At 39.6% G+C, this 144,179-nt stretch overlaps 1 protein-coding gene across 1 annotated transcript; it reads right to left on the minus strand.

The window, feature by feature from the left end:
* Positions 1-984: 984 nt before the first annotated feature.
* Positions 985-102,234, minus strand: PHACTR3 (phosphatase and actin regulator 3). The gene is made up of 13 exons (XM_065645803.1): positions 102,126-102,234; positions 49,058-49,219; positions 48,094-48,171; positions 44,100-44,282; positions 40,335-40,538; positions 36,190-36,454; positions 34,941-35,188; positions 29,864-30,017; positions 9,901-9,956; positions 5,643-5,704; positions 4,636-4,776; positions 2,992-3,068; positions 985-1,065 (listed from the first exon to the last, which is right to left on the minus strand). Exons 1-13 carry the CDS (start codon positions 102,232-102,234, stop codon positions 1,050-1,052), a joined length of 1,755 nt encoding a protein of 584 aa, XP_065501875.1. The 3' UTR covers positions 985-1,049.
* Positions 102,235-144,179: the final 41,945 nt, after the last annotated feature.

Raw genomic sequence — 144,179 nt, forward strand, 5'->3', positions numbered from 1 at the left:
TTTCCTTTTAGTGGTATTTTGAGCAGAATTCTCAGATGCTTCTAGATGTCAAGCATTATTAGAATGCCTGGCTTTACATTTTTCTTAACCAGTTCTATTTGCTTTGTTATTAACATTTAGTAACTTTTTTCCTCTTATTGTCAAGAAAGTATTGAAATCATTTGTTTGAGAAACATCAAAGTACATTGCTACATTTTTCTCTCTGGTTGTACAATTTAGTAATTTTGAATGAGAGTAACAGTGAACTTAATTGTCATTCCTTAGAGGGCCCAAACCTCAACTAGTGTAGAATGACAATCTTGTTACACTGGTTAGGATCTGGTGCTAAATATCAATATTCCACAAGATGGAAATCCTTAGTTACAGTAATCCTTTTGAAGACCCTGTGCTGATAAAGAAGCGATATGATCTAGTGCATAATAACTCTAGTTCCCTTCCCAACCGTCCTTGGAAAAAAGAGAGCTTTAGGAAACATTTCCATTTCCTGCAATAAGTAGTCATTTAATTAAAGAACAAAAGTAACAGGAATCAAAAATGCTTGCAGCTGTGATTCTGTTAGACATTATATAAAAAAGAATGAAATTATAATACATTAAATTAGTTTTTAGAACATGAACTTAATTGTTTTACAAACTAATTGTGGTAAGTTCAAAATGTCTTCCCAACATAATACTGAATGACAGTGTGTCATGTCCATTTATGTCAGAGGCCTTGGAATGGTAAAGCCTGTACATGCACAACATCTCCTTTTCCAAGATCGACTGCAAAACAGTTTGAAACAAGGAGAGTAGTAGGTTCTTCCCAGTAGCTTTACTTCAGTCTTTTTCAGCAGATCGTCCCACTCCACAGGCCATCGCTCTTCTGACCTCAGAGTGAAGTACTTCTCTGGTGTGTCTGTACGTAAGTGCTGCAGAGCCTTCATCTGCAGAGTCCGGCTTTCACATAAACATCAAGGTATCCTGGACTGAACTGTAGGGAAAGATATTCCCTGATGTGTGTTCAGCAGCAATATCAAAAAGTAAAGACTGATTCTTCTCAGAAGAAAATTTCTATGGCCTGTGAAATCTAGGAGAAATAAGAGAGATTTTTTCAAACTACATAAATACATATAATTTTAAAAAATTCTACATTAGATTAACAAAAAATAGTTTTCCTTTCTGTTTTAAAAAAACATTCTGTTTTGAAGGTACAGTAATAGTATTGAAGAATATCAGTTTTAATTTTCACGAGCACATTTCCACACCTATGCCATGACTGTAGTGCAGTTAGAGTCCTCGGGGCCCAGTCTAACCAGTTTACAGTTATTTGGGAGTGCAAATGCAAATTAGGTGTGGGGTTGATTTTGGTTTGGGGTTTTTTTTAGGAATTAGGTCACAGTTTGTCGTTGGTAGAAATGATCTTTATTGTGCAGTGATCTCGTTATATTGTATGAGTTAAGCAATATTGAGCTGATGCTTCAGAAAATATGAGGACATACTATTGGTTTAATGTATTATAAGAGTCTATCTGGAGTAAATATTCTCCTTCTCCGTAGGCTCGTTCTTTTGACTGAGGTACATAATTAAAGTCCCTGTCATTTGTAATGCTTTAGCACTAATTGTAAATTGTAAGTCTCTTTCCAGGCTGTACAACCTGCTTACTAGTATCCTGAACAAATTTAAAAATATATCATCATAATCTACTTGAGTTCCCCAGGTAGCTTCAGTTAGAGAAGGTATATCTCATTTTTCAGCCTTAAACCGCAGCCATCCCTTTTTTGCCCTAAATTTCGTTCTATCAGTGCAGCGATGTCTCGCTATAAACATTGAGTCTGAATGCTGGAATGTAAAAGGGCCCTAACAATTGCATGAACAGTCTAGATTTCTATAAATATAGCACTTAGATCAATGTACATTGCATTTATGGCTCATTTATGTCCTTTTCATTGAACACCCAAAGCTCAGTTGAGCTGGAGTTCATTCCAAGTTCAGAAATAAGCATGCAAACGTAGGCCCAGCTGCAGTGAGCCTTGCAGGACACGAGCCTGCACTCAACATGCCTTGGTACAGCGGTAGGGAACTTATTTTAGCAGCGAGCACACCTGAGGACTCCTAAAATTGCTTTAAGAGTAATTGGACCTGCTCTCAAGAGACCTAATAGAAATTGTGGGAAATAACTGATAGCTGCTTCAACTTTTGTCTCACGAACAAGGTCTTTTTGCAAGTAACAGCGGCTGTGGAATCAGCTTCTCTCACATTTTTTCCCACTTAGAAAAGGGAAATGGATGTTTTTGTGCATGTTTAAACATAGCATGTGTCACTGGTGCCGGTACGTGGAGCAAGCACTAGACTGACCAGGTTGCTCGGAGAACAACAGGAGCCCAACGCGAGTCCTGGCCTGCCCTCCCCGCTGGGCGGCCACGGAGTGTGCAGGGGGTCGGACTCTTGCCAGTAGCTACTGGGGCAACATCAAGTGATACTGAAACCTACAGGCTGAATCCATCAGAACACCCCCAATTAGGACCAGTGCATTACTTATGACCATTATGTATGTCATGGTATGTAGAATTTTACTTCTTAGCAGGAAAGTTGCAATGTTCAGGATGATAAGGTTGCACGTTCAAGTACATTTAATTCAAAAGCCTTTTTGTAGTGTATTAAGTTGTTTGTCTACTTTTTTAAAAAATATTTTTTCTATGTTGCACCCTAAATTTAAATTTTTCTCATAGCTTTTGAATCTTTGGTGCAAAGAACACAACCAGAGTGATGTTTTGAAGAAGGTCAGAGGGCTTCTCAGAACATGCAAATCAAAGCCAAAAAAAAAAAGAGAAAAAAAAATTTGCAAAAGTCAGGCTTCAAACAAGGAGATAAATACTTCCAATATGTTTTAAAAATAAAGCTTCCTTTGCATATTCTTCTCCCACATCCAGCATGTAAGAGCAGAATCTACAAATTCAGGATGCAAGCAGGCTGGTTTTAGCAGGTAAGTGAAATAAATAGCTGGAAAACTGACCTTGTCAAATGTTTGCTTGATGCATGTACCTCCATTTCGTTACTTTTGTATTCATTTAGCTCTTTCCGAATTGCTGCCTAGGAATTGAAAATAGAAGGTGGTTAACAAATAACTTTGTATTTATAAGCATTGTAAAATACTGGGCTTGCAGAGCAGAACAGGAGTTTTCTAAAGTAGAAATAAAAGGTGTTGGGCATAACAAAGCACACTGTGCCAGTAGAGATGCTGAATATTTAGGTTGTATGGCTTGGTGATACGATACATCTTATCATTCATTGCTGACAGGGTCACTTCTGTCTAGATGCAGTTCTGACAGGAGAATAAAAACACAGTGCTTATTGTCTCACATTTAATAATATTCCTGTTAAAATTTATTAAAGATTAAGAGGACTTGCCAAGAAATTGGTCAGCTGTTCAACTGACTTTTATGGAATTTCTATGTGTGTCATACTGGTGCTTCCACGGATTTTTATATATATTTGGTATTTGAAGTTTAGCTACCCACAATTATGAGGCTTATATCCATGTTCATGTTTCATATCAGAGTTTTGGGTTGTCTTAAAAGAAAAATTGGGGAAAATAATGTATTTGTCTGCTCTGAAAGACAAGTTTTTCATTCGCAAATGCAATGGTCAAAATCCTGACCCTGAATTCCTGACCTGTGCCCCCAGTATATGCAATTGAACTCTGCAACTTTTTAGCTTACAAACCTGCCTTGTTAACAATATAAAACCAGTAAAATGAGGAAAAGTCTAATTTTAATACATACCCGGAACATACAAGGAAAATACAAAATCATTATTCCATTGAGTAATATATAATAGCTCATTCACCATTTTAGTGAGCTCAGGAGAACAGCTACTGTAGTAGAAATCCATTGTTCCTTTGCTATATGAGTCCTCTAAAAGCATTTATGACACTTTTTACTGGGGCAACACTGGAATAGGGAACGAAGTGTTTGATCTCCATGTCTCAGAACAAAGCAGTAAGTAATGCTCCTGTATTTGCCAGCTGACTCAGTAATTAGCTCAGCATCCTTAGTCCTTCTGCTCGCTGCAGCCCTGAAACTTCAAGTTCCATCTGGAATCATGCTGAACTATTCTTCCTAGTATTCGAGCACCTAAATGTGAAAGTTAAATTAGGATGTAAATCCGCTATGTGGCAAGTATGTGACGGAACAAAAATGTGTGTTTGTTTATGTGCGTGAAAACATAGGATCAGGTCACCCCTTGAGCATTCGAAGGAGATGGGAAAGGCAATACTGGCGTGTTTAGAAACATGGTGGAGGATATTTGCGTATTTGGGACAAAACTTCATATTTCAGGATAAACGTTAATAGTGCATTGGCTGGAAATGTTTGAGTTGCAGCCCTAAAGCATTAAAAAAGATCGTGCCCACCTTTTTTTTTTTTTCTGTCAGTTGTTGGGCTGGCTAGAAGCCTTTATAGTTCTAAACAGGCATTTTTATAAATAGCGTTTTTTTATGACAGTATGTGTTGGTTGCTATGGTTTCAGCATAAAATACATGGGTAACACTTACAGAGATTAAATGTCCCAGAGGTTAAATGTCTTTGCAGAATCTGATATATCAGTGTAGACAAATCAAGTAGAAAGCAGTAATACATCATTTTAATTATGTCAGTACCTTATCTGCTGCTGATAGTCTTGTCCATGGTTTATCTGCCCGCCTGTCGTAGTCCTGTGCTTTTGCCACTTCTACATAATCACTGAACCGAATCAGGATTTTTCTGTCTCTTAGTTCATCAACTGTAGGTCTCTGGTTAAGCTGTATTAAATAGTTTTGTAAAATAAAATCAGTGTTAAACATATCAATACAATGCACAACGTTTTCTGCTTCACATCTTAGCTTAGTGTGCATTTACGTATATGGAAAAAAAAAAGAAAATAAATTTTGGGAATTCCAGGGAAATATTCAATCTTCCAGAGGATTGCTAAGAGAGTAATAATGGTTTAAATTGAGATATGGGCTTCAGCTCATTAGCTTTATAATGGACAAAAGAGGAAAATATTTTAACTTGGATATTGATAAAAAGCACTTACAATATGCAAGGGAATCATAATGAATTTATTATGATTTATGTATAATATAATAGGCTGTAGGGGTTTTCTGCTGCAGTCAGTGGCACATTGTCTGTGTAAGGTGTGCGGGACCAGACCCATTGTAAGAATTTCAATTTGGCTTTAGCAAGTTATCGGCATATTTGGCTTATAACTCCCATAAGGATTCCTAGGAACAGAACAATGACAGATCCAGGTCTGATTCTGAGAATACCTTAAATGCACAGAGAAGTTTATTGTGGGAGCACACCTGGTGCTCAGCAAGGAATCAGCTCTGCTGATTGCTACAAAGCAGTCCTTTTCTAGCTGTGTAGCTGCAAAATATGTGGTGTGCAAGCAAATACCCATTTTCTGATTTAATGTTTATATGTAAATATTCTACTAAGTCCCATGTAGCTGAGATGAAGTAAACATTTTTATAATTCATGTTACTAGATAGCACTATCTCAGACACTGCTGAGGAGGGTGTGTATTAAGGGAGGTCTTGTGTAATAATGACCTCTATGACTGGTTGGTGTTACATTAGCTTTGCTAGATTTCTAAAATCTAATGGAAGGTTTTGCAAGATTTTACCTTTCTTGTCAGTCTCTGTTTGATTTCCCTTCTTTCTTCCTGTTCTGTTTGATCATTTCGTTCTGTGGATAACATAAATTAAAAAAAGGTTACTTTCCTCATGAGAGGGATCCGTAGTTTCCAAAGTTCCAGGCAACAAAAATTAGAACATAGAAAAATTAGTAGCTGGTTCTTAGTTGTACGTTTGGTTGGTTCAGCACATCTCCCTGGTTCTCTATTAGAACACACAGTTCTCTGTAAGGACAACATCCTGCTGCCACTGGCACCTTTTCCTGGGCTCTAAACTCCAGTTCCAAGGAGAATAAATAAAACAGCAGCCTCACCAGCTCTCCAATTGTATAAACTTCAGAAGGAAAATCAAAATATTCCATAGTTAATCATCATTTTTTATTCTCCACGTTGCTGGAGCCATTCATGGCAGTAGATGCTGAAAAGACTTATTGCAGCAGCTCCAGGGAAACTCTGTTCTTTCCTCTATAACCGCATTCTCAGGCTACATCTTTAGATGGTCACGCTGCCACAATAGTTATCTTTGACTTGCATGCTTTTTTCTCTGCTATTCAGGATATGCCGCTGACATTAGAACCTCTTTATCCTCATGGGGTTTTCTTTTGTAGCGTTCCACTCTAACCTAAGCCAGCTTGCTTTGTGTGTTGTGCCTATTAACATTCAAGCCGTGATGCCTCCTACACACTGGCTCTAAAAATAGACTGGAGAGCTGTAACACTGTGTGAAATATATCCTTTGCCTTGGGAAACAAGTTCATGGTGTTTCTATTTCTAGCACTATCTGTTACTAAATTCAGGCGTGAGCCAATGACCTGAGCAAAGATGAAGACCTAGAGAAAAATGTTTAACTGTTCCGGGATTCTCTAGATACTACTGTGAAGTGTATTATTCTACTTGCATTAGGTATTTCCAGTGTTAAAGCACACACGTGATTTTTAATATGCCCCCAAAAAATCCCACTAGCACTGCAGATGAGTTTCCAAAATGATATTTTTAGTAATGAAGTATTCTCCTCCCTTATTTTTATGCTCATTAGATTACACTGAAAGGCAATTATATGTATTTAAAATAACATAGTAGTGCGTAGCCACAACTGGCTGTAGTAGAAATGTAAATCACATGAATCTAAAGTGCTAGAATGTGCTATATTACAATTCAGTGGCAAGGCACACAAATTTAAAAGATAATAGGACAGCTAAAATTAGTGCTCTGTCAGGGATTAGCAGCTATTTAAGTCTAGAATGTTTAAAAAGAGAACAGGCTTTAAAAAATAAATTGTACTCCAAGAGGTAGAGGTACCTGCACAAAGTTACTAATCTGCTTCATTTGGTTTTAATTCAACCCTTTTAGAGTAGATATTCCTATCTATACATTTTTCTTAAAAGAAGAGAATTTTCTGTGGCCATAGTGTCTTTTAAGATATGACTGTGATATGCACCGAGAGAATCCCTAAAGAGAAACCATAAATACACATTTCTGATCAGAAAAAGCTTTTCCAAATAAACATAAACTAAACATGCATCGTGACCCATTTCTATGAGACATTCACTCAGGTTCAGTGCTTATTCCCAGCTTCAAGAAATACAAGAAATAGCTCTTTTATAAAAAATAAACTAGGATTTGATAGAAATGCTAGCAAGGGCACCATAAAACTCGAGTGTTATTACAGAGACAGACCAGGGATGTTTTCACATCACATCACTCTGCCTATGCTTAGATCCATTCATTAGTGGGGGCTGGTTTTATAAATCTCAGCAGAGAGACGCTCCCAATTACGAAGTGGCATGTGCAGCACTGTAATTCACTGTGCTGCTCTCTGAATTATTCAGGGAATTCTTAGCTGTGCGTGACACTGAAACAATTCCTGGTGTTAAGAATGAACCGGGGATTGCACAGTGTGATTGAAGAGATGCTGCTTTCTTGGATGTCCATGTCAGCTTTCTGTTGAATCCAGGAAGAATACATAGGAACACCCGTGTTGTGATTTTAGTTCATGTGCTTTTCGGGCTTTATGGTAAACCAGCAGTGTTTCTATATTTCAATTGCAGGACTTAGAAGATCAACAAAATTGTAAGAAAGCGTTGGCTTTGGGTTCGCTTTTCAGTTATTACTTTTATCTCAGAAACGCCTCCCTAAGGCGGATAAGAAGTCACTGTTTTAAATCTTACTGAGATTTGGCTTAAAATAATGTAGTAGTTGCACTTACGTACTTGCAATATGTTTTTCGTGGCGCTGGAGTTGTATAAAAGTGAATTATCAGTCCTTAAGACATCTTTGGGTGGTAGCATTGCTTCCATTAGCAGGACGTGTCCTGAACATCAAAGATGTTGGGAAACTCAACTGTACAAACCCTTACAGCCTGGAGGAGGTTGTAGTGATTTCACTGACTGGCATTTATACTGTTACAGCTTTGCATGTCAGACCCAATCCAGGTGTTTTTCAAGTTCCTAACAAGAATGACGATATCCCTGTTAATAAAAGGCGACTTTCCTAATTTCCAGATTCGCTCAAAACAGAGACTGGTTGTTGCATTTGTCCAGCCTTTTACAACTGGCCCACCTAAGAGATGACCTCAGCTCTTTACAAGACACCTCGCTCTTTATATAATGGAAAAGGTGAATAAACCAGAAGTGGTTCTGATCTCAGCTGAACCTGTATAAAGCCTGAGCAACTGAAGTCAATAAATTTGCTCCATGCTGGGAGCTCTTTAAATGAGATACAAATCTAGACAAGTATGTTTAGCTGGCGTTCAGGAAATATCTTTAATTCTGCTTTATCTTCTTTCTGCTTTATCTCTCTCTAAGCTCATTATATGAATGTATTCAAACTTTTTTTTATTATTAAAGCTGGTCAGTTTAACCCAGATTAAGGATGTAAGCAGCACACTTCAAAAAGTAAACATAAAGGAACAGATTTTTATCAGTAGAGATCAGCTCTTCCTTAGCCAGAAAAAACCCCAAGGAAACAGATTTTCCAAGATCTTAGGTACTGACTCTTGAAAATCTGGCCCCACATATTTCAGAATCTTGGGTTAATGGTTTTTCTTCTCTCTTGTGGTAGATGACAGGTGAATTTAGGCCAAGTTCATCCATTCGCATTTGCAAAGAATGTATCCTGCTTCTCATTTAGCCATGCACATGTTAGATACATCAAATTTTACCACGTGCAATGTACGTATTGGAACAGGACTGAAAATACCAATAAACATGAGGTGACTATGGAATTCCTTTGTGTTAAAACTGAAATGAAATCCTCAGTAACTTCAATGGCAAGAGCATAAGGTTTTTTCTATGAACTACCAAGAAAGTTCTGAGACATTAGATTTTAGGTAACAAAATGTAGATAACTTTTTCCTAGCAAATTAATTAATAATTCATAGGAATTAAATAGCATAGGGGGTATTGCTTGTATGACGTAAACTTATGTGGCCTTATGTTTTATGCTTGTTTAATGAGAAACAAACTATTGGTCACATCATTCTGGTTTTTGTCTGTCAACACTAAATAGACTATGAAAATAACAGAAGCAATATACTTTTCCTTCAGGCAGATGCCTCCCTCTCCCCCCTGTCTGAGACTCATAATGGAGACAATTTCAAAGCTCTCTGTCGCCTTCCCCTGTTCAGCGCTTGTTTGATCCACAGGTCAGAACCCCAGTCTGCAGGAAAAGAGTTGCAAGTTTCTGCCTCGTGTTTATTTGAGAGATGTTGAGAACATTCCCCCATGACAGCATCTGTAACAGGCCTGGAAGTGTCTGTCTAATAACTCAGAGTGCTCTTTCTTTGATTAGTCTTTGGGAAGGTCTCTAATGATAAGAACAAAGGTACTTGCTGGGAGAACAGCCCTCTGCAAGGATGCTTTGTCCAGCCCACTTCAGCCTTCGTGGCACTCAGTGTGCTGTTTGCTGGGCCAGTCCACACCTCGAAAAATGTCAGACCGGTTCTCACTGCGCTGGGTGGCACTAAGATTGTGTTCCCCTCTCAGACATACATAACAGTGTAAGCAGAATGAAAATTATTCGAAATCCTAAACTTGAACAAGTCATACTTTTCTGTACTATATTGCATGCCTTTATCAAAGTGTAAATTCTGATCCCTGCAGCATTTGAAACCCAGGACATATGAAAAAACTTTTATGTACAGAAAATAATCTCAATGAATTAATTTTTCTATTTAAAAATAATACATTCTAGAAATGCAATCACTGGTTTCAACAAACACATATAAAGTATTTTAGGGAAAAAATACTCACGTTTAAGTATATTTCTTCTTTCTAGCTCCTCAACAGCAGGTCTTTGGCTGAGTCGCCTGCGGAAAAACACCAAAATCACATTTTGTACCATGCTTGTTCTTTGGGAAGTCTGCAGTGTTCTGAGTTCTGGTTGGTGTTTTCCTCAGGGAGGGGACTACAAAATCCCTCTCCAGGACTCAGGAAAAAAAAAAAAATACAAGAATCCTCGCACTGGAATGCTTGCTTAGATTCTTTTTCCCAAATGTCAGCAATGCAGGTGGAAGTTTTCCTCTAGTTTGCTCTGCTGTCACTGAAACGCTTCCTCCGACTGTGCATCATTTTCACCGTACTTTCCAGGCAGTCAGTTGGAACCAGCGCTCTCCAACAGTTAAATTCACTCCTGAGGGGGTATTTAAGGTGGTTATCAAATGAGTTTCACAGTCATCTTCTGTAGCTGTCACAGCCTCTACCTTTTAATATCACACAGCAGCGGCTTCCCTTTTTCTAGTAACACCAGTGGTGCATCCTGACAAAATGCAGACTTGCCAGAAATAAAGCTTTCCTGTGGTTTCCCGACTACACGTCTAACAGACCAATCCTCCCCCTGCCTGCTGAATAAAATTCGTGTGCTGCTCACAGCCTCATGCTGTCTGAACGGAGCGTCTTGTGCAGTTTCACCTCCCCTTTTCAGTAGTGCTGCTTCAGGATTGAGTCTTCAAATCATATGATCAGTGCCACAGCGATTTTATTCTGCATACTAAATGAGACTTCCCCACGAGACACTGCTAATATCTGCAGAGAATCTCAGGTAATTGAACCCCTCCCCTAGGCAGACACACACATGCTGCATTTGCTGGCTTTCAAGTAATAATCCAGCAAGCAGATCGGAAGGAGTTTACGATGCTTTCTGGCCTGCGTTCTGGCAACGCTGAGAATTCTCATCGTCTCCTCTCCAGCAGATGTTGCCAAGCCAGAGATGAAGTTACAGAGACAAATACTCAGAGCAGGGACCACCCTGCAAACCACTGCTGCAGTAGTTATCCCTCTGCTGTGCATAGGAAATACAGGAATGATTATAAAGTGATGCTATAACAAGATCTAAATTTTATCAAATATACAAGAGAGAAAAAATGAACCGTTGCAGACTCTAAAAGAACCAGTAAAAGTACTCGATTCTAATTTCTCCTTGTTTTGTAAGCCTTACCAAATTTACCTTCAAAATCAACACTGTATTCGTATGTTATCAGAATAACAGCCCAAAATACAGATGTAACTCCTTATCCTTTTCAAATTAATTTCCCTGCGATCACTGGGAAAGCTTTCTTTGGCAACAGGAAGGCATCACAACTACTATAGCAGAGTCACACTAACAGAAAACTCAGATGATGAGTTCTTGCGCTTAGAAACGCCCACAGCCTTACTCTCATTCTTCCGACCTAACATTTCATATCACCTAAGGTTTTTCTCCTGATCTCTGGATTTCTCTTTGGAGTAATGAATTGGATACTCCAGCAGTGGAAGTTGCAATAATTCCAACTGAAACAGGAATGACGCTGAAATGCCCTACTAAAGGCTTTAAACATGTATTTTTAATTCCTGGTACCCTTGGACTCCTCCTTCGTCACTGATTTCCCTGTGTGTCTCAGAAATGATACAATTTGGCTAGGTTTTGTTTGAAAGAGATTAATGTGCATTTTACAACATAAGTCAGGGAAGAATGACTTACTCAGAGAGCTTATCTGCAAATGAAAAGTCCACCTGACCTGCTGCTCACATGCCTTTCTCTCAAGCCACTCCTAATTACAGCCCTTCCATGCGAGATTTATAGATTCTCCCAGAATCTGTACATTAGATTTCAGAGGCTCCTTTTAAACTGGGGAATTAGAAGCCTAACAGAAACGATTAAAGCAGTATGAGAATGCATATATGTATGAATGCTGTGTGTATTTATATATATATATGTATAGTCACAATATGTAGTATGGTTAATTATTTAAAACCCTGTTTCCCTTTTGGCTTTGGTAAATATGTGGTGCCCAGAGACAAGAACATATTTCTGTGCAAATCCTCACCTTTACCTACGACAGAAAGAAAAGGTGCAGACATACACATATATACACGTGAGAAGGCATTGCATTTTTTTTCCTGAGTTTTTCAGAGGTATAGTCCATACTTCCAAGCTTTTTGTCATAACCACAAAACTAGGAGCGGACTTTTCTTCAAAATAAAATTCTGAGAGGATTTTGGGAAGCTGCACATAGAGTGAAAACGCCAAATACAGCGAGAGTCATAATGAAACAACGAGAGGTGGCGACACTGCTGGCATTGCTATCGAGGTGCGAGGACGTTTTGTTTCAATCTGTTGTATTATTTTTGATGTTCGTGTATATCATACATCAGTTTGCTGCCATGGATATTTACTGAGTGAGTACAGCCCGTCCTGCCCGAGTTGCTCAGCTGCTTTGGATGGGGGAAGGTGCTTCACCCCGCATGGGGTCTGAGGGCCCCAGCTGCACTTTGTTCCCTCCGAAGGCGACTCAATCCCCCCAATACTTCTCTCAAATCCTGCCCGCAGCCGGGCTTGGAACCAGATAAGGACAAACACATCTCTGAGGGCTCCTGGCAGGTCAGCAGCTCAGCGTAGCACAAGAGAATCTGCAATTTACCTCTGACAAAAAAAGCACGTTCCTCTTGAAAGGAGCTTTAAAGTAAGAAATGTTTCAGACGAGTTTGTGCCTCTGCTTGGCTGAGCTGCTCTCTAGGCGCTGTGGGGCTCCAGGTGCCCTCCTGCGCAACGAGTGCTCTGGTTTGCATATTTATTTCTAGGATTTTTTTTTTTTCTCCAAACCTGTTAAAATAGGAAACGCCAGCACTGACAGAACCAGAAAGTGTCCCCTGTGTGTTGAGCTCAGTGTTTCCTCAGAGGGTGGCCCTCAGGCCCTGTGGAGAGAAAGCACCGTGGCCTCGGAAACAGCACCATGCCTGAGGGAAACCTGGCTGAGGAAATGGCGGCCGCGTCTCCTCACGCCCCTGTCAGTGAGCACAGGCCACCAAGCAGGTCCTGAGAGAGGCTCTAGAAGGCAATGCTCAGATCTCCTGTGTTTGAAGGAAACAAACTCCAGCTGAATAATTATTATCAGAAGACAGCATCACAGCAGGGAGTCCATGTGTGATGAAGAGGATGAAGCAGGCACCTGCCATGAAGGAGCCTTTGTGAAGGCTAAAAACTGAACCCTCGGTGGACTGCGGATGATCTCTACAAGATTTGTGCAGGGATAATTTTGTATGACAGAGCTGCAGGCCATTTCGAAGCAAAGCAGAGGCCTGGCTCATTTCCTGTGGGTTCAGCAAAGTACCCACACCTGTATGTGGGCGGCTGCAGGGCTGCACCTGTGGGCCAGCCTGCACCCCGTCTGACTGCCGTGCTGCTTGTAGGAGCCATTTCAAGGTCTGTGGTGGAAAGGAGACTCCAGCACTGCTGCAATGTAGACATGGATGTGAACAGGTGAGTCCTATGCTTTCTGTTTCTGTTGTTTTTTCACCTGGGGACTCACCTTAGTGAGGTGACTGTGAGCTCACCAGGAGCCCTAATGTAGTGTACTGTTTCTGTTGTGTCACAGTGATGGTTTCTTTTCAGTTTATAAGAATTTAGATATCTATTCATTGCTTTTTGGAAATGCTGTTGTGTTCTTGGGTGATATCAAGACCTAGGTTTGTGTATTTTTGCACTGCATGCTGAGGCAGGCGCGCTCCCTCCGCGCACCTCACCAGGGCCAGCCGTGTTTGGAAGGGTCTTGAAACTTTCTTGAAAACTCTCAAGTAACTCGCAGGCAAGTCCTATCTCTGTCCAGGTTCCCCATGGTGTAAATGCATACACTTCCATTGATATTGCAGCTGTCTCCTGTTGAGGATATCTACTCCAAGAATTTGCTTCCTCAGTAGCTTAAACCAAGGGATGCTGAGAGCAAAAGTAACTGGAGCTGAACCTGCAGAACCTCAGTTGAGGCAACTGCATCTGCCCCAGGGAAACTGAGCAGAACTGGACGTACCAATGTTGCTTCCCTGTAAATGACGTTTTAATACAGCTCAGACAGAGTTTGTTGTATGTGTGTCAGTGATTCTCCAAGTCTGGATAGTGACGAAAATCTGAATATTTTCTCATAATGCTAGAGCAGTGACCATAAGTTGCAGGGGGACAGAGGAGACATGGATACACAACACTGCATGGACAGTCGTTTCTTAAGTTCAGAAAAAGAACAAAGTTTATATGTTATTGTTCTGTGCAAAATGAACATAAACCTTCAAGCGCCAGGTGTTCTTTAGCTGTTTGAAGTTTGGGGCATTTTCTAGGGTATTTGCAGATTACCGTTAGAAAGTTTTCTCCAGTAATTTGGGCTCAGAAAGATAATTGGATAAACTGGTGTATTTCCACTTCTTAGAAGCCAAAAACTTTGCCTCCTTCCATGTCCTCTGCAGTGTTACTCTGAGGGTGAGAGGAGCAGCTCATTGCAGGTTGGCTCAGTCACCTGTGGTTTGCCCCAGGAACACCCTGTAGGTACGGCCACGTGCACTCTTGGGTGCTGGGAATCTGCACATGGCCTCAAGATGTTTGTTTTCTCCTTGCAACGTGCACGTGGGAGTTCTGTGACGTTCACGGGTGCTCCATGCAGGCTCTGAGAGGGGCAATAAATCCATGCGTGTTTGGCTGTTGATGTACATGTGCAGTGTATAATTGTAGCAAAACAGGCTGCCCGGGGAGATAACGCGTCCTGCCCCTGCCAGCCCCATCGGTGGGGGAGTCTCTGTTGGCTGGCCCGTCTCTGCCACGAGGATCTGGTTTGAGGTCCTGCTGACTGGCATGTTTGACACATGCACAAGTGCAGATGCTGGAGTCGGCTTCAAGGGGACAACCACTAATTGCTGGTCCCCTCTGGAGCAAGATCACATGTTCATGAGCCCAGCAACTCACACGTGTGCCTGTGGCTGCTGATGAATAGATCGATATTTACTTCACACAGTCAGATTGTCTCCTTCACATTTAAGGGAATTAATGTCTTGGGACCATCATTACACCAAAGTTGATGGTATTGGACTGTTACAGGTGACTCTGAATCCTCAGCGGTCTGAGGATTTGCATGTCACTAGGATCCCAGGCTCTGCTATCAGATGGGCAATGCATCAATATGTCCTACAGGCAGGAGATGCTGCCAAGTTCTCTGTCCTTACGGTTAACCTTAGCAGTGTCTGCTTTGTCCGTTGTGGGAGCTGCATCTACGCAAAGCCACAGCAAGCTGTGGGCTTGCAGGTATGGACACAGAATAGCTGATGAGAAACAAACTGGGAAAAGGTCCAGCCCAGCTATATGCATATGGGGCTATGCTGACTTCCCAGCCCTTAGACAGTCCATCTCTTCTAGCTCCTCTTACTAGTCTGCAGTCTCAGCTGCCTGGCAGACCCCAGCAAGTGTTCCGCAGAATCCACTGCAAAAAAGCTCTTGTTCTTGTTCCTGGTGTTTCTTCTCTGTTCCTAAAATGCGTTCATTTCTCAAATATGTTTGTGCGTAGATTCTGTTGCACAGTATCTGTATTTATGGTCATCATAAAACTGGGTTTCTTTCAGATTTGTAGCTGAAGCCAAAAGACATACTTTGGAATCCTTTTTCTGTTCCTTCTTACATCAATGTGATTCTGGTATCCTTCTGCAAAGCGAGGGGTAGCCTGGGTAGACTTGGACACGTGCATGTGCCTGTGGACTCTGGGCTGACAAGTGAGCAATCAATGCAGCCTTCAGTAAGTGAGCTGCAGCCAGCAGCGACTGCATTGATTGTCTCTTGTGACAGGTAGTTTTGCAGACAGATTTGGGAAGGGGAGCTCCAGTCCAAGCAAAGGGAGGAGAAATGGGAATGCCCCGTGCTGGTTTCTCATAAAGCAGATTGTGTCTGCCACCCATCAGGAGAGAAAGGCTCTGCCTCTTAAATTGGCATCTCTGTTATCAGAACATCACATTCAATTTGATAAGAAGTTTATTTTGGTCCTTCCTATAAGTAGCTGTGAAGAGTATGTGTGCCAGGGCTCCGAGTCACCCACGCGCTGCACTGTGGCAGTGCAGTACCGCTTGCAAGGTAAAATTACAGGTAGTAGTAAACCCTTGGTGGGAAGGACTTGCCTTTTACAGTCTGTACAAAATTAGAAGGCAAACGCTGAGACACAAGCTTGTTCTTACCCCAAGGTAATTCTGGAGCATGTAAGAAGTGGTAGCTGAGTGACATGCCAGCATTTCCCATCACAGGGTAAGAGTAGTTGCTGCTGTTCTCTCATAGTAAGAGACTAAAGAGCAGTAAAAAAAGGGTGAGTTTGTATGGTAGATTTTGTGAGTTGCATTCAAAAACTTTACTGCTTTTAAATTGCCCCATATGTTCCTTCATAAACTATTTTTTGCATCCAAATAAGAAAACTGCCTTTGAGTGTCCGGTAGAAGATACTGGATAAATGCAGAGGCTTTATATGTTGCCTTAATAACATATCTGATTAATTTGTTTGGCTTTCAGTTCTGTCTGGAGTTTCAAGGCTGCAAATCAGCAAGAGTTCAGTTAATTATGTTGTCACTCGTCTCCCAGGCAATTACAGTTGTCCGTCATTATAATTTCTATGATACAGGCCCTGCAATAAGGAGTTCAGGTTTCATTTGGAATAAAAACGACATACTTGCCCAGCGTGACCCTTGTACTATAACCCATTGTCCCAGAACAACCTACATCCTTGTGACAGGGTTGTTACTGCATAGTGGTACTTAGTGATAAGCACTCTGTGGGCTGAAAGACACCAACAGAGGCAGTATCTAATTATGTGAGAGGATTCAGATGGAGAAGGCTTTACGGTAATCACTGTTTTCACCACTTGTGAAAGCCCCACTGCATTTGACCTTTGGTTTCGTGATTTTCTCCATGTGTGAGGAAGAAAGGCCGGACGCAGCTGGGGAGCAGAGCCTGTCTCAGGTCAAAGGCCAGCCCCAAGGTTCAGTGAAGATGCTGAACACCCTTCCACCACCTTCAGGAGGCTTTTGCTTTCATACCTCTCCCAACATGGAGTTAAGAACTCTTGGAGGACGTTGGGGCTCGTTTTAGGACCGACATAACATAAGGGTTTAAATTTTCAGTTGAACTATTAGTTAACAGACAAGAACTAACATGCATCCATCAGGGTGTAAATGTAAGAGCTACTTAGAACAGGAGCTTTCTCCTCTCCCTTCCATCTGGTTCCCCACTCTGTGATTTAACAGAGCTGCTAGATAGTGTATCTGTCCTGTTTGTAGCAGAATTACAATATTTAGTCATTAGGGTGACAAAAGTACAACTGATTATTCAGACAAAGACATGCCCCATGTTTGTAGTTTGAGTGTTTCTTTTGGTAGCAATGTCAGTGTGGGTAGCACTGCCACTTGCTCTTGCTTCTGCTTTGCCTTGCAGCTGGGTAAGGAACTGGTTTGGGGAATACAGTCAAGCTAAAAATAGCTCAGCAATAAAAAACTGCTGAAAGAACATGCTCTTCTAGTAGCTGCAAGTGGTGCAGACTCCCAGTGCAACTCCTCTGCTGAAGGCCGATGAGGCATCAAGGCTGTGAATTAAAATGTATGTTGAAGGGTCTTCTGACTGAAACCACATGCAGGTTATGATCTAGGTCACGCTGTGCAGGTCACTGAAAATGGTGAATAATGTTTCCTTGCAAAGCAATAGTATTGTGTGTGTGGGTTTTGTGTGATTTGTTGGTTGGTTGTTTTTTTTTTTTTTTGTCCGAAGCAGGAGCTTCTCTGGAGCCCTGTGTTCCCACAAAAAAGAAAACAAACAAACAAAAAAGCATGATGTACATATGTCATATTTGGGCAAACTGAGAACATTGTGGGTTTGATGTTTCAGGACGAGCAAACGAAATGAATTATATAAATCCCAGATTTTTTGTTCTATCCTATTATGTATTTATTACTGTTACATTATTTTAAATAAAGACATCTGCCACTGCTGAAGTGATACTAAATTCAACTCTGATAGCAACTGCTTGAGCAACACTAGGGAGTTGCAAGTCAATCACAGAAGCAAATCTTAGCCCTGTGGTGGGGACTGCCACTTTCCTGAGACTTTCCAAAACTCCTAGTGGAACAGTTGCATACTCCTGGGTGCTTACTTAATGCTGCGGACAAAAAGAAAAAAAGAAATTGGATTTTAACTTCACTGTATAAACAACACCTAATACAATGCTTGTGCTTGATCTGCTCCAGGGAGGCTGAGGCTGGGTTGCCAGCCACCCTTGAGCCCTGTAGAAACGCAGTGGCTGTGGCTAATGACTCAAAATCCCGGTTAGTCTGGAACGCAATTATAGCCACAGCAATCGGAGCTAACAGGGACAGGAGGGCAGAAAGCTGTGTCAGTTTAGGCTGTAGCACTAGTTACATTTTGGAGCTCATCAGAGATACTGTACATGGATAGAAGTGTCACAGAACATCTGGAATTCAGCTAGGGTGCTCACTGTTGCACAGCTAGTGTCAAGATCCTCCAATACCATCCACTTAATCTATTAACAGTTGCCCCCACCAACAAATGCCACTGCGATGTACAGCTGTGGGGTTTGGGTCACTGGAAAAAACCACGGCTGGATTTGCAGAGAGCAGACAAAAAAATATCAGTATGTGTAGCTTGTCAGCCTGCCCCTGCTGACTGTATGTAAATTCTCCTCCGCCCCCTCAATTAATGCAAAATGATTAGAGAATGGCCATTCTCGCCTTGGATACAAGCTGCTGAGAATTTCCCCATGCAATGTGAGCTCTGGAGGATATACTGCTCTGTTCCCTGTAACCTGCATTTGTATATAAAGGAGCCTTTGGCAATCTGCAAAGTCTGTGAAATGACAAACATCTGCAGGCATGTTTGCCATTGCAAGGTGTTGCATAAAGCAACAGCAAGGATTTACCCCAGAGTTGGTGGTATCGAGCTGTGTGAGCCTACTAACCCAGCAGCTTCAAACCCGAACAGAGGGCAAGCCATTGCACTTTGCAAACCGGTTGTAACATGCCGTTGCACTTTGCAAACTGGTTGTAACATCAGGATTCATGCCAAGGGATAACTTTCTTAATCACTGAAGTAAATCAAGGAAAACGCAGTGCTCTCTTGGCTTTATGTAATCCCTAAAGAAAAAAATGAAATTATAGTGATTCCTAAGGTTGCAAATGCTCCAGGGATAGACAGTCCCTGTTGGGACCATATGTACGATGGCACACCTGCTGTCAAACTGTGGGAATCTCTCTGGGAATGCTCCCTGGCAATGCAAGTACTTTCTGGTTCTCTCCTGTCACTCGCCCACACAGCATCTCCAAAAGGATGGGATATCCCTTCCTTCAGAGAGCGTATCACCATCTGTTGTGCTGTTTTCTCTTTCGTGCGCGCTATTGTTAGCCCGGCGTTTTTCAGCACAGAGCTAGACCAACAGCTTGTCCTCATGCTGGCATTAACCACCGCTGGCCAGGGCCACGCAGCCTTTGGCCACAGCATGCTCTGAATCCTGCTTCTTTACTGCATCCCCACTTATTTTAATCTTTTGCTTTTTTTCAAAATTCCTCTAGAGGTTACCTGTTCATTTTTCAATGCAAAGAGTGTTTCCACTGTTAGCATGTACAATGAAATGAGAAATTCCATTGACAGCTTGAAGAAATGGCCCAAGTACTGTGTAGGAATATGAGTCTCCTGGTCACAACGGCAGGAACAATCATCTGGTTTGTAGTTATTTTGCCAGCAGGTCTCATAGTGCTCTGCAAAGCAGGTCTGCATGGCTCTCTCTGCTATATAGAATAGGAAAATGTGGCAAAGGATCTTGTCTGGAAAACCAGACTGGCAGACCCTCCAGGGATTTATTCACTTCCCACTGCAAATGGTATTTTAGTGATTCTCGTTTTCTTTGGTTTTAAATTGGGCTGTGTGAGGAGTATGACTTGTCACTTGATGCCACAAAGCGTGACACTGAGCGTTACAGACAGGCTAACTTACAGGAAAATGCAGAGAGCATTTGAATTTTAAAATGTCACCCTTGCATTCTGTCTACTCTTCCCCAAAGCTTTTTGGGACTGTCCTTAGTTCTGTTTACGATCCCGTGTTTAGTTATGGCAGTGTAAATCCAAATAGAGGTTGCTGACCAGTTTCAGTCAGGATGGAAAATTCTGAGCTTTTGAAATCCAGGTTCCTCAATTGAATAAAATGTAGGAGTTTAATTATGTAACATTTCCTATTGACCTGAACATTGAGTTTTGACATTACTGCTATGATTTGTTGTGGTACAACACACAATGTCTTTTACTGCCAAAGTCCGAGGCTGCAACAGAAAACCTTTGTGAGGTCACTGTGTTCTTGGGAAGTAATTCAATTCTACCATATGTGTGTCCCCTTAGAGTCGCTTTCTGTCTGCGGAGTGGCTGGGGGGCTGAGCAGGGCAGTATGAGGAGGCAGTGACTCCGTCAGAGCTAGAACAGGCCTCTTGTCTCTGCAACCTCCATCATACACTGGTTTTCTAGGCTTTTGTAGCGCTGCTTTTTTCATTGCAACTGGTGCCCAGCAAGTTACAGGCAACGCTGCATTTGAGTCCCCTAGAAAGTCCCCACTGACCCTGAGCTTCCTGCTCTGATCATCCTCGCAGACCTCAGCTCGGGGTTTGCACACACCTGCTGCTCTCTGCTGCCTTGTTCCTCTACATTGTAAACAGGCTGCAAAAAGATTTCTTTAAACTTCATTGCATTATGTCTACAAATACGACTTTCCTTACCACATTAGTACTGGTTTGTTTAACCTTTTATTGAGGAGGAAGATTTTTTTCCCCTGTTGGGTGGTATTTGAAAGTGCTGTAGCTGCTCCCTCTGATAATTATAATAATAAGGCTGCAGTGCAGCCTGGCCAGAAAATGGCTTTTGCAGACACCCTCAGATTAGCCAATCTCTCTGCAATAGACCAGCTGCTATCTGGAGAGACTGTTTTCTGGCTTTTTATTTTTTTTAACATGATTTCTGAAAAATTAATGAAGTATTCAGAATTTAATTTGCTTAATGAATATGATCATCTCAGGCAAATGACAATGGCTGTTCATCTGTGAGACATGTAGTCTTGATTTAGAGGGCTTTGTTCAACAGCGAGGCGCTCATGGTTTTATTCTGATGTTTGTGCCTGGTCTGAGTAGTATTTTGTATAGTTTTAACAAAACAGAACAACCGTCACATTTTTACAACAATGGACTGACTAGATTGAAATAACCTGTTTCTAATGGGATTAAAAACTCAGATTTTACCAACGTGCTGGTTCTTCAGCAGGCGTGTTTCCTAGTTACCTTGGTATGGTCCTCTGCGTTAGTGGACTTTCAACAGGAGGTCCTCAGCCTCCAAAGGTGTTATCTGTTCCTTTTTCATTTCACCGGGTAATTACTTGAGCATGGATTGAAAAATCTGTGTCTCCTTTTTTGTCTTTTGATGTATTACATGCGACAGCTATAGCAAAAGATAGAAAATGAGAGTGCCTTCCAGGAAAAACAAAAGCACTCTCCAGAATCTGGAGAGGTCAAGGAAGTGTGCTGGCCACTTGGATGATTTAATTATCCTGAAAAACAGATACTGAAGGAAACTTGCAGTGCTCTGTTTGACCCAAGAAGCTCCCAAGTTACACAAAGAAACAGCAAAACCCCTGCAGGACCTGATTATACAGCTGCAGCTTGCCAGGTGGGCACAGGCAATGGAATGAAAAAGACTTAGCTAGAACTACATTTTAATAATTGATATGACTGTACAATATTTATTACAGTAGTGTTTGACCTTCTGTTCTGACCTGTTTTCTCTCTTCTCTCTCCCTATTTGCTAAATATTTATTTCCTTCATTTTTCACCCCCCTCGCCTTCTCTAAGGTTATTTCAAAAAGGCAGAAACTGTGCAAGTCTGACCCAGTTTTTCTGTATGAAAACAGCATTCCTGGGAGGAATTAAGGTCTTGAATGAGCCAGGCTACAGCAGTTGTGCTCAGAGCCACGAGAGGAGGATGCTGTAGTAACTCTAACAGTATATGGAGGGCTGGCAACTGTACTGTGTTAATTGCACTTTCCTTGGATCACATGTGGTGAGCCGGTTCTTGGAAAAGAGTCCAAAAACATGCTTGAGTTCTTCACACAAAGGTGCAGATGACTCATGCCCATAAATCAGTGATGAGTGCTGCCGGTAGGAGCCATCTGCCCTCCAGGTATGCTGTGTGCAAATGTGACACCTCACTGGAAGAAAGCTTTGTCTCTTCCCTTCCCCAAACTAAAAGCCACACCATGAATTTTGTGGGAGAAGTGAATTCTGTCTGCTTTGGTATTCTGCAGGCAGTTCACAGCAACAGTTATGGTGAAACCCATTTAGAAATATCCAGTCTGCATGTAAATTTCGTTAGGTTTAAAAGGAGTGGAGGGGGGAGAACCAACACAACACCAGAACTACTCCCCCTCACCCCTCTTTTCTTCTTCTATGCTTTCAAGTGGCAAGTCTGAAACTGAGTATGTTAAAACTAAAAAAAACATGCAGCCAAACCCTCTTCTGGCTGAGGTTTTTGCTTATACCATTTCATAGTCTTTCAGATACACACTGTCCATCTGATCTTGCTTCTGTTTCAACTAGAGTGAAGTAGGTGCTTGGTTTCAGGTGCATAAAACATTTTTCCTTGATGTCTTGGACAAGTTTAAAACAAAAAACTAATCCTAAATAATCTCAGTAACACAGCTACCATCCCCCAAATGGTGAGAGCTGCCACAGTGAATGCCTGAATCCCTGCGCAGCCCCTGGTTTATCAGTAGCTCACAATTGCTACAGCACTTTGTTCTGGTCAGGTTTTTGTCATAAAGCAGCACAAATGGCTGTGACAACCAGAGCAGCTTACTTTGGTCCCTATCGATTAAGCTCTGCAAATTAAATTAAAGTAATTTATTTCCGTAATTACTTGTGCTGCAGATCCAAACTAGCTTAAGGACCTGAATCATAATCCAGTGTAAGGTGAGACATTACAGAGCATCACTGCCTTTCTGCAGACTTCCATTCTGGTTCATGACTGCTCGTCACTGTACAGGGCTGGGGTGCAGATCTTCAGGCATGTGTAGAATCTGAGCCTGAACACATGCTGCTATTTGTAGGCAGTTTGGCAGGGCAAAACTAATGCACTATTTTCTTCCTTAAAATGTTTTTTTCTTATTTAATTACACTTGCTTTAGCAGTTTTCCTGCCAGTTTATTTACATAATTATGCTTCCTTATGACACATTACAGCCTTCTGAACTCTGATAGATATATATGTTTTTAATATTTCTTGTTTCACGTGTTCCACTTATCCTAGAAGACCTATTCCAGGAACTGACTCAGTGTCCCAGAAAAGGCCCTGGATATTTCTTTTTGTATCTACACCTGCGGCTCTGTTCTTCCCTTCCCTGCTGTGCACTGACCTGCTGCCCTTGCCTTCACTGTGCCGTGGAAAACACATTTGATTATGAATTCCGAGCACTGGAGCTGGGGAAATAGAACAGAGCAGTGCAAGGAGTCAGTGTCTTCCCAGAAAACGATCTCTCATCAGCTGTGCCCTGGACATGTGGAACTTTTTCTTGTCCCCAGGCAGAAGTAACTGCTCTCTGCAATGACACTTCCCCATGTTTGCACAAAGTATTAATACCCAACATTTTCAACAGGAGGTGCATGATGAATCCTTAGCGAAACAAACCTGCAGTGAGAGCAGCTTTGAGTCATGTATGTTGTCCAAATGAAAAACTAACACACAGGACTAAGTCCTCTCTGTTGCAGCCCTTTATAAATGAATTAGTGTGTTCAAAAATTCCTGCCAAACATGCTGTAGGCTGGTTTGAGACAGCAAATTGCTCTTTCTGGTTCAGCTGCAGATCATGGCTCTTGCCCAGAGCTGACAGGGTGCTCCATAATTAATTGCGCGTGCACTGTGCATGCACCTCTGGTTAAAGAGCTTCTGTCCAGAGGGTCCATTATGATCACACGCCCATGGTGGTTAGGATTGTTACTTGCTGACCAGGGTTTCACATTCGTGAAGTTCATTCTATTTTTGCAAGTGTAATACCTGAAAGGGAACAAAGACTACCTTTCTCAAGAGCTCTTCGGTCCTGAAGAGAAAAGGACATGGTCGCCAAGGTACGGCACGTACGGATGTACTTGAACATCTTCTAATACATGTATTTGAGCTGCAGTGCAGCTCTCTTGGACCTGAAAAGTCCCGTAAACGGGAGGCGAAACTGACTCACTGCTTGGAGACCTTAACAAAACAAGCTTTCTCCTTTTCCTCCTCATTTTTATCCTTCCAGACTGTCTCAGGGTGACTCTGGCAGCAGATACCAAACCTCAGCTCCCTTGACTGTAAGCCCACTGCTGTCTGTCACTGGCTACGTAACAGGGTTTCCAACTGTGTGTCACTGCCTGACACCGAAGAAAGGCGTGGGGGAATATTAATGCCTATGGGATCCAGGCATCTAAATCCTGGAGGAAGCTCCGAAAATCTCAGCTATCCCTTGCACTTTCCCCATTCTTCCAGTCCTTCCCCCCCACACCACCCTTCACAATATTTTTATTTTCTGTAACCTAAGTGCTGTCACGAAAAAGGGACAAAACATGAAAAAAATCCCAAATTCTCACACAGCACCAGGTTAAAAAGCACTTGGGCACTGTGCAAGCTGTGAATAAAATACTGCAGCCACATGCAAATCTCCAACAGCAACTCCCAAGCCGGTCCCTGCTGCCAGCATCTCAGCTCACTGTCTGGTGCAGAGCAAGGAGAACGGGAGACTCCCTCGGCTTACACGCATGCCCACAGAATTAAATTGTAGCTCTATTTATAGCTCTTGTCTCATGCGAGGAGCGGAGGCTTTCACAGACGCCCACACTGTGCTCGCTGGGTTTATTTTTAGCATCAGTGACAAGGTTACCTGGATGATTCCTGCCAAATAAAAATGAAATGCATTAAATTGTACACAGCTAATTAGCAGTGACAGATGATCTTTTCTTTGTGCCTGCCCCTGCCTTTCTGTCTCCAAAGTAAATCTGTGTCAAGCCTTCCTAGCTTTCTGAAAACAGGGCAATTCCCTGATTTCTAGTTCAGTGAGTGGGAGTTTGAGCACAGTCACAGCTTCATCAAAAAACCTTAATAATCTCCAGGTGAATTGAAGCTAGTCTCCAAACTGGGCTCAGTTCATTATGGACTTAATACTCTCCTGCATTAGGGCTACTAGTGGTTTGTACACCACTACCCCACTTTTGGTCAAATAAAATATTCCCCGAAGTTCTGTGGATTCAGCCCCATTTCCCACTGAATCTCCCAGTCTGGAGGGCCGATGCCTTTCCAGTCAGAGCTGCACTGAGCCATTCCTGGGAGGAGGTGGCACTGGACGTGTCGGTCTTGAGAAACGGGCGCAGCTTTTGTTTTGTCGGTATGTAAAATCTTCCTTTGTGATTGCTCTGTGTTGAACTGTCATGGTCTATGCTTATAGGCTGCAAATCTGAAGTGCTGTTTGCTCAGTATTGTTCTGTCTGCAGCAGCTCTGTGAACTTCATACTCTGTTACATGAGGCCGAGGTGCAAACCAGGGTCTCATCTGGGTGTGCGTTTAGCTACGTCTGCAGTTTCTGGGCAAGTCAACTTGAAAATGCCTTTCCAAGAACCTCAAGGCAACACTAGAACCACAGAATCCCAAATGTGGTAAAGTATTGAATAAAGATACCTCCTTTTCACTTTACATTGCCTAGAAACCTTGCCCAGCATGATTCACTTACTCATGCCAAGACTTTCGATATTGCAAAGATCAGGTTTAGGTGCTCAAATTTTGGTTCTGCTCTGTCTCCACAAACCCGTTGTTCTTCCTGTCTCACTCCTTTTATGCCCACACTTCTGTATCTGAATTCCTGCCTCCATAATCTTTTAAGTGCCGCTTAATGCGTCATGCCTACTTATGCAAATATCCAAGGAGATGAACGAGAATATGAAGTGAAAATTACAAGTATAATATTTTCCAGGAATTCATGTTTTCATTGAAACCTAGGGTAATAATGGCGTGTCTTTAACTGTAGTTACACAAAGCATACTTGCAAGTACCAACCACCCAGGCAATTCAAACATTAACTTTCTAAATAGTCAGATATCAAATTTAATTAAACAATCTTTTCCTGCATCACTCTTCAGTCTAGCAACTATTTTACTCCTCCAGGTTTCAGCTTAAATCCCTTCTAGAGCAAAGTGCGTCTGTAAGACAGAAAGCAGTTATTCCAAATAATTGTACTTACAAATGTCTTTTCTGCCTCTTGATACAAAGAGCTCTCAATTCACTGAATTCCATTGAGGGCTTATTATCTGCACTCCAAACACATAATAAGGGGAACCAAGACCTGTTGGGAGCCCTGTTGCCTAATGCACAATTGAATATTGCAAGTGCACACCATGGCCTGGGGCACTGGGGATGCATGAATTAGTAAGAGAAAACACTGCTGGAAAGGGAAATCTGGAGAAAATGGAATACTGCCATTTTGGATGGAGGAGGAGGGAGACGTGTATGTTTCCACGGCAACAAGTGGTAGACTAAATTGGCTGGGAGCACGAAATACGGGAAATACACTTTTCAAAAGCAGCAATGCACATAAATGAATGCTTGAATGTGTACTCACACTGCTGTCAGTCAATAATAAATCTGAAGTCGGTGGACTTGCACTGCTGTAAAAGTAGAATCTGGCCCAAAAGATCCAGCAGATTTTCTCAATCTCTCTTTTGAGACTGAGTAGAAAAGTGAAGAAAAATAGGGATTTTAGCTTTGACTGCATGACTGCTCATTAGCATGATAGCAGAGAGTTGACTTTCTGAGCAGGCTCACAGCTACTGTTGAAATGTGTTATACCCAGAACCATTTAAACAAATACAGCAGTTTTGAGAAAATGTTGTTCTTTTGTACGTAGACACTATTATTTGGTATGCTTTGCACACTGTATACATCAGCACAGCTTTCTCTCCAGAGTATGAAGGTAGGCTGTGCTAGCTGTGGGACTGAGACAATTTGCTAGACAGCTAGAGACTTTCAAATCCCTACAAAAGTGCTGAGAAATATTGATCTTGAAAACAACCGCCTGTTTAATTGCCATTGTTATGCAGACAGCCACCAAATAACTAATCTGCCCGTACATTATTCTTGTATGCTGAAGTGCAGGTACATGTAGATTCAGAACTGAGACAACAAGTCCCATTGCTGTTACCAAAGTGCTACTAGTACAGCAGTAGCAATGTGCTCTTATCTGCATAGGCAGTAGCAAAATCATACAGACAACAGACATTTCTATTGGATCCCATTTCCCGGCTGATGCTTCACACCTGAACAGTGTGTTCCTTAGCTATAAACTTCCAAGTCGTCCTAAAGAGACTGCTGCGCAAGCACCAGTGAAATGAATGGATTTAAAGACCTCAAAATTTCAATGCAAGATTTTCACTCTGTCCACTGTGCTTACATTTGCATGCTACTGCCAGGTTGTGCGCAGAGTGAGGACTCTCGGGTAGCCTGGGTTTTGTGGAGAGAGACCTAGTCAGAAACTCCAGAGGGATATCTCTACAGCTTTGACTCTTTGGCCTTTATACTTTTTTTTTTTTTTTTTGAACACAGACTTACTTTTCCTGGTGTAAATATTTTTCTGCATGCATCCACCACCTGAGCTTGTTTCATGGTCATGTTCTATTCTGGTGGATGAGTAAAGAGCTGAGCTCTGCCAGTGCACATATGCGCTGGAAGTTGTGTGGGAGATCGCTTCCAATCTGTTTTGCCATTCCTGGCTACTCCAGCAATCTCTGCACCGTCTGTTCCCTGAGATGCTCTGAATCTTCCACGTTCCAGGAGGAAGGAGCTAAATGAAAGTCTGTCTTCCAGCACTTGGAACAAAGATGGCTTTTAGCCATCCTTTAGACATTACAAATGAGACTAATGGCCTGCACCACAGATTGTTCCACAAGACCATAGCAGACGGTATGTTGGCTTCCTTCTCTGCATTTTCCTACAGACAGTACATTTCTGAGCTTCTAGTAATGACCAGTCCTTTTCTTCACGAATAGAGCAATTTTCTTTTAAAGTCCTTGTACTGACACCCAACTTCATGTATGCCTCCTTTAAAATTATTCTTTAGGCTCATTATTAAGCAAACTAAATGGTAAATTAAAAGAAAGGATATAACCTGTAGTTATAACACCTAAGCTGCAATTTCATTAGAGCTTTGATGCTAAGAGAATTCAGGCTGTATTGAAAACAGGTGTTACCTGGGCATTTCAGCAATATGAGCTGTGGCTGGACATGAGATAATCTTCTCAGTGAATATTCTGTGATGGTGCAACTTGGTTTTAGGGATGGAGTCGGCTGGAAACCATACCTTGTGTATTTTAGAGCTATAAAATTAGGCTCCTGACCCATGAAGAAATTTCATGAGCAATTGACTCGCCAAAATACTGGGATTAACTATACCAGAGTGCAGCTTGAAATATTTCCCTGAAATGAATGCACAAGGTTTGCAAGGTCAAGATGATCAAAGCCATGGTCAAGGTCCATGACAATTTCCCTAAGAAGATGGGTATTGATGTGACACATCAGCGACTTGCTCTGCCTGTTACTCTTGGAACTTAATGTAAATTGTAATGTGATATTTTCTACTCGTATGGGATATACTTGGTTTTTGTGACAGAGAGTGTCATCTGCTCTGTCTTGTGCAGTCACTGGCACAACGTATTGATCTCCTTTGGGTGTAAAGTTCTACCATGTTACAAACAATAAGCATCAATCACCAAGACTGGAGGAAGGTGATTATTTCATCTCCAATACTGCAGAAGCATCATGAAGTGCACCCCAAATCTCATCTGTTTCCATTCAGCAGCTTGTTTCTGAGCTGAGGGCAAGTGTGGTGATGGCAGTGACATTTTCCTCCATAAACTCTGGTCCATTAGGACTTGTGCTCTGATCCACATGCGTGCTTCTCATTCCCTGTCCCCTGAGGTGAAGTTTAATCAAATGCACACACATGAGTGAGCTAGCCTAAATATCAATAAATGTTTCTTTCAGGAGAGGCTTGAGATATTTAATATTTAATAAGCCTTGAAAATGAACTTCTGTTCATGTTTCTCAATTTGATTTCAAGCATTTTGGTGACGAGCAGTGCTCGCTGTCCCACTGTGGGCAGGCATAGCACAGATTATTTAACAATCCACTTTGTCTCATCTAAAATATTCATGTTTGCAGATATCTAAATGAAGCTTTTAAGAAAACACACGCAAAAACCAAATGGTTCAGTCTGAGCCTCACAGTTTACTTAAATCTTTGCTTTAGGCTACATGCCACAGTAACGCTGTTTCTCTCCAAGCTCTACCCTGTTGCCCTGGTTACTGATCCAAACCAGACCATCCCCGCCATCCCTGCAGCTGGACTTACACAAACACCTTGCCCATGTGAGGGCAATGCTGCTGATGTTGCTTTGTCCTTAAAGCAGAAATACAGCCACCGATGCATACAGCAGCTTTCTCTTGTGCAAGTAAATATGCAGCTATTACAGTTGCCTTTATCCTGAAATTCAACTAGTGCTGACAAAGCAAAATTATTATTTTTGTTTAAGCACTAGCCTTCTTGGAGGACCTCAAAATCTGGATTACATCAGTGGAGCCGCAGCTAGATTTGGCAGAATTTTGCCTCCCACGTTGACTTCTGTCTTTTTTCTATTGAAATCAAGGGAATCCTGACTGTAAAAGGAGTTAAGGTTTTTTTTTTTTTTTCCACATGCCCAATTGACAGCTGAAAATGTGCTTTATTAGTTTGTGCATGATTTGCTGCAGGAAATGGACTTGGGGGTGGGTGACAGTATCTCATCTGACAGTACTCAGAGGACACTGCATCGTAAAGGGAGGTTCCTCCCTGGTTTTAGACAGACTTACTTTGAGAGTTTCATTTCAATTTGCTGCCGGATTTCCTGTCTTTCCTCATCTGTCCTCCTTGGGAAAATATTCCTGTCTTCCAGCTCCTGCTTACTTGGTCTGTTTCGTAGTTTTACTGCCAGCAGTTCTTTCTTGCATTTTCTTGGCAAAGTACCTGGGACATGCATTGAAAAGAAAGTTATTAGAAAGACAGCTCCTGGAGATGAAACGTGAACATACCGAGAGTGGGAAACCTACAGAGTGACAGCAACTTATGCGTTAGTGTGCAAGGAGCAGTTGTACACATAAGTAGCACTAGAGTTGTGCAGGGCTCAGACACAAAACTGCTTACAAATGCAGAGGTGTTGGGGCATGTACAGCTTCATCTCTGGGTCACCAGGAATAGCTAATGGTAGCTGAAACAATTGAAGTTGGTGCTTGGCATGTGTGTGTATATATGCATTAGACCTTTCCCTCTGAAGACAGCAGGAACAGACATTCCAAGGAATGAAAGCAAAGGCCAGGTTTTATCATGATTTGCAGAATGCTGGCAACTCAATTGGACATTTGGGCAACAAGAAACAAATACTTACTGTGATTGCATGACCTGTTGTGATGATTGCAAAAATGTAATAATGCGTGTTTTCCATCAAATCAGACAACCTAAAACATTGCCATTATGAAAGAAGTGTTCACAGGAGAACGTGCAGCAACTGTTTTGAGTAGAAGTTTAGTGCTGCTTAGTGTGCTGGGTGTTGAGTTCTTGATGCTGCCCCTCTGATGACATTAGAAACAGCCTTTCACTCTTTCTAGAGAGAACTTTGAGCTTAGGTGTTTCTGTATCTCTGGTGTAACTCTTAGACTTCAGCAGGGTAAACAAATGAAAATTGGACTCCTGAGTTTATAAAAACATGTTGCCCTGTGTTTGTAAAGGTATGCAATTAAACGGCTGTAAACTTAAGCTGCTTACAAAATAGAAAGCAGTCTTTATTTTCAAATGCAGATTCAAAGTCTGAGGTGATATCCTTATTTAATGCGGGTAGATTGCTTACGATGGAGCGAAAAGAAGAGGGAAGCGCTATTGAAACCAGTGAGCTGCTGAGTCCTACTGGTAGGGCTGCAGCCTTCCAGCAATCATGCTACAGGTAGGTTGTCAGCATGTAAATTTACACCAGCTCCCTGCATGCCTCTAGTGCAGAGCCTCTGGCTCTTCTGGTATCCAGTCCAGAGCTTTAGCAGAGTCTGAAAATTATCATTGTAGATTAGCACCACCCAGATGGGGTTTAGAGTCTTGTCACGGTGTGCAGGAAATACAGTTAAATCTTTATATTTGCTTCATCTTGGGAGAACAGTGTGTAATAGGAGGTTATTTTGGTTTGGTCCCTTTTTACTTTAAAGCTGTTGGGTTGTGGGGGTTTTTTTAGTTATTTTTTTAATTTAATGCTTCACCTTTTCGTAGAAAAGGTCACCTCATTTTTAAAGAAAAAGACATTTAATTGGTATTTTTGTTTGGTATTTGAGATAGGATTAAAGTCTATTTTTAAAAGGATGCTCTGGAGGTTGGCAACACGCTAAATCCTAAATAGATTCTCATTCCCAAATATTGCAGTTTTATTTGCTAGGGATCTGTGGGCCTACATTATCATCGTCCTATTGATCTTGAATTTCTTTATGCGGAGAGGAGGAGTCTGTACCACATCCACACATACATGTTGGAAGTCTGAGGCAGAGAACAGTTATGGTCTCACTGTATGAGGAGGGACAAGTCTCTTGATAGTTGCAGTGATTGAAAATTAAACTTTTTAGAAACCATAATCAGCTCAAAACCCCGCTTAGTGCCTAAAAGTTGTGGCCTTGTTTAGCACCTTCCTCCTAATACTTTCAAAGTCTGTTGTAAAGTTAAGTTAGACTACACAGCCCTCTGAAGCAGTAAGTATGTGTTTAACAGATGGGTAAAGAAGTTAAATGATTTGGCTGCTGCCACACAGAGCCTTCTGCTAACTGGATATACGACTCCACCAGAAACATTTGGCTCACAAAGTCAATGGGACCCTGTCAAGGTTTTTCAAACCTCCAGCTCGCTGGGAGTGGGAGCAGAGTGGGTGTTTGCCGGGCTCGATCCGCACAGCACGGGAACCAACAGAGTTCCTTCTGGAAACAATCTGAAGCACGTTTGGGGCTGGCAAACTCCCAGGTACCCCTGAACATGTTCTCATTTTCACCTGGAAAGTTGAAGTGGGCAGTAAGAGGAATTTAGTCACGTCAGGAGATTGCTGCAGAGAATCTGCCCATGCACACAAAGCCCAGTGTCGGTAGAATGTGACAGCTATAAAACTACTTGCCGTACCATACTATACCTGTTCTTTGGATTGTGGGAGGACAAGGGCTAGAATCATAGCGATTATTTGCTCAGATGAGGTCAGGGCTCATTTTCTGCTATCGCCAGTGGAAACCAATGCTCTGCACATACAAGACTAGACCTTCTCACAAGCAGTCAGGTTTTGAAGCTGATGTGTGTGACATTGGCTTAAGCTAGCTCAGTGTACGCCTTAGAGGCTTGTATTTCAAAGTGAGATGGAAAAATGCAATATTTTGCTTGAAAAAAAAGCTGCTGTTCATGGCCTAGACTACTCCTGCTCTGCTGCACACTTAAGTTGTCTTCTTTGTGAAATAAAAGCCACAAATCATATATGAAAAAATCTCAACTTTAACCCAAATCCTGCTGTTGTATTCGAGGAGTGGAGAGCGTATAACCCACTCAGGATAAGCTCTGCTCACTTCATCCAGATGTCTGGATTGCTAAAGGCTTATGCTATAGCCACTCCCATGGTCCATATGTACTGTTCACTGATTAATCTTTAGGATATTTCACCAAATAAAAATGCAAGAGATCTGGATTAAGCTGATCTGCTTGTCTAAGGAGCTGTTCCCCGTGCCTGACCAACCGGGTTATTTCCTGAAAAATAAAACCTACACGACAAAGTGAAAAGAGGGAGGTGGTGTTATCCCATTCAGGAAGACAAGCCAGGAAACATTGTGTAATACATCTGTTTTCATCTTGACTGGCCCACTGATGGCCAGTTCTGTTACTCCACCTCCTGCAGAAACCCATATCTGATGTTTCAGAATTAATAAATAAATTAGACAAAACTAGAGAACAAAGAGGAAATAAACTCCCAAACTACTTTTCCCTATATCAATTCCAGCACCCTAAGGCACATTCCTTTCTGATGACTATCTCAGTGGAAAGTGAACCTGTGAACACTCTTATTTCAGTATTTTCTTCCTAAGGGTTATTTTTCCTGGTCAATAAGGCATGTTCAACACCAGTCTGCTTCACGACCAAGCTATCTCAGGCAGGATCTTGGCTGTGGCTTGTTTCATGATTTATGACAGCTCAGCTAGGTCAATAATAAATGCTTTGAAAATTCACACCCTTTTCATGCTTGGTCTACAGGTTCCTGACAAAAGTTCCTGTTTTAATTCAGTTGAATTGTGACATTTAATTTCCTGTATGTTTACTGTTCTTTCTGTCAAGCAAAAGGCAAACTCTAATGCATGCTGATGTAAAAGACCTTGCTTGCACTAGTTATCATGGGGCTGTTGTGCTGATGCACTGTTCTGCATCACAGTGGCAATGGCAAAACGGGTGACGTACTAAGCAGTCCACTAACTGTAAAGTAACTTGGGGTTCATGGATAGTTTTACCTCCTGATTTGCAAACCAGCCCAGATATTTTAAACTAGAAAGAGTCTGGAGCTATTCAGGGAATTACTCTGGTGCCACCCCTGTCACTACTGCATCTCTCACTCCTCTCTGAAATGCAAAGGGTGCATCTGGATGAATGCTGGCACAAGCAGTGCCACCCAGTGTCAAGACCAGAAATGCCTTGTGTCCTGTCTGTCAGTCAGTAAACGGGCCCTGCTATCACGTCCCCAAAGCTGCTGTCTCCTCAGGGCTGAGATTGTACCACACCACACCAGGACCTCTGTGGTTTAAGTGGCTGTGTTGCCCAGTTTGCCATGTACCCATCCATGGCAGCCTCCTTTGACATCAAACAGCTGAAACTTTGCATGGCCTGGGTTTTTGCTGTGCCCCTAAAATGTGCCTGAATCTGAACAATGGCAGAGCAAGCACCAGACTTGTACAAGAAATTAGGTCTTTTGTAATGCATATTTGAAACATGCAAAGACAAAGCAGTCTGCAATGATCTTCAGCCATTTAAAATAAAATGATCTTAAAGCTCAAGTCTTATGATCACTTGGGTAACTTTTAAGGGTGTATGGAACACACTTCTCAGTGTGGAAACTGAAGTTTAGGTATGAGAATGCTCAAATGCCAAAGAGTGAGACAGATTAATTATGAGGAGGAAGCCTACGTAGCTATGAAGAAAGAAATGAGTGAAACGTCTTACTAAAAATTATTTTTGTTGAAGTTGGAAAGTGTTTTGCATGGAAAAAAGGAGTTGTATTCATATCTGGGACCTCTTTATCAAATGATAAATCATCTTCATTTGCTCTCTTTGCCCTCGGGGTACATCTGCGGGTAAATACTCATCTGTATATAATCACCGCACTACCTGATTTCATAACAACCCTTTGAGTTTCCAGCCTGTCAGATAAGCACCTAACTGTCTACATTCTTCCTAGATTCATTGGTCTCTTCCACTTTTCATTGTACCATCACTGCACTGGAATAACAGTCCTAGGATGGAATCCTTCCAAAACACGCATAGCATGGCACCAGTTATAGAGAAAGCTTTGCCTACTGACAGGGGGATGTGTCTGCAAGTGCTGTCATTCATATGTAGCGGTACAAGGGGTACCCGGTACAAGGGTAACTGGAAGGGTAAAGCATGCTGATGCATTGACTTATCACTGTAACACTAAATGTCATCTCAGTATGCAACCAACACAAACATGATCACAAGCACTATGACTCAAATTTAACTTCAGTTTTCACCAAGATTCCTTGAAAAACTTGATGTGACAATAGAGGAATTTATACTGCTCAGTATTTTCTGTTGCATGCTGCCTTCCTTAGTACATTCTGTTAGGCTATGATAGTATATCTTTATAATATAAGTGACTTTCCTTACCAGAAATAATGGAGTCATTCAGAACTTCCTCATCCTGATAAAAAACAGAGTCTTCCTTGAGCTCTGAGTTCATGATCATGTTTTCTTTGTTCTCATCCGACTCCTTAACAGAGTTCCGCTTATTTTCTGAGTCACTGCTGTAACTCAGTGAGTTCTCCTTTTCTTTGTTGCGCTCAATGCTAGATGTTCTTGATGGACGGACATCCACTCTTTTTTTTGGAGAGCCTTTGCTTTCTCTTCCATGGAAGCTGTGGGTGGAAGGTACACAGCCCAGTTTTTACAAATGACTGTTTTGTTGCTACAGTAGGAACTTATCATTATATGAGAATGAGCAGAATGTCCTGTAGCTTCTGAAGGCCAGGGCAGAGAGTTCAACATGGAACAACATGGGATGGCATTCTCAAGACTATATTGAGAATGGCTAATGCAGATCTGCTCTCCTGTCTCAGTCATAAAAATAAGGTACGGAAGGGTAGTGACTAATGTATTTCTTTGATATATAGCCGCATGCTATACTGTACTGATTAAAAAAAACCCACCACACAGCACATCCTTCTAATGTAAAACATACATGGCATGAAATATTACCATTCTGATATTTTATGATCATGACGAAGGTTTAACGGGGCCTGGAAGTGATATCGTATGAATCTATTCCCCATGATAATAGCTGTTACAGAATTGAGAAATGTTACTAACTTAACTCCAAAGCTCCATGATGGAAAAGGTTATCTCTGTCTTCCTTCCTCTAATACACAGGAGGGCTTATAATGAAAACCAGACAAAGTACCCAATGTGCTCCTGCTCAAGCATTTGTATTAAAAATGCATACCATATATGCTCCTGTAGAAGCCAAGAGATAGATACCAAAATAATAGCTTTTCTCATATGTAGAGTACTGATATTTAGAGCAGGATTTGGCTTAGCTACTCTAACTTGGCCTCTTGTGGGGAGATTTTCTGTTGCAATAGGTCAGGGATTATCAAATTATTATACCTGTTTGAAAACCTATTTCCATGTCACAGTAGCCTCCTTATAAAGGAAGAACACACTTTGAAGTAACTGCCAAATTAAGCGTTTTAACCAGGGATGGATGTTCAAAGTAGTAGCACCAAGAGGAAGACAAAGACAAACCCAAGTTGCAAGAGTAGGTAAAATGCTAATAACAGGCTAGGGACATTTACCAAGAAAAATGGTTTAGTGGAATGACTTTGCTCATGCACCCCTATAGCCAAGAGGCTGCAGGTACCTGTCCTGCCGGTGTTTGGTGGCCAGAGCCCTGTGGAGTTCTTCAATGACTCTGCTGGGAGGTAAAGGCAGGTGGACGGCAGCCAGGTGAGGGGAACCGGTTGGTGTTGTTACCTGTCCTCTGACATGGGGATCTGAACTTTTCTGGCCAGAGGGATGGAAGAGGGCAGCTTGTCCTGAGATTTGGGAGGATCCAACAATGACATAATTTTTCAGGATGGTGGAAGGAGGAGATTTCATGGCTGGGTCATCTATTTCGCTTCCTGCTGTCAAGACACAAGAGGGTAAGAGGTTGTGCAATGCTTCTTATATTTCTTTTGCAGACAGTCAGCTCTGAAATTAATTTGTTGTGTTGAACAGAGGAAAATGGTGATGTTTTGTTCTTCCTAGGAGGTAACTGCTTAAACTGAGTAGCTGTCTGAATTCAAAAGGCTCATACTACACAGATCCAGATCTTTGATCTAGAATAATAGATGCCTCCCCCATTTCCCCTCTTTCCCACAGTATCAGATACTCCTTTTTTCACAGGCCACCAATGCATTCTTGACTGCCAGTACTGTCACTCCTAACCACTGACGGCTTGTGCTGCGGTGCCTTTCCAATCCAGCACTTTCTCGGCTGGACTCTGGCAGACTGTATTAAAATTTATGCACTGTGGTTCTCAGTCAGGACAAAATGTTCCAGTGTCTACTATCTGCTCCTCTGTGATTGCTGCACAGCTTAGACCTCTGTCTTTCATATGCCAGTTGAGGAAATGCCAAAATCATTCTAATATGAGGATAATGTTCTCATAACAAAACTTGGCAAATGAAATCCAAATGAAAGATGTGGTATTGAGCACTAAGAAGAAAAAAGAAGGGTGAGGCAACGTAATGTTTTTTACCCCCAGATTTAGACATTTTTATGCCATGTAAGCATCTCATTGGAAATTAAATGTTGATATATACATTTCTGTAGCACCCGAGCCCAAAACATAGTGGACATTTCCCTGGTTGTAAATTTTGTAGTTTCATACTCTTAAGATAACTGGACATCTGTCCTGAAAAAGATGCTGGTAAGCTTTTCTTTTCTGCAGTTTTCTTCCCCATTCCCTTATATCTCTCTCCCAAACCTCTGGCATATTGCATTGCTTACACCGGTAGCTCAGGTTGTGTGTAAAAAGGCAATGCAAGTTCGTCATACGCAAGTATTTATTTTCTGTTGTTGCCACCTAGTGTTTTAAACAGGAATTTAAACTGACACAGACCGTTTTAACTTTTTTTTCACTTTTGTGATAAATCCTTCTATTCATAGCAGAGAAAAAATTCTGGTCAGGCCAGGATTATCCTGAAATACCCATGTAAAAAGGGCTTGGTTCCTATTAGCAGGATAAATTACTAGAAAACTGGAGAGGACAACAGTAGGTTTGAATATAAACCTGTTAGTAAATACTTCCTCTCAGACCCAGCATCCTGCATAATGGTTACCAACTTTGTGCCTTTTCTTAAGTTCAGTGCTGGAAATCTGATGCAACCCTGTAAGGGAAGCGCTGTGAACAGAGCTGGGCAGCTGGAGGGCAGGATTACTGAGGACAGCAGCAAAAGCACAAGTGGGAAGGAAGGGTCCTGTAGCCATAACCAAAATCAAACATCAGAAGTTTGAGGGTGACAACACTAAGCCCGGGTTCTTTTCCACATTTGTGGGTTGAGGAGGTGAATATCCTTCAATGAGGAGAGCTACATCCACATTACAATCTTCTCTCTTATTCTAAAAAAGTCTAACTTTTTTTTTTATTATTCATTTTTGGAAGGCATATTTGCACATTTCTTTCCTTCCAACACAGAGCTCCAACCAGTGGCCGGAGTTTCATTCACCCCTCTATGCATCCAGGAGATGAGTCAAGCTGCTCCAAAAGTTATTAATACCCTATTTAAATCTGAACTTGTCTGAAGGCACGGGGGCATGTCTGCAAGTGTCTATGTGCTCAACGTGCAATGTCCTGGCAACAAGACACCTTCCCACCCTGGAGCTCCTCCTGCGCTGATTGGGATGGTTGCTGTGGCCACAGGATAACCAACCTCTGCCCAACAAAGATGTTTTTTTCAGCACTCGGGGAGATTTTGAATATGTGCTACTATGGAGATGCACAGAGGACATGTATGATCGATCATTGCCCACTGAATCATGGCCTGAGGGGATGAAAAAAACCACCTTTCAAGTTACTTTATACCGCTGCACAGTGGGAGAGGGTGTCCGTGTTTTCTCAGAGCAAGAACCCCAGGTTCAGCTCAACCATAAAGCAGGAAGGGAAAAGATTTTGTTTTATCTTTATATCTGCTTGTTCCTGGAACAGGTCAAGGGCCAATTTTGTCCTTACTGCAGCTTGGGCCAATATTGAGGTTTGAGAGTTTCTTTAGATCACACCTTATTTGTCCTGATGACAGCTGTTCAGTGAATAATCTTGCAAAGTGATGTCTTGGCACCTTGCCCTGTTCCCCTCTCGCTGTGATTAATTGGTGCTTGGCTTATTCCTCACTCCTCTGCTAGTGGCATCTCTAACATTGTTAAGGGGGAAAAAACTAAGCACAAAAGAGCCTTTCAACCTCTTCGTCTTCCTTTTCTTTCATAATTGCTCTTTGTTTCTCTCTCCCCATACATTTGTATTCACTTTCCCTCATTGACAGTATTTGCTTAGTCTTAATTTACCACTGCCTCCACATCCACACAAAAATAAACAAACATGTCACTATTGAAAAAGGGTTTATAGTTATTGGAGTCACTGAGAAAACTAAGAATTGTTCTTTATGGAAAATTTAGATGAGAGTGAAATACCAAAACTCAGAATATCTTAGATGTTAGAGGGAATACTTTGGTTAGGCAGCAAAATACCTGGACTCAAAATGCTGTGAAGTGCCTGGTGGAGCTGTAACTTCATTATCCTCTGATTCTATGATTTCCAAACAGCCTACATCCCATACAGAGTACAGCCTTAGTATCAGTCGAGCAAAGTCAAAGGGCTGTCCTGTTTGTGCTGCAAGGTGGAAGTGGCAGGATAGAGCCCATAGCACGGAATGTTGCAGCAATCTGAACAGCAGCTCCCAAGGAGCATTATGATAACGTTTTGAACCGAGCTCCCACTTAAGGTCTTACGGCTTTTAAGCATGGGTGAAATATGGATATTTTCCATGGGGGAAAAAAATACTTGTAATTTTCCTCAAAAAGTCTGAAAACCCTAATATTTTATATGACACTCAGTGGTCAGATCACAACACCTCTCTGGTATTTTGTTTCCTGGTGACTTTGAAAATCCTGTTCTTTGTGCCAGGAGATGAGTGTGGATGCAAATCAGGGCTGAGATAATGGTTGTCACTTAAAAGTCTAAATATCCAACAGGTCTGACATTTGGATGTCAGGACTTAATTCTATTTTGCAATAAGGCCCCTTTAACTGCTTTTACCATATGTAGGGGCCCTAAAATTGGAACAAACTAAAATCATATTCACTTTGACACCCTTTCTGCAGTGCCAGAATGTTGGAAAATGTAACAACGTTGGCAAAACCTTAGAAAATCAGGCCCAGAGAAATTGCTCTTGAAACATTCAATGAAGTCTGGCAGGGAGGATTGCTTTGTGAGAGCCAGGTGTCTCACTTACACGTGTTCTGTGTAACAAGACCAGATTTCGTAGCTCTGGTGTAGACCTGCCCTAGAGAGCAAACACTTCAGAAAGAAACTTCTACAGAACCTATTGACTTGAACTTGATTTTGGCTGTTGTACTGTTCCCCAGCAAGAGTCTACGTAATGCAAACATTTAAGTCTTGCCTGGGTTTTATGGCATATCGATATGAGCATCTAATTCAGCAGATGTTTGCAGTTGGTTTTATTTGTTTTACTTGTGTTTAGAGCTATAGACTCACAACAAATAATCCCCTGAGAGATCCAGATAATGGTGTGAAGTACAAAGATCAGTTCGTTGTTATCAGGCAACTAGGCTCAGTTTGTGGAAATCATTAGCATTCTGTTCCCTCAATGTAACTAGCCTGATTCACAGCGGTTTACAGGAGTAGGCTTAAAAAAATGATGTAAGGAAAAAAAAATTTATACTGTGCTGTGTAGATGTACAACATATAAAAGATGGTAAAGTCTTTACTGGCTGGTAATGACCAACCTGTTATGCTCTTTGTGATTTTGGAGATCGCCTTAGGTGGTGGAGCTGGGAGCAACGGGGGGCTGGGAAGCTGTGCTGGGTTTCCTTCTGCCTGTTTCTGGGGGGAATCTGTGGATTCAGATGCAAGTAAGGCTTGTGGACTGTCTTCAGATGCTGGTAGGCTGGCATCTTCTAATTCTTCCGTGGGTGCTGAAGGTTTCTTGGCTAGTAGGAAGATAAATAAAATTAACGGAACATGAAGTTAATAATAATGATTGGCCAGGGGACAATGCCAGGAACATTCAGAAAAGCAGAACACACAGCAGACAGCTAGAAGCACTTCATTTCCATAATGAAAATAATTATTGTGTGAAATAGCCAACCAGCCAGGACAGGTAAAGAATAAAATGTGTGAGGATATTGAAGAAATGTTACTTTTGATATTCCTGAGAAAACTGCTGAGCTTCCCTTACTTCCCTAAAGCATATTTCCCTCTCCAATTTTTGTTGTTGTTTTTTGTTTTGTCAGTTTTCTAATAATAAAGATAGGAAGGCAAAGCAACTTTTGAGAACTGCAATGGATTTTCTTACAGTGTGCAGCTGCAGTGGCACAGTTACAGAGTGAGTACTCTTCTGTACACACAGCCAAAGGGAAAAGAGTATCAAACTGGTAATATTGCACGAAAGCTGACTTTCCAGTTGTTTGTTCTATGCATTTCTTTTCACAATTTAATTATCTTATTTAATACATGACTTCAACTTGCATCTGAAGTCTTCTCTTACTGTACCTGGCTCCAGAACTGTTGAGCCTTTCCTAAGGTTAAAGTGATAACCAAGAAAAGCCTGCCATAGAAGGATTTACCATTGGATCCCAGCAGCTACTGGGGAACAGAAAATCAGTGAAGTACTTAAGAAAAACTTCAATCACCAAAGCCTTAGTTTGAGATGGTGACACAGTGCTCATTTCAGGATTGCCTCCTGAAAGATGGCAAAAACACTTAGCTGTTTTAGTGCAGGCTGAATCGCTGAGCAGTTCATCAAATTACCCTGGCTGTGATGAGGGCACAGAGGAATAGATCCAGAAAGGCATGAAGCTGAAGCGGGACATAGGTGGAATTTCAGTGATTAAGTTCAAAATTAACATCCTTGAATTCTGCTCAGGTACCAGCTGATTCTGGCAGTGCTTAAACTTGCACATCACCTCACTGTTCGACTTTCACACTGTTCGATGTCCGGATCTCTGCCTTGGGATCCATGGGGACCCAGGGAGGGGCTGGAGCCTGACTCTGATCCAGAACCCCAGCCACAGCCAGGCTCTCTCCAAACTGCATTTCCAGCCACTGCAGACTCAGTAGTAGCCATTGAGGGTTATTTTTCCTACCCTGGCAGGCAAAGTGCTCATCTAAATGGGGACATCAGTGTTTAAGTCTCTCCTCAGCATGAGAGAGGTCCAGACTGCTTGGGCTGGATAAATGGCAAATCCCACTACTTTTAGCATCCTGGATTGTCTGAACAAAATACCTTTCCCTTCAAAACATTATAGGGCATCTCCTAAAAATGCAGAGTAGGTGACACCCGCAGCTGTCACATCACGAATATTTTTTTGGCTCAGTTTTATGTCTTGTTTGGAATACAAACTCTCTGTATTAGTGAACATGCAGCATCCTCCTGTTCAGAGTGCACGGGGAGGCACCAGAGCACTTAGGCAGTTGGAAACAATAGCATTGGCAAGATAATAGCATTTAATTTGTTGACAAACAGATTAATGAGTATGCCTAGAAGAGGAAGAATGAGTATTCATGGTTCAAAAAAGACAGGAAAGTAGAAAAAATATGCATTGTTAACAGGAATTCTTGTGAAATTTGGCTGGATAGGAAAGCTGCCGTATATCGATAGTTGTCTGAATTATAGAAGGAAATAATTTTCTTTTAAATATACTTCTAGGGAAATGCTTTGATCCAGGCTGACTTCGCTTTGTATTTTTGCACCTACTGCGCAGAAGACAAAATGTGGAATAGAGGAAGAGAAAAATTAAGTCACTAATGGGTTATGTTACAGAAAGGTCAAGAGCTCCAGTAGATGTTAGTAGCTTGATGAGAAAATTAGTCAGATTTGAGGGCATTCCCCTGAGCAGAGCAACTTCAGTAACTTCACTGAAACTAGTAGACCTCCCTGTGACATGAAGTGCTGTGGTGGGACCTTTCCTATGGAGGTGGTGAATCTGAAACACACTCGGCCTCACTCAAATGGATTGTTTTGTTTCTGAGCTCCATTCTGTTCCAAGAGTGGTATCACAGAAACAAACCAGCCTTGTGCACTGTTGGCTGAAGAATGTTTTCTTCTGGTTGTGGCTTTTTGTTATTGGTGGTTTTGTTTGGTTGGGTTTTTTTGTTTTGTTTTGGTGGTTGTTTCTGGTAACAACAGCACATGTTTGACTGGATCTGAAGGCGGACCTGAGTCCTGAGTACACAAACCTATCAGCAGATGTCATACTGCAGAGTGAATATTATGCTGCTGAAAATACTCCAAGTGCTCAGCACCAGACTCTTTGCCAGAGTAGCTAATTATTCATGGAGTGCCACTTGTCAAAATTCCATCTCACTACTAGGTGGAAATCCTCCCCTTGGGACTGCTCCCAGGCCCACTGGCTCGGTTAGGTGGGAAAAACTGCCTTCCGTCTGCCCAGGCTGTTCTTTTTCTGTGTATTAACCAAACATAACGTCTACTAATATTTCTTTTGTTCCCTCTTCTTCCCTTCTCTGGCCTTCACCCTGCATCCAATGGGCCAGAAGAGCAATATTGTATAAAAACAAAACAGCAAAAGTGAACAAAATTGCATGAGTCATGGGGATGAAAAGCACAGGAGGAAAAGTGGGAAAAGATAAGCCAAAGAAATGGAAAATACTTCAGAGAATGATTTCCACTCTGAGCTGCTGAAGCAGGTTGAGGGCACAAGCGGGTTGAGGGCACAAGCAGACAGCATTGCTCAGCAAATCACCGCAAGTAGGGGTGGGCTTGGTGAGAGTGGCCAGGGGCTGGCACCCCAGAGAAAGCAGGGCATGAATGTGTGGGATGGAGAACAAAAGGCAACCAGGGCAGATGGAGAAGGTGTAAAGATTGACCAGAGGGCAGGAAGTTCTGTAATCGCCACATGGCACTCCTCACAAACTAGGATAAAGCATTATCTCTGCAGCTTTGCGTTTCTTGGTTGTCAGGGAGTGAATGGAAACCCTCCAGCTTCTCAGTCGTGCCTGGCTGCTCTGGTCCCAAGGAACTGCTCTCACGGATGAGCTCTGTCAAAGCATAGTTGCATGAAAGAAGCTCGAGTTAGCTTATCTGTGCTCCTGGTATTGAACTGCACTTGTATTTGCAGCATGTCGTAGACAGAGTGATGGTATGGACAGTGTGGGCTATGTATTGACATTGTTCTCCTGAGCCAGGACAAACAACTTCAGGCTTGGCACAGAAATTTAACAAATGTTTTAAGAGAAGCTTTTTTCATCTTCACAGCAGTCACTGCTAATACCAATGGGGCACTATGCCAAGACTGGATTGTCTCATAATCCAGCTAATCCCATTATGTCAAGCTTTGTGTGGTCCCTCAGTTTGGTAACAGTCTCAAAAATCACTGTTTTTAAGTACCGATTGCTAACCTAGTACGGGCTGAGCTGAACAAGGTGCTCTGGCTCTTTGATGCACTGACATATTTGACTCCTCATAAAGCAGCTTGGCAGAAATATTTTTTGAACATTTTATAGGGTTTTTTAAAACATTTTATATACAATACCTGCATCATCTTTCAGCTCATCCAAATGCAGCTCCTCACCAAGCGAGGTCACATTCGTCGTGGCTGCTACTGTAGTCTCTTGCTGCACCTCTTCTGAGGCAAGTGCCTGGCACACAGGAGCTGGAGGGTCACTCTGCGTTGCTCTTGTGGCATTGTCACCAGTGCAGCCTTTGCCTTCGGTATCTAAAACACCAAATCATTTAATCTTAGCTAAACCACGAGCAGTGAAAGCTGAAACTCCTTGCTGTCCTCTTGAGAAGAGTGAGTCCCAAAGCTGCTAGTGATGGGGGGATTGCCATTTGTCTTAGAGCAGCACCTGATGTCAAACAGTGTCAAGCATCTGTAATGCAAGACTTGTGGAGACCAGCCCATCTGGATACTAATAGCCATTCAGTTTTCTCAACAGGGCGCCTTCCTCTATGGGCATCCAGCAGCCTGGGCAAATGGCCATTGTGCATGTGCAGGAGGCCAGTGCACTCTGGCAGCACCTGCTGTACGGGAGATGAGCACAAGCCTGGGAAAGCAGAGGTCTCTGGGAGGAGGCAATTCCTTGCATGAGCAGAGCTCAAGGTGCAGCACATGCACAGGTTGGTCTGATGAGTCTGAGTTGTGTCAGGCTCCATGTACAACGCGCCATCCAGCTGCCCCAGCAGTAATACCCAAGCCTTACCAAAGGCAAGGTTGCTAATATTCCCTCCCAAACTGTAGATTTTGAGCGCAATTTTAGTTACTCAGCATTGAAAAGCATGTCCTGTGTGATTGAGCTGATCAGAAATTCAAATGCCTCTTCATGCAGACCTAGAAACTGCTCCCTTTGCTTACTCTGAAAGATTTTTGTGCCAGTGATCCCTGCAGCTGTATGCATCTTGATGACTGAAGCTTTTCTAGTATTCTATTCAGGCAGGAGTCCTTGGAATACAAATTATCCTTTTACTTCATGAGTCTTTCAGAATTTACAAGATCAACATCACTGTTGTAAACCGAGGCAATTACTCCCCATTCTAGCCAGCGTTCCTTGCTGATGGGCATGTCTGATGTCCACCCCTGGCCTCCTGACTTGTATTTCTCAGCCCTAGACTCTCCTTTCTGGAAGCTCCTGACAGGGCTATGTTTTCTTGCAATATCATGACAAGTTTCTTGACCATTGATCTAAAATAGCTAGCATTCACAGCTACCCCTTTTTAATACTGTTTGGACAATCTGCAGAGTAATTTATGGCCCTTTTGGATAAGAGTATCAGATTTTGGCCCAGAGATGCTGCGGAAGGGATGCAGTATTTTTGTACGCTGAGCTCACTCAGTCTGCCTCATAATCACGTTTGGTGAAAAGTTACTGTTCTTAAAATAGCCCCTGCAGTAGCACAGTTGCTATGATACAGAGAAGGGGAGGGGGAAAAAGTTCATTGCCTACATTCCAGCTCATTGTGAAGGCAGCCTATACATAATCATCGGTGTATTAACAGCTGCCTGCATTATTTGCCAAGCAGCCCTTTTCTCTTGCTGCTGTAAGTACAGCTACGTCTGATCAGGTTCGTGCTCATAATGGGCAGAAATATTGGGGGAAGCTCCGAAAATGTTTTCAAGGTAACTCTGTTTTGCACGTTCCTCAGATCCTCAGCAAAGGCAAGATGCTGACAGCTGTGCCACAGTGGAACTGCAGAGACAGGAGTTCCTGCAGATCCCCCCGATGGAAAAGTGTAATGACTAACGAAGTAATGACAAGCAGAAGACAGCCCTGTTGAAGAATTTCTGTCAGGGAGTGTCTGAGACTCACAACAGTGAGGTTCCTTGTCAGAAATGGTCAGCTCATGCTTAGATCAAAGTGAATGTGCTGCCTTGATTGGCAGTGGGTCCCAGCATCTTATTTTAGAGATAGTCTGGGGACAGGAGAAAGCACAGACCTTAGATCCACTGGTAAGGAAAGCAGCAGAGAGCCTTGGGTATTGCAAAGTAATCAGAAGTAGAGCTGTAATTTAATTGGGAATGAATCCCACTGTATGCCAGACCCTGCACCCTGTAACCTCTTACAGGGTGCAAGTTGGTTCCCTAGAGTGAAGCTGTATTTTGGCTCCAGGGGTTTTCAAGGGGCAGATTGGCATTCGCCCGGTGTGCGCAGAGGACAGAAGAGACCCAGGCTGTGCAGCTCCGTCTGCACAGTGTGTCTGGGCAGCTGGGGTTTGGGGTTGTGTGAGGAGAAGGGGTGACATAATCTCTTAGGATGACTCATCACCAAAGCAAGGATGGTGCAATTTCACCCTGGGCTGCTCACAGATTGATGCAGATTCTGCGCTAGCTTTGTGGTTTGCTCTGAGCCAAACTGTCCAGTTCAAAATGCTGCTTGACAGATCTTGTGCTACGAAACTGGAGTGTGGCACAGCTATTGTAAATGCATGAAGCAGATTTGGAGATTTCTCAGACTAGAGCTTCGTCCCAGTTTGGGCTACTTATGAAAGTGAACGGGAATTGAGTCTCTGGAAGTGGAGTAAAGCCTGATGAAATAGTGAGATTTTAGGATTTACTGTAGTCTTTTAGCATAGTATGCTGCTTTGACAATTTCAATTTACTGCATAAATGAGGACTTAGCCTTGAAACTGCTGCTACTTCAGCTCAGTCCAAGTAGGGCACTAATCATTTACTGAGAATTATTTGGGTCAATTCTTTATTCCAGTTAATAAGCTGCTTCTCCTAATAATAAAATAACCCTGGAGATTCTCAACACTCTCTAAAGAAAAATAACTTGTAGGTGGCTGCAATGTCCTTCAAGTGACTGTTAGCCATTCTTTCCTTTCTGGCCGTTAGGGTGGTACCAAAAATTTGTCTGATGTTTATAGGAGCTCTATGCAACTTGACTGCAGACAGGCAAGCAGTCTGTTTGCAGCTGCCTTTTTAAAAGCACAACTTGTCATCACTCCTCACTGGACTATTTAAAGTACTTTAATTTCATTAAAATGATCTTGCAACTTAGCATCATCTGTTTTCCTCCCAACTAGTCCTTTATGTATCTGTTTAAAATGCTCTTTTTCTGACTTTTCAGTTGCTCAGTTGTACTTCAGCACAGCATCACTGAGTATTGTCCCACAGGCTATTTATAGGCATGGCATTTGTTTTATACAAAGAAACTCAATTATTAGTTTCAAATAACATAATTTCTATCTATCAGATTGATCAAACTCAAAAAGCCAATCTTTCTTCATGACAGTACTTTCTGCTGTCAAGTTTTCAACATAAAGATGGATTTTTTTTTTTTCTTTTTTTTTTAAAAATCTCTGTTTAGGTGGAAATAACACTTGGGATGTTTTCCATAACATTGGGAGCTCACTTGATCTCACACAATAGTCATCCAGACCTCAGTCTCCCTTGAGCACCTGTCAGGGCTTTGGAGGAGGGATATACAGACCCACAGGCCTCTGTGTGTGTTTCTGACACTTTATCATCTTTCATTCAATTACTTCTGCTGAACCTTGTTTGTACTCAGGAAAGCTTTGAAACGACGCTATCAGATCCTTCACTTTTCCATGTGAATGAAAAGCAGGCAGAATGCTAATACGTTGTGTCACAAACTTGGTTTACCAGAAAGACAGCTGAAAACATCAGATTAGTATCATTTTGTGAAATTTGAATTCATGGATTGTACCTTTTAGCTGAATGCATCTCTGTGTTTCAGTTTATATTTATACCAGCTTTAGCTGACTTCCTTGGCAGTAGGATTTAGCTGGGTTTAGAGCAATTGCATAAAACATATGTACCGGCTGAGGTTTGCACCATGTATAAATCAAGCAAAGATGAAGCTGCGTTCAAGATGGTAAAACATCAAAAATTAAACTGCATGGATTGATTGCAGCAGGGAGGAATCTGAAGAAAGATGTGCTTCATTCAGATATCGAATTTTCCTGTTTGGATTTATTTGATGGTTAGGTTTCTTCTTTTGCAATTTTGTGTTTCCTAATGTCCTGAAAAAGACTTTGATTAAAAAAAGATGAAGAATTTTTACTTACCTTGTTCCATCATCTCCAGAAGACCTTTCTTAATGAGTTCATCCCGACCTTGCCGTGCTGTCATCTTCTTCTCCAGCACTGCATGAAGTAGTAGCACAACATAGCACCAGTTAACAACAGAGTATTCATATAATGGCTTGAGAAAGATGCAGTGTGGAAATTCCCTCTAGTCTCAACTACTGTGTACTTGGGAAGAACTGCAAGGATTTTGTTTTGGGGAGCATGGACTGGTCAGCCTGTTTCTGCCTTTTCCTTCATTAAAACAGCTGTAAAACCACCCACGTGTAGAACTGAGATTTGTGATCTAACCTACTGTCTGATCACACTGGCTGCAGAGTAACTGGGATATCGGAGCCTTCATGCTGCTTAATACAGCACGTTGGAGCTGCCTCAGGAAGCAGCATCCTTTACTGTGACACTCCATGGGGCAAGCGGAGGGAATTGCACCATCCTGTCTTAGGTAAAGAAAACCGAGTTTGTCTCCTTACTGATGTCCTGGGACATCCCTGGAGACCAGTGAGAGCACACGGTGTGTGCGCTGGGCTCCTTCACTGCACAGACAGCTGCTTGAGGGAAGGCATTTCAGTGCCAGAACTCCCTCTTGTCACTTTTCATAATGTTGCTATGACCTATATGATCTTCACCTCAAATAAAAGGGGTGATGATACTTGGGGCCATAAATGTAGACTATTTTGGAGAAGGGACAGCCCACGAAAAGCAGTTCGCGTTGAAGCTTGTGCTTCACTTTTGTATTTCGACCCTTTCTTCTAAATTTAATGTATTGTATTATATAGGAAATCAGCCTTTATGGGCTCTTTCTAGCCTTAAACATTATTAATCTGTAACATGCTGAAATCTCTGAATTAGGTTTAGATCAATTCACCATTAACACTTCCTATTTAAGTAAATTTCCTTCAAGATAAGCTTTGCTCTGTGCAGCATCACTCTCTTGTTCTCATCCTACCTGCGGAAGTCTGCTTTAGCTTCTCGTTTTTCTTTTTCCGCCACTTCCATGGTTTGAAGATCCTGCCCAGTGTTGCCAGTTTGCTGTTCCTCCTCACTGGTGGAGTTCGAATCCCTGAGACCAAGTAGTCAGAACGCATTGCAGGGGACTGCTCCATCTCATCTGGGAGTAGAAGAGAGGAAAGCCAGGTGTTAGACAAAAAGCTTCAGCATGGACTTAAAAAGGGGAGGCAAATGGGGGCTCACCAGCTAACGAGCATTCACTCTAGTCACCGAGATAGGCAGTGCAAGACTTTGAAAGCAAATCTCTGCATTGCTGGAGCTGGAGGCCGGGCTGAGAGCCACCAGCCAGAGAATCGTTCAACCTCCCTGTGCCAGCCCGGTGCTTCCTACCAGCTGCTCTCCTGACTCTGGTCTTGCACAGTACCTGTCTGGATGCCAAATATTTCAGTATCTTCACTCCCGCCTTCCCTCATGGATTCATCAGGGCTATTAGGACCATAGAAAGAGGGATGTGCTGAATTCATACAGCCTATGCTTTATCCTATAGCTTTCCTACCTTTGTCTGTGGCTGGTACTCACCAAGGCAATGGTGTCACCCTCCCTCCCAAGGGCTTTGTGGAACTTCTGAAACGTGGAGAGCTGAGAGCTCCCAATACCTTTAGTAGGAGCAGTAGAAATATAACACATCTGTAAATCAGGCCCATGTGGCCTCCAGTTAATCACGTAAATGTAATATTCATTTAGAAAAATTTAGACCTTCATGAAAAGCTGAGAGGAAGTGTGAGAAAGCTCAGGTCCCTTCTGAATTCCCAGCTTCCATTTCTGTTGTCACGCCACAGGATATTGCTGCCTTTTAAATCAACTCTTTTCACATAAGCTAACACAGAACACAGTGACTTCTGTGAGCTAGTGCAAATCTTTTATATAAGAATAGTTCGTTTGATATGTGCTACGTACCTAAAATCCTAGAACTATTGTGCAAATTTATTCCTTGAGGAAGCTAAAGGGAAAATTATTTCCCTTTTGTCCAGCCAAGCCACAGGAATTCGGAGATAATGCTTCAACTGGAAAAGCAATTTAGGTATTTTTAATATTTTGTCTTGAAAATACACTGCAAGTTTTGCTTATAGAGAAGTCTTGCATGAAACAATACATACTGACTATTCACAGTTGCGTGCTAGCCAGTACCATGGAAGTAGCACAGTTCCATAAATGGGATTATTGATGGCTTTACTGAGCATTGTATTTGAGCACCAATACAGTGATTGTTAAAAGAGAAAGTGCCATCAGACACGTTACAAGAATAAAAACTGAATGATAATTTGTATTTTTTCTCAACAGTCAGTTATGATTTAAATGGGCAATACGGAGCTATGAACATATGTACATTTCCAAGTAATTTCTCTCTGGAACAACAACATTTATCATAAATTGTTTTATGACTGCAAGATAAAAACTATACAGCATCTTCTAGGCTTTGTTTTTAAGTTAACACGGTGAAAATGCTTAAATCACAGCATGGAGGTGGGTATTTCCAAGTAAACAGGAAACAATTTTGGAAGATTATTAAACACAGCAGGGGAATGAACACATTCCTCCTCTTCCATTTAATTTTGAAAATACTGGTAATAGAGATGAATCATTCAGTGGAGACAAATGAAAAACTTGGCCATGTGAACTGTCAGGGCAGAGAAAAGTCTGTAACAATTCCCACCCCCCACACATTGTGCATGCACAGTGAATTTCTCTTTCTGTATGCTGAAATCAGAGCATCTTTTGTCTCATTCCACAGAGTTTATCTTCGGGTTTAATTTAGAAAATATTTAAAATGTACTAAGAATATATATTTGCCTTTGAAAGAATGGTGTCTACCACCAAGGTGGTATTTATGATTTACAGTTTGGAGGTCAATATGAACCTGAGAGCAGAAAGTAGCAATGAGCCTCGCACAGAAGGAGGGCAGCAGCCTACAGACCACAGCTGGAGTGCCAAGATATCATGCTCCTTTCCTAATTGCATATTCAAAACTGAGAAGTACGCAGAAAAAAATCTTTGAAGAAGCAGAGCTGCTCTTGATTACAGAGATCCCAATGAGAATGGAAAATGGCAGAGTAATCTGCTATTAATTTGCCATTATGATTACTTTAAAGCTGTAATAGAACCCTCAGAAAATAGCATTTGGCCATTTCTTGTGACATCCCTTGAGTGGGAATGGAAATGTTCACAAAATTAGCTCATCTCAAAAGAGCTGTACATCAGACTGTCCCTGGAAGCTGCAGTGGAGCAGGACAGCCCAGCTCAGCCCTGCTCCTTGCCCGTGACACTGCACTGCTGCTCAAAGATCTGCCATCCCAGGAATTTCTCGAGCATGTAAGTGAAAATTAAATAAGAAGCTGATTTAAAGTAGTACCTTGGCAAGTTAGCGATCCTACTGCCTTTTATTCAGCATGTAGGTGTCTTCAGAGTGGTTTAGGCACCATCCACGTGTTTTGTTTAACACTAGCAGAGATCATTTTACCTTTTTTTGCCAGGTAGCAGGGGTGTAGACAGAACCAGGAAGGCATTCAAACCCAAACCTGTGTGTCTTTAGCAATGTTTATTATCCCAGATATTCCCCTAAGGAAGAGAGGGGTGAAGTCATCAGTGCTTCTGTAGCTTCTACCAGCCCTGTCAACTGGGTTTCTTCCATCCCCTTCTGTCCTTTTGGTTGTGGAAATGTAAGGATTTTATGCCTTAGACTTTGGTTACAAATGAAATAGAGATAGAAATCAAATGTCAAGGAGTAGTAGCTAAAACAAATGTTCCAGTGGAGATTTTTGTGGGCTTTTAAACTTTATTATTGTTTCTCATATAGTACAGACAGTTCTTAAGCAAATGGTTTTGTCACCTGGTACATTCTCACCATATGCAGTTCCTACACCGTGCATTTGGAGAGATGGACACAAATAAAAATAGAGACACAGTAAGACAGATGTCCTGAAGTCATAAATAACAAGGAAATGGTCTTACTGGCAATAAGAATTACAAGAAAGCCCTTGGAGCTCCTCATTTCCAGTCAGTTCATTTTTTCTTGGTTGTGGGTTGGCTGCTTGGGAGATAAGAAGTTGACAGCACAAAAAGCAGTTCCCACGTACAGCAATGAATGCTGAAGGAGAAGGCGCACTGAAATATCAGCCAGCTCCTGCAGCCAACAAGCTGCCGAGACTTGCCAACCCTCCAACCACTCTGTGCAATATTCAGCACATTTTTTTAATCTGCAGTCAATATTTTAATTATGCTAACTGTTCTGTGGAATAACGTGGTTATTTCTCCCAGAGCCTGATAGCTTGAGGCCAGGCCATGCAATTACATAGAGGATGTCTGCAAAATATAAACAGCTAAGAGCCAAATCAAGACTCTCCAAATCAGCAGGGAGAAATGAGCAACAGCTTAACTAACTGCATAGTGTGGAAGGATGAGGGATGGTTGTTATACAGGGTCAAGTAAGCACAAGCTTCACCCACAGCACCCTAACCCTACCCGGTCTCTGCTTGGCCATCGCTTCAGAGACAGATCAACTGGTCCCACAGTCCCACAAGGAGACAGTCATCAGCCCTGTGGGGCCAGAGGATTTTGCTCTGGCTGAGGCTTGTTGACTGCCCGTATCAAAATTACTTTCAAGTCCCTGCTGTTACCCCATTGAGGGCAAAGGCTTCTGTACTGGAGCTCCAGATCCAAACCAAATTCCTCATACATCACTCAGTTGTCATCTCCTGTCAAAGGGGTGGAAATGAATGTGGCTGTGCCCCTGCTGATGATGCTGGGCAAGTGTTTCTTACAATGTTGGCTGGGGTAATTTCTAGAGGTCCTAACAGTGGTCAAATGTGTGAATGGTTTGATGTATGACACATCCCAAATCAGATGAGAGCGGAGGTTCTGACCTGATGGCTACTGCTCTGCGGTACTGCTCTGGTATGCAGAGTAAACCAGGCAACACAGAAAAAGGAAACAAACCATAATATTCATTACATTTGGCTGCAGAGTCTGACCCCTCAGAAAGTCAGAGCATCCGCAGCTTCTGTTTACATCAGCAGCAGTTGCAGTGATCAGTGTTTCTGAAAAACGCCCCATTGCTTTCTTCTTTAAAATATTGTGGTGACATAAATAGACTACTCTTCCTGTTAGTCCCTTCTCTATGGGAATTATGCAGGGATTGCGCAGTTTTTCTGCACATAGAAGCTCTCCCATTTACAGGTGTTAGGTCCTGACTATCCCATCCAGCCTCTCACAGAAGTGGGGCAGGTTTGCTGGGAGTGCTGTGAAGTTTGTGTCCTGGATGTGTGATGGAAGAGTGCCCCGTGCCTGCACACAGCCTTCATTTGTCCAGCAGATGGTTTTGGTGCTCAGACACTCACGTCTGGGTGATCAGTGTTGTGAGTTTGAGCATTGAGTTCACTTAGTTGGGTCTGCCTTCTTGGGTTCTTCATGACAAGCCAAAGAGTCTGTAGCTTGATGCCTGCGTTGCTGATTACAGCAGCTACAGGCTGCACTCTGCAAGCTGGTGTAGGGCAGCTGGGAACATCAGGGATGCAGAGCCAAGTTACACTGACCTTGCCATGGAGAGAGGCTGTAAGAGACAGGGGTTGCCCTCTTGTGACACACAAATTGCAGCAAGAAGTTTATGGGAAGATGAAGGATGCTGAATTTTAATGTGCTGGGAATTTTGGTAACTTAAATTCATGGTAATGGAAGTTGTGCCTTGCTAAATCCTCTGTGTACTCTGTTAGTAGAAGGACCACTGAAAAATCTGCAACCTGCAGGCAGTTTAAAAATAACACAGCAGACAAGAGCTGCAGGCGAATTTGTAAGGCGGGCGTGCTCTGTTTTCTGATGAACTGGCTTGTAATGCAGCTCTGCATGTTCTCCCCTCTATTGTCATTGCATCTGTCTTTGCAACTCAGATACAGAGTTAAAAAAGGAAAAAAAGTTCCCTTTAGTCCACTACAGAGAGTAGAGACAGTGAGTGGGATCAAAATGACCATTGTTTCTTTTAGGATAGGGGTGCCTTTACCATTACTGACTTTCAGTGCTGCCTAGGATTAGTGTCTACCCCCAAAAAGGGTGTTAAGGAGGATGTCACAGAGAGAGCTGAGCTTTTAAAGGGTTCATGTCTACTACCGGTCAGTCCCAAATCACGCAAGCCAGACTTCTGTGAGGTCAGCCAAGAAACAGCACTTCTCTACAAAGGGTGCTCTATACAGAGGGTGCTTTTTATCTAGTGGAAGAAACCTGCAGGGGAAAGAAGGCAGAAAGGTTGTCTTGGTTTAGAGTAAAGACTCTGCTGAGCTTTGGGAAAGAAAATTAGCAGCAAACAAACACCCTTTTCCTCAGTTTAGCATCCTAAAAGAGGAAGAACTGATCACAATGATTGAATCTGCAGGGCAGGGGTAAATTGATGTCTGGGAGCCTCTGCACACTTCTGTTATGTTCCAGAGAAGCAGAGCTCAAACTGAAGAGCTTTTTTATCACACTGGTTAGATGTGTCCTGTGATGGAGCTCTTCCTTGTCCTAAAGATGTTTTCCATCACCTGCATTTCTGCAGACATGTTCTCTCTCTTGACTGTCTTTGAAAGAAAACTGCAGTAGAATGTTCCAGTTTAAAGTTTCCATTTCAGTTTTTTGAACATATAGTATTTTGAATTAGAAATTAGAAAAAAGCTATTGATGCACTTGAAATTTATTTAATTTTTGAAGGCCTTTGTATTTGGAGCTATGAATGTTTAGATATAGATATTGTTTTGGGCTGGTTTGGAAAAAAATACACATAATCCTTTGTAAAACAGAAAACCTAGTTCCTAACGGTTGTTATTTAGAAAAGGCAAGGTACTTATACTACATTATTGAATGTAATCATAAGCTAATTTTGGATACGCAGCTGCTGACGTGACACAGATTGTTGCTCTGACACATCATATTTGTTACACCAGAAAAATATTGAAGCAAAGTAGGGAAAATTACAGGATTGAAGTGCAAATTCAGACATTTACCAATCCAAATTTTTAGGTTTTGTATGGTCAACAGTGTCGGTAAAAATGGCTTGAATTCTTATCTCTCTATTCTCGAAACTCTAATCCTTTATGTTCGTGATTTCCCGCCTTGGATTTCATCTCACTCGTTTTAATCCCATAAGGAAGCAGATGGTTAGTGAGCCAGGTTCATCCACATGATAACTACGTCATTCATCAAGTTACCTTGGGGGGAAAATCTGGCATAGTAAATTTGTACAGACTTCAGACTCACGGAGATGCACAAAGGCAGAGTGAAAATACTAAGAGAAATGGCAGAATGACAAAGGGTAATAGAGTCCTTTATAAGCACCATACCCAAACCAGCTCTGCGTTCAGCTTCCACTGGCACAGCCTGGTCTTGGGTTGTATCACGTTTCTTTTAGCCAGGTGGTATGAATCCTGATTAGGTTTTTATACTTCCCTGCATGAAAATGCCAGTTACTGTGCTTTCCTTTCTACGCTTCGTGTGGTTTCCAGAGTCTGAGCTTCCATTTTCACTCCACAATCAAACAGTTGCCTTGTATCCTTGTTCTATAATTTCCACTGCTCCTTAGTATGTTAAATTATGATTTAACATTTTTCTTTAATTGAAGGAGGAAAACATAATTTGTGGGCGGTAGAAGGGGGATGTGCTTGCTAAGGAAGTTTATTTCCATTCTGCCTTGCTGAGCTTCCCTTCAAAGTATTTGGATTTTAAATGAGCTTTAGATGAAAAGAACGAGGAAACAGATTATACTTATCAAATGAAAGAAAGCAGGAACATGGCAACTCCAGCTAAATCTCTTAGATAAAAATATGCTTTATATGCTTGAGATTTGTGATTTCTTCCAGAAAATGTTCTTTCGAGAAGTTGACATATCACCTAACAGCATTACTGCCATATGAGCCAAGGTGCAAAGAAATTAATCAGGAGCCTTTCCTGCTTTTGGATCATTGTGTCAAGTCCCAATAGCACTTTCTGTGATTTACAGTCCACAGTGTGACATTAGCAATTCATTAACAAAATAAGTTTTTCAGTGTTCGCATAAAGGAACCCACAACATGCTTTACCTGGATAAGGAAGAACTAAATAACAGTAAGAAAATGAGACTAATGAAGGATTGCTGTATAATCACAGTTAATGCAGTTATCTAAGCCTGTACAATATCTTCTTCCAAGAGGAGAAACTTGATGTTTGCCTCTTACCATTGAGAGCTTGCTCAGACAGAGCAGCATCTCCTGAGATTCACAAAAAATCTATCCAAATAAAGTCAAATGAGCAGCATCTCTGCAGAGGGCCAGGAGCCAGACTGTGCACCAAACCCGGTCCATCCTGCATCTGCAAAGGGTTTTGTACCACACAGGTCTTACAAATCCCCCAGATGGGGCAGTTTCTCCAAGGCTATCAGAGAGATGCTGTTCTGTAGAGCACAGGGAGGCCAAGCCCAGGAGGGAGGTGCAGGAATGGCTCGAATTAGGCTTCCCAGGCATTCATAGTACTAAAGCTGTTGTCTGCACTGCAGGACCAGTGTTTCATCACCTGCAGTTGTTTAATTAGCTGTAGCCTTGCTGCAAACCTGTTGAAAGGATGTTTTTTATAGCTTCCTCAGGGAGCCTGCAGTCTGGAACACACCCTGTGCTGTCTCCAAGAGGCACCTTCCAATCCATTTCACTGCAGCTCATCCCTGACAGCAGTTACACTTAGAGGGACAGGTAACACCCAGGGAATGCAGCGGTACAAGAGCACCATGCTTGCTAACTGGGAACTGTGCATTGCTTTGTTCTGGGAATCATGCACCAGAATTGACCTGTTTAGAGGTTCTTCTTTTCATGGGAGTCTATGTCTGTCAAATATATGGTCAGCTCTCACTTTATATCCATCCCAAACTTACATATTAGTGAAATAATAAAATCCTCATGTCCTATGCACTTTTATGCCCTTGTAATTTAATTTGTGATTTCCTTCTTTCCTGGAACCCACCACAGCTCTCTGTTGGTGCCCTGTCACTGTTCAGTGCCACCACTGCAGATAGAAAACATTCTTCTTTGCTTTGTGAAATGCAAGACCTTCTGCATTTTTTTAACCTTTATCACTCCTGCTGCTTTGCACTTTCACTTTCCTTACAACTATTGGCAACAAATACACATTAGTGAACAGTCTCTGGTTCATATTCCAGGCCTGCTACACAGAATAGGACAGAGATTTGGAAGAAGAAATACTTAACAAAAATCTGACATAAACCAGAACAGCTAGAGAGAAAGGTAGATAGAAAACAGGCACAGTGACTCAATTCAACTTTTGTGTAAAAGTTACACATCCAGTTTGGCTCCTTGTATAAGCGTTATAAAACTGCCAGTGATTTCTACATTTGGTTGGTATGTAAATTGTGACGAAACTCTTCTTAGGAGGTCACATCACCTGAATGAATGGCTAAATGCTTTCTAGAGATGGCTTGGTCTGCTGCATGTAACATTCTGTAAATATGAGAAACATGTAGGAAATCCTTTGAGGGGAGCATTGCTTTTAAAGATCCATTTATCCCACTGTCTACTGGTGTTTTCCAAAGAGGCAATTATACTAAATACTTGGCAGCCTTCAAAAGACAGCAAAGTACCGCAAACCCTCTGTTGTCAACATCCTTGAAAAGACACGTGTATGTGCATACTCACAGGGTGGGAATAGGGCAGGATGAAGTCCCTGTGGGCAATGGCACTTCTCACCTGTTAAATCTTGTCATAAAGTTAACATTAGCTGCTCCTTACCATGGCACTATCTCAAGGCTCACGTAAGGGCTTTAAAGCACTGATCTAACAAAACTGCAACATGCTTAACTGTAGAGATTTGATCATCTTTAAAAATTAATGAGTCCCTGAGAGGTCCATAATCTGAAAATTGAGATTCCGCTTCCAAATTGATGGGCTCTGGTTAACAATCTAAAGTGCAAATAGAACAATATGCCTCCTAAAATGAAATTCTTTACCGGTCGAGGGCCAAGAGAAATATTTGCTTATCAAATTTACTTTAGTGATTATCACTGTTTGTCTGAAACAAGACTACAATCTGTTCCTAATGGGAGTGGCAGGATCTTCAGGGCAAAGAATGAACATGGAGATTAATCAAAATACTTAAATCTGTGTCCTCTGCAGCTCTTGGAATGACTTCCATTCTAGGTTGTTTTCTTCTTGTATTATAGGAGCTAGGAAAAATAAACTACTGAGTTGTAATTCTTCCCCTGTGTAAGCAATAGAAGAATAGAGAGACAATGTCCCACATGGCAACAGCAAAATGAGAATTTGGCAGGAGAACTGTGGCCTCTGTCCATTAGGTCTCTGTGTCACCCAGCAGCCAAGCGGGAAGAACAATTATGAAAGTAACTGCTATTCCTTTTGCTAATGTAATATATGGGCTGTGTATACGTTAGCAAGTAATGCAGCCCATTAGAAGTGGGTCTGAGAACAGCTGGTGCTGAGGACTCAACATCTTCTGGCATGCATTTGTTAAGCAGTGTGATCTTGTGACTCTAACTTGACAGAGAACAAGCTCTTTCCTTACAATACGCAAACAACATCCTTCTATAAAACAAAAATGCCAACCAAACCAACCAACCATCCTCCCAAAAATGAACTAATTCTTGTATTTTCTTTCCAGAAGAAGGGTAAATATCATGATTTCTCTCACTAAATCACAAGATTCAAAAGTCCCTAAATACTCATGCATGAGTTGTTGGTACTAAAAGTCACTAACTTTCATCAAGACTTTGGCTCTTAAGTTTTTGGTAAAGTAACAATTCCTTTGTATTATGTTTTAGCCCATCATACAGCTTATCTGAAATATCCATATACTACACTTGGTTGTTATATATCCTGCTGTCCAGGATGTTACAGATCTTCTTAGAGCCCTTCAGCAAGACATTTTAACATCAACGAAATTGCTATGCATAAATTAACAAAATAGATACAATGACAACTTCAAACTTGCTAGAATGATGCTATGGTTGTGACAGAAGAAGAAAGTTTACTGTAATACACAGATGGAAGAGCTTCTTTTAACTTGATCTTTTCTAAGGTTTATAGTGCGCTGAATTCAGTGGAGAAAAGGCTTTGCATTTAACCAACATTGAGCCGTGTCTAGGGAGTACAAGATTACACTTGCATTCTGCTGGTCAGTGCTTATGCAAAAGAACAAAATTAACTACTGTTTTCAAAATTAAAAGCATATCAGGAGCCTGTGTCTTTGTACAGACAAGTTCTGTTAATTTTACTAGCAACAGGTTTTAAATTCACATGGGTTTTTTTAAGACTAACAATCTCAGGGAGTTCTTTGGTCTCCAGCTCTTGATTTTCATTTGGGTCATACTTTTGAGAAAGAATCATCTAATGAATGTTTTTCTAACATTTGCCTTTCATCAGCAAGAATATTTGGACTTTTTCCTTGTTTCATTCTTTAAAAAAGTTTAAAAAAGGCAAAATGCATAACCAGATCTGTGACAAAAATTTCATTTTAAAACCACCATGGAAAATGAACTGAATTTCTATTTCAGTGCATGAGGTTTTTATTAAACAAGTAAATAATAGTCTTGTTCATTTCAACCATATCCTGGGCCTGTTTTTATAAGTCTTACAAAGCCCAAATAGCACAGAAGGAAAACCAACATGGAATATTTTTACCCCGTCTGACCTAAATTTATGTATTTTTTAGTTCTTCCAAGAGAAAGAAAAGTGGAATAAGTGCTCCCTCTTCTCAGTTTCTTTTCAGCTTTCATATTATAACTGTGTTCTCAGCTGCTTGCATGAGTCATGGAGAGCTGGAAACTAGACCCCCCCAATATCATAATAACTGCTTCCTCACGAGGAAGCCTATGTGTGTTTTGGGATATTACCACTAAAAAGCCACAAAAATCTCCTGAAAGCTTCGTGCCAGAAACCTACATGGGATCTAACAGAGGAAGTGCCAATATCTTAGCTGCCAAACTGATCACTTATGAGTGTATCGAACACTAAGATATTTAAAGGTTTCCATATCACTCTGTCTTGGAATTTATGCCATTCAGTATTCGCAGAGGTTTCAGACTGCTGTTGACTTTGTGGATTGTTTTGTGTAATGACGGTATTGAATTTCACTGGTCTAGGCATAATTTGGATGTCATCCTGTGATGTTCCCAGAAACTTTAAAATCCAGAGGCTTTTCTGAGAACTGGAAGGGTGTTCGGTGCTCACTAGGCTGATCCATTCTGTTCCAAGCTAACACGTTCATCATTGCCTGCTCCTTCCTCTCCAGTGTAAGGTATATCCAGACTAAATCTCTGTTTGAAGCTACCTATAGTATTATATTTAGAAACAAAAGGGGAGGATCATGGCAGAAAACTATTCTTCATTCTGAAATCCTGTAATTTTTTTTTAGAATAAGCCAGGTCCCTCCTACTTTGGCTCATGTCTAGACTGAGCAGAGCATATCAAACCAGGTTAAGGATCTTCTGCAGCAAGACAGGAAAAAGAAAGGAAGGCCAACTTAGTCAAGCATAAGCCAAAGTCATTGGCAGGTCAAATGGATTCGTATTGCAAACCTAACAGTAAAAAAATGGTTGTGAAACACATCAACAGAGGGTATTGGTACCAAATGTGCCTGTCAGCTCTATTGTGTTTATAGGCATGTATTATTATGTCTTATACTGCCCAGTTTCAGTCATGTTAGCCTGAGCTTACTTGTCTCAAATATAGAGCTTCAGTCCTAAATTTCGGAACGTAAGATCAGACAAGGAGTCTGTGACACTGGAATTACATCTCCCCATCAGAGACCATTCCCTTTCTCACCGGGCTGCCCTTCCTCTTCTCTATACACATTCTGCTTTTACACCCAGCTCTGGTTTTCGCTATCGTTTCACCACTTGCACAGATCTATGTAACCTGCAGGCAGCCATCTCTCCCTGCTCAGTACAGTTTACTGATCCTCTGGACAATAACAGTCTGGCTTTAATCAAGACTATGCAGGAAAAGCTTTTCTTCTCAGAGAAAGCTTTTAGACATTACAAGTGTTCAGGATAGGTTTACTACACTGGGTAATGAAGCAGAGCTAAAAATACCATCTGTTCCTTTGACATTGCCCATTCATTACAATAAATGACTGAAATTTCTGTGACTGCAGAACAAAACATGTTTTATGTTTTTGCTTTTAAGTGAAGATGTGTATAAAGCTCCTTGCCACTTGGAATATCTTCTTAGTGTTTTGCATAAGAGGATAACAAAGTTTATTTGGAAAACACAGAAAAGCCTACGGCTTGTTTTCCTCTCATTTTCTTAAATGAATGAGGAGAGATCTTAGACTGCGAGATCACAGCAGTTTAACTGGCCAAACTTTCTCCATTATGAGAAAATATAGTGAGGAAATCTGCTGAGACTGCCCTTCAGAACATCACCTCTTCTTGGCAATTCAATGCACTGTATAACCAGAAGTCCTTTCAATCATCTTCAGGCCTCTGATGCAATCTGTGTAAGTCTGTTTCAACAGCTGAGATGAAATTATCAAAGCATGAGAAAGAACTGACACAGAGGACCAGATTGTTTGAAGATGTTTATTTTAAGCCATTTCACATAGTCTCATTCACTATTTTTGTTTTTTGAACTCAGAGAAAGAGAGAAAATTTTTTTCTCCAGTAATCAAACTCTGAAGGCGGATGCTCTTGCCTGCACAATGAAAGATCTTACAATATTTTAAAATGTATTAAAAAAAAAATTAAAAAGCTCATGTAATTTCTTCCTTTCAAGTGCTGAAATGATCTAATGCTATTAATAGAAGATTTTTTTCTCTGTGGAAAATTTATTCTTCTATTTAAAACTACTGGGCAAAAGCTTGAAAGAGCAAAAAAATATGATTCTGACATCTGGCTATCAGTATAGCCTTTGGGTGATGAGTTCAGATAGTGGCTCTAAAAGAAATACATTTATTTGGAAATAAGGCAGAATGATGGACAAGACATCCTTTCTCCACACAGTTGCATGTGGTGGCTGCATACATGCTGGAAGCCCACGCAGCTTGTCCCTTAGTGCTGAGGGAAGAGAATTTGAGGGTATCGGATCAATAGCACTGAAAAACACAGATTTTTTTCCATGCACAGAAATAGGTGCAGCTAATGAAGCAGCATAACTTCCCCACGCTGCTGATCTACAAAACCTAACCCTGACCTAAATGGCCTGTGATTAGCAGAGCAGGTGGTCGTTTGTCCCCGTGATCTTCTTGCAGAGGTTTGAAATTGATACTCACTGTGGTGACATTTCGTGTGGGCACAGGGCTAAGAATTCCTGTCACAATAAATCAGCAAACAGAATACCTCCCTAGGAGTCTAAAGAGGACATTTTATGCCGAATGGCTCACATCCTGCTTCCAGGCACCTGATCCATTCAGCTTTACTTTTTTGTCATGTGCTGGTGCTCAGTGATTTTTTTCACACACCGACCACACAGCTCAGGTGCCATTCCAGCCATTCACTCTGAAGTTATGAGAGTTACATGTCTTGTGCATTCCTGGTGGGATCACTCAGAGATCATATTTGCAAAAACATATGGGTATGTTACCCAAAACACATGATTCGCAATAAAACCACTAAAACTAGAACGGAATGCTTAAAGCTGAAAATAAAACATCATATGATTTTGTTCTTTGTTTTATAAGGAAATGGAAATGAGATATTTGTAAAATGTACAGTGGACCATTGTGCTAGAGATCTCTGAGTAACTCAAACAAGCCAGAGTGCTTAAATATCACTGCAGCATTTGTACAGGAATGAGCTCTAAAATGGAGATCCAAGAGGTGCTACCAGTTAGCAGGGTGCTGGGTGGGAGTACCTTTACATTTCCATGATCTATGAATGGCATCGAATTAGGTACAGCAGCTCAGATTCCCTAACACAACTTTTCTTCTGCAAGGTAGATAAACCCTTGGAAGATACAGACATGAACAAGTAGGCCTTGGTTTACAAAGTCTTGGGCTGGTATCCAGTGAATATAGTTTCAGGACATTTGGCATCAGATCAAAGCTGTCATGGTCCAAATGGTGTAAAGCATAGATCCAGTAGAAATTCATTCTGCCATCTCAAATGTGTTAAAAAAATGTTGATCAGTCACATTTATTCCTGCAAGGTTTTTGCTGGATCAGGTATCATTTGTCTGCGCCACTTGTGCTTTTTGTTGTATCAAGCATTGTCTGTCTTCCCACAGCTGGCATCAATCTGGCATAAAAGCACAGAACTGGCATAAACTGTATCACAGCTCTGGCTGATTTGACAGCAATATGATCATTTGCCCACGCCTGATCTGGAGGAAACCTGTGCTGCTGTTAAAAACAATTGTGCACAGGTCTGGCGTTAACATCAGCCTCTCACACGATGGCAGAGCCTGTCTGTGCCAATAGGTGATGTGAAACTCATGGAATGTCTCTGCCTCCCACCCCAGCCCAGAGGTCTGTGTGGCAAGAAGCAAAATGAGACACCACATGGTGGCTCGAGTCTCACGCCAGATCACTCCTGCTCAGTGACCTCAACTTTCAACAGCAGCTATGTGCAACACAAACAGCAGGGAGGTATTTTGCAGGGCCTGAGCCTGTGCTGTGCAGCTGCATCCAGCGAGGCAGCAGGGTGATGCCAAACAATTCCATTTGCAGAGCAAACTAGACCACCCTTTTCCTCACGTTTGCTTATCTTTGGTTTTGGCTTTGGGCTTTTTGCTTGCACACTACAAATGCAGGCATGATCCACCCTCACCAAATTCAGTAGATATTCTATAGTGTGTCTATGTCTACATGTGTATCTATACAGTACACATGTATGCATGCAATATTATAATTTATATTACATAATTACATATTAAAAAATCTAAAAATCAAAGAGTCTGCTGGTAATATGGATTTGATTGTTAAATAGATACTTCTCATGTAGCTCAGAGTGGGAGAGGTTTTGGGAGCTTGATTTTAGGGTGGTGTAGTCAGCACCAGAGATCTTGTAAATCCAACTAAGCTACCTGGCAGGTGTGTCCTAGCAAAACCCACTGCAAAGTCTGAGTAGCTCAGCCACGCTGTTTCTGACCCATTCTAAATAATACACCTAATTCATCCTATTAGCGTGTATGATGACTTTCAAATAAAACAAGATAAGGCACAAGTTAGAAGTGCCTTAGTGCTTCTTAGTATTTAGTAGTGCTACTTAGTATTTAGTCAACATTAAAAGTGAAAAGCTGTGACAGTTGGTATCTCCCAAGCCCAAACTGGCAAAACCAGCTGAAAAAACCCAAATGTTCCTGCTTCAAATTGCAAACTTTTCTTATTTGTTGAAAATGTTCCAAGGGTCACTGCAGGGTACACTTAGCCTGCCTAAAGGCAGGCTTAACTTATGTTTTGACCATTTCAGAAGAAAAACAACTCCCTTCCTCGATGATGCACTTTGCCACTCAGCAAATTTTACCATGGCAATTGTAAAGCCACTTGAGACACCCAAACTCTTTAGCAAAGTGGTTCTCAGCATCTTGTTCTACAAACAAACACGGATACTCTATGGTCATTAAAAAATTTTAAAAAACTCCATATGAAATTGCTTAGTATCCTGTATTAGTATCAGGTTTTCCATTCGTTATGTTAATATAACAGCTGAGTCTTACATAATACTTTCCTGTACCCAAGTGCTTGAAAAGGAGCAAAGTAGTGTGACCTGTCTCAGGTATAACAAGTGCTGGAAAGAGAATCTTCACCTCTGAATATTGGTCCAGCACTCCGCCTTTCAGCTCTCTAGCTAAATCCTTCAGCCCAGCAAATTCTGACTGCACTCACGGGCTGAGGAAGCTCCAGAGTTGCCCAGTGGGATGATGTGTCTTGTCTTGCTATGAACATGAGAGAATTCAGAAGCTGGGAGGTCAGTATTATCTGGAGTGAGCGGAAGCTGAAGATGCACAAATGGATAATGTACCTGTGTTTTTTCAAACAGGCTTGAATGGTGTGTAAAATGCACTGATAGTCACAGAAAAATATTGTCAGTGATTTTAGGATGCAGATGTGAATGAAGTATGTGCATATTTAGACCTAATTTGATATGTGGTTGCCACTGCTCTATGTATGAACCATATATTGGCTATATTCTTGGCCAGTTGTATGTACGTGTAACCACTCAGTTACACAAGCAAAACCAAGGATTGCTACTATATGACTTTTGCAGACTCATTTAATCATCTCTTTGACATTGTGGCCTTGGATTCAGTGCAAACAGAAGGACAACTTCACAGTTCTCACAATTTGCAGCATGAGACCTTGCTATTCAAGCATAATTTCTTGCCATGATTTTTCTCAAAATAGATTAATCCTTGTAGAAAATGCGAGAAGGGGCTAATGAGGGTTGAGGCACAGATGGGATGGCACTAGTAGTTACTTTATACAAACACAACGAAGTAATAGTTTCTAGCATGACATTTAATAAAATCAAGCCCTACTAGCATGCACAGCTATAGGGGAATTTATGTTGAAGCCAAATATGATGCTGCCTCGCTGTCTTCAGTGGAAATATGTGACACGTGGTCTATCTCATCTCATCTATCCTCCACCACAAAAACCCCCTCTGATTAATACTTTTGTTGTGAAACGACTTGTTTCAGCTTCCTTCTGTTTATCAAAGTATGAAATGCTGAACATTTCCTTCAAATGGAATTTTTTAAAATACTTTTTCAGCACCGCCAGCATTCACACAGTTCCAAGGGTCTCTAGATTTGCAGATCATTGCGGTTGGCCTCTCATTTTATTCATTGTAATTGGGTTTCGCTGTGCTATTCTCTTTGGAGTATAACATTTATCGCCTTCCGGATTATTGTTAAATGCTGTATTGAAAGGGAATTATCACCTACCTTCTATCTTCCTTAGAGGAATAAGAAAAACTGGGAAAAGTTGTTGTTATCTGGGGTAATGGGAGAGCTGGGAGGATCCTGCTGGTTTTCTCTTCTTTGAGCAGCAGTTCACAGCTGACTCCCAGCGGCAGCGCAGGTGGAACACACCAGGTACAGCGTACGCAGGGCACTGTGCCTGTGCCGCTCAAATACACCCAGTCCTATTTTTCTGAAAATGAGGGAGAAGACTTCTGGCTTGCTGACATGGGGAGAGAAGAAGTCCCTGGCCTGTATCACTATTGCTAAGTGTCTGAATTGTAACATTGTCTTGAAAATTGCATTCCCCTCTCTCCCACGCTTTTTTTTTAATTATTATTATTAGTGGGAGAGGGGCAAGGAAAGGGGAGAAAATTCTTGGATCTCCTTGGCTGTCTGTTTTTTGAAACATTAGGGTGCATGTGGGTCAGATTTTCAAGGCTTATTCTCCAAAAGCGAAAATAAAAAATTTGCATTCTTCAAGTTTCTGATACTCGAATATATTTGGTCATCTTCCAAAGTGCTGCCTGGGTAGTATGGTGCTTGGTGATCATGCCTGGATAATCTTGCAATAGCCTGAGATTTACTTTTAAGGAAAAATTTAATGCTGCAAGAATTACATTAGGGTCTGGTAGTTCAGGTTTTTTGTGAGTGACAGAGCTTATTTCTTCTAAAAGAACATTGGTATTAATAGATTTTGGAAACAGACAATAGAAATTAATAAATTTTCTGGCCTACATGGTTATTCAGAAGAGCTTGGTAAAGTGAGTCATAAAGGCTTAAAACCTCATGTTTTAATTTAAGTTACATGACTTCTCAGGATTTGCTAGGGAGGGAGGGGAACTTTCTGTAGAAAGAATTAAAGAACAGCGAAGGGCTGGGGAAATTCACTTTTGAAATTGACTCTGATTTTATATCGTAGGCCTATATATTCTCTGAAATATGTTCCTCCACTTATGTAGAACATGAAAAATTAATTCCATTAACAGGTATTCTTTAACTAGGTCTCTAGAGCTCTGTCAGCCTGAATTACACCGCGTTTTCCAGTATATTTTTAATTTTGCATGTTCTAGATAAAAACCAGTTTCTTTTAAAAATCACTGCCCTCTTCTCTGTAATGGTGGCAAGAGGGGAAGAGGATATTGAAAAGTTCCTCATCAGCATAAATAAATTAAAATCCCCACTTCATAGAAGCCAGGAGGAATGAAGATGCTATTAAATGTTTTAAGAGGAAGCCAGAGATGACCAAAATGAAGCTCCCCAGTCTAAATATACTGGCCACTCTCTCCACACTTGCATTTTTAAATGTCAGATAATCCATAAAAACTGAAACACCTTTGAAGGCAGTGTGGCTGAGGAAAGGATTGTGATACAACATATTTAGTAATGGGAGATCACATTTGCAGTTCTTCTACATTTGCAAGTTAAAATTCAGCTGTTACTAAGACCAGCCTCATATTTCTATCACAACTACCTCTACTTGGGCTCCTCCTCTCTTTGTCATCTCTTTCTATATTTGCCTGATGATGCCTAATTTTGCAAAGGTTTCAAAGGTTTGCAAAAATTTCACAGCAGTAATCCTGTGTCATCCAGCAAGGGAGATTTATGTACACTATTTATAAACTCATACAGTTCTACTTGCTGCATAATAGCAAATTCATGTTTAATTAGATATTTTTGGTTTTTTTCATTATCCAGCTCGCACACATAATTGTCCTAACTGTGCCCATGGGGCAGATTCACAGCTGTACGTATAAACTGGACTGAGGCATCTGCTTGCACAGCTTCTCTGTAAATCTGGAGCTGGATATATAAGAGCAAGTGTGCTACAGCCAGCCTTGATGGGTAAATAAAGTGAGCAAAAGCACTCCGACAAAGTTAATTATCTTTCCAGCAAATTCTGGGCTGGCAACTGCTCTGTTGGTGACAGTCCCCAATGACACCTTGCAGCACCCTTGCCCCGGATGGGTCACCTGCTGACTAGGTGAAATGATTCTAACAACTCCTGGTTCACTCTTCCCTTACATGCTACTTCACAGACACATTATTTACTTGCAATGACATGTAGCAACACAGTTGCTAAATGCTTAGTAAAAATAATTACGGTGTTGCTACGACTGAAATCGGTTCACAGCAGAACCAGCTTTGGTGGTTATATCAGGAAGAAATGTTGCTAAGGGGCAGCTCACTTGTATTTCTGTAAATCCTAATCAGGAAAGATTAATTATTCTTCTAACATACCCAATGTTGCCAGCTCAGGAGTCTACTCTAAGTTTTATGGTATTTGTGCTTCAGTGTGGGGGTTTTTTCAGGCAATTATCCATAAGTTGGACACTATTTACATTTCTTGCCTCACTTTTCATAAAGCCTGTCTGTGTTCATGGGCCAGGATATCCCCAACCTGGCAGTACTGTTGACTTTTTTTTTAGTGCAGCCCTGGCACTGACTTGCCTGGTGGCCTTGAGCAACCTATTTCCTCCCTCCGGGCTTCATTTATCCTCTCTGAGTAAAAGGGATACAAGTAATTTAATTTACTGTGAAAGGTATGACTGTGGTTTGCAATGTCCATTGGATTCTTAAGAAAATGGATGGATGTCTGTTTAATAGAGAAGACATTCCTGGCAGTTGGATGCCTTCCCTGTGACAGGAGCTGTTCAGCGTCATTTTAGGCAAAGAGAAATCTGATGGCTTTAGAGTCATGCAGTGCTAGCGAGGAGAAAATGAGAGAGGCACACAGAGTTTCTAAGGTGATCCTGTTCTCCTCATCTGGGTAAACTTTAATTTTTGAATGCCAAGCTTTTCCCTGTAGTATCTCCTTAACTTTCCCATTGCCATTCAGGGTATTTTAGGACAACTTTATCCTGAGTGATGGGCATATATTTTAGCTGAGTTTCAAACACAGCGTGTTTTTATCAATTTAAAGGCCTCTTGTAGGCATCTTGCTTTTTGGACTATTTTGGAGTTTCCTTTTTTACCTAGTCACCTCATTTCTCTGTAGTCACTTTTTTAGAAATTAAGTACCCGTAGGCTGGATGCACTGGGCCTCCTATCCCCCCACAACTGTCTTTTGGCTGTCACCCACTTAAAACCTTTTGAACTGAGTCCTGAGCACCACCCGATATGAAAGTCAGAATGGTATGTTTTCTTGTGGGTTCCAAGATTAGCTGTTTGATGAAGCAGTCATTTACTGTGTCCAAAATGATTTATCGTTATGTCTTGTCCTGCAGAGGTAGTGATCCAGGCTATATGAAGGGAGTCGAAATCTCAGTCTCAATCTACTATTGGTACTTGTCTCTAATTTGCAGCTCTTCCTTAAAATTTCAGCTCCTGAAGTCAGGCAAGTTTTTTCATTGAAAACTACAATTTCCAGAATCACATTGAAGCCTATTTTACTCACTCGACATGTTTTTTTCACTGAGATGGTTATGGAAATATTAACAACCTCTGTAAACAAGAACAAACCACAAAGGAGAAACGCCTCCTTAACCTGGTCCCTGAAGAGCCATTTGGAACAAATGGCTGTGTGCATAACACAGTTCTTTCTAATTAGTATCTCTGGCAATAAGCCACTTGAGTATATTTGATATGCTTTTATCTTAAGATTAAATTTACATTTGCTACTAGGTAGCTCTGACATCTTCATTCTTGTTTTAGATCTCTGTCACAACATGATTATTGTGTGATCACCACTTGCAGCAAACCAGTCCTTATTTGTATACAGCTCAGGCTTATCTACAGTGATGGGCTCTAAGATCATGCCAAAGGAGGAGTATTTTTTTTTCAACTTGCCCCTTAGAATTCAAAAATTATTGTTGTAAAATATACTTCAAGTGAAAGTGCTTTCATAAACATTAGAAATAGTATTTTCTGTGCCATAAAAAATCCAAATTTTTCATAATTGTTATGTTAGACTAGAACCTTTTTTTTCAGTTCTTGGAAACAATGAGAAAATTTTCCCAGGTTACAGTAGGAACTGTTGTCTAAATCAGATCAGTCATTCATCTAATTCTGTTAAAGCATTTTCACTATTAGGTTGTTCACCAGCCCCTTCAGTGAAAAGTATTTCTTTATTCTGAAGTGCAAAAAAGGATGGAAAATGTCATACCATTGCAAAGTTACCTCTCATAGACATTGCTTTTGGGTATTAGAAATAGAAAATGCAAACTGCAATAATAAGGTAAAGTGACTGCTACAAATCAAACAGCAATCTAATTCCGTTCACCACAAGGGCCTTTGGGATTTTCATAACTTATGTGCTTAATCAGATTGCAGATGATGTCCATTCATTAAGAAAAACATTTCTATTTTCCCAGGTTAGTAGATTTCTTCCTCCAAACAGCTTTGTACTCCACTCTCTCTATTTACCACAAAAGCCTGTTAAGTGTTTAGGTCAAAATCACAGAACAGGAAAATACTAAAGTAAAATTGGAAATATTCTACATGCTCTCGGTTGGGATTTGTTCACCTCTAACATCACAATGAGAGTCAGGAAAAGTGTTCCAGTCACACAGGTCTGAAGTTGAACTGGGTAGTTGTCCCTGTGACAAGACCAGACTGAAGTAAATACCGTGATGCTACCCAGATGAGGTCTACTATGAATCAACTCTTATTCTGTTCTCCAAAAACTACATAAATCATATTCTGTTAACCCAAGCTTGCTTTGTAATGGCAAAATAATGCTGGATTTCCATCAGAAACAAGGGGGTGGTGGTGGTGGACTAAATATTTCCATGCATTTGAGATCCATAAATTAATCACATTTGACATCCACCAATAATAAAAATATAGCATTCACAGCATGCTCTTGTGTACATCATTTAATGTGTACAACATAGACACTAGAGATTATTACAAGTATGAGGATTGGTGCTACCAGGAATTAAACATTATAGGTTCAATCTATTGACTAACACTGTAAGTCCAATGGCAAAAATCATATTGCTCATTTAAAGGGAGATTAAAATATTTTATCTAGGTTTACTTGAAGATGTTACCTCCAAGAGCCACTAAAAGTCTCCTTAACCCTTTAATGTGTACAATTTAACTTATTTTTTTAACAGGAGTGCTTAACCTGGGTTATTTCAGTACTACATGTCACAATATTTCCACAGAAACCATTCAGCAGGCAAAAATGAAGGGCAGGGAGCTGAGTGCAGGATGATGAACTACATGCGGGGATGGAAACAAATAGCTAAAGGCAGAATAACTACCTAACTGGCTTTGCCTTCAAAGCACCTGTCCTAAAACTCTATCCCAGGCTTAGATTTAAGGGAAGAAAAATTGTGCCTGGGAATGGTGAATTGTAGGATTAGAAACAGGAAAGAGAGAAAGATCTGGAGCCAAAATTTCAATAGAGACAAAACTGAGCTGGACAGATTCAAAGGGAAAGAAAAAAGTTAAACTCGAGGCACACTGTCATCTAGAGCATCAAATGGAATCCAAGATTTCGGACCACATTTACTGTTGGAAAATGTCTGATCAGTGCTGGTAAAGGTTTCATCTTCATTCCTGTCTGCTGGTTCAGCTCACTCACTCTGTTATTCTCTGCACAGATCTACTGGCCAAAATCCTGCTGATCAAGCAGCGATGTTGATCTGTGAGGCAGAGGGTCTGGGGCTGCTTCGTATTCCAGTGTCTTTACTAGAACTCGGACATGCGTGCTCTTGGCTATGTAATCTTAATGCATTGTTCTCTAGTCATTCACTGAGAAATGGTATGATGGCTTTGCTGCAAGAGTTGTGAATGGGTCAGGGAACTGTGGGAAAAGGTGGATGGAGAGGCCCTGGAGAGCTGGGTTCTCTCTGCTGCCCCTGCCAGACTGTTCATGAGGGAAAAGAATAAGGCATTTAAACAGGATGCTCATCTTCACATGCGAATCTTCAGGTAGGTAAGAATCCACAACAGAATTTAATAGATATTATTCTCTAAGCATATAAAATGCTGCTGTATCTAATGGTTCTGGAAAATCATAGTATACACATCTCAAGTTGACGCAGTCAAAATTAGTATTTTGGAATCTCTCCCTGATGCTCTGCATGTTCCTCAACTGTGTAAGGTGGACACACTGGCCCCACATTACTTGGGGCTTTTATGGAGCAGGTACTGTAGTGATAGGCGCTACAAAAATCTTCTGAACATATTAATACTTCCGCCTTCATAAATCACTAGAGAAAAATGTGTGTGATTATGCACTTAAAGGCTGCATCATAATGCATATGCACAAGGAACCAAAGGAAGGTTGCACAGGCAACCATAATTCTGGCATTTCCTAAGTTTTTAGTGCTTGCCTTTAAAATTTTAAAAATGTGCTCTTAATATAGTGGCTTTCTGGTTATAACATGTAATTATCTGAAACTACGTATGTGATGTTTTCTCAGTATCTGGAGAACATTTTGTTTTGTGCTTTAAAATGATCCTGAAGAATAATTGTTATTTAACTAAAACAGCTTTGGCTTTCTTTCCTCTTTGCTTTTGTGTAAAGCCACGGAACAGATTTTTACATATCAGATGAATAATGTGTAGGAAGAGTGAGAGAAGAAGGGAATCGATGACTTTTTTTTTTTAAGTATGTGAATTTAATTTCACCAAGCACTTTATTTTAATCATAATGCACATCCAAATTTATATATAAAAAAGATCTCCTTCTGAATGCTTCAATATGTTGTTTTATACATCATTGAAAAAAGCTCATTTTTTACAAAATAATATGTGTCTTTTGAACTGAGTTTTTCAATTGTAGGTTGAAAAAGAATATACATCAATGTCTTAAGCACTAGGTAGCATAAAACCATTCTGCATCTTCACACTACACAGCAAAAAGCAATCACAGGCATGCTGGACATCTGTTAGACTACCTGACCAGATTTAAAGGTTTCATAGAAATAAACTTTCTTACACTGTTGGATTTTTTTAGAGAAACTCTTTTTCTCTTCAGTGCCAAGAGGAAAGATACCTGCTGTTCAATACATGTCTAAACCAAAAAACATTGTGACACTTGCAGTGGGGAAAATTCCCCTTTCACTTCCCCCCCCAGCCTCTCTGCAACAGAACTGTAGACATAAATGCATCTCTGTATTGAAAAATATATATATCAATATTGAAATGAAGCATGTGTAACAGTTATGCAATTAATCTGCCAGCACCATGACAGATTCCTGGTTTTGGAGGAATATGTTCATGGTTATGAAATTTATGATTTTCAGAGCATCAAGTATAAAAGAACAATCCTGCTTTTTCAGCTAAAAGATAGCCAATGGATTTTTTTTTCCTATATTCCTAAGGATCAGAGAGATAACACATTCTTGCATACTGGATCACAAGCAAAATACCATAGAAGTCCTAATTCCTTCATGTTAAAAGCTAGCTGCATGCTCTCAAGATAGAATCTCAGAAATATTAAAAAAATATCCAAAGCTTTAGGGTACATAATGTCCACTCACCTCTGTTAAAACTCTAAGTCAGTATGATAGATGAGTTTAACATGATACGGCATCAGGAGCAGGAAGTAAATATTTATCCAGTTTTCTATTCATTTCTACTATTCCTTGTTACTTACCTCTGAGTGCTGCTGTTGCTCGGAGCACACGGAATGCAGCAGCCCAATCCAAGGGAGAAAACAGTTATTTCCTTTCACCCTCTGTTACTGTTCTCCCTTGAAACTGCTTCACTTTTTCATTTTTGAGTTGCATAGGAATCCAAGGATGGACCCTTTGGGCTCTATCCAGTTCTGTTTGTATTACGTAAAACAGATGAATGCATTTCCTATTTTAACCATGAAAATCATGTCTTCACTGACAGGCTCCTGGATCATTAATAGTATACTGTATGCAACTGTGAAAGCCCACGTAATGCTCAGAATGGGGCTCAGTTTTCTAAATGAAGAACCAGATGAAAATCTGCAAATCAACTTCTTTTTGTTGCAAAAGTTTCTCTTTTTCTCTCCTGTAGAAGAAGCTGGAAGTCACTGTTTAACCAATACGGATTTTTCATTGGAAATGCTGGGGCAGACCTCTAGGCTTGGTTTAACACCAGAAACAAACACATTGGAGATGTTTTGGTCATTAAAGTGCCTCTAACCCCGCTGTAACTTCAGTCAGCTACCACATCAAACCTATGATTCCTTCCTCCCAGGGCAATTTTGTCTTATAGCACTGTCAGCAGACTGCTTCAGCACTGTTTGAAAAGATTCCAGCTTAAATTACAGTAGTGAAAGCCCGTTCTGGGCTTTTCCCTCACTATATTTTTTAGAATATTTAAATTTCATATTATTCCCCACCCAGTCTTAATTGTACTTCCCAGAAAGCAGGAAAACAGTCTTTTCTTCCTTCAATCCTAAATGCCTTCATTAGGGAGACTTAACATTGAAGTGTTTTGGAAAGGCAGATGCTCTAGATTTATAAGAAATGAGAGCGGACTCTCAGTGAACAGCTGCATTGCTCTCAGCTTCAAGCGAGCTGTATCTCGGAATGGTTTTGTACATTACTTTGTCACTGGGAACATATTATTACCATCTAAATTTAAAAGCACTGGCTTTCTTGCATGAAGGCAAAAGCGGACTTAAAACCACAATGACTATTCTGTGCAAGTATTCTATGCCGATGATGCAGAAAATAAGATCAAAGTGAAAAACAGTTCTTGTTCGAGAAGTTCTTTGCTAGCAAGGTGTCTGTGCAGAACTGGCCAAAAGCAGACCTACAGGAATTCCTGTAAACTCTCCGATATAATCACAATTCGCAGTTCTTTGCTGAAATCTCATTCTGCAGCAGCTTAGGCTCTTTGTTGACTGCTCAGAAATATCTTGCCCCTACTAACAAGCAGTATTATTTTACATCTGTTAGTAGATTGAAATGTTGGACATTAAACCCATGTCCCAAAGTTCTAATTTTTCAGTTCTGAAGGAAAATATTTTTAAATAAAAAAAGCACTGTCTGCTTCTGTAGATACTAAGTCATGTAATTCTTGAAACAGTGTTCTGGCAAGCAGTTGTACTTCAGAGCACTGAGCATAACTCTTGCTCTCAAAATGGCTGGTGAACTTCCAAAATGCAGGGAGAAAATATAAATGAATTTTCAAAAAAGTCTTACGAATTTACACTAAAACACAGTCTTTTACTTTTTGCCCTGCGAAATATATATTAATAGTTTTTTCTCTTTTTGAGTTTTCTTATGCATCTTCTACAACCACCCACATTTATTTTCCAGAACAGTTTAGTCAGTGGCTGACTGATCCATTGCGACTCAGGTGAATTGCTTGTTCTGAAAGAAGTGCACTAATCATATGGATAATATAAAATGGATTTATTTTAATTCAATGAACATCTGTAAAACAGAGGCATAGACTTTCAGTCATAAACAAGACACCAGTGGACAGCCTGTTACTTATTCCCTGAGGGATACTTCAAGGAACAAGTCGAATGCAATACTGTTTCAATAACTATTAACATCATTTGGAGCCTTTTAATTAATGTCAATGGCATAACTTAGGTCAAAAATTTTGTATACTTATACATACTAGATATATAGATATATGAGTTCTAGTTAAGGACTTCCTTACATTTTCTGAGTATAATTTTTGTATTTCAGAATATCTGATACTCTCTAGAGGGGAAGCCAGCCCAGAAATTTGAGAACTTTTCTTTTTGATAAATCTGGGTTTCCTGATTGTTTTTATGTAATTACACCTGTAATGTGACAAAAGATAAATGTCTTAGAGAAGCAAATGCAATAAGAAGTTAAGGAAAAAACAGTCCCAGGTCTTTCTAGTACTTAGCAGAAGTTTGCTAGTGAGCATTATCCTGGCCCATCAATCAATATCTGGCCATTAATCTAATTGTTATGCAGTTAAGTTCTTTCCATTCTAATCTCTCAGACTTATGCTTCAAAGTCTTATGATCTTTCTGTGTTGTATCATAAGAGAAAGAAAGATGTTGAGTCATCTCGTAAGTCTCTTCACCCTATTGCTGGCAAAATTAGCCTTTCCATGAATGACTCCTGAATGCTAAAATTGGGCAGGTAAATAAGCTAAAGTAAGGAAAAGTGTAAAATAAAGTCAAACAAGGAAAAGGACAAACATCCTCATACCTGAAAGTGTGCTTCCTTGCTTGCGTTGAAGTCCTTAGTTAATTAAAGAAAAAAAAATAAAAAAGACAATGACTACGTCACCATTCTGCAGGCAGAATTAATCCCTTCTACTTACTGAAGTGCTGGAAAAGGCTATGACAACCAAAGGCTTAGCTTTCAAATGTAAATCAAAAATATTAAGCAAAATCTCTATTAAAAATTAAAGACTCTGACCCAGCAAAGTTCCCAGACATGCTTAAATTTAAGTACGTAGTCTTAACAAGGTTAATAGGATTCATCTGTCAAGAAGATGCCTTATGCACAAACTTCTTTGAGTTTTAAAACCATGTTTACTAAGCATCTAAATACTTGAAATTTAGGCACACAAGTCTGAAAATCTGGTAAAAGCATCTTAAGTGCTTTGCTGAAAAATGAAACAGATCTTTTCTGGTTTGGAAGTTCATATGAATCATTAGCACTGGTTGTTAACCAAGGGTGATGTGGGAGGGCTCCTGACCTGACTGCAGAGACCAAGGCAAGTCGAAACTTTTGATACAGGGCTGAAGTAACAAATGAATGAACATATTGAGAAAGCTGATGTTTCCTACTCTTGCTGATGGACAAAATTTCCCAAAATCTTAGAATGTCTTAGCTTCAGATTCAGATTTTCCACTGCCATGAATAAAATACAAGTTTTCCTCCTTAACAGGACCAAGACTTTAATCTTGCCTTTTTGCATGAGACTCAGAACTCTCACATTTACACTTCCATACATGAAGCACCTCTGGCAACTTACACTGCAGGAATAAATAATCTCTACAGCGAATTCAGGCCTTTTAAAAATATCTCTAAGAATCGGAACTCTCTTCATATACTTTGCTCTCCTCCATGTACTGGAGAACTAAGGGGGTTTTTTTAAGCTTTTCTTAGCAAACATACTTCAAGTATGTGAATTTTGTAAAGCATCCTAATTCTTTAATGTAAAACTGTGTGCATGTGGTAATAGTTTTGGACATAATATTCTACATTTCAGCTGTCAATGTATTTCTGTGTTGGAAGACATTAATTTATTTATGAGATCATAGATCTTCTTTGGATTAAGGCTAAAAGATAAGATATTCTTTGCTGCTACCAAATGGTGACCCCTTTCATTGAGGCTGGGCAGTATCCCATCTTCCAATATTTTATTGTGAAGTTTATTTAAAAGTCTTTAATAAAAATAGATTAAATTGTCAAAGTTACCAGGTAATGACTTGAGCAGTTGGCATAGCACAAACTTGGCATACAAAACCCTATATGGATACTGAAAAACTTGTTACCCCATTGAGGAAGGGGCAGTGGGGGCAAATTGGGTAGGTAACCTCTTGAAATCCAAGGTGTTCTGCTTTCGACTCCTGTTTTTCAAGAAAAAATGATTGTGTGAAAGTTTGTGCATCAGAATGCTGAATGCTAGTTTTAGAAATCTTCAAATAGAATCAGTAAAAACACGTTGAAGAAAAAGTGGCATTTGAGGAATCCCTCTAAAATGGGTTTTAAATTAGGTGAAATTAGGACTATAATTTATTTGATATTTCTTAAATACTCAAATTGTATTTGGACTCAATTTTGAGACTTTCTTCCGTCAGATTTAATGAACACCTATAGAAGAGGCATATTCATAAAAATTGGAAACAACTATTCTTTAAACCACAAACTTTGCAATTAGATATAGAAAGACTATAGAACGAAACATTTGTTCTCCTATTGTCAGGAACCTGAAAAAATCCCTCTTATTTTAAAGCCTTTTTCATTTCAATACAGTAAACATGCTTAGAGTAGTTTGTTACTACTTCAATAATTAACTTTCGTAACCTTTTCTGATTTGGAATTAATGTTATAGTTAGTAGAAAAAGAGACACAAGATATTCCAGTATATTCCTGGAAGGATCTTTAAAATGTCCTAAAAAGTATCCCATGACCCCTGTGTCTTTTGATCAGCTTTAAATATGATATTTTTGGTTTTTAAGTGTGGCAATAAGTTCCTTTTGTTTTCTCAATAAGGCCTTTTGTCATTTTTTATTTTTATCATCTGTCATAAAAATTTGTTGTATGTGTAAGCAATTTAATGGTTCACTGAAAGGTGTTTATGCAACTGCATTGTATAAAATCCTGTCCACGCTCAGAAACTACTGTAAGGGGGAAACAGCAAAATGGTGAACGGCTGAGAATTTAAATATGCTTTCTCTTTGTATTTATATCTTTTATATGTGATTTTGTATAGCTACTCTCTTTGTTACCCTGTGAGTGTAAGAGGGAAGAGAAGATTGGGTGCCTTGTGTTGAGAGGTCAGGAATAGGTAGCTGCTTATTCCCAGCACAGTCAAGACCCTATAACCTCATAGTGTAACCAGTGGTACCATATCTGTTTTACATAGGTCTGAAATGATTATTTTAACCACTGCTAGCTCCATTTCATGGTTAGTTTTTCAAACAGAAGCCACTCAGTATAATGCTGAGCTATTATTAAAATAATTAAGCCTGGTCTTAACAGCGTAGGTGAAGAATGATAAATGCAGTATTCCAACTGCACTGATGTCAGAAACCAAGACCTTTCTATCAATACTCCTTATAATCCTGTAAATGAAGACAGTGGATGAAATATTATCAATAGGTAAAGCTGTCATTGATACAGCTTATAAGGTACTGTGACAATTTATACAGCTATTCTGAGTGTGAGGATTGGGTGCAATTAATGCAAAGGGCGGATTCTGCCAGTCTTACTCACATCACTAAATCATACATATTTCTGTTGACTATTGTTGTGATTATCTACACAGCAAAGCTTTGGTCTACCAATGAAAGCTGGATAGCGTGACTCTAAACTGATTACACACAAGTACTACTCCAAAAGAAGTGAAAGACCTGACATTACATTTCTTATTTCACTGGCATTGATTTCCACAGGAATAAGTGCTCATCTTCAGGTATTTGACAGAATAAAGAAATATAATCATGCCGTACATGTTTCTGCAATCACAAGATTTTTTTTTAAATCATGGTGATCTCTCAAGAGAATAATCAATGAGTAGGCAATTTGCACACTGTGTAAAAGTATGTGTTTTGTTTGCAGTTAGTTCTGAAAACAGGGAATTCTGTACTCTCTATACAAGATAAATCATTAACAACTGAATATAAGCATACTGTGAGTTGCACAGGCCATAGCCTTGAAACCATATTTTCATTGCTCTGAGAACTAAAGCTGGCTAATATTTTTAGGCATATATATAGATCTAAATCAGCATCTCATGAATTGTTGAATTTTTCTTTGATAATACTTTCAGGGACTACTACTTTGGGCCTCTCTTCATCAGGCTGCCCCAAAAATTGCTATAAAAATGTGAGACTGGTTCTACAGTATTCAGCTAATAAGAGTGAGATATACCCACATGACATATAACCTCATAAACATACATCCATGTCCAGCACTGGGAGTACTGGTGATCTATCGGTGCGGACCAAAGGAGCCCACTCTGATATTCAGCACCAAGGTCAGCTCAGGACCACACAACCTATGGGCATGGACCCGATTCATTAAAAAGTCACAACTCTCATGAAAAATATAGAGCAATCTGGAATTCATAAAACATTTGCTGGAAATAAGTATTCCCAATAGAGAAGATTTTACCAAAACAAACAAACCCACACTCTAAACCTTAAATTTTATTCATTAACTATATTCTTTATAGAACATTCTATGTGGAATATAACGCAAATGGTTAGATATGACAATTTGTAATATTATTTACTATTAGTAATGCACAATGCAGCTACCTAGATGTGTGGTGGAAGAAAAGCCAGATGAATTGTTCACTGCACTTGCATCTATTTTTCTTTGAATTGCCTATGTACCAGATACGGGATAAATCACACCTTTAGGCACAGTCTTGAACAACGATCATAAATTGCATGATCTCAGAAGACATGATATGGTAGCACAACTCCCTCTTTGCTTCATGATAGGCCAGCCACAAATTAACTTTTTCAGAAACAGTCTACAGCATGTCTGCAATGTCTCAGATGCGCTCATTAACCAGGGCATTGCATTGTTACAACAAAAGCCTATTTCTCTTTCCACTTCTCCTTGTCTACTCAACTTCATCTTCAGAGAAGAAAGATGGCATAAGTAGCAGATTGCATGTATCCTCCCCTCGTATGCAGACTGAGACAGACATAAATTTTCACTCCCTTAACAGATGTATGTAGTCTTTCACAAACCTAGAGATTCCTTTTGTTTAGGTTCAGCTGACTTATATTTCCTTTGAGTATGGACTTGAAACACGGAGATGTATTGGGTCGATTGAGATGGATCTGTTCCTGACCTTAAAGTGATCTAGATGCGTGTGAAATGCTAACTCAGAAAGCCTCTGTGTATTTTATACGTGTAAAAAGGCAAATGAAGTCCTACCGCTTTTGTTATGTATCAAGCCAAAGAGTGCTCTAATTTTTAGAGAATGAGTTGTCATAGGTTCTGCACAAGACTTTTGCAATCCACCAGTGACAACAAAGCTACACTGACTGTATAAAACTTCTAAAACTTCAAAGTGGTTCTGTAGATTGTGTTGTGTGGTAGACAATTCTGGTATATAACCCAAAATGAACAAAACTGCAGTAAGGTTAGAAAATGTTCCCAATGCAGTAGGCTGGAATATGTAGTATTACTAGAGAGAACATGGCAATAATGCATATGGAAAATCCCAAAACAAAGAGAAAGATCAATCACTGTACATTTACTTAAGTAACCAGACTGCAGTACTGCACACAAAAATATTTCAGCCTAAAAGTTGTCCTTTAAGTGAATCCAAGGACTTTTTTACACAGCAATGCTTACAAAATCTGATCCAAATTATCTAAGTATGTGTGCTTCAAGTAGCTTAATTAAACCACACTAAATTTGCATGAATACTCTCCCTTAGAATTAAAGTAAACTTAATTCAATTTGGGTTCATTTACTTTGGAGAAGAATAAAGCTAAATTAAATTGAGCTCACTTTAATTCTCAACATGAGTGTCCACATAGATTTTAATAGTTAATTAATCCACTGTACTTTCATAAGTTAAACTGCATGGATTTTCATAGTCTGTGTTTATGTAAACAAGCTCTAAACACACTCATGTTATTTCAAGGCTGTTCTATTTTCTATTACACTCCATATGTGCTAATTTAACAGTCACTAGAAGCCAAGTATTAGTAGATTGTTCTTAACTGAGACTGTATTTTCCATCACTGTACACAAAAGACAATTTTTACATATTCTCTGAATTGTAGTACTTAATGTAGCCCTTTAGGCCTTGAAGTCTACTGATGATGAACAAAAGAAGCTAGATATGATTCTTTAGACAAAAATGTATTTATTTAAATTCCAAGTTTAAAAATTGTATGCTTAAGGATGTTGCTTTGCAAAATAACTTATAAGCATTGGATTTTCTAGATAACAGATGTGGTAAAACCACGATTTGAAAAAATTTTGGACTTTGTCCCAGCACAAATCAATCTTGTGGAGTCTGAAAATGCTAAGACAGATCTTGAAATGGTAATTAATTTGATATCATGATTTTTGATCAAAGAAGAAACTCTGATCCATAGCTTTTAAGGTTGTAACTCAACAATTACAAACAATTTTTTTTCAAGTTTCACTGCTCCCAACTTTGTTGGGTCCCCTCATTAGTTTCAATTTTTAAAATGTTCTCCAGACCATGGGGCAAGAAACTCTATCTTTGGCTGCAACTCTGTTCAAATCACAGCTTGTTAGGTATGGTTCGTGTTAACTGTGATTTCAGTTGGCAGGGCACTAGATTAGCTGTTGACATCAAGCCAACATTTAATTTTGTTTTCTTGAGTCATCTGTTGCCAGTTCCCATGACAACTGATCTTCTAGTCTTCAGATTTACTAGAGAGAACCATTAAAACAGCCAGGAGGTACATATAGGGATTCTTTGCAGTAGATGGAAGTTCAACTGCTTTCTTCAATGGAAACTAAAAGATCTTTTCAGCTTTTACTTCAGTAACATGTGACTTCTGTTCATAAAAACACAGATGTTCTTGTGTAAAAAAATAGAGAGAAGGGTAGTTTTTAACATGAAATCTGTTTTAGTGTCTTTCTACTACATCTACAGAATGAAGGTCTTTGTGTCTAAAATCACATGATGCAGAGGACAGGCAAAAATATTTTTCTGTTCTCACTTGCACGGCAGTAATGAAAGATGAAATTTAAGATACAGATTCTTTTGATCTTCACTAGAGTCCCTGTACATTTCAGTTTCTTTTTTCACAAATGTGTGACTTAAGTAAAGGAAGTATTTCAGGAAGACATAATTAGTGCATTAAGTCAATGCAGAAGTTGTAACAGATCAGTGGAAAAGACCAAACGGAATGCTATGGGAGCTTCTGGAAGCAAAAATACCTTTGGCTAAAAATATTAGTCAGTGTTTATAAAATATGTACAACCCACATACCCACAAGTTATAAAAGCATTAGAAAAAAAATTAAATAGCATATTGGATCACTAGCAGTCATTCTAGTAGAATGTTAATATGCAGTGGTTATTTTTAAGACCATCTCCTGTTAAATCTCAAAGGACTCTGCGCAGGAATGGTTTGCAAAGTCTGAATTCCACATTCCTCTTATACACTGTGTTCGAAACCTTGCAAAGCACAGAGCACCCTGAATCTCTTTGAAAAAAATAGAAGCACACACATGATAGAAAAAGCTAATCAACTGGTACTGTTAGAGACCTAACAAAAAATCTTCATTAGGTAAACATTTGCCTCTGGTATATGGGAAGGAAATAAGCAGCTACACAACTTTGTCATTTGATGTGGGTATTGCTCACTGCCCAGGAGATTGTCCTCACAAGCATTATTCGTGGGAAGATGTGCTATTATCCCAGACTTTCCCGCAAAGTGCAGCAGGCATTGCAACACTTGCAAACTCAGGTGTGGACACAATACTGAAAACTGCATTCCAAGAGTTAACAGCCCTCTGCAAAGGCAATAGACTAGAGGTGGTTATGCACCCCATTCAGATTATGTCTCATTATACATATTTGGATGACTTTTCCAGTCTGGTTCTTCAATAGCAATTCAAGATTGCTTTCCTACATGTGAGGGTATACAGGTCTATCATCTCAATTAAAACAGAGAATAAGGCAATTACTCTGACAAAAAGCTACCTTGCTTCTCTTCTTCTCCTCTGCCCAGTATAAGTACTTAAAACATTTTGAAGATAATGGAGGTGTATGTGGGAGAAAGTGAAAGATAAGAAAAGAGAACACGCCAGTTCTTCAGCCTGAGTTAACTCTCCCAATTCCAGTGCAGACGCCCACTTTCCACAGCTGAAAATCCAGCCCATTGGGAACCACAGGTGGCCAAGTACGTTTGGTACCAGTTGTACTGCATGTAACTAAGTGGCTTCCCCTTCCGATAACTTTCTGCCATTGGAGTATAACGCCACCCTTTGCACCAGACTGTTTGTTACGACTGGTGAAAACTGGCGCGAACTAACGAGGAAGCTCTGTGGCCAGAAGGTCTGATTGCCATCTTCCAGTGCTACAAAGGAGATTAAACCACGGCAGACATTAACTCTGGCAGGGTTTGCTGTAACGGTTCAGGCTGTGCATTCAGGCTCTGTGTGATTGTTTTAGAATGCAGTTGGCTCATGAATGTCCTTGATGCAGATGCTGGCATACATTTAGAATGCTGTGTTTCATGTTTTTCTTTTATCTTTAAATATATTTGAGTAGGTTTTTCTCCCTTCTAAAACAGCTAACATAACAGGTAGAACTAAAAATGATCTAATAGCTTCAATGCCTTGAAGCTACTGCTATGCATGAAATTCAAACTGTGACTATAAAAGGGAGAGCTTTCTCTCTAATTCTTATTTTTAGCTATTTCTGTATTTTTTAGAAGGGTAGAACTTGTTCATGTTTCAAGTCAACGTAAAATGTTGACAAATAAAATGCAATCTGAAAGTTATTACAGGTCATCTGGCGAACAGGAGGCAAAAGTCTGGGGTTTTTTGACTGGTTCAGAAGGCAAGAAATTTAAGAAGATTAGTAGTTAGTAATTAATGTTATAGAGTGACCCAAATTTGTATTTACAGTCCTTACTGTTTTAGTTAAGATTCAATGGTATCCATTATAGCTAAGGAAATAATTCCTAATGAGTAATATATTATATTTGCACCTTCTCACTTTCTATCTGCATATTCCCTTTGATTATATTACAGCTTTCCCAACACTAACATCAACTTGCTCTTGCCTGATTATTTCTGCAGTGTTCAGAATGTGTATTGTATGAGTTCAGCAGCCAAATACAAGCAGTATTGCTCAGTTCTAGTCCAATACCTTATGTCAGTTCACTCTATGACTGAGTGCAATTCTTAATTAAGTTTATTTGCATGCGTGCAAAACATATGCTTGGTTATTCAAACCCTGCTTTGTACAGATGTTGCCTAATTTTGTTAAATGGGAGAGACCACTATAACTTTTAGGAGAAATTAGCCAGATTAGAATAGATTGAACCATTTGAGTGTGTTCCCAGACTAATGTGGCCAATTGGTACCTCGCTTGTGAGAATTTAAATATTCTATCTATTTATGAATGCTCTGGAATAAGAATTTGTGATTTTTAATAAACATGGATTGTAGCTAGGGTTTAGTACATGCTTCATTCCAGCACAGTTGAGTCAGTGTGTTCCGAGACATCCACATATTGAATGCACTCCTAGAGGGTGTATATTGACGCACTACTGGAGACTGATTTTTAGATTGAACCGTAACCATTACGAGTTTGGACGAGACCACTGAGGATGCACACTATGGTACCTGGGCTCTCTGCTGAAGCACGCTTTAATTATGTCACTGGGTCATCCTGTGAAGAGGTAGACTATGTTGTATCCTCTAAACCTGTTCTAACAATTCATGCATTTAATCAAATACTGACATATTTATTATTAATAAAAGGAACAGGAAGATACTAAGAATTTCTTCAGAGAAGCTTAATTGATAGCACATTGGGTAATGAATGACTAATTAATAAAATGAAAGCAAAAGATAATGGATTTGTACTTTGTTTGTACACAAAAGGCATCATTAGAACCCTTTAACCAACATTAGCTCTGTCTCTTCTGCAGTGAGTCATTCTGCTCCCTGAAAAAATCTGGCTGCGTTATAAAACTGCCAAACCATACAACTGACACAGCTAAAACTTTCTGGATTGTCCTTCTATGTAAGCCGGTTCTCTGAATTTAGTGAATTCTTTCCCATTTTTTTTTTTTTCCCATGGTGAAATGGGCTATGCAGATACCTCAAGGCTACTCTCAGCATAATTTTCTAAAAGTGAAGATGTACAAAGAAAAATCTGTTTGGGTTGGATCCCCTTACTGTACCAAACTGTTCTTCCACAGGTAGATTCTCAAGAAAGGCCCCAAAGACATATAAAGGGATTTTTCAAAGCTCAGTTACAAAACCATGTCTCTAAAATTTGTGTATTTCTAGTAAATAAGACAGTAATTTACAAAAGAACTAGACAAACACATAAGAATCTGTGATTTAAAAAAAAAAAATTCATGCAATCTGGTTAAGTAGTCAGTCAATTACAATCATTTGATAGAAATATGTATCAGTGGCAATTGTGTGCTTAAATGCTTTGAATGCTTAGTATAATATATTGTGCAAAATGAAATAGGCATGGCAACAACATAGAAAAGAGAGTTCTTTTACATACAATGAAGAAAATTTGTAATATCAGATGCCAAAATATAGAAATCATTTGTATGCACAAAAATCCCATGAGGGCATATGCAAACCATTTAATTTCGCCTGTTAGTTATTGTAATTGTCATTAACATGTGCAATTACTTGCTTTGCATTACAATTCTAGGTGAATGGTTAAATCAGCTACAAAATTATGAATAGCTGAAAAATTCTGTTACAATCCCCAAGCCATTTCATTAAATCTCTTATTGTATAGCAAACAAAGTGCATATCATGAACTAACAAATTGCAAACTGTATTATTTCCTGAAGTGACTACAGTATTTGCAGAAGAACTGAGGTTCCGTTGTTTACACAACAAGAATTCCACACGCAACAGCAGTGAAATTGTCCTTCCAGTCCTTCCCACCAGGTCACACCATCAGGATGGGTTATTTGGGCCCCTTCAAACCCTGGCTGTTCTGTTAAGGCTGTTATATACTCTTTTTACACTGTCTATGATTCAAGTATTTTAGCACTTTCTACATAAAACCATTAGCAATAACTTAGTTACTTGACAGACATAATTGACTGGCTCTTCTCTTTTTTTGGGGGGTTGGGTTCTCTTCTCTTTGGTTGGGGTTGGATTTTCTGGAGTCCTTTTCAGGAGGAGAGGATAAGAATATTCTGACAATAGAATCAAGTGTTACAATTGTAAATGGACTTTTTGGTGGAAAAAAATGGAACATGAGGATGGTTCTGTAATATTTCTGAGGGAACATCAGACTAGATTTGCCCATGCAGTTCTACAAGACTGTTCCACAGTTAAATCCTCTTGAATCTAAAAGCTTTGTTCTCACCTCTTCTGATGGCCACATGGCTTCATTCTTAGCTCTGCGTTTTAAATGGTTTTAGAGAATCTGCTCTTACAGTAGTACTTCATTGGCCAAAATTCAGTCCTAAATATAACTGAAGTTTGAGAAACCTCTTTTATATGGATTTTAGGGCCAAAGTTGCTAGACTAAGGTGGCTTCTCCTAAGCTTACTCAGGGCTAGTTGGAGGATGCGGGAAATCTAGACTACGCTTTGGGTGGTGCTTTCCACCTAACTAATATATTGAGAGCAAACCACACCAAAATATAAAGGTAAACACCTTACAGCTCCCATCCCCTCTTTACCTCTCTTTCCGCCCACCCCCCCAAGGCTGCAATTATTATTATTTCAGCAACGATGGTAAAAACTGAAAAAATAATAAAACCTGATGGCTACCCTCCCTTATCCTAGAGCTTGACCATAGCTGCAGTGCAGAAAAAACTAGCTATACACTTTGAAAATTCAGATTCAAGCAGCAACACCAACAAAACCCCAAACCCCTTCCTCTCCCATCAGGACCTGGACCACACGTAGATTGTAATTACCAGAACTATTGCTGAGGAGAGACCATACAGAATGCAATTATGCCATTAGGACAGGGTTACCAGAATAGTTTGCTTATTAGAGAAAACCATATACTTGTTCTGTGCTATTATTTTCACTTCTATAAAATAGCTGCCTTAGGAGATACTATAATTAAACAGTGATTATGAATATCAAATGAATTTTCAATGGATATGTTTTATATGATAGCACAAGACCTGAGAGAGAATCACAGCTTAGTGTCCGTGCATTTAAATAGTGCAAATAGTTTTGCAGTAATGCACTGGCTTAGATGTGCAACTGTGAGTTCCTGTCATCCCCAGTCAAACAAACTGACAGGCAGTGATATTAAATGCAGATATGAAATGCCTGTTAAAAACATATAGTTAGAACTGTTAAATTTCAGACAAACTCCAAAAAGAAGAATATAACTACTATTGAAACCACTGTTACTGGAATTGGATGTTGGAGCCACATTGAATTTGCTGATTTGCCGATAAATGGATAAGGTGCAACAAATACACAGCGATACCTGTGATCTCAGAGCTGCTGGCAATTTATGAAAATGATACTATGTACGTCTATGGGAAACAATTGCTGAAAATAACCCATCTGTTATGAGAAATAATCCTAAATAACAAGGTTGTCACCTCAAGCAGACTTAGATGGCAATGGAATAGATGAAGCCTTCTTCACATCTCGGAAGGCAGAGTGTGTTACAGGCAGAACAACAAAGAAATATAGCAACTACTTAAAACCACTCCAGACATACTATTTCAGAACAGTTGCTTTGAAGTCATACCTTCTGAAAGCTCTCCAAACGACAAGATGAGAGTGGGAGCACCGGGTTAGTCCGGTTTATTGCAATGGTAACATGCCTACAAAGGAACCTCAGTGCTATTTCTGGAGGACATAAAATATTTGAGTTACCAATAATTTTGTTCTGTGCGCACAGATGTATGTTATGTGGGAAATGAGGGGAAAAAAATATTTTGAGAAGGTATAATTAAAAATTTCAGAATAATAGTCATTATTTTAAAGTTTGGGACATGATCTGGATGTTTAATGAAGTCGTACAACTTCAGCATCTTAGTGGCCCCTCTGGGATGGGTTTATTGATCTGTGGCATCAAGGGACCATGAGATCTGACTTGGAAGCTGTAAGTCAGGGAATACAGTGCTGCCATTAACAACTCATACAGGACAATTTTTGCGGATTTCAGCACACAGTATTCATTATCCTCAGGGGAATCTTCTAGTACCAGTTTTTGACCTCTTCTACACAACTTCCTTTAGCTGTAAGACCTGAGCATGCTTGAACCTTTTGGACCTTGGCCCTCAAGCAAATGCCCTTGCTCTGAGCTTGTTGGAGTCATACAGGAGCTGGGAGACTCGCAGCTCAGACTCTGCAGGAGCCACAAGCTCATGGAGCCGTTACCCAACATTTTCATGACTCAATACCAACACCTGTAGAGCTGGTGCGGGCTCCTAGGAAAAGTCTTTGAGAGTTGTATAATAGAAGAGCAGGATTTATGTGGTAAAACAGCTTCCAAAAAATTGCCAACCACAGCAATGTGCAGATAAAAAGCAGCCACTTACTACAGCTATATAGACCTTGCCTAGTAGCTGTTCTTTCAACAACTTATATATGCAATTACACATCTATTCACCATCACTGCAGGTGCAAGCTGAGCAACACCACGTGTATAAATGTGTGTGGGTGTGCAAATGCTTCATTATGGTGATTTGTTAGCACAGTAAGTGAAGCTTTGTGTCCAAAGAATGTGTAAATTAGGTGCTTAGCTTGAAAAACAGTTCACTTTGCCTCCTTAGCCCATCCCTCCCACAGACATTGGAAAATAAAGGAGTTAGAGTTCCATTCCCCATCGAAGTAGCAGCTTCCATCTAAAACCTACTCCTGCTTTCTTGTGCTGTCCTCAGTTTTCTAACAATGAAGAGAAGTGAATCTTGAAGAATTAGTCGTGTTCAATGACATCTTAATCATATGCATGATATGCTCTTATGCAGCATTAGAATACGAGGTGTCCCATCTTGTGTTGTCATTTCTGGGACAGAAAACTGGGACTGCTAGCTGGCTTTAAATCATTTCTCGCATTAACGAGATTCTGACCAGGGGCTTTCTTTCATGTTCAGGATATGCATTGCATTATTTTCTATTATATCACAGTACGTTGCAAAGGAACAGTTAAGTTACCAAGACTAATCCTTTAAGTCTTTCTTTCTTTACAATGTCAGACAAAATAAGACTATGCCATATTTTTCTAATCTCTCTTGTATTATGAGAATATTATGATCTATAACAACAACAAAATCCCTAAACTGCATGCGTTCCCGTTGGCTCTGATATGCTTAGACTCATCTCTTTCTGTCAGAAAAGATATTTCTAAGTCTTTATGATTTCATTTTAACAGACACTATCAGGTTAAAAATCAGATCATTAACATAAAGCAGAAGAAAAATGTTTCCTGATGTTTAAAAATTGGTATTTCTGAAAAGACTTGATGTAATACCTGAGGTTCTCCTATTTCTTTGAGAAACTACCTAAAATGAAAGTCAATTTTGAAGATCTAGGGTACCTACTTCTGCTTTTTTTCTACTTAGATACATATATTTAGATTAATTTGTTCAAAAGTAGTTTTTGTTCCCAGACAACTTTGCTTCAGCTACCAAGATCTAAAAAAGATTTCTGCAATGCTGTGACGGCAAATTGCAGGGGAATTTCTTGAGGGAAGGTGAGAAGGGAATTTGGGTTAAAAACTAATTAATCAAACCCACCAGAAGTAGACTTCCATTTCTTTTAAGAGGGGTGGGGGAGGGGAAGGAAGAAAAGAAAAAATATATATATAAAGGTGTATTCTCCTTCTGAGAGACCTGTCCTTTCAGATAGAGTGAAAACATCATCCCATACCTATTCAAAAATTTAGGGTGTATTTCTCTGCTGATATTTTTGTGATGTCTAAGCTGCGAAGATCACATTCAGTAACTTAACGCTTTTAAAATCACTTCATTAAAGCAGCCAAACAAACCATGATGTCAAAATGAATAAGCTCTTGGCAGCGTGTCCTTTGTTTGCGTTGGGGGGTGTTGTTGGGGTTGTTTTTGTTGTTGCTGTTTTTTAATAAGTTACTGCAAAATATCTCTAAAATGCTCAACGGGAAAAGAAATAGAGGATATATAAATATTAAATTCCAGGATGGGAAGTGGAATGAATTTTCTGCAGGTGCAGGACCCAAGAGAGCTGATTATATAAAACATCTCCCAAATAAGATAGATGAGTAATGCCCCAGGTCATAGTGCAGGTTTTTTCGAAGAGGTTGGTAGAACCAGAGACCTTTTATATGTTGGAATAAAGCCCAACACATCCTAGAAGTAGTGTTATAAGAGCAAGAGTGAGAAAAATATAAATGGAACAGCAAGTTACTGAAAACACTTTATCCTATTTTTTACTCCTAGGTTCTCCTTTCAGAAACAAGGGTTATTTAATCACTTTTCATGTCACCCGCAATAACTTTGGAGCTTAGTGGTAACTTTCAACAAAGGATGTAGTTCATGAAATAAAACACTAGTGACTCTTATTACCTGTAGGAAAAGCCTCAGTGTGAGGTCAGGTTTGCTTCCGCACCACCCAGGAGAGACGCTATGAGTGCCCTAAGGGAATGGGTTTCAGTCGAACTGACACTTTATTAGACAATTGAGGATCCAGTCTGAAGTCCTAAGTCATAAACGAGATTTTTGACAGTTTAAGATCAAACTGAGGACTGAAAATGCTGAAACGATAGGAAAGCAGGCTTTGTTGACTTCTCTGTTGTTACAGTAGTAAAACCCATTCTATTTTCAGAAGAATAATTTGTGAGAAAGGCATCTGGAGCAGGAGGCTCCTGCATTTGCTAAGGCAGAACAAAAGTGCCAGCTAACAGAACAAACTCAGACTAGATGGCAAAAATGTGAAAAAGCTGTAGAGAAAACAGACTCAAAAAAAAAAAAAAAGAAAAACCTGCAGCAAGCTCTGGCCTTTCACAAGAGAATATAGGAAAGCACCAACTCGGTGAGATAGGAGGAATGCCAGTTTTCCCAATCAGCCTCTGTTGTCTTCAAAGATATGTTGTTGGACTAAAGAAGAGAGATCCAGGATACATTTCTATTACAAGTTAAGGCCCCTTCTTAAAATGTTTTCATCTGTGCACTATATTCCAGATTTTTGGAGGACGCGTCTTTGTACTTTCACTTGTTAAAATGATCTCTCTTACTTGGCTTCCTTTCAGTTTATTCTTCGGTTTGAATTACAGCAGAAAGAGTACACTACAACACTAAGTCTATTTGCTGTCTATCTTGACAGCTGTTGTTCACATACCCTGTGTTTGCCTTAAGAAAATGTGCATCTGATCATGTCATCTGTTAAGTTAACCGCTATTGTAAGGGTTCAAGTAAACTGGCCTCAGGCAATGGCTGATATTTGCTCCTATTGCATATCTAGCAGTCAAGGTTTTAGTGAGGATGTATTTTTTTTGTATCACACCATTCAATTCTGAATTAATATCAGGAGTTTACAGTAAAATAATATGTTCTTCAGGACCTCTGTTCTGTTCCTAAATGTATGGGATTCCCAGATGACAGTAAGTTCACTTACGTTGCTCACTTGCAGGAAGTATTACAGTTGCGAGGTTCTCTAGAGTTAAGTATCTCATGTGTTAAATCTGAAGTGATATATGTAGTTTATCTCAGTTCTGATTTTTCCATTAATTTTCTTGAGTTAAACAAGAAATTGGGCATTTAAAACTCTTGGTGAACATGTGGAGAATTTGCATGAGTGAAAGACTAGGCTCCGTTTCCTTTGTTCTAGAGCTTTCTCTGCATAGTTAGTATTCTGATAGGATACTTACTCTCTGCTTCTAGGCATTGTAATATAGAACAAAGTGAAATGAGCAACTGTTATGGAATAAACATTTTAGCTGAAGTTGAGCAGAACTGGTCTATCTAAAAATAAGATGCTTTTCTCCTGGAAAACTCTGCAGTCTCAGAAAGCTGCTACCCAACCTGCATAGCTGCTATAATTTAAAAAAAGAAAAAAAAAAAAAACAATTTTTTTTCTTCTATCATAAATGCAGAGCTTACAAAATTATAGAAGTCCCGTCTGCAAAGCATAAACTTCAGAGAAACCCAATTAAGTCAGGGTTACATACACTGTCATGCATTGTGAGCAGTCCAAAAGGGGCTGAGGATTTAGGTAGCTGGAGAGGAGGCAAGCAAACAGAACTGAATTTGTCAAACCACCTCAACAGCTGATTCCCAGGGCCTGCCAGTGAATATCTGCACAACTTTTCTCCCCTTTTCTACAGTAGTTCATGAAATCCCCCCTTGCTCTGAGCCATCATTAGAGGTGACTGGCATACCGTTGAGTTAATGTGTTTTTCGCTTGTACTGTCATTTTCTCTCAGCTTCTGAACCAATTTGGGATGGTCAAGATTTAAGGTTCTCAATCCACTTGTCTCACCCTGCCATACTCATTCAAAATGCAGGGAACAAGTCATTGCGCTGCTTACTGCAATTCAGTGAGCCCTCAAGTGGATGTTCAGCAGTGCCCATCATAAATCTGACCATCGTGTGCTGGTGGAGAACAAATCTTTTAACTGTTTCCTTTCTCTGTTTCCTCACCACAGTTCTCAAATCCAGCTGAAACAATCTTGTGACACTAAGTATTGTGTGGGAAACTTTACAGGCTCCAGCGCTAAACTTGCTGTCATCTTCCCCAGCTCTGCCCATCATACATAAAATTGAAAGCACTTGAACTCTGGAGGCTGAGGTATTCTGGCTTAGACATTGACTTCTTGTAAAGCAATCTCATCACATCTCTTATAGCGAGAAAGAGGGAAAAGTGCATAATTCTTCAGTAGAATATTAGCTAAGCTTTCTGTTGAGAATGTTTACTCTGTCTAAATATTCCACACAAATTCGTATCATTCATGATGAAAGAATTTTAAAGTATTTGCAGGAGCCAGGAAACTCTCTTGGAGACTGATTACTAATGTTTTGTCTGAGTTCCCCCAAGAACGCAGGGCTGGTTCTCGATGCTGAGCAAACTTGCCCAAAGCATCAACTCTTGTGTATGTTATTTAAAGTCAGACATAGAAGATTGACCCTCAATATTTTATTTGGCACTCACTTGTGCCCATTCAGCCACCCTTTGCTTCCAGCCTGTCTCAAGCTTCAAGCCCAGGCAAACACACTCTCCCTAAGCAGCATCTTCTACTGCCTGTCAAGAGCACAGTCCTAGGCTGGATAGAGCACAATGCTGACCCAGCAGAGCATTTCTTGTGTTCTTGTACGGATTACAAACAAACAAACAAACACACACCCTGTTTCGCTAAGAGGTAAGATACAGACTTCTGTGAGCAACAGAATGCAATATGACAGACATTCAGAATCCATCAATACGCGCAAGGCCTGGGGAAGACGGACGGCATGGCCCGAGGGATGGAGCAGCCCTCAGGAAAGGCTGAAGGTTTCACTGGTTTGATGTAATGCAGTGATCCATGTCCAGGTGCTGGTTATGCAGCAACAAGACAGTTTGAGGATGTTAAAAATAAATCAGAATAAGGAAGTTAACACATGAACTGTCTCTATGCAACAATCGTTAAGTGCTTAATACATAAGGACATGTCTTTCTTGAGTTATAACCACAGGTCTGCATGCATGAACCAGGTGTGATTACAGGATGTGACTGTATTAAAGAGAGCAAGATAATCACAGAATTATAGAATGGGGTGGATTGAGTTGGGTTGGGCTGGGTTGGAGGGGACATTAAAAATCATTTAGTTCTAACCCCCATGCCATGGGAAGATACTCTTTGATTAAGATCATCTTACTGAAATATTTATGCAGACTCGAGCACAAACTATTGACCTGCATCAAGTAGTTATATGATGTGCCCTCTAGGGTATGGATAAATTGTGTATACATTAGACCGTAAATCAACTCAGATTTCAAGCAAAAGCAGGGGATTTAATGGGCACAAAGAACCCATTGTATTAGCATCCAAACTCCAGCCACATTTAGAAGCAAAATGAAGGGATCATATTTAGCTTTACTCACTCTTCAGTATTTATAGACCTGACCTGCTTAGAGAACCCAGGGTAATTAATTCTACATATTAAATTTTAAAAATACAAAGCCACAAAATTGGTTTTAAAAATGCCATGATGTTATAAATAAATAAATGGTTTAGCCCGTTCACTACAACACAAATTAGGCAGTCTTGAAACAGAGTTCCAAAACTGAAGACTATGGAAGATCAATGCTGTTACTTTACTACTCACTAAAGTAAATAGTTAAGTTTCCAGATAAACATGACTCCTAGCATTATGTAATGCGTTACATTTTCGAAGTGTGGTGCAAACACTAATTGACTGAATAATCTTAAACCACCTTCATTCATAGCTAGTGTGAAGTTTTTTTATTATTGGACAGACATAAGAGTTTATCTTATTTGCACAGAGAAAGCAACTAATGGCGTGCACAAATAATTACGTGTGCAAATTAAGTCTGAGTACTGATACTTAGCGTATGTGATCAAACTTGGAGTTTACTTTTGTTTTAAAGCAAAGCCTGTAACATTAAAGAGAGAAAGATAAGACAGGGTTTCAGTACTCCGTAGACTACCTGCTAGACTGAACCATTTCCATTCTGTTCAAGTGCCCATTCTGCCTAACTTAGGAGCAGGATGCTTGTTTACTGATCTCTTTTTTTTTTAAATTCTGACCTTACTGAAGCTGGTGTACATACACCTGCCCAAAGCTGGGTGGCAAGGTGTGGCCAAATACATTTTTTTCTGATTTGACTTTTCTCTGTCAAGTTCCCAACTACCTCTACTTCATATCAAAAAAGGTCATTAGAAGGTAAATTAATTGCAAACAGGATGGAGAAGTACTAAGAGGTAATTAGAAATCCTCGTCCATCTTTCATCGAAAAGCCCATGGTTTCCCTTTTTTTCCTATTACATGAAACAATATTCGGCACAAAGACTGAATCTCTGAAGACTTTCAACAAATAAAAATTCTTGTCCTAAATCTCCAAGGGAGAGACCAGACTTGCCTGTGATTTTAAATAAACTGCCCCAATGTAGCACTATGTAAGGAGCAGAGTTTCAGAAACTTTTTTTTCCCTAATTCACCAAATTTCCAAGATGAACTTGCCTAAACTGTTTTATGCATTATTAGTAATATGAAACACAGCAAGACACAGAACAAAAAACCGCAACTACATTTGGGGAAAAACATAAAGAAATAAATATAGCAAAGTTCTCTGACCTTAGAAAAAAAAGTATTTCCTTTTCTATACAAAATACTTTTTCTTCTCTCTTCTAATATTTTCTATGAGTTGACTAATAGACTATGAAACACCTAGATACATAAGCAACATGTATCACAACAGCAGTGGTGCTGTGTTTGATTTCTGTGGTGAAGATACAGGACTGAGCCTTAAAAAAATCCAGAATCAACTTCCAGTGGTGCCACTGGCTTCCTACAGAAAATCAGAGAAGGCAATTAATTGCATCTCAATTTCCCATATGTAAAATATAAGAAACACTTGGGGTTTTTCACCGTTTTCTGTCTTTTTCAAATTAGATTGCAAACTACTTAAAGTTAGAACAGTCTCTCTTTATATGCTGCACAGCAACTGGCACAATCATGCATTATTTCAGATATAGCCCATAGGTATTTCTCAGACTAGACATCTGTGTTTGCAGAATCTGAGCCTGAGTCATTTTTGTAATCTGTGTTAATTCTTTCATGATGATGCATTAAAACATCTGAAGACTTAAGGAGGGAAACAGAAATGCCCTTTGTAGAGAGTATGCAAGAGACCTGTAATACTTCTCTGTATGATTTTTGAGATGCTGCAACTCTGAAAAGTCCTTTTTCACTCATACAACTTGCTTTGATGATTGTATACTTGAGACCTAAAAATTTCTTAAATATAATATGATGCAAATACATTATTTAGATATCAATATAATTTTTTTTTTTTAAATCAATCCTACATGGTTTGCACTGTGTACAATGTCACCCCTGTTGCTTTCAATGCCAGAGTATAGTTGCTGCAAGCAACCTAAGTGTGAAGAAAGAACTTTTGTGCACATAACTGGGTTCTTTCTGGTGCATGAGAGAGGATTCCCAGGAACTAGGAGAGATATCATATTCGAGATATTCTAGAACTAATAAATTAATTCTGATTCAACAAGGGATAATAGCAACTGTTAGATCAGGTAACTAATGAAAAAGCTTTCCACTGACATGTGATAGACCACCTGCTCGAACTCTGACATTCAACTTTAGACCCAGCCCTTTATGCATCCCAAGGAGTTCACTAGTAGTGCTGAGAATAAGAGAACCAACGAGCACCTGGAATATCAGAAGAGCAGCACATTGGGTCTCTCCGATGTGGAGCAGAGCGCACACTTGCACTGTCTGACATTCCCTAAAGCTTCTGCATTTCAAAGTGAGATTTTGTCCAGTCTTTCTACTCAGAAAAAAATGATTGTAAAGCTTGGAGGAAAATGGGACCCTCAGTTATTCCTCAAGGATACAGAAGTAACTACAAATGCAAGAAGAAGTTCATAAAACAACACTGGGTATTTCTGATGTGATGACCTCACTCTCATAAATCTAGTCTTGGTTATGATATTGTATAATCAGTATGTCCAATTCTTGGACAAAGAGGTTTAAATGGTTTAAGTATCTTTTCAGCAACATTCAAACTACCTGCCAACTTGGGATTTAGGAGAAAAGAGAACTATAAACCACTTCTTTGTTTTTTCATCCATTAAATGTCTCTATTTCATTTACAGAACTCTAATATTTGGCTAAATATGAGTCTTCAAGCACTAGGAACAGTAAAACCTTGGAAAAACCTAAAAACAACCCTCAGCATAAACAGCACACTTATTAACTGATCTCATGTAACTCCTGCAGAAGTAGCATTAAAATATGACTTCAACAAGCACTCTCTTGAATCCCAGAAAATAAACTGGAGGAGAAGGAAGCCGTGCTGGACCACTGGCAAGGCCAACTGAAGAACTCAGTAGTACCAACCCTGAAAAAGCATTCCTTAATTTCACGGTGCCAGAGAGGAAAAGTAGTAGCATAGAGAGCAAAACGTGATGCCACCAATGTATACTTACACAAGTTAAAACGGATTATCCCAAAAGTAAGGGGGGGTGCAAGATTTTCACACGTTGTCATGGTTGTCTATGTCTCTTCAAATAATAGAGAGTTTTGACATGGTGCGCTCTTCTGCAGTCTGTGGAGCCCTGTCTTTTATGACTACAAATCAAATGAGATTGTCAATCTTTTCTATGCCCTGTGACTGCTGGAAGGATTTAATGAAAGCAATATTTTGGTTTCCTGCAACTGTCTCTGAAATAGATGATGATGTTGAAATCTGTTCTGAATTTCATATCCCTGCCCCCTTTAGGCTCTTTTTTCTCTCTTGATCCTTACCTGGAAGGATGGAGGAAGGGAAAGAGAAAGGGGAAAGGAAAAAAACTATGATCTCTGGAACTAATGAAATCTCTCTTTGCATTATGGTTTTTTAAGTGATCACTGTCTTTTGCCATGTATATAAACTTCCATCACCTTTTAATTTTTTCAAATTAGAATTTAACTAGTACTTTAGCATTTTTAAATTTTCTTAACTGCCTCAGAAAATTCCCCTTGATGTTATGGCAGGATGTGATATTTTCTACAGTAATTTTTCACCTCAGAGATAACCCCAGATCTACAATCAATTAAGTTACGTCTTTATGCACAAAATCTGACACAACTGGATATTCTGGCCTTCTCCCAAACTCAGCGAAAACAATGGCACATTGAACAGCCATCTTAATGGAAGCAGGGAAGGATTCTACTGGTTTTAGAATTCTTTCTTATGAGGATTTCCAAATGAAAGTTGTGTGAACTGTGATTCTTCTCCTGTGAATCTGGCATTAAGTCTTGGCACAATAAGAAAAATGACATTCACTTTCTTAACGACAGCACAGTCTAGAGACGGTCTATAGTTAAGCAAGACAAGTATTTTGATTTGTGTTTCTCAAACTCAGGACGTATTCCTCTTCAACGCTTGCTCACTCAGTGTGGGTGTGCTAAATAAAGACTGAAATATGAAGTCCAGTGTTTGCCATACTATACAAAAATATTGCTCAGTGGCCACAAAAGTGTTCTCTTTAATCACAGGCTGAAATGCATTAATTTGTCTTGAAGGACAAAATAACTGCTTCAATTAAAACAAAGAAACATTAACTCCTTCTTATCTTCCTTATACTATTTCCAGTATTCTCTACCAATAGGAACCATATGCACCATTTAAATGCTGGAGGAAATTATCTATTTGTCAGCAGAGCCTGTACAGATAACTGAAGGCCATATTTTCTTCTCAGACAACGACCGTGACGTCTTAAGTGATCACTTTGAGAAGCTGCTGTTTAAAGTTGCATGTGAAGGATCTAAATCAGTGAATTTCTATCTCTGTTTTAGAATAAATAGCTAAGAAATGCTTCTAGTCTAGTTTACCAAATACCTTGCTTATCTTATTTACTGCAATAACTTTTAATAAAAACATAGTGGCATATGTTAATTTTTGAAGTTTTTTACATGTGATAAAATTCACTGTAGTTTCTAAAGATTACATCTGTTCTAGTAAATCAAGGATATAAAATAGCTTTTCATTTCTACAGTGAATTCTTTGTGCAGAAAGGCTAGATAAGAATCTTTATCACGAAGCCCTGATTGTCCAAGGCTTGGAGTAATTGAAGCTTCTGCTGGCATCAGTCAGGGTTGCAAGTGTCCAGAACTTCTCAAAAATCAACATCTAAGGCTATTTGATCCATCCAGTTACTTAGTTATTCCATGCTCTTGCTGGAAGAAGAGGGAGTCCTCTTAAAAAAAAAAAAAAACAAAACAAAACAAAACAACACCAAAACCAACAACACAAACACCACTAAAACCAGACTTCAGCTTTGTTCTCACATGGGAAACTTTCTTTGAGATTTGACCTCAAAAAAATTCCAAATGAAAGCACTAGGAAGGTGAACTAACACTTGCCATCCACAGTCTGTTCATCCTGAGTTCCTTGAATCTCATGTTTACATTACTCCGTATCAGCTAAAATGATATTACATGGTCCAATGATAGAAGATTCCAAACTTGTGCAAGACAGCCAGCAAGTCCTGTAGCCCTGCTGTGTACAGTCAATGCTACCGTTACGCTGGTGTTTCAAGAGAAAAAGGAAAATGAAGCATTGCATCAGAGGATTTTCTTATGTAAATAGATGAAAAGCTACATGCTGCCACCTCTACTTTCTCAGCTATGTCGCTGAAATGTCTTGTGTAAAGCTCAGCTAAAAATAAAATACTGTCATTGTATAGGTCAAGAGGAGGAATATAAATTATGTCTTTAAACAAACCCACATGAACACCAGAAAAATCCTTAGAATATAGTCTGTCTTCATCTATTACCACATTTTCTACCTCAATATGCTTCCGAACAGCAGACATAACCAAATGAATTGGTGCAGAATAATCCTTGACCACATCATGCATTCAAGAAAATATTGCAAAACAAGAGTGCATCTCCAGTAGGAATATAGTCTCATACAAATGACATATAAAAGTAGAAATGTTTGTGTAGCGATCCTTCAATTATATCCATATTTTGTTATTGTTTATTTGTCTGGATAACTTAAATACATGACTAAAATGCTAATGAAAATTAATTTAGTTTTTAAGTTAACGAAGAATCCTATATGTTCAAACTTACTTCTCTAGATAGTTTGTCTGTGAGCAGGGTTGGGATGTAAACACAAACTTTATGTGCATCATTTAGCGCTCCTAAGACTTTCATTTGGCTTAGACTCCATAGATGGTTATGTCGGTATTATAATTATAAAATTATTTACCAGAATAGTAAAGTATGATAAATTACAGCTATGTTATCTAGTGTATGAAATTCTTACAATAGTATAAATTGTATTTCAGTTTTTTAAGTAGCCAATTGTATGAAATTGCTCATAGTAAGTGATTACTTAAAACACTGTAGGATAAAATATTATTTAAGTCTTTTATGTTCACTTTATTACCATTTTGAAGCATACAGATGTTCAATACTATTTGATAAACAAACTCAAAACCTGAAAAGCTTGCCAAACATGCTAACTTTACTACTAACAATTTATACCTACCTGGACAAAAAACATATGTATTTATCGCCTTTTGTTTCTCTCCACATATTCTATGGATAAACAATACTACAAAAGACATCTTTTCTTGCATATTAGTATAGCTTCTGCCATGCAATTGGACACTGTCTTATCTGATGAAGTCTGTATTAGGGGAAAAAAATGCTAGTTAGTGTGGATAGTTCTTTGTCCTTAGAAAAAGCATAATAATGTTTTTATCTTTGTCTTTATGTCGGACATGTTGTCTGCTTTCTTTGTTGTATATTTCACAAAGGTCAAAATAATTAATTAGCAGGAAATAATATAGAGGAATTAAAACTGAGATTGCATATGCCTTCCTTTCATTAGTCACTTCTGCTTCCAGAAATCAAATGGCAGAAACATACATTCCTCTTTCAGTCAAGATTGCCCCTTTGGGAGTGAGTCGAGCAGTTCATCTTAGAAGAGTCCTTTGTTCCCTTCACTTAGGGTATCGGAGCAGTTGGGCATCAGAGATAAATCATCTACTGTTTGCTTTAATTTAATTTGTATTTCACTCCCAAGCAAGGTGCTCAGAATTGCTTGATAAGAAAAATAAATAGAAGACCTTAATATAGTTACAAATATTAATATCCTCAGTGGCTCAGAAGGAAGTAATAGAGCAGGTGTATGAAAAAAGCCTGGAATATTTTATTTACTCAGTAATCTGAAAAAGGCCGGAACTAAAGTTCAATCCAGAATTGCATCCAGAGACTGCCTCTTCCTGGGTGACAGTGGCTGATCCAAACCCATTTCTAGGTTTAGAATTCAGTGTAATGGGCAGTGATGATCAACACCCCATTAATTTTCTTACACTGTTTTCATTAGTCCTTTTCTCATAAAGAAACCTTCCAGTTCTTGTATGACTATCTGTTCAGATAGACTGAGAGTGAACTGGCTCTTAACCTTTGCTTCCAGCTTGTCATTGTGTCTTTCTGTGCAATCACATCACATCAAAGTGATGTAGTTGTTTCTCTTTTTTTTGCTAAAGGGGTCATCATTGCTTAGATTATGACAATCTGAAATTACTGAGTCACCACCAACAGACATTTAGAATTGTTCCTCAAAGTGAAGTTAAGCTGAACACATCATTAGCCATTGTTACAAAAAAAAAAATCTAATCACAATATTCTATTTATATGTTTGCGCTTCAGCTGTGTCCTCCCCGCCCCCCCCAGCACCATCCTCTGTTCCTACACTTCATAAAGAGATTACGCTTCTCCCTGTGAAGTGAAAATTACCTTCTTGTGGGGAGAAAGCGTTTAATTATGACTGCTTCCCCTTGTCTCCATGGTGATCCCATGCAAACAGCCTGCTTTATTAGACCTGATTTCCCCCGCCCCACCAGGGCAATCCGTGAGCCTGGTGGGACCTCCGGCCGCGGCGTCACCCGCTGCCCCGCGGAGCGCGGCCGGGCCCGGGGAGCCCAGCGCGCCCCCCGCCCAGCGCCGGCCGCGCCCCCGCCGCTGCCTGGGCTGACGGACGCTGCGATTGCAAAGCCGCGGGGAGAGCTCGGCTGTAATCCTGTTTGGAGCTAAGCCGATGCATCATTTCAGCACTTACTGCAGAAAATATGCTCCCAATTCCCTGCCCGGCCGGGGCGGACAGGCGTGCTGCAAATTGGCGGATGAGCCCGGCGCGCCCCTGCCCGCCCCCCGAGCGCTGCCGGGGAGAGCGGGGCCGTTACCTGGGTGTTCTCCGGTGTCGGGGCCCGCGGGGTCGGTGAGGATGCTGGGGTCACTCTGCGACCTGCCTCGCGGGAGAAAGCAGCCGGTCCCTTCTTCCGATGCAGCCATGAGGTGGAGGGCGGGAAGCTCAGAGGCGGGGGGAGGAGGAGACACTCATGGAGCCGGAGACGGCCAGGGGACAATGGGGACGGGGGTGCGGCGGTGGCGGGACGTCAGCCGGGCAGGACCAGCCGCGGCAGCATCTTCCCCGGCGCCGTGGGCAGGCTGCGGCGGGGCGCTCCGCCGGCACCGGGCACTCAGAGAGCAGCTTCGGGCGTCTCAGGGGAGCGGCCCATGCTGCCTGGAGCCCTGGGGAAGAGCCGGGACGCGGGCCGCCGGCCCGGCCCCCCGCCGCCGCCCCCTTTCGGGACGCCCCCTCCCGGGACGTCCCCCCGAGCGTCGCTCCCGGAGTCGCCTCAAGCCGCCGCGCTTCTGAGCGCATCCGTTGGAAAACATTGGGATTCTCCCATGGTGCCCCGCGAGCGGCCGCGTGACGTCACGGCGGGGGGGGCAGGCGCTGCACCTGCACTGCACAAAGGCGGGGGCGCCGCAGGTGCGCGCGGCTTTGGGGTCCCGCCCCAACCGGGAGCACGTGACCCGAGGACGTGGGGAGGGGTCGCCCCGCCCTGGGGATGCGGAGCGGGGACCCCGCCCGGCCCGTCCATGGCGGCGCTTCGCCCACCGCGGGGGCAGCCGCCGCCGCCGGGCTCGGTGACCGCTGCCGGTCTCCACTCGGGGCCGAAGCGGGATGTCCTGGAGGGGTTTGTTTCCCCTCGCGTCAGAAGGCGCCGGTTCCTCCCCGGCGGGGTGCGGGGGGGTTCGCGGCTGTCCGCTCCGCGCCCCTCCGGTTGTCCCGCCCAGCCGGGGCGCGAGGGACGCGCCCGGTGTCGCCGCTTCGGCTGGGGCTACTGCCGTGACAAAGGAGGCGTCTCACGGTGACTCCGAGGGAACAGGGTAGTTCCACTCGGACTAAAGCGTTTGAGAATCTGTTTAAAGGGAATAACAGTTTTTATGGAATTTTTCCTTATCTGGAAGGTGACTCCTCCCCGTCTTGCAGCGGGTGCCCGCGGCGGGGCTGCCCGTGTGTACCCCGTGCTCCGGGTGGGATCTGCTTGGAGTTGTGACTTGTGAAAACCAGAGATGCTTTTTAATCGCTCTCCTAGTAAAGTCCTACAGACCGCTCAGTCAGCGCTTGTTGGGACCATGGGGGTTCTCTCCTTCCTTACAGTAGGGTAGTGTTGATGAGCATGAGTGAAACACTGCTTTTTAATCTTTGCATGGAACCAGCATTGAGGAATACACATCTCTATAAGTAGATTTCTTAAGCTGATGCCAGAGCAATGATTACAGGCGAAACTGACTTGAGTTCCTATTCAAATTGTAGAGATGAAACTTTGCGTCAGAAAATTTCCCATTAACGCAGTCATTCGCTCATGTACATACTTGTCTTTACTGAAATGTACAGCAAATATTCAGCATATCTTAAGCAAGTGTGTCTTAGCTGTTTCTGAAAGCAGGAGCAAACAAAGTAGTTCTGTGGGGTTGTGTCATTGTTGTAATTTGGAGGGTTTTGACCCAAATTTATCGCATCTATCACACAGAAGAGGTTATTTGCCTTTTTTCTTTAAGCAGGAGTTTCAAAATTAACCCCCTGCATACATCTCATTTGGGAGTCACCTTTGGGCTACATATTCCCTCAGGTTTGGTCAACTTCCTGACCTTTAAAAAGAAAAAAAAGGTGGCCCTGGGCCTGCATTTATTGCAAGGCTTGACAACAAAATTGTTCAAAGACTCTGTTGGAATGAGGCCCAAGTGTGGCTGTCGTGGTGGCTCTGCCCAGGGTTGGAGTTTGCTGCTGTATCTAACAGGGAGTTTGAATATTGTCATAAGAACAGAAATTGAACAAAGGGTTTAAAGCAAAATATCCAAGAGTTTCTCATGCAATGAGATCTGTCCTTTCTTGCTGTGTATAGGGTAGATCCTAAAGAAAAAGTAGCATGTGGTAGCGTAATCTAAGCTGTATCATAATGCAATGGAATAAATTAAAGTAGCAAGGGCATTGTGTAAATTTGGGGTTTCTGAGAGCTTAACATTGCCATCTTGACACATTTTCAGTGTCAGGTTTTGTAACTTCTAAGCTTTGCCAGTCAAACAGCTCATCATAATTCAGAAAAGACAGCTAAATGAACTATTTTATTGTGCTATAAAAATTTCCAGGGAGACAAACAAACAAATCCAAACCACTTTTTTAAGGGATGCTTTAAAGATATCAGGATATATTTCTTACTCCTTTCCCCCTTGAGCCAAGCTTTTGAGTTGCCATGTCTCAACTTTGAAAGGGACTCATGAACTTTAAAAATTACTTATAGATTTTTTTCTTTGCCTGTCCATAGAGATAGCACCATCTGACATAGGTACTGGCCCCAGTTTTCACATAAGAAATCTCCTCTTCATAGTGAAATAATAAGCCCAATCTATTTTTAGTCCTAAAAAGAGAGGAAATAGCAAGTTTTAAATGTTTTTTCTCTATATAGCTTTTACGTGATGCTAGAAAATGCTGATTATTCTGTGAAAGTCTGTCTGTACTAATTGATATACCTGCTTTCTGCAATGAAGAGTGACTCTGATTTCTTGTACAAATATATAGTTTAGAAGTTCCATGTCAGGAACTTGCAACACTGAATATATTAAAATATTTTCAACCCCCCAAAATACCTCCAAGACAGCTTTAGTACCCTATAGACCCCCACAAGATGAGACCGAAGTATTTTTAACCAACTCACATACATGAGGTTCCTTTGGATCCTTAAAGATTGTCTGATAGAAATCAGTCAAACAAGGCTGGAATCCGCCTTGCTGGTTTAACTTAGAACATTTCATTTTCTCTCCTTCCTGCCAAACCAAGCGTCAAGAGGCTGGTCTGGGATGAGCCCTGGGCGCTGTGCGTGCCAGCTGCCGGTGCTGCCCCAGCCACGCCGCTGCTCCCAAATGAACCACCAGCGTGTTTGGGGGAGGGGGCACAAGAAAAAAAAAATGTATTAAATTGTTTAAACCTATGATGCTAAATAATGTCTCGTGTTTTAAAAGTATGATTATCTGCATGTCTTTTACTTTCAAGTTTCGTATGTAATGATGATGATGATGCATCTGTTGGCAGTTTTTCATTTCCTTGCCTTAAAGCAGGATCTACATTCCTTCTGGGGAGAGGAGAAAATAAATGCGAGGCAAAGTACTTTCTTCATGTTGGAGGATTGATGCCAAAAGGAATGGAGCATTTTCACAGAATTAAATAGAAGTTGATGGAGGCATGCACTAACCGATGTATTGTAAGTATGTTGATTTGCAAACTCCTCTGAAATGGGAATAAAACGAAGCCTGGTTCTAGCCGTGGGTACTAAGCACCTGAAAAATTGTCCTGAAGTTCCTTTTTACTACTTGATATAATTCTGTAAATGTCACAAACAAAAATACTTGCAGGATCAGAATGGCTATTAGTAGAAACATGATTCTCCTTTTATTTGGTTTATTTTCTCGCTATAGCGGTCTTGTGGTAAATGAATTTGCAACATTTTCCCAGAAAGTACAATGACCTGATGTTTATTTCTCTCTCAGAGGATTTCTAGCCTTTGATATTTATGATGAAAAGTTATTATGAGATTTTTCTACCTTAGTGGCAGACATTTCTGCAACTGCCATCAATTCAATTGCAGGAAAATACTCCTTAAAATGAAATATCTACACAAGGAACACAAAAGAGAAAATAAAATTTATTTAGCTTGATGAATATCGCACAGCCAAACCAGTGCATGTCAATTTGATATGCCTGCCTTTGATAAAAATTTTTTAAATGCAATTTTATGAACAGTATGCATGATTTGATTAATTTGCTTTCTGTTTGATAGACAGCTGAACTCCTGTTTCATGGTCTAGTTATATAAAGGGAAATCCTGACTTGTGTTAGAAAGGAATGATTCTCTGAGGAGAAAGGAATTGAGTCATGTCAGTGCTGTTTTTCTCGAATCAGCAGAATATTAAAAAACCTTATTTTCTTTAATCTGAAGCCTACGTGTGATCTCTGAGCATAACTCCAATCTTTCTTTCTGTGCTGTTAAGAAAATTGAGTTCATTTAGATTGACAATATCAGCTTTCATGTTCAAATTGTTTTGATGACCAAGGGACAAACAGCCTTGCTCAGAGCAGTTTTCTTAGATGCAGCAACAGCAAGCATTTGGTTTGTAGCTTGTGAGTCTTAACCTACTTTTTCAGATTTTATGCCAGCTTGTTGGAGTTCAGTATGCTTACAGTAACAATAAAAATGAGCATTCCCATGTTCAAAAGGCTCTTGTCTCTATTTGCGGTTTCTACTTTTTTTCTCTTAGATGCTTTCTTGGTAAAGAGGACATAGTGTCTATTTCAAGCCTTTATTTGTCAAGAAGAGAAATGCATGTCACTGAGAAGAGATATAAGTATCATCTGGCAGTCACAACTTTGTAAGTACAAAGACTTGAAAGATGTCTTTTCCAGAGCATGATGATGTAGTTGCTACTATGGAAGGAGAGTAAAAAATGAATAAGCATCAGGCTTCATCTACACATTCACATTTAACATCTCTGATGTTCAAGAGCTGTCCAGGAATCACCCATCTGATTTCCATATTTGCTTTCTCTCACAGCTCTAGTGCTCGCTCTGTCATTTTATAAGTGAAGGAACAGGAAAGGAAGAGGCAGGGAAAATGTAAAGGAAGACAGCTCAGCCGCCTGCCTTCTTGAGAACAGCTCTGCTCACCTGAGTCCATCTAGGTAGCACTGCAATGACAACGAGAAGGTGAACATCTACTCTTTTGTCAGTTATTTCAAATCATGCAGCTTGTAATAGTAACAGCAACATATCAGTTTATGGAGAGGGAACTCATATCCATGACATGCCAAGGCCAACAGCATTACAGGGATGTGGGTACTGTGCATAATAGATGTGCATAAGAGGCAAGGAAAAGGCAGCTGTATGTAGAAGACAGCAGAGGACTGCAGTGCTGTCAAACCAGCAAGGCTGGAGGTGATGTGCCATGTGAGTATTGTTTGTGCCAATTTGAACTCTGGAGGGATGAATCTGATTTTCCTCTCCATTTTTTGCTCCCCTTAGACTTCAATATGTCTGAGGAAAAGGGGCATATGTACAATTTCCATAGCAGCTCCCAATCTTCCTCCTTTCTGCATTACTTTTTGGGGAATGAATATTCTTGTACATAGATCTTCCTCCTTTTTATAGGCGCAGTGTTCTTAAGAAGGCGTGAAAGTGCATTATTTTTCTCACTTTTATCCTCAAAGTTTTCCATGATCTCAGATATCCAAAACTGTGAAAAACTGCAGATGTGGGAGGTCTGAAGGTCATGTCCATTGTAACTGAAACCCTGCAAGCTCTACTAATTAATGTGGGGAAAGCCAATGAAGCTTTTCTTGTTACATTTATGACAGAAGCTGCAGAGGTTCCAGACTTCAGGATAATAGAAATAACTTAAAGAAATTGGTGTTTGTTGTAAACAAAAATGCAATGTCTAAAAAATGCAATGTAAGATCTTAGAAAAAGTTTACCATTGGTGTTAGGAAATTCTACTTTGAATCATTAAACAGTCCCTTGACATATTTATGGGTGAGAAAACACCTGATCGTGCCTGATCTGCATTTTAATTGGTGTAATCTGGCCTGAATCTCCAGGACTAGAGGTCTCCTCACAGGTGCAGTCTCGGCTCACCTGGGAGGGGAATTTTCTGCTGACTTCACCCTCAGTATCCCCTTTCCCGCAGGCTCCTTTCCTGTGCACGGGTCATTTCCTGATAAAACTCTGTCCTGTGGAGGAAGGTCTCTTCTCAGAGCTGCGGTCTCTTTTCAGAGCCGCGCTGCCTCGCACTGTGCCCTGAGTTTGGCGTCGAGAGGAAGCTCCTTCAGAGGTACCTGCCCCAGGGATGGGATCTCTTCCCTGCCTGCCCTTGAAAGCTTTCACCAGGATTTAACTCACCCCTCCCAAGGGCTGGTGCTTTCCATGGGATTTGCCACCCCGTTGGGTGGAGGATAAGGAAAGGATCCCAGTCCTGCCCCGTGGTCAACCCGGACGGGTTTAACCAGGGTTTATCTCAGCTTGGCAAGTACTTGAGCCTGGAGTTTAACTTTAGCTCGGGAACCTCATTTTATTAAACAAAAAAAAAATTAGGCCCATGTAATACTGTATAAATATTGTTAGTTAATGCTTTGATCACATCAACTGTATAAAGACTTTTTTCCCCCCTCTTGATTTAACAAGGGGAAGAGGGAAGGCTGCTTTCCAAATGATTTCTGAGTAGCTGGAAACAGTGGTTTTATTTTATGTTTAGTCTTTTGCTTGGTAGCAATCCACAGATGAATATTTAATTTCTGTCTTTACTGAATTTTGTAAAAATCTAGGGCTTTTCTTCACACTAAAAATAGCCACCGCATGCTAGTGAAGGGTTTGAAACAGCCTTAACCTGCCCCATAGGCTGCAGTCCAGGCTTGGCAGTACCAGCGAAACGTGTCAGGAAGGCGCTGTGGACAGCTTGCTGGTCACCTTCCTCGCTCTGTGTGTCCAGCAAAGAGGAAATATGGGAGGAATGATTTCATCCAATTGAGACTTCATTAGGAAAACCACTGTTCTCCATTTCATGCTTCTAGGGTTGTGATCCTGAAACTGTTATGGGCATTAATAGGCACTGCAGCAGATTTGCTGCTCTCTGGCTGATCAATTTAACGCTTTTCCTCATTTCTGCCTGGTTGTGATAGGTTCAGAAGCTTTTTTTTTTTTTTTTCCTTTGCTGGTTCTCATCTTGGAAGACATGCCTGAAGTACCCGAGCTCTTCACTAACACAACCCTTTTGTTGGTCGATTATATCTGTCAGCTTTTCTTATATATATTATTTTCTTTCTATTATTTATGTTTCAAAATCACTTGAATGTATTGAAGAAGAGAAAAAATGATGGAAGCTATTTGGATTAGTATACTAAGTGGGGAAAGATCAGAAATAGCTAAAACTTAGCATCTGCTACTGATTGATTTTTGGATTATAAAAAAATTGACTGCTTGCTACTTGCTTATGGAAGTCTGATTTAAGTAATTCTGATCAGTTTGTCCCAAGAACAGGAGAGCACGGGCTTGGGAAGGAACTGTGGTTTGGAAGGATGAAGGTGGAAGGCTTCCTTGTAAGCTGCAATGTGATCCCCTGTAGTACTAGAGAAAGCATGAAACTGCTTATATAGGTGCTAGAATTGAACACTTACATCACTCAGGTTTGTCCATAGTTGCAGTCTAGTCCTTCTTTTCACGTACTCTTTTTTCTCTATTATGGAACAGAGAGACTCTTTAGGATGCATGGAACAATGAAGCTTAGTAGATTATATTTGCACACATGTATTTCAACTACTAGTAATCGCCATAACACCCCTACATTTAGTACATTATGTGCATTTTGTTGATATCAACATGTTTCAATAAGATCAAAATATGCACTATTACTAGAATATATATGCAAGTTGCTGCATCTCTCATGCTTTCCATATGTCTCACTCACATCATTGGATCTTGGGTTCCATCTCTCAGAGGGTGATAAGGGAGCACAGTGCAAGGGAGACATATTGTAATTATGGTAGTGATGTTAACTTTCTCCTCGTAAGTGGTAAATTGCTTAGAAAATAAGTAGACTTTTTTAATAACTATTTTAAGCACTTAAATTCCATTAGGAAATAAAATATGAAAAATAAAAACCTTTGTTTTGCCTATGCTTTCCTGTTGGAAGTGTTTGTACTTTAGAAGCAACACAGCTCATTTTTTCAGGGGTAGGTTTTGGTAACTTGTACCTTTATCAGAGACACCCTTTCTTTTTATTATTTATTGTGTTCAGGCAGTACATTCTGATTCAGGTCTCATCTTGCTGTTACCAAGTCTGGAATAATTTTGATGTATAACTTTTTCAAATTAATTCAAATAGTGAAGATCATTCAGTTGTCAGCAGAAGCAGAAAGGGAAAATGGGTGCTCTGTGCTAATTGGATGAGAGCTGAGGAATCTTTGACATAGAGTTGCAGGACAAAATTCTGATTCCACTCATGTTAATGTAAGTTTTAACATTTACTTCAACAGCATTTTGATGTCATCTGTTTCATTTCTTGTGTAACATAGGACTTTGGCTGGTATTTCACACACTGACCACAATACACAAGAAATTTGGCAGCTGGAGTGTTAAAATTCTTCGGAAGCCAGGGATACGTGAAATTAGTGACAGAGCTTCCTTCAGCAGATCAGTTTGCAGTTCTTGGAGACCTGAAATCTAGTGAACACCATAATAATCATGATTTATGAGCATCTCACACAAGACACAACATCATGTAACTGCAATCTAACTTGGGCTTCTCTTCATGGGAGGAAATATAAGAAGTCTAGAGTTTATCAGCAGCTGAAGATGAGAATGAAAGGTCACATTGATCAGAACTCATAATTAGCGAGGTCCCAGTTAGCAGAACAATGTCTTTTTTGAGATTGCAGGTGTATATTACATGGCTCCCCAGAACTCATAGCCACTGGTTCCAATTCTCATAGTCAGGTGCTACACGGTGTAAGAGAAGAGTCAGCAGAGCTGCAGTGTGCAGAACTGATTGAAGAGAATTAAGCTTGCTGTTTGAGCTTCCCCGGGGTGGAATGCAGTGGTCACTCTGTGGTACATGTTCTGAATTTCTGAGTGCTTCTGTGTGTCACCTAGTTTTATATGAGTCTGGAATAGAGTAAACCTTGGGATGGTTCCATCCATTCAATTTCCTGCTCGCCAATTCCTGAAGCAAGACTTGAGAAGGGAACCAAAACAGCTACAAATAAATTCCAGGAATGTTTAGTTTAATTTTAAGGAAAACTAGGACTGAATACCATTCCTACATAGTGAAGTTACTGCTTTCTAAGAGAGAAAGTAAGGGTTTATGTAGTGTTTTGCATCCTCGTTTAGGCAAAATATGGGTGTGCAGCAGGAGTATTGCTGTGGAGGTTGTGCTTCTGCTCTTAATACATCTGCAAATGTATTAAGTCTTGTTGAGAAACCACTCTTCAGCAAGAACTGAGCTTTTTTTTTTGGTTTACTTCTTAAGTATTATTTTTTGACAGTTGTATGTGTTGCCATGACAGCAAGCAATATTAAACCAACCTGCTCATCTACAGCATAGCAGTTTAGTACGCTGTTTCTTAATGGCACAGATGCCATCTTGCTGCAAATTTTGGAAGGGCAGGCTTCCTAGAAGTTTAAACAGAAGTTATCTGATGCACAGGGGTAGTGGTTGTTTTTCCGATTTCAGTTCTAATAGTAAACTTTTAACCTGAAAAGTTAGCACAAGACAGAATCTGCTGTTGCATGACTTCAAAGCTGGAGACTATGACATTATCATAAGCAATGTCAGAACAACTTAATCGTGGGTATTTCTGTACTACAGTTCTGTTGTAAAATACACTTTGTCAGCCTGGCTTCCAGATAGTAGTACAGGGTGTTTCAAAAAGATGGACCCAATTTCAAAGCATAGTGATTTCAGATTGGGTCCATCTTTTTGAAACACCCTGTAGACTGTAATCAGGTGAACAGCTTCAGACTAGGCAGCTTTGATCTCATGTATTTTGGAAACAAATCCCTTAACGTCTTCATCCAACAAGTAAAATGCAGCTCTTGCCTGTCATACTCTTCCAGTGAGGTCAAAATTCAGATAGTTTTTACAAAGCCCCTTCCTAGGCCATTTTTTTGAATACAAGTGGAAGTAGGATTTTACAAACATTATTTCGGAACATAGATTTTTTCTAAATATGCAAATAATTATACACATGAATGGTTTCTTAGAAATCTTGCTAGTCATTTGCAGACAAGTGTATTGGAGGTACGTGTATGTCCTTAGAGCTAAAAGATTGTATGAACCATAGTATTAGGGTAATTATACCCTTGCTTAGTGAACTAATAAACAGGGCGGGGGGTTGATGGTGGTGTTTGTTTGTTTGTTTTCCCCCAGAAAGAATAAAGTGGAAATAAGTCTAATTAGATCAGTCAGGGAAGATGCCGGTAAGTTTGCTTCTTCAAAAATCATCCAGAAGTCACGAATTATTTTAACTTTTTGTCTTCTTTCTCCCTTGGCTTTGTGGCTGTTACAAAATTTCTCTTTATTAACGCATTACGAACTGAAGCTGTCAAAATTAATCTTTTTGTCTATTTGTAAAGATGTTATTTATATGCATCTGAATGATACGGTATGTACTTCTTAAATTTTCATATGGGCTTCCTACTGGATTTCCTGAATAGGAGACTAGCTGACAAGGTAAGAATGTCACAGCTTGTGTATTCTGCCCAATGCAAATGTCATATAAACATTGTTTACAGAGATATTTCCAGTTCTGCAAAATGCAGTTACTAGGACCAGGTTTGAGTCCATTTTACATTACCCTTGGGTTTCAGCCTGCATTTTCCTATCCAGTGCAATGAGGAGCTCTGCTTAAGACTCTAGGGAGCTCTATTTAATTATAATTGGCAGTCTGCAATCCTTTGTGCTGTCAAGGAAATCATGGAGCTAATGGATGATACTGCAAGCACTCAGTAGTGGTTTTATGCTCAGTGGTTTGTGCTTTATTTGGCCAAATAAATATCTGATGGAGCTGAGAGAATACACTGATGAAACATTATTTTATAGAGGAAATTATTGGTGTGCCTACCAGGGAGCCATAGGAATTATGTAATTATTTTAAAGAGTAATTTTGCCTTCTAGCCTTTATTTATGTATCTGAAATAACAAATATCAGAGCATAGTTTATCTTTAGTAAGGCATTTTACAACAGTGGCTTTAACAGGCCAATTGTTACAGAAATGTGTCAGTTACTACGGGCAGAGAGAACAGTCTCCTGTCAGGCTGACTACAGGGGCAGCTGAATATTTTGATTATTCTGTGTATTTTTAAACCTGAGATTGTAGCCTGCAGAGATTTTTGACTGACAGCCACTAGAGAGCACTATGTGATTGTAGCTTTTCTGAAGTAGGTCATGGTAGCCAGAGAACTACAATTCGAAGTTAAATACAAAAGGCTTTTTTCATGGTATTTTGAAAGAATCCTCTTGCGTTTTGCACAAAATAGAGTATATTACGATTTTAGCACCTCTGGTATTTCATTTTACACAATTATTACTCTTGGTGAGGACTTCTTACATCAACATTTAATTCTTGTTCAGTAGAGTTTCACAGGGATCTGTAATACAGCCAGGAAAAGTCCGCTATAGTAATTAATGCTGGAGCTGTTTTTCCATAAAACTGAATGATGATGCTTTGGTGTATGCTGTATAGGTAACCTTTGGGGAATCTAGTTCCATCTTAGCTTAGTTCTTAGAAAAACTTTAACCTCACGTCATTATGATTCAGCAAGCCATGAATGGGATGGATCTATGTAAAATACATAAGCAAACTCTTAGAAGTGGTGATTTAAAGGGAATACGCTGCATGAATGAATCTGCTTCTTCCTGTGTCTAGTATTTGATGTTTCCTTATCTGATCAACACTGTGTTTTTGTGGATCTCATATGGCCCCTTTCCCATATTTCCCCCAAGAAGAAAATGGTATTATTCTTCTCTTTTGAAGTACCTGTACCTCAGAGTGCTTTTTTTCCTCACTTTTCGTACTGCCTTCTGAAATCAGCTGTCAGAGGCCTTGGTATGTTCATGCATTGTCCTTTTAAAGCTCTTCTGTGCTTTTCAAGAGGACTTTCTCATTGAAGTCATTGGTATCTTTCAGCTTATATTATAAGCAGAAGGTGGAAAGGCTGTAGCTTAAAACTTGGCAGTGATTGTAGAAGAAAGCATATTCTCAGAAGATAAGGAGCAGCCCAGAAGCCCAAAGTTTTCATCATCATGTCTGCAGTTCTATTTACAGCAGCTGTGGTCAGCAAAGGAATTGTTGCCAAATGGTGTTTCTTTAATTAATAAATTGGTACTGAGAGGCAGAGCCACTTATTGTCCTGAAGTGAAATTTTACTACTTCACTCAGCATTATCAAGTCAGAGCAGTTGTAGGGGCGTGAACTGGATTCTGAAGAGATGAAATGTTAGGGTCAGCTGTGTAAATGGAACACGTGGTGATATGTAAGACCATAACCATGAGAATGCTATTCGTCACATAAGAACCTAAATAGAGCAGACTGAAGAAAAAACTACCTTGAGCTGCAGATCCCCAACTTAGTTTGCTGGCCTGTGGTTTGGTTTGAAGTACTTGGTGACTGTCACGAATCCTGATTTAGGATCTTGACAACTACACCAATTTGTCACAGAAGAGTGGAACGCACCTCACTCAAAAAAGAGAAGCAGCAATAAGTTTTATTGAGATAAAATAATAATTTGGCAGTGTTCAATGAGTTTGATGGAATTTAACAAAGTTTAACGGTGGTTTGACTAGGTTCAATAAATTTGATGGCAAGGTTCACCTTATAAATTACTGCACACAGAGGAAAATCGAGTTATCCTCGAGTTAGAATGATTTACACAGAGACTGGAGATGCAAAGTGTAAGGAAAACCCTTCTGATGAATCACAAAGTTCAGAATGGACCTCCTTGCTCTCAAAACTTATGGAGCCTAGGTGAGGCTAGGGCCAGTCTTAGTCCCCAGCTTGGTCAGCAGTTTCTATCTAAGGCTAGAGATAAAAGGAATAAGGGTAAGGAATACAGAGGTTATAATAATCCCTAGTGATCAGAGTCTATACTTAGGTGATTGGTACGTTTGCATTGATTCGCATGCAAATTAACCAACGTTTGTATTTAACTCTTCTTTCTTTTTCTTCTGGCTTAGCTTCAGCAGGAAAACGTCAGTACATATACACTTTACATTATTGCTTTTTGATTGAAACATTTTAATGCTCAGAAATAGCTGAAAATACTGAAATTGTTATCTGTTTCAGAATTTATAATTAATGAATCTTTATGACTGGTAAAATACATAGATTAGATTAATAAAGCTTTTTGTGTTTCAAGGTGTGCAGGCAAATATTTGAAAATTCATTAATGTAGGAAGGTAAAAAAAAAAAGGAGAAAACCAAACCAACAAACAACCAAAAATCCACAACTAAATCTGGCCTTTACTTCTCAAGGAAGTAGCTATCTGAATGGTATCTAATAGATTTTGTAGGTGATTGCTAATCAGTCACTGGGCCTGAAAATTGCTGAGGACTCTGGAGGGTTTTTTTGCTGAACCTGAATCATTTCCAAATCTTTAAAATTTTTATGGTGTGAGGCTAGGGGAATAAATGATGGTCAACTGAAATATTTTTCATTGCATTTAGATTACTTTCTATGAATTTTCCCACCTGCTTTCTAGGACTTTGCACAGGTACTTTCTAGGATTTTTTCTGATGGCTTTCTGGGAATTTTGCATGATGCTTTCTGGGATTCTCTCTAATGTGCTTTAGAAATGCCACCAAGTGCCTTCGAGGGATTCCCCTGGGGAAGTTTCCAGGAACTAGGAAAGTTTCCGGGACTAGGAAAGTATCACCATGTCAAACCTGTGGACTAGAAAAATTACTCCTATGGACCTCGTTAGTTAACGTGTGAACTTCACATAGCATAATACATGCAAAGGCAAGTTATAAAATGTTTACTGTTCTCCTTCTGCCAAACACTTGGAGCCAAAACCTTAATTAGACTTGAAAAATATGTTTCTATGTTTACCTTTAGGGCACTGGAGTTTTAAACTGGTGTGAGACGTATGGTTATTCTCAATGCTGAGTTACCTTTTGTGGTCAAAGTTCATGCTCAGACTAAGTTCAGTCTTCCCAGCATGTTCTGTTGCAGAAGTGATTATATTTTTTTTGAGAAGGAGAGTGATGCTCAAGACATAAGGGACATAGGGACAGTATGGTGTTCTTTGATGAATGGAATACGTCAGAGATACTTGAAAATTTCTAATCTTACTAGCCTTTTTTTTGCGCACACACGCACAAAAGGGAGAGAAAATGAGTTTGTCTGTGTAATTCATAAGCATGTGCAACTTTTGCACAGGTCTTACTAAGCAAGGTGTAATCTACTGATAAATGTGTTTTGCACCAGGAGGTGCTGGTTCCTTACGACAGCAGTACAAGGCACTCAGCTAGTATAAGTATCACTTAATATTGTATTTATTAGAGCTAGCATTATAAGGAAAGAGTAGTACAGATAATCTTTTGTTCCTTTAGATGGTGGGAACTCTGAGTATTGTAGCATCTGCATGCTGTGCAGAAGCCTTCCATAGAAGCAGCCTCCCATTTTGGTCATTCAAACTATTACAGAATATTCTTACAAGAAAACAACTCTATTCATCATTTCTACTGGCAAACTGAAAGGATCTTTGCATGAGAACTTCTTGCTTTGCTTTTAGATAAAGGCAAGGCCACGCAGTGGCGTAATCGCCGGTGCCAAGCAGGAGCTGCCTGCAGGCCCTGCTGTTCCCGTCAGCTGCTGGGTTTATCCTGCAGCCAGTGAGTTTTCCAGTCTTTGAAGGAAAAAAGTGGTACATATGGGACACCATCCTGAACAGAATGATGGCATCACTCGTCTTTGGAACTCTGGTAGCCAAACAACTCAGCTTGTGCTACTTTAACACCAGCTGGCTGTGTTCTACACACCTGATATTTCCCAAAGCCACTGTTTAACTCAATCTCAGGAAGAAATTTCCTGACATTGAGGTGTGTCATGCTGTATAACTGCAAGTAAAGTAACTAGCATTGATCGCTATAGAGTTAAAACGGAACAGCAAGATAAAATGCTATAAAAAGTACTCAGCAAAGGAAGAATTAGATAATTTAGTAGGTCTGTAGCTTGAATATCCAGCATTCAGTAACAGCAGGTTATAGTTTGTCCATTTCCTTCCTTCTTTTTCACATCTTTTTGTGTTTCATGTAAGTTTAAGATGAGCCAAAGCACCCATTGCTATGCCATCACTCAAACTAAGCAGGTGTGGAACCATTCTTTTTTGGCGACTCTTGGAATAGAACTGTATTTTTCAAAGTGACAGCAGAGAGAGCAGTCTACGTGAGCCAGTTGTTAAAGCTGTTGTGAGTTCCATCCAAGACTCATGCATCTTTCGTTCATAGTGTTGTGTTGAACTGACTTACCTTACTTCCTGCTAAGCATGAGTTGTTCTTCTGGGTTAATTCTGATAATAAAGTTACATATTACAAGCTCCATGAAAGGAGAAATAATCACTGAGGCCCTGTGGGAATGAGGGAGTCAACTGCCTTGATAGCATTCCCTTTAGAAACTAAAAATGCGTCTTTCACTATCATGACGTAATATTAGTAGACAACCTGCAGCATTTGAGAAGAGCTCAAACTGCAAAACTGGCATGACAAGGTAGAGAAAGCCACTCTTCTGTGCTTTCTGTGGTAATCTTACATTGAAGGGGTGTTATGTCAAGGGAATGACTACAATCAGAAAAAATGAAGGATTTAAAATTAAGAACTAAGTGATACTGAGTTTATAATGCTTGGAAATGATGTTACTCAAACTGGCTGGCTTTCATAAAAACTGTAGTTCACTTAGTCGAATTACCAATGTATTTCTTTTCATAGCTTCTTTCGAGACAGCTTTAATTACAACCTTAAAATGTGTTATTTCCTTTTTATAAGAACCTTACTTAGAAATCTCTTTTGGCAGGAAGAAAATAATAGAGACAGGAAGCATCTGATAGCAACCAAACTGAAGGCTTACAAAAATTTTCTATCTATAACAAATGTTAAGTAAGGCAGATGCTACATTAACTACGCATCTGTGCTGCTGGTCTGTTCCATAAAGTATTTTTGGCATTTCAGTTTGTAGGTGTATATGCATAATATAAATTTTAAAATTATGTATTAATTAGAAATATCAATTAAGGATAACCAGCTATCTTCTAAAAATAATTATTTCTGATTGCATTAAGATTTATATCACAAAAATTCTCAGTCATACGTGTATGAACTATATTGACTAGGAAGTTTTCCAGGCTCCTGGCAACATTTCAGTGTGCATGAATTAAGAGATACATCAGTTAATGAAGCTGTAACAATGCCTCTAGATAACACCATAGCAAAATAGTCCCAGTGGGAAGACGAGGACTCTTGAAATGTCCTGAACTGAGTTTGTAAAATTTCTTAAAAGCAAATTGAAAATAACCAATGTTAGTTACATTATTTTCTGAGAAAGCTGTTAAAAAATAAATTGTCAGGTAATACTGATGAACTGCAATATTTGGCCCAACGCATTGAAGAATCATTCAGCTAGCTGCAGGGCACACGCACTGTTCGGTCTTGGCTTTGTTACCGACCGTGGGCAGGTCTTTGATGAGGGAGGCATAAACAAGTTACTTCAGGGCAAACAGCTGTGTGAACTTGAAATACATCAACTTCTCGGCAGTACTGCCAAACAAACATCCTTATTCCAGGACAAGAAGATAATCCACCTCACATTTACCTCTTGAGGTAAGACAGGAATTTATCCCCATTTGAAATAATTACTTCTTAGGACAAGGATGTTCATGTATCTCTTTCTCATGGAATAACCAGAGCTCTTCAAGTTTATACCCTTGTTTGCCCTGCAGAAACAACTTTGTGTTTTCCTATCCTCTCCATCTTTGTTTGTGTAAAGAAATAATGGTTTTAATAGTTCTGTTAGAGTAGTATAAGATCTCCAGATAAAAGTGAAATAGGTGTCTATAGGTGTCTTCCTTTGTCTATATATAAATGATATGACAATGGATGGGGAATCAGAACAGCATACAACCTTGACTTGTTTCTGGGCTTGGTTTGTTACAGCTAAAGCTGTGGCAATAACTTTTTTTTTCCTGGAACACCAGTTGAACGGAAAGATTAGAAATTAAAAGTATCTTGTTTCCAGTTTGTTCAAATTAAAGGCCCTTATATTTTTTCCCATAAATTGCTATGGTAATTAACTTCTGAAGGCAATTTAAAAAAATAGTTTCAATAGCACTTTAAAAAATACTTTTTCACTTACATAATTTCCCCAAATGAATGCAGATTATTTAATAATTTAGTGATCCTAACTTTATTTCATTCTATTCTATTTAATTTCTTTTGTGAGTGTGCACCCTGCATGAGAAAAAAAAGTGTTCTGGATGAAAAATTTTACCCCCGAAATGGTTGCACTTCAGCTTTTATCATAGAGTAAAGCCATTTTAATAACCAGCAACCACTGAAGTGATCCTGATTCGGCTCTCGCCCTTTTTCTTGTAGAAGTGAAGGTATGTGTTTCTATGCTCAGTTCAGAGAATTTAACTGAAAGCAGGGGCTTTTGCAGGGTTATTTTTCTGGTTTAGCTCCCTACATTATCTTGCTGTAGTAGAAGAGTCATATCCACACAAGAGAAATAGCTGGAGTGCAGCTGGTGGGAAGGTGAAGATCAGTTCTCTTGGCTGAAACTAGGTGTTCAGTTGGCATAGCAGTGTCATGGAACTACACCTTCCGTTTCTCCGTTTGAGAGAAAAAAAATGCATTATTTAAAATCTGTGATTCCTCCTAAGAAGCATATTTGTTGTCTAAATACTTTTTGCACATTCTAACTCAAGCATAGACACTATTTATGGATAAGAGAGTACATACGTAAACTATGACATAAGCATTTGGGGTTTGAATTCTGTATGAAGCTGAATATTGAAGGTTTTGTATATAATTTGGTGCCTAGTTCTCCTGCTAAAATGCCAGGCTGGCTTACAAAATACTATATGCAAAACACCATGGTGCAGGCAATTAGTATAGCCACATACATCCAACTAGCTAGCTCTTTCTGTGTCATTATTGATACTTTATGTTCTCAGGGAGCCTTTTTTACTTTGGTGCTGCCATTGGGTTGAACTGCTGGAGAAAATTTTAGTGAAAGATACAAGAAGTCATCCCCGTTTCTATCAAAGGGAAAGAACAGCTGGAATCTTTTGCCCTTCCGTGTCGCCAGCCTTGAACCTGACCTCTCTCTACAGCCTTCAGGTCTGACTGTTAATACACAGTAGGACCAGACACTTGTCTGATCCATGGAAATGAGCATGTCTTTTGAGTACAAATTCCATGCCTGGCACTTTCAAATTTTGCTGCAACATTAAAATAGCCTTCTACATTGAGTACATATTTTGCATATAAGTAGATGTTAGATAAAATGTAGAGTAAAATAACTTGTTAACGTTTGGATACCACTGAAATTTTATGGGCTAAGCTTCAGGATGAGTTTACGTGAGGGCCAACTAAGCTGCACACAAAGCCTGGAGAAGAACCTGAGGTACAGTAATTTTTTTAATATATTTTGACTTCATTGTGGTTGATGCTTTTGCTCTCATCTTTTGATTATGTGCATGATTAAGCATCTAAATGCTTGCTGTCTTTGTGGGGTTTTTGTTCCATTTTGTTTATTTTATGTTTGTTTGGGTTTGATTTCTGTTTGAACCAAATTAAAATTAGTGATCACATGCTTGTAAATAACTTAAGATTTAAAACCAAAATGCAGGGGTTTTCTTTCTGTTTCTATATATTAAGCTCCTTTAAGAAACATTATTTTTGTATTGTAAATTCTCAGTGTTTTCTTGTAATCTAGAAGACAATGTGGTAAAATTGGCTACCCAGAAACAAACCTACCTATGCAGAGGACAAATTTGGCAGAATTAGTCTTTTCCAGTTATTGTTAAAACGCCTGTCTTTGTAGAAGTGCGAAACTGTGGTAATTTATGTTAAATTTAAAAGAAAAATGGGATGAACTGTGTAGTCTGATCGTTTGTTTTAATCCAGTCTTATTATATTTGTTTCTGTCTACGTTTTCAAGCCTTCGTTGCTATGACTGAAAGAGTAAAGGCAGCAGAAATCATGCCTAGATCAGATTGTTGTTCTAGGGCAGCTAATTAAATCTACTGAGTCTTCCTAAAGTGACTGGTCACAACTAAACCCTGTTGTCAGTTTAGAATTTTTTAAACCAATCTTTTCTGTTCTTGATTCTTCAGGTATTTGTCTTCAGGAAAGTAGAGGTCATTCTGTCTAGCTGGACTTTCTTATGAGTAAGATGAAAGGCTATTGAAAATCTGCAGGATTATGTTTCTGTTTTTCAAGAGGTGTTTTTAATTTACCTACTAAATATTAAAGAACAGGAATGATGTTTTTTAATTTTAATTGCATCTCAAGATATTTTTTATATATAAATATACGGAAGTGACTGTTTTGGAACTATTATTTGCTTTTCTGGGAGACTGAAAAAAAATGTCATTTGTGTGGTTCATGCACACCAAGACTGCTTGCGTTCTGTAAGCACGCCACAAAGTGAACCTGCTCTTAGGAAAGGACGCAGTACCTGGGAGCAACATGACGATACAGTGGTACTAGAAAACAGGTTAGATACTAGAGTTTTAGGACTAAAGTCTTAGGAATTGGAGGATAAACCTTTTGAGTTTTGGAAATAGTTGTGCTTTTCTTGTACCTAAAGACATGGGATAAGCCCATCGCTGCAGCAGACTGCAGAATTCATGCTTCAAATGTATTTGTCTTGAAAAATGCAAGCTTTTCTCCTGGAAAGATTGTGTAGTTGAATAACTACTGACTGTTGGCCTTTATTATTATATTTTTCAGATTGGAAGTCCTAATACATTTGTTAGTCTTACATAGTCTTCCTACTTACTAATATTTTAAAATATGGTCTGTTAGTGTTTAAAGCTGAGCTATTTATCATTTTTTTAAAAACTGTATAGTGTCTTAAACTCTTTGTTGTGAGAAGGGCTGCAACACGAAATACAGAATTCAAATGTTGACTTGATGGCAGTGAAAACCAAAACTTCAGCTACATTAAACAAGTTGCCCATGTTCTCCTTAGCTGCTTATTGACTAGGGAAGGCTTGTGAAAATCAGTGGTAGTTCCTTCAGAGGTTTTCTTATTTGTCGGCTTTTATGTGAAGATGACCCAATAATGCCATGTAATTTATATTGGAAAAAACTCCCTAAGGCCTTGGTTTATTTTGGTGAAGAGACAGTTAGTAAATGGCTAGCAGAAGCAAAATAGAAAAAAATACATGTTCTGTCTCAGTATTTCAAAATACTACGTGTGGAGGTAGATTTCTGAGACCATCTTTAGGTAACTAAGAGGCCTGGTTTTCAAATATTCTGAACACTTTGACGCCATCCAGAAATGTAACCCTTTAAAAATAATTTCCAGGAATAATTTCTGATTTTACATAGAATATTAGAATAAATTAGGTTGGAAGGGACCTCTGGAGGTCACCTGGTCCAAACCCCTGCTCAACACTGTTGAGAAGTTAGATTCAACTCAAGATTTCGTTTAGGTACCTCAGGGGCTTGTCTTGTCACATAGTTTTATCAAAACTGATCTTATTTTGACATATATTGACACTTATGTGAGCTTCCTGAGTCCTTGTTTTGTAGGCAGCTGCATATAGCAGTTGCTGAGATCAAAAAGGGATTTAAAAGATTACCATAATACTCTGGGAATTGGATATTGCTTAGGGACCTGTTGGTTTAAGGAATGTTACAAGCTGTTCACTATAGACTGACCTCTGAAATTGTTTATTTCTTCAGAATACAAAGCAAGTGCAATTACTTGTTTGGCAAATGACGATAACATCTTAACGGAGACTTGATGTCCCCATGTTAATTTATTTTTTCAATTTTGTGCTGATTGTTTTTCAGAACTTGGCTTTTCTGCTTTTTGCATGTTCAATGATGGTAGTATAATCTTAGCATTTTAAGCTAATAATATCTATAGAATTTCACATTTTTGTTTCTTTCTGCTTTACAGTCAAGAGATTTGGATTAGAAAGTTTGTCAACCTGGCTGCAAATTACGGGATTTAACTCAGAAATGTTCCAAGAAATCCTGAAACACAAACATAATTTCTTGTTTCCTTTGTGGGCAATTTCACTGTTTGGGAGGTGGGGAGTAGGAGAGCACTTTTCTGGTATACTGTCAGAGACTTGAATTGCAGCCTATGCTACTCATAGACATCGGAAGTAATTATTAGGTTTGAAAGAACTATGCTAATTTTTTAAGTGTTTGAAAATGTCTCAAATATAACTGAGACATAAACCAGCAAGAGATTATTGTTCTAGTCATCTTAGGCATGGCATTTCAGTTTATTTCACTAACTCTTTAGATTACTATCTGAGAAAGGCTTCTGTTCATCATTTTTTAATTTGATTTTTACCATGAAACAAAACTGGCATTTTAGACTGTGTCGTAAATTGCTATTGGCAAGGTTATGAATTTGGTTACCACGCTTATCTTAAGTAGAAATGTTTTTAGAAGAAACTTTTATCAATATTCTTCCTTCCCTTGGTGTCTGTAACTATAATATTTGAATTCTGTCCTCTGATAAATGTGGAATTTTTCCTTCTCTGTATTTTTTCTTTGAGTCATGTCTTCTGGCTTGTTCCATAAGATTTCCGTACTCAGCTGGTGGTCCAGTTGTTCACAGTTCTCATCTGTTTGTATCGGTTCTTCTCAAAACAAAATTCTCACTCTGAAAAATTTCCTATTTGAAGTGGGATGGCAGCATTCCTTTTTAATGTCTGTTCTCTCTGTCCCAGCATGCTTGCCTCCGGCTGAAGTTCTTGCATGTCTCCAAGGATATTACTAATCCACTTTGGAAGAGAAAGGAAATTCTGTTTCTAAAAGGTTTTAAGTCTTTTAAACTGATTTTGTTCCAAGATGAGTCCACCCTTTCCAAATTTAAATTCTTTTCTTGAAAGAAAATATTTTTTGTTTTCATACTTACAGGAAAAAAACACGAATAAAATCCGCATCAAGATTAATAATTAAGTTTGTAATTCTTTTAGAATTAAAAAATATTTTTTGCATGGTGTTGGAATTAGTAGTAGAATTATTTTTTCCCCGTGTGGAAGAGATAAGAAAAGTCAGTAACATTTTGGCTGGTACTTTGAATTCAGCAAAATTACAGCAAGTACTAAATAACTAATCCATGTGGGTTATTTAACCTTGGTCTGGTTACCTAACCCTTTTTTTCATTTGTTATCCTGTTATATACTTGCAATGTTATTCTGCTTCCTTCGAACCCAGTCTAAGTCTACTTTATTGCATCTTTTTTCAAAGCATACAATATTTCATATGTGTTCCAATATAAGTAAAATTTCTAGCCTTTTTCTATTTGGTTGAGAAACAGTCTTCTCTTTTCTTTCTTTTTTTTTTTTTTTTTTTCTGGCTGTGAAAGCCTTATAGGTTACATCTTTACCCTGAAGGAAAATATTCCAGATAGTTTCTCCTAGCTATGCCTGTCACTGCTTCATCTCTTATCTTAGAAATAAATGCATTGGAGGATTAAAAAATGCATCAAAATAATTCTTCAGTTGTGAAGCTACAGTAATCTGTATCGATTAATCTGTTTCCGAATGTGTTGTATGAATTTTCAAATATTAAACTAGCTTAACTCATAATAATATTAAATAATATTATTTAATACTTATGAGTAATTATTAAATAATAGTAAACTTAATTTCTTATTAATATTAATTCAATTTTGGAATATTAAACTCACTTTATTTTGGGGCTAATGGTGCATACTCTTATTTAAGTGCACATATATATCAGTGCGCTGACAAGTATTTCTTTTTCAAAACATCAGTACTTCATTTTTGCAAAAGAATGTTCCCTCTTCACCTTTAAGTGGAGATAGAGATCTCTTTATTTACAGTTACTTACTATTGATTGGTCTTAATTACTTTTTGGAATTATCCTCATGAATCGCTGAGGTCTAGCAAAGAATAGCCCAGCAGACTCTGCACAGAGCAGAAATGTTCAGGCTGTTTGTGGTTTTTTATCCATTGCACTGAACAGACAAGGGAAGCGGAGAGGGAATATGATACGCACGGGTTCTTGGGTTTTCTTCCCTCCGGTAACTACACTGGGATTCCCATGATTTGGTGTGATGCTGGAGTGAATCATCCTTCCATTATCTCCTCTGCATGAATGAGGCTTTGTGATGTTATGTGCATAGATGTCACTTTTTAAGGATGAGATTAACTACCATCTGTTTGGAAAAAAGCTTAAGAATTTATTTTATCTTGTTAGTATAGTTTCCAAGCAACGTACAGCCAAACTATGTGCAGGCTGTTAACTGAGGTGTTTATTTGACCTTGGAAGACCAAGAATTATCCTCCATCCAGCGCTCCCAACTGAATCCAGAGCTTTCACTAGGAGATAAAGGTCTGAACACAGATATCTGCTGGTATATAGACGGCTGAAGATTATCTTGGCAAATTTCAGCCCAAGAGAGTGTAGAAAATGTGGCAAACAACTGATACTATTTGTTTTGCCAGCTTAGTGGTAGTGTGGAAAGTAATCTAAATTCTTTGGTTATAAAAAATAAGACATTATGAAGGCAGTAACAGAATTATTTTTTCTACTCTTGAATGCACGTTGTATTCTATAGTCCAGAAAGCAATTAAAATTTCATAACAGTGTGAGATTTTATCATGCAGCTGCCATCAAATGCAATTATTAACCTCAGCAAAGTAGTTTAAACATGTTGTTACTGGTGTGACTAGTTAGTGCTGGGAATGCTGGGGAAGTGGGTCTGATTAGGGAGCCTGTAGGCAACTGAGGATAAAAGGCCAGTGTCAGCAGCATCTTAACTAGCAGAGATAAGTCTTTGTACCCAACGTGCTGCTTCTTGTGCTTTAATAGCTAGCCATCATCTGATACTTTTCCTCTTGACAACCAACTGTGTATAAAGGTAATAAAAATGTGGACTGTGATCAACATACTTTAGCCACAATGTGAGAGTTTTCTTCCTCATGTTTTAAGAGACTGTTTATACAATAGTAGCTAGATCACGTGAGTTGCAGAGGAATAGTGCGGACACCTTGTGAAAGAATGTTGGTTTTATAAGAAACAACTTGATATGGATTCCCTTCTTGCAGTCAGCATCCAAAAACAGTTGAGAAAGCCAGCAACCAACTCAAAAGATAAAAAACCCAAAGAGAACAGACCCTAGCTTTATCAGAATGTGTCTTATCTTAAAATCAGTGATAACACAAATCTGTATGAAAAGAGTATGTGTGAATGATGGGGCACGATTGTGGACTTTTTATACAGGAGACATACAAAAGGCAATCTTTGAACACTTGAAGATTCAAATTTATACTGGATATCCAGGACTCACCTTAAGAATTTCTCAACCATTTCGACATCTAGATATGAAGGACCGAACTGTATTCTTTAAAGACTTGTTTATTTTTATTTTTATTGTACACAGTCTTACAGAATGACCTTTTAAATCCAGTTTTCAATTATTATTAATTAGGCTTGTGAGCAGGGCAAATAAAAACAAACGCCCTAAAAAAAAAAACAAACCTCAAAATTAAGTGGCTGCTGGGTAAGGGACGATAAACTGAAAAATTATTGCTTCTAAATTGGAAAGGGAATTTATATGTTATGCCAGGTATTTGCTCTCATAACATGAGTTTAGGCTAGGAGAGTAGGAGAGAACCCTTAGGATGGACTGGAATACAGGGAGCAAGGCAGCTGGGAGTTTCTCATGAGTTCTGTTCCAGGTGGAAGGTGTTGTCTCTAAAATGTAAGTGAAGACTCACTGAGAGAGGTAGCAAACATTTGGCCGAACACAGTGCTGTAAATGTGCTAAATTAGAAAACAAGTTCAAGATGACCAATGGCAAGTCTTCGAAGCCTCTGCAGAATTGTTTTCTTTTGTGAGAAGGTGACACCATCTGTTTTGTGACACTAGGAGAAAATATCTTTCTGCATGTAAGTAACATTTGGATTTAGTTTTGTAACATGTAACTGTATCAGTGCTGTTTGTTTGGAAAATGCCTGAGCCAATTGAGTTCTCACTGGAAATCTAGTTTAGTGAGAGCTGATGTGAAACTGCAAAATTATTTCTGTGGAAGAGTTGGAAACAAAGATACTTGTGATACAGCAAAATTGTGATTCCGAGTAGGTAGCTTGGAAATTTTTGAAGAGGTGGGGCTTTATTTGAAAAATACTGGCTTGGTGAAGAAAAAAAATGTATGTATTTCAACACGCCTCTGTTAACAATCAATCATCATTTGTTAGAAATTGCGTGGTTATCTTGCAGGATGCTAAAAACTGTAGATTTTCAGTATTTGTGGCTTATTGGCCAGAATATTGTAAATATTCCACAATGCTGTTTTCAAAGCTGAAATATAAGTGCAAAAAGCCCCATCTAAGTGAAGGCTCACGAGACCTGCAGGTTCCCTGCCATGCTTTTCAAGGGCTGATAAGTTCGAGAGGCCTGGCACCTTTGGGTTGAAGTGGGAAGGCTAGGATTTTATGCTCCTTGATAGTGCTTGCCCTGACTTTAAGAGGACTTTGTAGAATATCCTTGCCTTTTCTGGAGCAGCTGAGGCTATTCTCAGAATTAGGACCAGCACACATAGTTGTTTGGAGTTGGGCAATTGACTGCCTAGTTTTATTACCAAAAAAAAAAAAATTTTTTTTTTTGAAACTGTATTTCTCATGCTGGATTTTTTTTACTTGAAAATGGGGGGTGGGGGGAGGGGAAGGGGCTCCTATTCTGTCTCAGAGATTATGCTGCTAATTCAGATTTTCTACATAATGGAGGTGCCAACCAACCAATCCTGCCTTCTAATGCTTCTTATTCTCAAGACAAAATGAACGAGACACAACATTGATATTCTGTAATAATGTAAAGACAAGTGCAAAAATATTGCTAAATATATCCTAGTAGAACTTGCTTTGGTTTATGTTATGGTAGTAACCTAGTATACTATTTGTTGTGATTACTAATGCTTCACAAGAACAGTGTGTGCTCTTACCTCTTTTGTTAATAATGTTGTTTCCCGGCTGCTGCTTTTGACTTGTTTAAAATATCTCTTCAATCATCTGTAACACTGCTCCTTTTTATAAAGTAACAAAACACTATGAGCTATTCTTTTGATTAAATTTAGTCCTGTTATATGCGTAGCTGACAGGATAATATCTCATCCTATGATACTTAAATAAACATTTTTCCCTCCCATCATTTTCTCATAAATCCTATTCTTATTTTGTATATCCACAGAAGTCCTTTTGAACTTTGCATTTGTTATTTTAAAATGTAAGTGCATGTTTTACCGGGGACAATGATATCGTGGTAAATAATGTTGGCCTAATTGATTTCATGCAACAGTCACGAGACCTAAATATGCAAACAGACAAGTTTTCTGGGTTCAAGTCCCATAGAACTGAGATACAGGAGGACAAACTTTAGATCATGAAATTGAGCAACTGGTTTTGGTTTATGTTGTTGTATACAACTGAATTATAGGTTGTTGATTCAACGACCTCTGGAAAAAATCACAGTACGAAAGTCTTCTGGCTTGTGAATTGCTATGCAAATGTGATTATGTAGGTGTAATGCATTGTGGGGGTTTTTTCCTAGTTTTTTAAATGAGCATTAGTCTATGTTCGCCTTTGGGCTAGGTTGCTGGCTTTATATTTGCTTCGTTCACTCTTTCTTTTACAATAATATGTAATTCAATATTTATTAAGGTTTTCTGTGCTATAGCATCTTCCTACAGTCCAAGTTTCATTTGTGGTAGTTGTTAAGGATAAAATAGAATTATACAATAAACTAATTGTGAAATGCTGCTAGGAAAAAAATGCAAACATCTGCTGACCCCTTCAATCTCTCTTCTCTTTTAAGATTATCTAAGACAGGAGGAAATCAAAACCCCAGATTGTCCTCATATCAGTTACAGTACAAGTTTACAAAATATTTAGATAACTTGTTCCTAAGCAAATACTGATGCTGGACAATGAGATGAAGGTTTTGATGGATCTGATAATGAATACAAATTAAGACCACAAATGGCTGAAAGTGGCCAAACAACGGTCCTGCCAAATAAGTTGCAGCACAATTGGTGACAGTGGGTTGAAACTCCCTGGCCTCTTTTTCTCCAACACACCTTCCAACAATTAGGGCTGGCTGAGGCCACTTGTCTGTTCCCTGTAAATCAAAGTTTTTCCTGTCTATTTCTAGCCGTTATCACTCATGGCAAAGAAACTCTTCTTGATTCTACCTTAATATTGTTTTGCCTTTTAGAGATTTTACAGTTGTTTTAGAAACTGTAAATGAAGAATGGAAAATGCACCAATTGTAGTTATCTAATTATACCTAGTATGAAAGCAAGCTACTAGGTGTAGCAGCTGAAAGCCCTAATTTGTACAATTTACCTGAACACATCTGACTTTGAACATATTTAAGGGTTTTGGTTTTGCATAATCGTTGATGGCAGAGCTACTCCTGAGTTGTCTCAATCCAGCGTCCCACGGCAGCTTTGCTGCAGCAGAATTGCACAACCACTTCTGGAACGCCAAAGAGCATGCTGGCCTGTGGCTGTGAAGGGAAGCATCCCTCTGGTTTTCTTTATTGTATTTTCTCAATGCAGCCTCTTGGAAGTCTGTTTATTACCCACCAATTAGGTGTTCAATTATGTGTTGGTTTGGGGCCCTTTAAGAAACTTTGGGAACTAGAAATTTTCAAACTTCTTAGTCCCTCAAAGTATTTTTTTTAACTTTTGAAATATTCTTCCTTTTGTTTTGGTAAAATACCAGTGTTCAAAAAGAATGCTTTTTCCTATGTAATGGCACCTTCTGTGATACATGTTTAGCTAAAATATGACAGAAAAATCTCTCTGCTCTTTAGTCAGAAGGATCATGGAGGTGGCAAAGTTATAAAATCTGTTGGTTACATATGTATCTGTTGTCATAGCAGTATATTTACAACATTAGAAGCTTTAGGAGCTCCTTACTATAAGCATGGAATAGGATTTTGTGATGTCTTTTGCTTCTGTTAAATGCCTAACATTAGGGGGTTTTAATAATAGAATTTTCTACTTTTTTAGTAACCTTTCTGAAGTATTCACAAGCCTGTTCATTATTAGTATCATTAGTAAAATGGTCTTTGCTTGCCACAAATTCCTTCTGGTCAGTCCAGCAAGAACACTTTAATTTCTTCCACAACTTCTACCTCTTTTTCTTTAGACACTTGAGCAAAACTCACTACATCGGTTTTGTGCTCAGCTTCACATACATTCCTGGAAGACACTAACTTTTCTTTGGTTCAAGGATATTAGTGGTTATTGCAGTTTCCAGAATGAAGTGCAAGTTTCCAACCTGCAATACAGTTGTATTCTTGTTAGTGTTTTTTAAAGATGGTTACTAACTAAGATAAATGTTATGCACGTTTCTTATCAATTAAATTAGTTCTGCTGCTTCTTCAAACATAATGAGTTACAACTCTGATAACTAAATGGTTTTAATTTTTTATTTTCTTCTTGCCTGGTATTTCTTTTTGTTTTCTGCTCCAGTTGTGTAACCTTCCAACCTATGTAGCCACTCAGCTGTTCAGTTTTTTCTTTCACAACACCAATGTTGCTAATGTTTAGTAAATTTTGTGTTAATAGGTACAAAACAGCTCATGGCTTTTGCTGTGATAATCTTGTTTGTTCTGTTGTCTGACATGGAGTGCAACTTAGACTACATGAGAGTGTGATGCTGTTTGTGTGCACAAATTACCCATTTTCTTTAATTTGTAACCTAACCTTACAAATAGTCAGACATAGAAGATCTTGAGAATTCAAGGGACTGATGCTGTATAACATGTAATTCATATAGTTAAATTACAGATCTATAATGATACAATTGAAAATGAAACTTGGTCCAGGTTTCTTATGGCCCAACTAAATCAGATTTATTTCTGTATTTTATGAATCTTGCTGAAATGTGCTGCACAGAGCTGCACTAGTAAGTACAGAAACCTTACAAAGCTTTTCCCTCCAGTTGACAGGACTTAGAATAAATCAGAAACTTGTAACTTTGTGATTGTGACGCATGATTATTCTAAATGAGACTATATTTTCTCTTTCCGTAGGCCATGAGCTTGAGCCCTTCAAAGACCTCGCAGTCCTGTTAGACATCTATGAATGCAATAGTTAATTTCAATGGCAGTCCTGAAGTGGTAGAAATGTTTTCTGTAGAATGGCTTTTACAGCTTCACTTTAGAGTGGAAGTGTTACTGTTCAGTCACTCAGTACTTTGTTCCCTTTCTTCTGCAGTTTGTTTTTATTTCTCATCATATCGGCAGCTTCATTTTGTTGTATATTGCTGCAGGATGATTTCACAGTGATTGCTGGCAGTTTTAATTGCACAGTCCTGTGATTTACAGAGATACTTTCTTATTTTTTCTCCCCACCACTGTTTTTTAAAAGCTAGTTCCTAAATACGTTTAAGCCAGAAGAAATTTTGCTGGCAATTTCAAAGTGGACAAGATGTGATCTATGCCTTTTTTTTTTTTTTTTAAAGAGTGGCTAAAGTGCTCTTTTTTCTGCATTTTAAGATTTATTTATGCTTGGGCGTAAAGAAGAAAGTGTCTTCAAGCCATATTTTTTTTTTCTTTCTAAAATCTTGAGGTTGGATGTAACTGACATTGACTGGAAAAGTCATTTTACTTTCTTTCTGCCAGCAAATCATCTTCAGGATTTCATTGTGCCCTTTTGTGTTCCTTTCTGCCCATGACTGATACTTCACACTCAGGAAATGGAGAAAAAAGTGTAACATCATCTAAGCACTTGGAAGTACAATAGATACATTTACAAGGTAAATTCATATTCTACTCCGAGATAGAACTATCTGATAAAGCTAAAGGGAGTTGTGCCTTTCAGTCCTAGAAAGAAGACAACCATAAGTTTTAAGATCTGGGATCAACTACTTTAGCACTTAACTTCAGTCCAGTCAGACACGAACTGCTGTATTTATGAAGCATAGTAACTGAAGTTCATTCAAAAAAGCTTGTTGCTTGTGATGTTCACCTTCGTGGTTTGCGGCTCCATGATCAAAATTGTGTCTGCTTCTGGATTCTGGTTGTCTGACACAGCATGAGAACTCTTTGTGGCATTTTGGAAGCATCTTAGGTTGTGGCTGATTCTCAGATCTTTGAATATTTAGTCTAATCTTGGTTTGCATGAAAAGTTAATTGGGATTGTATTTTCAGTATCGAAGTGTAAGAAGGGCTCTATTAAACTCTGAAGAAAATGAACAGGCTGTGTCTGAAGGCAAGCATTGCTTCATTTCTAGGTCTCCTTTTTCTGTGTCTGTTTGTTAGTGGGGATACTCAGACTAGCTCAGTTGAGCTCAGCTGTTCTTTGTCACTTTAATTACCGTAATCAAATGGCTGAACTCCCTGTGTGTTTTAGAAGAGGAAAAGTTTTAATATCCTGTTTAACCTTTCACTGGTTTTAATTTTTCCATGAATGGAAGTTAAGTGAAGGCATCTGGCATGTTTAGGCTCAGTAAATAGTGGAACTTCTCTCTGACATATTGATTATACTGAAATCACGACTACTATAAATCTAAAAGAGGCTTCAGACCTGATCTTGGGAACTCAGGTGTGCACAAGTTATGTTTCACTCCTCTGCAAATAAACTGAAATTCGTAAGTGAAGTTTTATCTCTTGAGCCAAAAGAAAAAAAAAAAGGGGGGGGGCGGGGAGAAATATAAGCAATCCCTGCAGCATTAGTATTTTTTTTTTCTTCTACAAATACAAATTAGCATCAGAGTGGGTCACACCACGCTTCCCTTGGCATATAAATCCAGTAAGATGTGTGTAACAAAGAGATTACAGTCATTCTTTTAAGGTCCTGAAATCAAAACTTAGTGGCTTTCTTTGTGACTTCAGCAAATTGCACAGAATGTGCATGAGCTTGGACAGGGCAGCTCGCGCTAAGCAAGCTGGCTGCTGTGCATATGTTGTGGTCTGACCCCAGCCAGCAACTAAGCACCACGCAGCCGCTCACTCACTCCCCTCCAGTGGGATGGGGGAGAGACTCCAAAGAGTAAAAGTGAGAAAACTTGAGGGTTGAGATAAAGACAGTTTAATAAGTAAAGCAAAAGACGTATATGCAAGCAAAGCAAAACAAGGAATTCATGTTCCACTTCTCATCAACATGCAGGTGTTCAGCCATCTCCAGGAAAGCCAGGCTCCATCATGTGAGCTCAGTTTTTGCTCTTGCTGATGTAGGTGTTTTCTCTGGCAAGCTTACAAACAGTAGTGTATTCTGAAAGCACATAAGATCAAGAAGATTTGGTTGCATAAATCTGCTCTGAAGTTTGCAGTCTTTGTGTCTTAGTCCCCAATTTGCAGAATAGATGCCGTGATAAATCTCTCCCAAGCTGATCAGAAGCTAAATATTTTGACAGCTGTGAGAGATGCTCAGAGAATACAGTCATGAAGACCACAGAGGTCTCTCTATGAGAAAAGAGAGATCCTGGGAAGCTAAGAGGGATTGCATTTACTCATTAGCACCGTTCAGTATAGGATGTACTTGTCATATATCTATTAAAAAAAAAAAAAATTTCTTTACCTGGCTAAAGGAGTTGCTTTCCAGCAATCCTTTTTTCTGCTGCTGCTTCTTCAGCATTGGAAGATTTCTGAAGAGTCCCCTTAATTTGCTAAACTTTCCAATCTTGATAGCAACAACAATATCCTTCTGGGACTTTATATATTCTTGCTACTTCTCACTTTTATAAGAAGTAGGTGTTTGAGATAGTTTTGATTTTCATTTTTTTAACTGATGTTTTAAGATTGAATTTATTTGAATACATTTTATTAGAAAAAGATGTTGCATTTATAACCTAAGAGTGTATGTACATGAGCTATTAATGGGTCAATCAATGCACGGTAAACTAAGTGTAAATTTATGTCATGCATGCACTAGCCACTAGACATTTATTGCACTATATGATAGAATGCTTACATGTGAGCACTGCTACCTTAATTGTAACTTCAAAATCAGGGTGATGTCAACTTTAAAATGATGCTAAAATTAACTGAAATGTTCTAACCAATAAAAGGTTTTAATGAAGGGGAAGGAATGCAGTGGTAAATCCAGAGTAGTTCTACTAGGCTCACTGCACTGGTCTTTTATTTGCACATTTGTAATGAGGCTGAATTAGTTGGTATGATGTTTAACCCTGATTGATCTTTGTCATGTCACTTAAATTCTCTTGAGAAAATCTAATTCAAACAATCTTTGTCACTAACATTTCCTGAAGCAGAGTAGGAAAATATCTACATCAAGCCAGACAATGTTTTTTAGTTCAAAGGGTACGGTCCTGTGAACACTTTTATTCATTCCTCCTTCTGAGAGCTGATGTTACATATACAAGCATATGCAGGTTATGGCCCCAAAGGGAGCAAGGATATGGGGACCAAAGCATAAGAGAGTTGGTGGTGTTTGCAACGCTGCCAGAACCTTAATCTCTTCTTCAGTTTAAATCTTATTGTTGAAAGTTTTGCAGAATGCTACCAGCTGAGAGCCAAATCTTGATTTGTTCAGTACATTTGTATATTTGTAGGTACATTACAGTGTTAAAGATTCATATGAATATTTACAGTCTTGCAGCACTGACCAAAGACAATTATCTCTTCTATCTGTAATAAACAGAAAAAAGAAATATCTGAAGGGGTCTTTGCTGTATACAGTATGAAATTGGAAAGAGGCCCACTGTTAGTAACTGCAGCACTCTTAAGTCTTTTACAGATTTATCCCAACAGAATTCCAGAGAATTCTGAAATTCAGGTCAAACAGTATTTTTCTCAAGAAATACGTTTTTTGCCGGGACATAATTGTCAAACAGAAGTGAACTCTGGATGTTCAGCTGGAATATGTATTATGTATCCAGAAGATATGGTCATTCTTCACTAGTATTGGCTTATAAGATGCTTGTGATTACTGCTAAGGAAGATATTGGAGCAAGCAGTTCTGGGAACACTAGATAAAAACTTGGAAAAGCATATTGGAGATTTTGACATGCATCTGGATCAGTCCCTAAATTGCAAGTGGTTGAGAGCTGGGCCTGGGAGAGGAGGTATCGGTGTTCTTGTTCTTCCATATGCGTCCATATCTGATGTCCAGTCTGAACCAATATGGCCATTATGTTCCTAAAAGGAAAACCTCTCCTTAAAAGAAAACCTTCTTCTTAAAAAAAAAAAAAACAAATCAACCTTGAAAATTTACAATTTACAGAAGAAAAATAAGTTGTCCCTTACATAAAAGATAAAAGTTTCAAAAATACTTTGTATAATACTTTAAATTATTGTATTCTTTGAATAAGTTGAAGGTATTAAATATTTAAAGGACAAACATATTAGTTTTCAAGGCAGATGTTTGGGTGAACTATCAAAGATATGCATCTGAGAACATGCTTCATATGCTTTATTTCACAAATCTGAAGAAAACAGTTGATTTATTGTCCTACAGATTGCATTACGAATCCATAAGTTTGGCTTTAGTTACACAGGAAATCTTTTGGACTCTAGAAGAAATGGTCTCAAAGTGATCTATATGGCCAAAAAGTAGTAAATAATGTTTCTTATCTGCAAGCTGCTAATTCAGTACTTAATTTAATAAATAAAGTGTGTCAGTGTCATCAAGATTTCTACTTCAATAAATCAAGAAACAAGTTCAGACATATGTAATAACTTAATAAAAAAACTACTATAATATGGTGGAGTCCTGCAATAGTTGTCACAGTTTTGTCATTTCCCAGAATTACCAATATCTTGAACAGCTTGAAAATATTTTGAAAGATTATGTATAGGACCAATGTACTTAAACTTGAGGCAGTGCTAGGAGTCCTTATCATCATTTGATGCCATCAAAACAGGTTTTTTATGTTAGTTGCTATTTATAAACTTGAAATGCCAACTTTGTTAAGATGACTTATACTGCAAATGAGAAGGTGAGGAAGCTCCTTCACACCAGCTGTATTCTCCCATCTCTTTTCTGAGGCGATTTTATTCTTTTTTTTTTTTTTTTCCCTGTGCACTGAGAAATGAAGCTACTAACCAGGTTCAGAAAGCAAGTCTGTCTATGTTGAATCTTATTCCCTGATTCCCCCATTGTTTCCCATCAAAGAAATGTAAGAATTTGTAAGCAAGCCCATCTTCTTGACTAGTAAAATGTGATTCAGTTTCCTTTGGGGAGACACAGATGAATGACAGAAGTGAATCGGAGGAGGTAGAGAGGAGAAATAAGGTTAAAAACTATAATGCGAGGGGGAACATGTTACTACAGTTATTTTGGGCATAATGCTGAGAGTTAGTTATAAAATGTGAGTTGGCTGTTGCCCTCCCTCTAGGACTGAGGACCGAGATCAAAGGAAGACCCCCTACAGCTCCGCAGAAAAGCCCAGAGGGGCTACAGGGTATTGCCAAGATGAATCCTCTAGGGACTAATGAAATTGGAATTGCTTTAGCCACAGTTTAAAGGTTAATGTTCTTGTGAAGAATTTTATGACAGCATATAAATTACCCTGTGATCAGTTCTCAGTGTTGGGCTTTTTCTTGTCTAAATTGGCCAACCAGCACTTTTTTATTTTAATTTGCTTACTGACATGATGAAATGCAGAACTGTCTGGAGCTCTGTTGTCAATGCCTAGGGCCGGCTGCAGTGTATGTTTAAAATAATAAAAATCAGGGGAAAAATATATAATGAAAAGCAGGAAAATAACAATGTTTTCTACAAATTTGCAAGGGTAAGGTTTGGTTTACTGGGCTATGCCACAGGGTAAACTGTGTCTTTAAGGAAGAACAGCCAAAGGTAGCTAGCTTGCTTTGTAAAACTCAGAATTTATTTGCTAAAGTTGCATTCTAAGGAGATCTGGAAGGCTGCCTTATCAGTCAGTGATCTTAATTTCTCCAGCAGATCTCCAATTCTGGGTAGCAGACCTCCTGCCTGTAGAATTAATTTCCCTTGTTCTGCTGTCACTTCTCCAGTTTGCAGTCCGGATCACAACAGGGGGAACACGAGTAGCGAATTGCTACAGTTGAATTTCTTGTAGAGTTTTACTCGGTTCATTTCCACACTAACTGTATTAATGGCATTACCCAGCTCTCTGGCCTCTCATTATCAAATGCTTTTCACTTTAGTGACCAAAACCCCTCTGGCTTTCTTTGCTTACCCACAAAATAACCCCAGTCTATCCATAGGTGCCTCTTGAGTTCCCCAACAGCAGGTGGGCAATAAGCACTTACTGCTCTGGTTCACTCCACACTGCCTGTGTTCTAACTGACCTACGGATACTAAGTGTTGCCCTTAACACAAAGACAGCAGTAATTTCTGCCACCTATGACTAAAAACTTCTTTCCACAAACCTTTGGAAACAATTAATTTTTTAAAAAAAATCTACCACTTTATTAATTTTAGTTAAGTTGGCCAGAAAAATTGGTTTGTGGGTGATATGTATGGACAGCATGATTATGTACACTTTTAAATTTTTTTTTTGTTATTGTTGTTCTTAGATTGGAAATATAAAGATGTAGCAATACCTTATAAACCACAATTTTATAATGTGATGTTTCATCATTTGCCTTCCTAGTACTCCATCTTCTAGCTCTGACATTCTCTGCTATGATGTGTCTATCCCCTTCTCAAGTCACGTAATGGAATATCCCTGAAGTATTTGGCCTGCCAGGAGGCTTATGCGAACTGTGAGGCAACTGGGAGCTGACAGTGGCTTTGTGAAATACATTTCAGTGTTAGTTTACATTGTTTATTGTTTCCATCTGTGAAGTACGAAAGGAGTCCCAGGAATAAATTGCTACAAATACTAAATTTTAGCTAAGTAAATCTCTTAATGCATAGGACATTTAGTCCTAAGTGTGGTATGTATCCTGTAGAAGAGTATTCTGGAATAGTTTACCTACGAAACTAAGCGAAAAGATTTTTATATGTATTTTTGTTTTGCTTTAGTCTTTTGGTTATCACAAATGATACAAAAAGTTTCCAATAGTATCTATGTGCTACACCATACTGTTAAATTACCAGGTTACTTTCATGTACTAGAATGAAGAAACATTTTTATCAGCAGTGATTTTTGGCACAGTAACCATCCAAATCTTACTAATATCCTGTGTCACATACCAGCAATAACACTTTGAGTTCCAATTACCTAACCGCAGCTACTTACTTCATGCAGAGAAAACACTGTTAGTTTAGAAACCAAAATGTAATAAAAATAAACCTGTTAAACTAATAAGTTTGCTCTAGATCAGTCTCAGCAAGTCCTTGACCTGACAAATGTAAAAATTTTAAATGGACCAAGGATAGAGTTTGACTTTTAGACAAAGTTAGAATTTATGTAGAAAACAGCAACATGTCAGTGTGTTAATAACAAAAAATTTCCTCTAAATTTGCTATCAGAAAGTGAACTCAAGTAATTTTTAATTATTAAGAAACCTAACACACTTATGTTGCCCTTTTGCCCTAAAAACTCACAGGAAAGGGTAAACAACAGAAATAAATTCTCTGCAGGTTTTCTATATGTAATTTCAATCAAACTGTTCCATTGTTAGTGCAAAAGAAAAGTGTGAGGGTGAATCCACAAGACATTTTGCATCCCTGGTGTATGCAAAGCTCTATCATCCTAGTTATAAGGAATGGAATATACTCTTCTCTCCATGCCTAGATTATAAAATAACTTGCATATGGCCAGGACCCTCTGTCCATCCTGGCAATATCTGTTGTGCGGAAAAAATGTTCTTATCTGTATATGGGACAGCAAGAACACCCTCCTTCACTAAAAAGACATAATCCAATGCTTTTAAATAGTTAGCATCAGTAATGGAAAGGCAACGTCAGGAGGACAGTGGTTCCTGTCCCTTGGAATGGTAAGTGGGCTGCATTCACTCCCTGTTTTGCGACAGGGATGCTCCCAGCCTGCCTTCCACCCACTGATCTCCATCAGTTCTGAGGAGTTTTAGGCAGCCAGATTGCCAAGCAAATTCTTAACTGAATGTCATGGTACTTAAGTGTATTGAGTGTGTTCTGTTCTAGTTTTAACTTGTTTAGTCCTCAGAAGTTGTTTTTCTTTTGTAACTTTTAAGCTGTCAACAGGGTCTACTGGGATGTTCCACCAGAAAGGGACAGGATGAAGGCTCAGACGGAAGGCGCTCTATCATTTCTTAGTTTTAAAATAGCTGAATACACTGTTCTGAAAGAATTTCAGTGATTATTTACCTATAAAGAAGTATGCTTGGTCATTCTAAGTTCACATACAGTGAAGGGCTGTATGTTTTAATTGGCTCTTCTTAGTTCTCTAAAGTGTAAAAGCAGCAACATTATGATTGCATTTCAAGGATCTCTTGTATATGTATTTTTGTTTAAATCTAATCCCTCTTTAGAAATCATAACACCTTAAAAACATTTAGGCTGGAAGGGATTTGTGGAAGTTCTACAGGCCTTGAGCTTCCTGCTCAAAGCAGGGCCATTTTGTGAGTTAAATCAGGTTATTCATTACTTTGTCCAGGCATGTTTTGAAAATTTCTGAGGATGGAGAGTCCAGTCTCTCTGAGTGATCTGTTCCAGTGCTCAGTCAGTTTCATTCTGAACTTTTTTTTTCTGTATACCAAATCAAAATTTCCCTTACTGCAACGTGTGAGCATTGTGTCTTGTCCTTTTAACGTGTACCTCTAAAAAAGAGTTTAGCTCCAGGTTCTCTGTATCCCACCCTCTTAAGGCAGTGAAGGCTGCAGATTGTTCCTTAGCCACAGAATGTTTGCCAGGCTGAATGAAGCCACTTCCAGCCTCTGCATGTCGTATGCTCCCATGCCCTGACTGTGCTAGTGGCCTCTGCTTAGACCATCTGGTTTATTCATCTCTGTCTTGTAATCAGTGTTCCAAGACTCAATATTCCAGATCCAGATGCAGCCTCACGTGTCCCAAGTAGAAGGAAACAGTCGTTTCCCTTGACTTGCTGACTCCGGGTTTACTTATACGGCTTCCTTTGCTACTGCAGGGGCTCCCTCCTGACTCCTGTTCAGCTTGCCTTGCATCAGGATCCAAAAATCCTTCTCTGCAGAGTTGCTACTTAGCCAGTCAGTTCTTAGCCTGTTCTTAACTTGTTCTGGGAGTTGAGGCCTTGTTTCAAAATCCCCTTTCAGTTCCTTCTCAACACTATTGCCTCTTACTTAAATCAGGTTTGCAGTAGTGCTAGTCAACTCTTTGAAAAAGGCTGCTTGAAAAAGATAGTGCCTGGATGTTAGTTAGGGACAAATAGTCAGGAAGCATATATTGTCTTGGGTGGCAAAGCAGCTAAATGAGTTTACATTGTATCCAGATTTAGTCTGGTTTGTTCCCTGCTCAGCTAGTGGATTTGGGCTTACAGTCTGTCTCAGTACTTGCACATTTTCTTGGCATAGCCTTTCTAATTTCAAGTCTCTGATTATTGAAAGTCATCCTGAAAGAGTTATGCATTTTCTCAAAGATGACAAAGAGGCTGTTTCTGATTTGATGTGGGGGTTTTGATGGCTTTTAAGTGCAAAGGGCACATGGATTGGTATGAGTCTAGTTTCCTTATTTTGATGTGCTATAACTATAAAAGCACCAGTAACAATAGTAAAATAAAGCCAAATGTTATTAATATACTATTAGCTTTAACAAATGAAAACATAATTGTTTTTACTAACAGATGGAGTCCAGACTGTGCACTAAGTATTTTAAAAGTAGTTTGACATTTGAACAGCAAACGGACTAAGTGGATCACTTCAAAAAATACACAAAAGAAATGTGGGTTTCAAGAACAACAATCTTTTCTGTGATAAATAGCTTTTCAGTCTGATACACAACTAATGTATCTTCAATCCATTCTTTGTAAATTAATTAACAAAAGTACCCGCCTATTAGGAGATATCTGTCCTATGTAGGTCTCAAAGCATTTTATCCTGTCATTGTATCAGCTTCCCTGTTTTTGCTGGAATAACTGTGGTCCAGTGACGTGAAGCAGCTTTCCCACAGTGGCCCAGAAGGCCAGTGGCAGAACAGCTTATTGCCACTGAGTTGGACAACGTAGAGTTGGATCTTCTGCAGTACAATTAAATAATCATTCTGAAATGTGTAGTACTGAGTAGTATTGTAGTGTAGTTGAGTAAATATAAGCCAGCAGAATATTTAGAGCAGCTGAAAAGTAGGTGAAACCCTCATCTATGCTTTTCATTATTTAAACATAAATAACTAATAATTTTTTAAAAACATGCAAAACAAAACCGCTCGTATTTTTCCATTTACTCCCAAAATGCAGATCCAGTTCTCTGTCTGGGAAGAAGTTCGGTTTTCGGCAAAAATCCTTTGCTGATTTTGAACTGAGTTTATTTATATTTGTTTTATACATGTTTATCCTTGGGGTGAGCCCATCAGTGATGAGAATTCCAGACTCTTTGGAACAAAATGCAAAGGAAGCATTTCATAACAGGAGAAAGCAAAGCTAGGAAGAGAAGGCACTACTGCATCTGATTTTAAGTACCCCGGTACACATGCATTAAAAGCCCTCATGATCTTTAATGTATTTATCATCTTCAGCATTAAGCCCTCTGTTCTGAGATCAGAAAGATGTGCATATCTGAAATGAGTCTACTGAGTTATTTGAGAGACTTTACCAATATGAGCTTACTGCCTCCAAGGGAAAATGAGTTTGTGTATTTGCTAGTGCGCGTGAAACTCTTTCACTAGAATAATTTTGGCAAATTTCATATACATTTTGTGCAATTGTCACTGGTAAACCCTTTAGAATCAAATATAACAATGAGAGTGAGCGAATAGACTTTATTGTTATATGCGAATTACTGTATACTTATGGGCGCCAAGAATGTCTTATCGCACGGTTCCTACACCACTGAGCACATAAGCCATCCAGTTACTACATTTAGCAAAGTAGCGTTCTATTTAGAAAAAAGGGGATGGTATTAAATTTTGGCTTAGCTTTTAAGGAGATTAAACTTCTGAAATCAGGCAAATTCATTTGTAATAACTCCATGTGCCTCTTGCATAATATGTTTGCATTTTGAAGTCTTCTAAAAAGTCTGTAGCCATTTCTTTGTTTAAATTGTGAGCAGCAGCTCTGCTTTTGCGGCTTGTAGACATGTGTAGTATTAACAATTTAGTTCTGTTTTCAGTCTTTGTTGTAGAGAAACTCTGTGTCCTATGACCACTGCAGACAGAATGATTTATACTTAGAATGTTGTTTCTTCAGTGCCACTTCTGTAATTAGGACTTTAAAAAATCCATTTAGCAATGGGGTTAGCCACACCATAATAAGGAAGAAATCACCTAATTTGTGTATTACTACTGAGAATTAATTTTTGGAGATTGAAGAGTCTAGCTGAATTTATGGATTTTCTTCCCCATTTTTTTCAGTCCCTAGACCCATGTGGTAAGACTCAAATATTTGTAGGTTTCATATATTTGATTGTCTTTGTATTTTCTGTTGCAATGGCTGAATTATTGTTCCTACTGATCAGGTCATAGTGTCTATAGGTGTTTGCTGCTGCTGTCGCTACCAAGAGGCGGGATAGGAGGGGACAGGTGCAGCAGTTCTTAGTGCTGGCAGAGCAGCTCATTTTACAGGAGGGGAAGAGGCTGTTGGGGTGAGGGTGCCCCCACCCATGTGTTTCCTGGGGTTTCTAGCAATGCGCTGTGCCAGGTACAAGCAACCTCTGAATTAGCGTCAACAACGTTTGTGCACTGCAATGATTTGTGGAATGGGAAATAATGAGGAAGGACAGGATAGGTATGCAAGTCTCTTAAGTTCCCTGATAGACAGGTATCTAAGAATGAGTTATAAAGGCACGTATAGAGAATAAAAGATCGTATTCAGAAAAGCACTGTGGGGAAAAAAGACTGAAAACTGCTTGATTAGATGTCTTAAGTACCTTTTGGTCTTAAAGACTGTGAATACAAGGAAATTCAATAGCAAACATTCCTGTCTGTAACATTCAGCTTTGCCTCGAGCCTTCAGAAGTCTTTAGTGTGTTAATACACATTTCCAGGAATGCTGAAAAATAAGGATCAGTGGTGACCTTACTGTGAAAAAGTTAGCAATTACAGTCTGTAAAGCAGACAAAGTAGAAAGCAAGCCTAAGCCGAAGAAGGTCTATCATTACCGTTATTGTTGGCTTTCAGTTGTTGCAGGCTTAATTGAGAATGCTCAAAGTACTTCTTGGTCCAGTATGTTTCCAAATGAATCCAAACCTCTGTAATCAAGGTAATGTCTAGGGCAGCAATTTATTATGGGTTTTTTCTTTTATTTTTTTTTTCCTCTTTTCTTTTTACAATCTGAAGAATATTTCATATTAAAGTTTTCTTATAGAGCTGAAAAACTTTAATATCAAGCAAGGTGTTCTGCTCCTTTTTAAAGCTTGGAATTGAAAATGAAGCATTGAGGGAGAGCAGAGAAATCAGAAAAGGGGCTTGGAGCTCTGAAATGTTATATAAGTGTATATACATTACATTGTTGTCAGATTTTATAGCTTTCTGTTTCCCATTCATTTTTAATTGGCTTAATTTCAGGAGGCTCAGAAAGCTCCCTTTTCTCTGTCCATTCTGCCTAGCTGCAGTAATGAAGAACTAATTGGGAACCAACTGATACAACTGGAAGTCTCCTCCCATGTTTATTAGAACGCAACACGAATGGACATGCCCTTACTGTTACAGCAGCAGAATGTGTCCCAAGAGGCCTTAGTTTAGTTTCCAGTTTAGGTTCCAGCCAGTTTTGTGTTGGTTGGTTTTGGTTTTTTTTAATAATCTTTGCTGTGAGAGGCTGGGTCAGCTCTTGTCTCGCAGACCAAGTAGCGCCTATTGTTTGTGCAATTTGACATCTTTGTTGGTTAATTAAAAAACACGGAGAGTGGGATCAAGTGCACCCTCACCAAGTTTGCCAACGACACCAAACACCTGTTGAAAAGTATAAAGTAAATGTACTTTTGTGAGAAAATTCTGGTTTCTGCTCCCACTCCAGATTATTTCACCCTTCAGTATATGTAGGGTCCCACATGGTGTAATTGTTCAATTTTCTTGAAGCTTAGAATCAGGGATTTTCTCCAGTTAGATTATTTCTTTTCTGAGATGATTCAGTATTTTTCTCTCATTTTCATTGCTTAAACTGAACCAAAGTTATTGTGCCACTTATGG

This window comes from Caloenas nicobarica, chromosome 15 (assembly GCF_036013445.1).
Source record: "Caloenas nicobarica isolate bCalNic1 chromosome 15, bCalNic1.hap1, whole genome shotgun sequence".
NCBI classification, from domain to species: domain Eukaryota; kingdom Metazoa; phylum Chordata; class Aves; order Columbiformes; family Columbidae; genus Caloenas; species Caloenas nicobarica.

Bases quoted from the DNA above. Each gene is read 5' to 3' on its own strand.
- PHACTR3 (XM_065645803.1), bottom strand. From the start codon at position 102,234: ATGGCTGCATCGGAAGAAGGGACCGGCTGCTTTCTCCCGCGAGGCAGG. The intron at 30,018-34,940 runs GTAAGGAAAGTC...TGCATGTCCCAG, and splicing joins GAATGACTCCATTATTTCTG to GTACTTTGCCAAGAAAATGC. The intron at 5,705-9,900 runs GTGAGTATTTTT...TGTTATCCACAG, and splicing joins AAGAAGAAATATACTTAAAC to AACGAAATGATCAAACAGAA.